The sequence below is a fragment of the Podarcis pityusensis genome (assembly GCF_964106645.2).
Source record: "Podarcis pityusensis genome assembly, chromosome: 2".
Classification (NCBI taxonomy): domain Eukaryota; kingdom Metazoa; phylum Chordata; class Lepidosauria; order Squamata; family Lacertidae; genus Podarcis; species Podarcis pityusensis.
Window position 1 is genome coordinate 80999946 of NC_138029.1, and position 121896 is coordinate 81121841.

A 121896-nucleotide genomic window follows, 5' to 3' on the forward strand; every position below is an offset into this window, starting at 1 on the left:
AAAGACAGGAGCCACTTACTTGAGAAGCCCAGCACCAGAAAAATAGAGATGCCAGAGTAGGTAATACTGTTGAACAGTCAAGAAGGGTGAAGCCATCAATTTCCAGTGGTACTATGGTGGGACAGAGGATCACATAAATTTCTGAATGGTGCAGCAATACTTTTTGAAGAACTGGCCCTTGTCAAGGTTCTTCTCTGTGCGCCATATTGGCTATGCTTCAGGTTGGACTTCCAAACCCTTCAGTCTGGGAGAAGTAAGTGGGGTCCCAGGGACTAGTTGCTCTGTTTAACTTCATCATCCAGAGAGAAACTGAAGAAGAACCCCTCCATTTTTAGTTTTTCACATGCAGGGCTGGCCCAATACATTTTAGCACCTGAGGTGAACCACAAAATGGTGCCCTGCCTCTACCAGGGAAGAGGGGAGCGAAGATCTGCATCAGGAGCAAGGCAGGAGGGACTAAAGATCAATATCAAATAGGAGACCAGCAATGCCCCCTATTCACTGAGAGGGTGCTGGTAAGGCAGCTAGTATAGTGGGGGGCTGAGGAAGTGGAAGATCCAGCCTCCAAGGGGTGCACGGCAGCTGCATTCCTTGGAGGTTGGATCTGCTTCCCCTGTAGATCCTGCCACCTGAGGCAGTCACCTCACTTTGCCTCATGAGTGGGCAGGTCCTGCTCACACTACCATCAGGAAACCCAGGAAACCCAGGAAACTAACCGTGTTAGTTACTGTATGATCATCTGCTGTCCACACAGAAACTCACCACCAGCTGAGTGAATGGTAGAACAAAACACTATTTTTGATGAGGTCTGGGAGCCCTGCAGAGAGTAGTAATAACTTATTCCAGTCAGACCACACCTCTCCTGGGTCACAGCTGTTTCCCTTAAAGGGGTCGTGTATATTTTATTATCTCCACCAGTAAGCATTAAATGAAAATATCCCTGGAAGTTTCCAGTGGAGAGGCAGGTACCAGGCTAATTTATTGCTTCTTCTGTGTGATATAGTCATTCCACTCTTTGGGTTTGAATTTTCTTCCATACCTTAAGTGGGTGTCGCTCATACTTGGTAGTGGCTATGGAGAGTCAGGTGGTGACCATTCTCCTGCCTGTGGCTCTTCTGTCAGTGTGGTGTAGTGGTTAGAGTATTAAACTAGGACCTAGGAGACCCACTTGGCCATAAAGCTCACCCGGTGACCTTGGGCCAGTCACTGCCTCTCAGTCTAACTTACCTCAGGGGGCTGTTGTGGGGATTAAATGTGGAGGCAGAGAACCATTTACATCACCAGGAGCTCCTTGGAAGTGTGGGATATAAATGCAATGAATAAATAAAACCTCTCCATGGCCATTGGATGGCTGCTGGTTATGGTTTCATTTCTCTCAGCTGTTCCCTTTGTCTCATCTGCTGTTTCAGCTGCAGGAGTGAGTTTAGGAATAAGTCTTAAGGGCCAGTGAATTCAACTTAGTGACTTTCCACTTTCTAGCTGTACTCTATATGACCTGGGGCATCCTAGCAGGTTTTCAGAGCAGCTCTGCGTTCAGAGTAACCCACAAGGGTGCTGCGTTTCTCAAACCCATTAACCAAATGATTTTAAAACCTGTTCTTCTGTTGCTCAAACTCAGGCATTTTCTTTAGAAGGTTGACATTTTTCATTTCAAATGCAATCCAGACTGTTGAATTGAAAGCAAAATTGCAGCAAAGCACACGGAGAGCTGCGAATATGTAAACCTCATGCAAAGTGTAAAACCAAGTGAGTGAAACTATTTTTCTTCCTCATTCATTGGTGCCACTATTTCAACTTTGTGTGAATAAAACTGGTGTTTAGCTTGGCTCTGGCAAAGTGAAATGAAATAAGCTGGCCTACCAAACAATCCCAGCTTTGTATGCACAGTAATGATTAGACTTTGTGGAAACGAGGAGAAATATGGCACTTACTCAAGGTTCTCGGGGCAATTGGAAATTAGGATGCACTGGAAAGAGAATGTTGTTCTCTAGCCGGAGCAATTAACAATTGTGGTAATAAAACATCTTGAAGTATCCCATAAGAGCCAAATTAAGTACTAATTTGCAATAGGTAGGAAAAATATTTTTTTTCTAGTTTAGGACTTTGCAATTTGTGTGCAAAATACTTGACATGGAAGAATATAGCCAAGATAACAGAATGCTCCTTGCTAAGGGCAATTGTTTTCTGTTGGATTTCTGGAAGCATTTCTCCTTACAGAACCGCTACATGGATTTGCCATTTACAGTCATCTGACATCCTGATCTTGTGGAAATGTAGAATATAGAAATACTACACTAGAAGGAGGAATGGCCAAGAAGGGTCTCTGCTTCACTGCTTTTCATAGTTATGAAGAAGGAGTTTTACCAGCCATACATGTCCCTAGTATTGTCTTCTACATCTTTATTTAAGGTTCAGCAGCATACTCTCTTTTACATACTGTGCATGAAATATCTTATGCTTATGAAATATATTTACACTGGTACCTCGGGATGCGAACGGGATCCGTTCCGGAGCCCCGTTCGCATCCTGAAACAAACATAACCCGTGTCCGCACATCTGCGTGTGCACGGGGCATGTTTCGGCGCTTCTGCGCATGTGTGTGACATCATTTTGACGGCCTGCACATGTGCACATGGCGAAACCCGGAAGTAACGCACTCTGTTACTTCCAGGTCGCCGTGGAGCGCAACCCGAATTTGCCTAACCCAAAGTGTATTCATCCAGAGGTATGACTGTATTTTGAACAGGAATGGTGAACCTATGGTCATCTGGTTGTTGGTAAGCTCTAACTTCAATCATTCATGGCCAATGGTTATACTGGTTGGGGATGGTGGGAGTTGGAGCCCAGTAATAACTGGAGTGCCACAGATTTCCCATCACTAATTTGGAGCATCTCTGTCCTTCCTTTCTATTTCTATCTTACAAGAAACTCTCTGCTCTCAAGATTAATATCACATAATAATGTAAGAATTAGGGTTGTAAGAATTTGACCAAGCCAAATTATGCCTATTTGCAGGGACTCGAGCAGAAATGTTTGTGGGATATATAAGTTAAATTCTTCAGGGGAACAAACTCTTATCGGGCAGTATGTCTGATTTTAATAATTATTTTAGATGTGTAATGAATTTTATTCTGTTTTTATTCTGCTTTATGTATTTTATCTTTTGTAATGGCTTCAGCTTGACAAACCAAACAAACAAATAATAATTAAAAAAGTAATTCTTTATTTGTAATACTGAAAGGAGTCTGTAGGGAAGGAGTCAGTCTATCAGATATTTGGGGCTGCTTTGAAATGGCATAAATGCTACTGTTCTCTTTCCGGATATCAATATTCTCTTTTAGGGAACCATACAGCTTGGTCATATAATATACGTGTTTATTTGTAACCCACTCTTGATCAGAACTGCAGCTTCCATTTGATTTCCAAAAGTATTTTAATGTCTGTAAGCTTCCTATTTTAAAAAAGACAATGAGTAAATGCTCTTTTGATATATCGCTGTGAACTCAGTAAGCAAAAGCTAGCATTGCCAAGAGGAGGTAATTTATGGGGGAAAGGCCCAAACCACACACCAAAACTTCCAGATCCAAGGACTTGAGAACGTAAGGGTTTGAAATCAGAAACCAAACTGTCCCAGACTGCTTTGATTTAGCTTTTGTGTGGAGTTTGTTTGTAGTTCAAATCTTCCAGCCAAACCAAGATCAGGGTTTGGGGTTTACAGTCTAGTCCTGACATCTTTCGATGCATCTCAGAATGTGTCTCTAGCCAAAGTATTGTGAACAAGAACTGGTTCATTGTAAAGCAATCTCTAGCCCTTCTTGGACCTGGCACCACATCCTTGTTTTTACATAAACATACTGGCACTTTTTGAGCCAATTACTGTCCCTCATCCTCAGGTCCTACACCATGGGTCGGCAAGCTAAGGTCCATGGGCTGGATCAGGCCCAATTGCCTTCTGGATCTGGCCCATGGATGGTCCGGGAATCACCGCGTGGATCACCAGCGTGTGCGTTCTTTCCCTCTCCCTCTCTCTCCCTCACACGGCACCGCCTCCTCCTCCTCCTCCCTCCCTCCCTCCTCCTGGCTTCTCCCCGCCCTGCCTAGAGGAGGAAGGGGGCTGGGCTTTGTTGGTGCTAGCAGCAGCAGCGTTTGAGCAGCCGCCATTTAAAGCAGCCCCTCTCTGGAGCCCTTTCGTGCACCGCTCATCGTCCTGCCGCCAGCCCCTGCTGCTCGCAAGACACTGGTTTGCAGCCACTGGGGCTCGTGGTGCTCTTGCACCCCCCCCAAATATAGTCCGGCCCCCTGCTGAAAATGTTTGCTGACCCCTGTCCTACACTGTAAAAATAGGACCACCCAGTGGTGACCCAGTAGACTTGATGGGGATGCTAGATGTAGAAAGAGACCACCTGCTTGACCTGGGCCACCTTTGGTGGACCAAAGCTATTGTGAGAACAGCAACTGTCTGGGAAAATGAAAGACTGGATTTGAAGAGCCAGAAGAATCTGAGATAATTGTTTCTTTTTTAAAGAACATATTCTTTATTAAAGATTTATTGGTTTACAAAAGTATGTGCAATGTCTCTTTTTTCAAGTTACATTTTCTACAGATCAGTTTCATGTGTTGAGACATTAGTGTTACATTAGGAAGAAAGGGGGAAAGAGGTGGAGGGGGGCATGGTGAGTGGGGCTAGGGTCGGGTGGTGATGTTTCTATTTTACTTAGTGTATGTGTGGGGTTTTGTGTCAGCGTCGCTTGTGCGGGTTCTCTTTACTATTCGCTTGTGTTGCTTTGGTGGTGAGAGAGGTTGCGGTTGGCCTAGGGTGTGGTTGTTTGTTTGTGATTGGCTGTGGTGAATTTTGTTTTCATGTGTGAGTCGGGTAGGTGGGTGTTTTTGTATCAGGTTAGCCATATTGATTCGGATGCTGTTGGTGGATTCTTGTCATCTTGTTGGGCTGTGTATGTGATAAAGGGGAGCCATACCAGGGTGAAGGCATCATCTTCTATTTGTCCCCGTGTCAGTTTCAGTTTATTGATTAGTTTTCCTAATAAGGCTGTTTCCCATACAATTTGATACCAATGGCCCATGCTTACTCCTGACAGGTCTCTCTAGTGTCTGGTTATGATATTTCTGGCTGCTGAGAGTAGGTGGGTTATGAGCTCTTTATGATGTGAGTGGGCATTATTATCTTGGAAGATGTTTAGTAGGGTCAGTTCTGGGGTGACGTCTAATACTTGCTTAGTTATTTTGTATATTTCTTGTATGATTGTTGTCCAGAATAGTTGGATAGTTGGATTTTGGAGCATTCAGAGATAATTGTTTCTATCCACTTAGCTTCAGTTAGGCTCTTCTATGACTAGAACTACCAAAAGGTTGCATGAAGCAAGCTATCAGTGCATATACAACCGAGAGTGTATTTGGCAACCATGAGAGAGAAGCCATCTTCCCCCTCGACTGCCTCCTTTACAGATGAATGCTTTACATCTAATGTAACCAAACTAGAAGAGGCTTTCCCATCTCTGAAACATTCAGTGTTATGCTCTTACAGAAAATTTGTTTATTGGACAGTAACTATTTTTCATCAATGGTATTTCTTGATAGATATGTAGACTATAGGAAAAGTCTAACATTTTTGGATCAGTTCCAGAGCAATCTAGTACCATTTGGCAAGCGTGGCATGGACCTTGTTCATGTGCAAGCTTGTTTCTTGTTTATGATTGTAGGCAGAGGTAGAAGACACTTTATAGCGTCATATGATCCGATATCTGAAACAGTCTTGAGAAGTATCCAGAAATATAATGAATACATACTCTTTATTCATATGTTGTAGAAAGTGAAAAGGAATATTTATTTTTCATTACTCTTCCTGGAAGAGAGAAAACTTGGCAGTTTTGTAACATTTCAACTCACATTCTACTTTAAACCCAGAATTCAAAATACAAAAATTATACTCAGCATATCTCATATAGAATCCAGTGGCATGTGTTGAGAGTAAAAAAGTCTCAATTTTACAAATTCTGAGGTTATTGTTCCTTGCTGATGTGGAGAAATGGGACTTGTGGCCTGTACAAGAACCAGAAATATCTTTTTCAAAAATGTTATTGTGAAATAAAGGGATTTACAGAATGTTTTAGTACACGTCTTTACTTGGGTCAGTTACTTGAATTAGCCATTGAATGTTATGAAATTGTGAACGCCAATCTTCAGAGATAACAATCTTATTATTATAGTAATATATGTTAATTTATTATGAGATGAAAGAGATCTGAACTTCTGTTTTCTTCAAGAAATATTCAGTGTTGTCTGCCTAAGCTCACCTCAGTCTATGATTTCACCCCTATAGCATGTTAGGATAATTGTAGAGGTTAGGATAACTGATTTTGGTTGCAAGAAAGCAAACAGGAATACGTAGAATCATAGAATTGTGGAGTTGGAAGGGACACCAAGGGTCATCTAATCCAACCCCCTGCAATGTAGGAATCTTAGCTAAAGTATCCAAGGCAGATGGCCTTCCAGCTTCTGCTTAAAAACCTCCTATGAAGGAGAATCCACCACCTCCCGAGGGAGTCTGTTCCACTGTTGAACAGCTCTTGCTGTCAGAAAGTTCTTCCTGGTGTTTAGTTGGAATTCTGATGTTTAGATCAGACCCAAGCGGTCAGGAGGTTTAAGAGTATTTAAACTCTTTAGTAGCACTGCATTGGCTGTCTCATATTACATGACATTTCAAACCTGGAGGATTATAGGTTGTTTGCATGCTTACAAGGGATCTAGTTAGAAATATGTCTCATTAAAAGCAAGTCCCATTGAGTTCAACTGAGCTGGCTTGCATTTACCTTCTTTGGCTAGCATCCCTGGTACAAGCACACATAGCAGGGAGAAAATGGTCGCTTCCAGGCAACTTCTTTATTGAATTTTCACCCTGATTTGCAGGGATGTCAGATGGCAGCAGCTATTTATTGAACATTCATTCTGATTTGTGTGTGGTGAGGTTGTATGATCTTGTTTCAAGCAATTCTTAACCCACACATTTCTGTGCATTTCCTCATCACTTTGCATATTGCAAAAAGTCCAGTTTGGGAGGTGGGAGGGGGTTTGTTGTGCAAGAGTGACAAAACACATTTAATTGTGCAGCTTGAATTTTCCAGAATGTGACTGAATTCTACCTCAGAATAGCAACAGCCTGGAAGTGCTCTATGGCTGATCCTTGGCCTCCTGGCTTAAGCCCTGCAGTAACACATACCACCTCTCCAGCAGCAGTTTTATTCTATAATAGTACCTTAATCATGAAAATACACACTAAATGGTTCTCTCTCTAAGTGTCATGTATAGCAGATCTTTTTTTTTGCCACCTAAAATATACAATTGCTAAGGAAAACTGAAGAGGAAATGTTTTGTTATTATATTATATTATACTACACACACACACACACACACACATTGTTGAATGGCCTCCAAAATCAATACTGTATGTTGAAAAGCCTGATGTTTTCCCAAGGATGTTTGTAGAATAAAAATATAGCTTAACTTCCCCCACCCCGCTCTCTCAAATAATTTGCCTTTTCAATGATACCAAATTTGAAGCTCCTCTCTCTCATATTCTATTTCCCCTTTTATGCAGGAAATGCCTTAAGGAATCAAACTTTTTGTTAGCTCCCTTAACCTGTATAAAATGATTGTGCTCAGAGGATGTGAACTTTACGTTTAAACTACAACTGCCTAACGAGCAAATAATTTGCATCAGTCACAGGATCTCTGTTGCTTGTTCCTGTGCCAAAAAGCCACGGTGATGAGATGAAGGAATTCTGTTGGTCTCTGTTACTATGAACAATATTTCCCCTGGCAATAAGGGCTACAGTGTGCATTGGATGTTGGGACACTGCATAGCTGTGGTTGCTTGATGTCACTGGAAAAGGGAGTGCAACATAATTATTTTTCATAATAAGCATCCACTCTGTAAAGTTGCAAATTGCTCCAAGTTAAATACAGTCAGGTTCTCTTAAGTCTGCCATACCTTGATCTATTGAGACATTATTTCTCCTGTATTCAAAAGTATGTTAAAACTGTAATTGTTTTTTAATGTATGACTAGCCCTGAGGTTGTACAAGCCCATTAATATGTCAGTGATATTATTGGGCATATTCCCAGAGGGTGCTGAGCAACTGGGATCCTAGTTAAAGTCTAGCATAACACATGACTTAGGATCAAGTTTGTTGACTTTAGATTAAGGCTGTTAACCAATGGAAATTTGTTTAGTTGGCTAATAATCTGCTTTACAACTGATGATTTGATAATTTGTTAAATAAGTTTGCATAGTACTGAAACTCTGAGAAAGGTTCCTTTTTGAGATACTAAAGGGGAATAGAAATGTAGGTTAAAAGAAACAACAAACAAACCAGAAGCTGTGACTGACCAAGAAAAGGTAAGGTTTAATATTGTCCTTTTCATCCTTATTTGACAATAATTTCTACTGAATTAGTAGCTTACTCTCATGTAAATGCAATTAGCATTATGGAAAACATCATCACTTATGAAGAAGTAATTCTGTTAAAACCAGGACAAGTATAAGTGGTCAGTGAATGAGCCCAATTTAAAGTTTCCTGCCAATCCTATTTGATTGGAACAAATCTATTCAGCAGAGTGAGATGGCAGAATGGAAGGTGTTATTTCAGATGGCAGGTGGGAAATATTGTTACAGTCTTTAGTGTGATCAGTGAAACATTTCAGAGGTGCAACACTTACTGTGATGAAAGATGTCGCTGGGGAATTACTGATCTTTTGTAATATTTGTGGGATAATCAACATGCTTAAGTCTTATCAATGCATGTAGGGGCTAATACCATAGAGTAACCTGTCCTGCCAGTCTTAGCTCACCTTGGGAGGGACTAGGTAATCAAGCCTTTGTTCTTCTTTCAGCCAGCTGGAGAGTTCAATGTGTGAGAAGGTCTACATGGCTTTTATTGGATACTATACGCGGGTGGCGCTGTGGGTTAAACCACAGAGCCTAGGACTTGCCGATCAGAAGGTCGGCGGTTCGAATCCCCACGACGGGGTGAGCTCCCGTTGCCTGGTCCTTGCTCCTGCCAGCCTAGCAGTTCAAAAGCACGTCAAAGTGCAAGTAGATAAATAGGTATCGCTCTGGTGGGAAGGTAAATGGCGTTTCCGTGCGCTGCTCTGGTTCGCCAGAAGTGGCTTAGTGATGCTGGCCACATGACCCAGAAGCTGTACGCTGGCTTCCTCGGCCAATAAAGCGAGATGAGTGTGCAACCCCAGAGTCGGTCACGACTGAACCTAATGGTCAGGGGTCCCTTTACCTTATACCAATAATTTAAATGATTTGTTCCTATACCAATAATTTAGGAACCACTTTGTAACTAAGCCAAGTTTTACTGTCTGTGCAGCCTTTGCTGCATGGGAAAGCACATGGATCTGACCTTTTGAGAGTTCCTAAGTAAACCATTTTTAACTCATCAAATGTGTGAAGAGGAAGCTTTGGAACTCACTTTAAAGGGCACATATTTTAATGGTCTAACAGCCTAAATTTCCATGTTTTACTTTACTGCATGTTTTGTGATTTTTATACTGGTACTTCCTCAAAACTTGGATCTTGGTATCCAGGAATTCTATTTTATACCTATTTTTCTCCTGCACTAACAACATTTGAGTTTATTTACAGATATGCAGGTTGAGCATAGCTAGAGATGCAGCTTAAAGTATTTATGTTTTAAATACTTCAACAATCATCCTGAATCACTGTCCTGCATCAGTGAGGGAAGCACCCCCTAGTGCTTGTTGCTTATAGAATTCCCTCCCCCAAACTCACCTGATGTTCTTTCTGCATTTCTTTCAGTGTTTCTTTTTCTTTGCCTCAGCCTGTAGTTTTTATTCTTCCTTTTCACTCAGGCACTCAGATTACACCAACATGATGAGAATATCCCAGAGTAGGATCACCTAAATATATTTGGATATTAATACTCCTCTATCCAGTTCAAGAATCTGGCCTGGTATTGCCTGATACACCAATACACATTGATTTATAGAAATAAGATAGGAGACCTATAAATATATTTCTTCTTATTGCTTCACCATGTAAATGTTTGCATCAGGTAGAAAACTTGCAGAACCTTTCTCTGCTCTGCTAGATTTCTTCTGGTAGAGAGCTTTTTACATCTAGGGAAACATTGAAAAATGGTATTCCCACCTAATTCTGTATTGGTACTTTTTACTCCATTATATTAAGATGTCAATGCCTCACCCCCGCAAATTTCCATGGGACTTACTTTCTACATATGCTTTGGATTGGGGATGTAAGCTATATAGCAGCTGTCAAGGAACCATTTGTTGTGAATTCTACAGATAGCTATATAATCAGTGCCATAACCCATCACATACTTAGAGACGCTTAAACTATTGATTTCAATGGGTTTAGGTGTGTTTAATTCTATCATGGATTCTATCATTCATATGTATTTTTTAATTCGAATTATTGTATGCCTCACCTTTCCTCCAAGAAGATCTAAGGAACATATACTGGGCTGTATTTAGGTAAAAAAACTGCACAAGCGAAAAAACTTTGGCTTGTGCAGTGGCACTTTCCACCCTCTCCTCCCCCCATATGTGCCCCACGTCATCCCCAAAACTTGCCCCCCAGAAGAAAAGGAGCAATTCAACATACCACTGAGGAGACCACCCTGTCATTGCAGTCATTTCTGCTTGCCTGATGAGATGATCTCCCCTCTCCTCCTTCTGTCCATTGATTTGGACGTTCTTCAAGCCAATTTGGGGGTGAGCATGGGAGTACAGTGGGAGGATGGGGGGGAGAACCCACCGCAGCAGTGGACGGTGTCCTTGCACAGCGTTCTGCTAGGAGGACCACTGAGTTGAAAATGGCACAGATATATGGCACTCTTGAGGAAGGAGATGGGGGAAAGCCCTCTTGCACAAGTAGAAGTCATTTGTTTGTGCAAAGTGTTACATGGTACTACATTGAACATAACTCATGGTTTGCCCCCAGCCACTCTTTATCTTTCAAAACTCTGTGAGGTAGTTCTAGTAAGAGATAGTGTTTGGTCCAGGGGACACCCAGGGAGCTTCATGACTAAGTGATGATTTGAACCTGGCTCTCCCTGGGTCCTAGTCCAACACTCTTCTAACCACTCTGCCACACTGGCTATGTAGGTTTAAATTTAATAGTGTTCCCCTAAATACAGTCTTTAAGCAGGCGGTGGAATAAACACGAAACCAAATAGCAAACCCAACCTCTGATGCAACTTATATACCAGAGTGAAAATTGTTATGTGTGATGAAGTAGTCATTTCCTTTACATTTGATTATAACATGTATCGTCTGTGCGGCCGGCACAATACTTGTGGTGCTTTTAACTGCTTTCTTCCTTTAAAGTGGGCTGCATTTCATAAGTGATGTGATATCTGGTTGAAATTTTGCAAACATACCCAGCTTTTGAAATAAATAAATAAAAAGCTTTTGGCTTTTCAGTACAGTTGGCTTACAATGTAGGGAATCGTCATTAAACTAAATTGTTATTTTTGAAGACAAGCCTAACCACATCTATTTCAAGGGCTCTGTATGGTGCCCTCTTGGATGGGAGAAAACACAGGCTAGGCAAGAGGAGCTAGATAGAATGAAAAAATCCAGACAAGCCCATGCCTTTGAATTCGGTCCATACTTTGAACTTGATCCTGATCCCGATTTTTTTTTCTTTAAATGCACAGGGATTCAGTTTAATGAAATATGAATCACCTATTGTAATCCATGATGCACATGTAGTAGAGAAAGGGTTCCTGCTGTTATTTTACTGGCCTCATTCCTGTGTTTCAATGGCAGCCTGAGAACATAAATTTAGCAGGTGAAATGTTTTCCTGGCATGGAGATAAATGGATGGTAAACTTCTATGTGTTGGCCCAGCGTTCAAGGCGCAGGAGCGAAGCCAGCTGAAAAAAGAAGTGGCAACCCTTGGAGGCAATTTTGTTGTATTTTTAGTTGTAAAGAAGTATATGATTCACTTTGATAGAAATATTTCTAGGGCATCTTGCAAATAAAATTACAAAATAAAATTCATGAAAAAACCACAACAAAACCAGGACACAGCATATAAAGGCATGCAATGAATTAAGAATGAAAACGTCTGGGATAATAAAAGGGGATTTATCTGGTATCAAATACACACACACACACACACACCTCAGAGTTGGGGTCATAGCTACTTTTCTGGGGGGGAAAGGGGGCTTTCCCCCCATTACTATTCACCTTTCCTCAGGTGGCAGGGCCACCTGGAAGAGGTCTCCTAAGATTGTAGTATACAGGTAGATTTCTTCAGGTGTACAGGCCCAAAGCCATTTGGAGCTTAAAAGGCACCTATTATATATAACATGTCTGTTCCCATTGTGTCACCCTCTACTATGACCAAGAAACAGAACCTACAGATGAAAGAGACAGGCTTCAGTCTCATTCTTACTTTGTTCATCAAAAAAGATGGTAGCGATGCAAAACCTTTCACATAGTTTTAAAATGTTCTGAATGCCTTATAAATATATACCAGAGCCATATATGCATGTCCTACTGGATTCTAATCTAGTGAGAGTCCCTCCATTGACTGGAGTAAAAACTGAATCATGCCTTATGATGCAAAGCAGCTAAAATAAATGCATTTCTGAACCCCCTATCATTTAGCAAGCCAAAATGTATCATAATCTCTTCTGCCCACAGAAGATTCCTCCAAAATTTCATTCTGTTTGAATCATATTCTGGAAAACTGCGGTTGGCCTTAGTGTCTGACATGAGAAACATCCTCCTCCTCTTCTTCATTCTTTTTAACAAATGGAAGAAAAAATATGGCCTGTGATTCCATAGAAAAACATTAAAAGTGGGTAAAATGGCTGTGACCAGATATACCCAGAGGCTGAACTTAGATTACAATATTTATTGCAAATATATTAGCAGAAAACCAGTGAATGCATTTCAGTTTAATGAAAAATATTAGCATAAATTAATCTTGAGAAAGGGGAAATATGCAAGGTACAAAATAACTGATTATGTGGAAAAATTAACTAGCATATAAAATTTAACTCTAGAAGAAAATATTGAGGCATTAAATACAATTATTACAAGCAAAACTTATGGCATATGAAGTTAGCAATTATTTCTACTTCAATTTGCCTCCCAGAACTTCCACCAGCCCAAACTAATTAAAGGCTTTGCTACATTACAATTACATAGCAGCTTATCCTAAATATTAAGAAAAGAGAAAAATATATAGCTACCTATCCAAAGAGAAATTCAAAGTTACAGGGGTTTCTGGGCTCATGTGAAAGCTGAGAGGTGAATTTAGGATCCAAAGATTAGGATCCTGAAGAATCCAGAGGAAAATGGAAAAGTAAACAAATAAAATGAAATCCTGATGCTGAATAGGTAAAGATACAAAACAAATTATATATATATATATATATATATATATATATATACACACACTGCAAAAGCTCAGGTTGTTGAAAATTGTTCATGAGCTAAAGTTGCAGCCCCAAAGGAGTAGTTCAGAGAAAAATGGCCACAAACTACTTCAAACGTGAATAGGCACAAGGCAAAAAGACTTGTCTAAAAGTTACCCCAGAACAGGCAAACATCTGTTTAGCAAACTGGGAGGCAAGCAAGAAAATAAAATTTAAAAATCAAGCACAGAAAAAGTGGTCTTCACAAAGCACAGACTTTTTTTGAATCCTTTCACTTCTCCACATTTTCCTGCCCTCTAATTCGCTTTTCCCCCTCTCTCACTAAAATTCATTTATGGATTTGTAAATGACAAGACAGGGGACAGAGACCTGCCTAAATGGGTGGGATAGCTCACTTGGGAGAGCTTGAGACTTAATCTCAGGGTCCCCACATTGGACAAATGATTCCTGCAGGACATTGGACTAGATGATCTTCATGGTCCCTTCCAACTTTGATTCTGAGACATAACTTCTCTGGTATGTCACTAGAGTCTCATAAAACCTGAAAGAAACTTCAGCAGACAAAACACATATTGTGTCTGATTTATCCCTAGTCGGCAGGGTTTTTTTCTTTCTTTCTGCAGAAATGTAACAACGGTAGTTTGAACGATGCTCAGTTCAATCACTGTAAAATTGACACGGCAGCAGTGTGGGATCATCTTCCGAACACAGCTCCATCTCTGGGCGCTCCAAGCCCAAGGACTACTTTCAAAGCAAATTGCAATCATGAGGAAGAGTCACTCCAATGGAATCTGCAGTTTGTAGATTTCCATCTGAGATGCAATTTAATCATTAGGGAAAGTTTCTGCAAAGCCAGCCCAGCATGCCTTCCTAGAAGGAAGTTGACCCCAATTTTGTAAGCGGGTGTTTATGAAGTCAAAGGTGCTCTCTTAAATAGACTCAAAAGCCGGCCCGGCAGCAGAATGCCCAATCTGGCACACACAGGAGAAATTATCCACGATTAAAGAGTTTCTGATTAATATGGCTTATGTGCCAAAACTGCACATGCGGCGTATGATCTCAATTAGACTGAAACCTTATTCTTCAAGGCTGAGCTCCAGATCCATTCTGTAATTTCTCCTTTGTTTAGCTTGGACATTTTTTGACAGGGTTTTTTCCCCCTTCCTTTTTTTAAGTAGATAAAAAACAACAACCCTCGTTATAAATTATACCTCTATGTAAATGTCTTTCTTATGGTGCCTTTACTATTTTAATCTTTTATCCCTGAAGGTTGTGTGAAGTAAGGGGGCTGTTGTGCATTCATCTAAAAAACAACTGCCATTTAGTTTTGCTAATGGAGCTTTAACAGTTTTCAGGAAAGAATGAGTCCCCGTGTGCAAGTTTTCAGTAAGGGGGGAAAAAGAGAGAAAAAGGTAACTGTTGCCAAAGAAAACTGCTTGGAGGTGGAAAGGAATAAGTATATAATCACACCACTGTCATTACCTCTGATATTAAGAAAGTAGGAAATGTCAAAGGCCTGTAATAAAAATAAGTCCAGATTTAATGAGTCCGCTGGAGAGGAATTATCAACATTAATCATTTAGGCTAGTGTATTAAGACAGTTGGCAACAACAGAATAACCTTTTCCATCCTGTGTTTATGTACAGCAGTTGCTCTGGGCTTCTTTTGAAGACCTTTTCTCTTACCATGAATCCTAGAATAACCACCTCTTCTGAAAAAGTACCGTCACATTGTGAGCACTTTTGCAAGCTGACATGCAAAATTCACACTCCCTTTTAGCCCTGTATACAGTATCTTGCGCTGAACAAAATCAGAATCATGCTCTTTGTGATTATCAAATGTCATGCCGCCCGGGCACAGGAACTCTGAGGCTGCAATCCAATACACAGAAGTGCAAGCCCTGTTGGAGTCGGCATTATTTACTACCGAGCAGATATAGATAGGACTGCGCTGGAAATAATAATTTTACATTGTTTGAAATTTTAGACTCTGGCATCTATGTTTCTGCTGAAAACTCAATTAATTAAGACACCCTTCCTTCCTATATAAAAGTGTTGCTTGCTATTTGCTATTCAGGCTCCAAAATTCTTTCTAGATTTGTTGCTAAGGCTTCAGAGAGCTCCGGACAATGAAAAGTGAACTCTGAATATACAGAGATCCAGCAGAGGGAGCTAAAAAGTTAACTTGCTGGCAGGCAAATTAAAGTAAGGGGTTTTTCTAGATGCATTAATTAATTAATTAATTAATTAAGGGGTGTGGCTACAAATGAAAGGTGGATTCTTAGCAGCCTTTAATTTGTGGATCAGAGGCAGGGAACTTACTGTTTAAAACTGACTTAACTAGAACTTATTTACTCTCAAGTAAATATGCATATAATCCCAACCCAAGCATCTGATTGGATTAACATTGTTCTATTTACATACATTTCACTATATATTGAAGGTATACACCCACCCACACCCACACGCTTTGTTATATTATTTAAACAAGTTTTTCTTCATAATAAAAACATTACGAAAAAAGTCTTCAGCAAAATAAAACCAGTTCTGTAGAATTTCTTAACAGTGCAAAACACTTCTAAATATAATGGAACGATGTTATATTGTGCCTAGGCTGTAAGAAGAAATGATGGGAAAAATCAGATGATCTCACTAAAGAGATGCTGATTTGCACCAGCTTGGTGTCCACTACAGTAGACTATGTTTACACAGTTGAGCTGCTTCTCCATGATGTGACCCCAGAGAACTGGGAAGTGTGTTTGAATGTCGTATCCACATGGTTGGAGTTGAACTCAGTGGGGCTTTCTTCTGAGTAGACATGTTTAGGGTTGTTTAGTCCCCTTTCTTGTTTAGTCCCCTTTCTTAGAATTTTTTCTTCCAGCAATCAAGTGCTGAGTGTAGGATGTTCTCATCATGGTACCAGATGAACATTGCAATACATGTGCTAGTGTGGCAGGAAGGCTACAGTGCAGAAATGTGTTGGACCAGGAGTCCAGTCTCTAGGACTTCAGTGGAGCTTTTCGCATTGTGAGACTTTTGTGGGTGAGCTGAGTTTATCAGATCCTGGGAGAGAACACTGAGGCTGAGAGGGAGGGTGTGCTAGAAGGGGGGGGGGATGATATTGATTTTTATATATTTGTATTAATGTAGCATTTTTATATGTAACTGTATTTTTGTAATATTTTTGTCCATTGTTGCTTTTCTTATCTGTATACCACCTAGAGATAATATATTAAGCGGTATAGAAATGAAATAATCAATCAAAATAACCAATAAACCATATTTTAAAGCCAACTGTTTCCCCTACCTGGGATAAGCGCTAGAATGGGAAGCACTTATAGCTGGTGATTGGTACCAGTAACCAAAGTCTGTAGAACTGATGTCTATAAAACCGAAAAGTAATATTTCTCCCCCCAGAAATTATGACTGCTGTCCCCAGACACCCTTAGGGGGACAACTTTATTCTCCAGCTCATTTAAATTTTGCACCCCATGTATAAGCTTAAGTTATTAAATAAAATAGATTCTGCCATTTCCCCCCAGAATGACTGCGTCTTATCTCACCTCAGCTGTAATCCTAAAGTTCACCGCATACATAGGCTTATGCTGGCTTCAAGTAAGATAGATGCCTTCCTAAATTGTAACAATAATAACTCGAGTATCTTCTGCCCATGTTTTGTAGATACTTCCTGTTAAATTAAATCCATATGTAAGACTGGCCTGCTAAACAGACTGAATCCTTTGTGAATTGCTTTACTGAGCCCCTATTCCCATGTCAACATTAACAACCTTAAATGTAAGACAGAGTCCAAATAAAACACGTTAAGTTCAACGATAACATCATTGTTATAATCGTGGTCATTGACTGGGGAGGACATTCTAAATAACACTTAAGCTCTGCTGGAATCATGTTGTTAATGGAGTCAATTAAAAGAAGACTCAGGTTTCTCATTTTAACTGCAAATGTTACAGTCTGGTCACAATATTCTTTAGACAGATTCTTTTGGCAGGTCGGTGGCCATGCTCAGTAGTTATGGTGCTGAAGTTTTAAAAAGAATAGGCTCCGTTTCTGGCATGCAGTTTCTGTAAAATGTATTTAATTCTGGGCACTGTTTCAGCCAATTAATAGCAGGACAGCAAATGAGTCAATCTGCTGAAGTTCATCATCTAACTAGGGCAGGCATGCCCAACAGGTAGCTCAACAACTTTGACCTGAACCCCAAAAAAGGGGGTAGATCACTGCCAGTTTTTAACTCTGTGAGTAGATCGCAGTCTCTTGGGAGTTGGCCACCACCATATGCTCACCCAATTCCCACCTGGGTGACCATCGCAAAAGGACCCAAGGGAGCCCAATCAGCTCCTCCACTGTATGTACCCTGTCTCTTACACAGGGCATCTCTTAGCCACATAATGACTAATAGAGGGAAGTGCCTCCAACACTGAAATGATTCCTCAAAGGGGCAGCTCCCCTCTTTTGCCAGGGTTGCCCTATCGCCTTCTGGAGCTATCTGGGGTCTGAGCTGTTCTCACCTTTGCCTCTTCCCCATCCTGCAGCCTTCCTCACCTGCTCACTTTTGCAGTTCTTCCTCTCAGAGGAGCTTATGGTGGGTTCCTCTTTATGCTCCAAGAACTGGAACCAACGTGGGGGCAACCTCAGCACTGGAAGCTGACTTCTTGGCATCCTGGAGCTCCAACAGCAGTGCTTGACTCTATGCAGTTCCAGCTGGGCCACTCTCTCAATCTGTCCATTATGCTGTTTGTTATGCTTAGACCAGACCCTACCTGCTTCTTATATTGGAACGTACATTTTTTTAAAAACTTGATTATGCTTGGTGCTCTCCCCCCCCATCATTATGGGAATCATGTTCTTCTGTGGTTAATTTATTACATTGCACATACAAAAGGGTGACCCACATAGTTATCTAGTGTAGCAGCTTTGAATCAGGTGAGATAGTCCTGAAATAATTCATTCTACAGCTACCTAAGAGGCATGTTTCATGTTTAGAAATTTACTCATGCTGGAAGTCAGAAGTAACTGTGATTAACAGACATTTTCACATGACTAGCTTTGGGCTGAAAAACTCCTCACCACCAGGGGATTATCCCACCCTGAATATCCACATGGTAAAATGTTCTTGTGAACACATCCTCCCTCCTGCCAGTATTGTGGTAAAGTCACAATGTCTTGAAACACATTGTCTTTCTTAGGGCTGCCATACATCTGGAATTTCCCAGACATATATGGGATTCATCTGTTGAAAATAGCTTCTGGGCAGAATTTCCAAAAATTGGTTAAAATCTCCAGGAAAACCCGGGCATATGGCAACCCAAATCTGAAGTGTTGATTGTTTGGCAAACCTCCTAAAAATAGCTCAATAACTTCGATTTTTTAGTTACAGGTAGGTAGCCGTGTTGAAGAAGTGTGTCTGAAGTGTATCTGAAGAAGTGTGCATGCACACAAAAGCTCATACCAATAACAAACTTAGTTGGTTTCTAAGCTGCTACTGGAAGGAATTTCTTTATTTTGTTTTGATTTTTAAAATCAACAAACTTGCCAAAAAAAAAAAAAGCTTGTGTCCGGATTTTCACTTTTTGAAGTATGGCAACCTTAAGTTATGGAAACCAGCCTTTAGTTATAGCAATACTGTTAGAAGGATCTAATTCAAGGTTACTGAACTGAGCATTTAATAGGACAGACAACATCTGTGGAGAACAATATTAAATATTCCTCACTGTATAATTCAGCATTTGCCTAATTCGGATATAGTATTCAGGACTTAAGTAGATCATATTGTAGGAAGAGGAAGTCATTATTCTGTTCCTTTTAAGGCTCTCTAAGGCCACACGTCTATTGCATGAAAGTTACACCAGTGTGGTATAGTAGAGTGTTGAACTATGATTGGGGAGGCCAGGTTTTGAATCCCCACTCAGTTATGAAGCTCACTGGCTTACACTTGGGCAGTTGCCGTCTCTCAGCTTACCTTACCTTACAGGTTGTTGTGAGGATGAAATGGAGAGGAGGAGAACAATGTATACCCCCTTGAGACTCTTTGGGAGAGAGAAGATGGTATATAAATGTAATAAATAAAATGAAAATGGCATCTGTTTCCATTCACGGATTGTCCTCATGCTGTTTACAGGATTTGAAAGAAAGATCAGTGATGGCATGGAGAAGATGACCCAATGCATATTGAGTTCGAACACATGATTTATGTCCTGATTGTGCAAGATGCCATGGGGAGCAATTTAAAGCAGCGTTCATGCTCTCATTGTATAAGGTCCACGCCTCCTTCCACTTTACTAAACAAAACACTCCAGACAAAATATTCTCTACCAGCTGCAACCTCTTGGATATGCTCACAGATAGGACTGCCTTTACTCTCTAGGCCTCCTATTACCACTCTTAATGCCACTCTCAAAGTCAGCACAGCAATTACTACGCAGTTTAACTTACAAGTCATTATAGTGTTTAGCCATCATACCATTACAGTGTTTCACTACAATCAACAAGGTAATTAGGCTTACACTGAGTAATTGTAATGTAATTATCGTGCCACCTAAGACTTCCAGGCATCAGGTTGCACTTCTATTTTATGCCGGAGAAAAAACAACGTTTAAATAGTAAATCTGTGTGTTTATGGAACATATATATTTTACTGTTGAGATTCCACAGCATTTAGATTGGCAGAAATTTCTGAGAACGGCAACCCTCCAAACCCTGAGCAAGATCTTATCAAATTAGGTTCTCTGCATAAGTGGAATGAAATATTTAATGGCTAATAGCTATACTTACATCTGGTACAGAAAGTGGTTTTTAGCTATTTTGGGGTTTCTGTGTTATTTGGGACTCAACTGAAGAACTGTTGTTGCTGATGATTTTTCGTCTAGCTTGATTGTTATGTATACCATCCTGGATTTTCAAGGAGGACTTTGATGTGACTTTTTTTTGGTGAAATTTGATTTTATAGACAGTCTGAAATTTAGGTTGAATGTATACTAAGTTATCTATTTTTATTTACTTAACAGAATTTGTGTAACATTTAACTGTAAAAATCTCTAAACAGTTTACATAAAATATACATTAAAATTACTGGCAAAAGTCATAGGTTAAAAGCTGGTTGACCTAAACAAATGTCAAATAGAAATAAAACCAGTGGTTAAATATATACATTGGAAAATAAAAACTACATATTAAAACATATGTAAATTGTACATATTTGACTATGTTTGCATAAAGAAAAAGTTCGCAGCAGGTGCCTTCCTCATGTCAATGCGTTACTGATTGAATTGGTGAAGTGCAGTAGCAAATTAATTCTTTTTATTATTCAAAGCAGTAAGGTCATAACCCCTCCCATTATGTATGCAGCACCCATAGGTAAGGGATCGCCATAGAGCACACAGCCCTGATTTCCCCAAATGTCCAATCCCTAGGCTGGTATAGAACAGGCTTCCTCAACCTCGGCCCTCTAGATGTTTTGAGACTACAATTCCCATCATCCCTGACCACTGGTCCTGCTAGCTAGGGATCATGGGAGTTGTAGGCAAAAAACATCTGGAGGGCAGAGGTTGAGGAAGCCTGGTATAGAACATGGGCATATATCCCATATCTACACCAAGCCATGGCTGAGCTGGGATGAGGTGGTTATGCTAATGAATCTCTAGCTGAGCCATGGTGAGGGCTTTTGCTGGCATAGCCAATTGTACCTGGAATAGGCTGACTGAGCCAGAGATCCACTGAATCCTAATTTGCTCATCCAAGCAGACCTTGGGTTTGAGTCTATGGCTGAGAGCAGTTGGGACATGGAATGTTAGGTTGTTAGTTGAGGGAGCAGGGAGAACAGAAAACGGATGACCGGGGAATAGAGGAAATAGACCTGCTCAAGCCCTTAACAGCTTGTAGTGAATGTGCTGATACGCAAGTTGTGTTTTTTTTTTAATAAAAAATAAAATAAATACTGTAGTTCATTAAGATAAAAAATGGGACTGGTCAATGGGGAGCATACTTTCCTATAATGAAAAGTTAAAAAGAAAACCTGTTGACTTGCTTGATAATGTGTCTGTTGAAAAGCATTTCCTACTTAATGTACATGTTATGAAAAATAGCTTTCTACACAGGTTCTATGAAGCCCAGATTTGTATGCCCTGTGTAGTATTTTATAGACATACAAGGTTCTTAAAGCAAATAATTAGTATGAGAGCTAAAACTGGCCTCAGGGAAATGTTGATGAGATCCCTCAGATGAGCAAAGACAGTTTCTGATATATATCTTTATCTGTATCTGAAATGAAGTCAGAAGTAGCTCCTGTAAATTTGTAAGATATACCTAGAAGTTAGAAACTTTGTTTCCTTGTCAATCTTATTTTTAACCTTCTTGCTTTTCTGCTGTACAAGGATCACTAGACCTTGGAGACTAACAAATTTTACATGATTAACTTAACATGATTTTACACAAATAATTTTGGTCAGGAACCCTGGGCTTCATCACATAAGGGCCATACATCGTAGAAGGTATTTAATTACAGCATTTATTTCATTAGCCCCATGCCGCCTTTAAAAAAATGTGGCTTTAAATGAAGCCTCTTTGACTTCCATTTTATCAAATGTGCACAATATATTTAACTTAGAGGATAATCACATGGTTCCTCAGAGGGCATCCCAAAGACCATAGAGTAGGTGTCAGAGAGCAAGCTGTTTCAATCCTGGCAAGACAGAGGCCCTGAGGGCAAGTAGTTCCTGTGTCTGAGAAATTGGCCAATTGCCTGTCCTGGATTGAGTTGCTGTCCCTTTGAAAGGAGCAGGTTCACAGTTGGTGGTTGTTTCTGGATCCAACTCTGTTGGTTAGAAGTGACTTCGACGAGTTCATCAACAACGGCCATTCCTGGACTGGGAAAGTAGTTTCATGCACTGGTTACTTCAAACAGTGGCGTAGCAAGGTCAGGTGCTACCCGGTGTGGAAAATTTCTCGTCACTCCCCCCACATTGAATTTAATTTTTTTGCCTGCAAAAATGGTTTGACTTTATTTCATTTTGGGGGAGGGGGAACCAGAGTTGTTGAGCTTTCGTTGGGGATCCAAAATTGCTGAGCTTTTTTTGCGCAGCCAGAGTTGCCTGCCGCCCTACAGCTGAGGGGGAGCTGGCAGGCGGACTGTTTTGGCAGCGGGAAGCCTGTGCGTGCCAAAGCAACAGTGTCTGTCACAAACGTTGAGTGCTGCACAACATTTCGTTGATCCCCTCGGAGGTGACGCCCAGGGCGGACCACACCCACCTTGCTCCGCTGCTGACTTCAAGTAGTTCATGCGTTCAGAAGCGTAGCACGAGCAGGGCTGGAATGGCCATCACCCTCGGTGCAGTTTTTTGAGGGGGTGCATTCCTTAAGACTCCCTGCCAGCCCCCCCACGTCATGGCACATGTGAGCCCTGGAGCACCTGCCCTAGGCGCCAGCAAAAAATGCTCCGCCGCTGCCTGCATTGATAACTTCAAGACAGGATTACTGCAATACACTCTACGTGGGGCTTCCCTCGCACGTGATCCAGAAGCTGCAGTTGGTGCAGATTGCTGCAGCGCAATTGCTGACAGGAGTGAGACCTTGTCCGCATATAACACCTGGGCTCAGAGATCCGCACTGGTTGTTGATCTGCTCCTGAGCCAAGTTCAAAGTGCTACAATTAGTATATAAAGACCATAACACACTTGGAACCAGTTGACCTGCAAGATCGCCTTGTCCCAAATGTGCCAACTCGACTGCTTCCATCTGTGTAACTGGCACTTTTACAGGGGCCACATAATACCTGCACCACATCTATAAGAACTCGATCGTTCAGTGTGGCAACACCGACACTTCGGAACTCTCTGTATTGATAACAGATAGGTGTTTTTACTGTATTCTTTACATCACTTTGTGAAGACTTTCTTATTTAGAAAAACATACCCAGATGTTTAGGAAGTAATAGGAATGTTAATCTATTTGTTTTAGTAGTCTATTCTATGGTGGTTTTATCTTTCTTTGTAGTTTAAGTTGTAAATTTTAAAGGGATGATATTATTGTTTTATCCTTCTGTAAACCACTTTGAGTTTTTTCTTACAATAAAGCGGTGTGTAAGTTTTACGTTGTTGCAAGGGCTGAAAGAGACATTCTGGGAAGCAGCTGGGAGCTGAAGGATTCTAAGTCTTGTTGTTCTCTGTCAGCCTCCCAAAGGGAAGGAAATTTCAACACCTTTCTCACCTCTCCCTCCCTTTCCCCTCCCATTGTTTCCAATTATTACCTTTGGGTTTGCTGCTGTGGGAACTTTTTTTTTTTTGGCTGGAGAGCTGGGGGAAATGTTTTAGATAAATAAACATTCTCCTTCTGACTATAAACATTAGATTATAGAATTTTTTATCTTTGTCGCTAGAAGCAATCTGGAGCTAGTGACATCTCTGCGTGGCAAAATAAGCATCCTGCCTGAGGATTATAAACTGCATTGCACAAGCTACAAAATGCACAGCTAGTCCACCCACACATGTACTAGTGTTGCACATTTTCATTGCCTGGGTCCCTAGGCAAGATGCCCTCCCACGAAACACACATGCTTGATTTACAATTAGTTCAAATGCTTAAAAGTTGGTTTAAACTTTTTGGAAAAATGCAAGTCTTTAAATTGTGCTGTATTTTAGAAGTGCAGCCTGGCCATACGTGAAGGTCACTTCTGGGAGTCCCTTGTACAAGTAATAATAATAATAATAATAATAATCTTTTTATACCTGCCCATCTGGCTGGGTTTCCCCAGCCACTCTGGGTGGCTACCAGCAGAATATTAAGAACACAATAAAACATCAGTCACTAAAAACTTCCCTAAACAGGGCTGCCTTCAGATGTCTTCTAAAAGTCAGATACAGTGGTATCTCAGATTACATACGCTTCAGGTTACATACGCTTCAGGTTAGAGACTCCGCTAACCCAGAAATAGTGCTTCAGGTATAGAATTTTGCTTCAGGATGAGAACAGAAATCGTGCCCCGACGGCGCGGCGGCAATGGGAAGCCCCATTAACTAAAGTGGTACTTCAGGTTAAGAACAGTTTCAGGTTAAGAACAGACCTCTGGAACGAATTAAATACTTAACCCGAGGTACCAGTGTAGTTGTTTATTTCCTTGACATCTGATGGGTGGGTGTTCCACAGGGCAGGCGCCACTACCAAGAAGGCCCTCTGCCTGGTTCCCTGTAACCCCACTTCTCACAGTGAGGGAATGGCCAGAAGGCCCTTGGAGCTCAGTGTCCGGGCTGAATGATGGGGATGGAGACGCTCCTTCAGGTATATCCTGTTGAATAAGTCACAGTGGATGGCAAGTGTGAAGAGAGCCTTCTTAGTGGTAGTCTCCACTTATGGAATGTTCTTCTCAGAGAATCAGGAAATTCCATCTATTCATTATATGAAAATGTACTTGCAGCACCAATTTTTTTTTAAAAAAAAGAATTCTTGAATTATGTTAGAGATCACAGCGTACATGGAGACATGTTGGACTCCAGCCACTTATGTTTTATAGAGTTATTCCATCGCCTAGAAGCCGATATGGGGCTGGTTCAGCCGTGGACTCCCTTATCATTTAATCTAGTTGCCATACAGCAGAGGCAAGTTTGGACACTCAATAAATCCCATGCAGTTCAGAGATTGTTTCTATAAAAAACAAAAACAAACCCATGACAATGAAAACCCAGTGAATTTCCAGCTTGATACGTCTTCAAAAATACTACTCTCTTAAGGGGACGTTAGAATTGTTTTGAGCAAAGTCCAAGCAATAATTTAACAACTTTTATGCACACAAACACTCGTCTGAAAGACACAAATCATAGAAACCTGATGTTGAAGTCGTTTTTAAATGCTACTAACCTAGAGCTGGGAGATGAAAAACATGTGGCAGACCTTTCTAGCAAGAGTTCATAGAAAAGAGGGAGGCAGGGAGGACGGGAGAGGATGTTTGCATCTGTATAGGAGGGCCTAAAAATACTCTGCAAGCCGACAGTTCACTTAAATCATTAATCCTCCATTGAAGACGTTTCCACATTTTAATGGACTGCAATTAAACCCAATATTTCTTAATACCAGTGTCAGGTGTTTTTCAGCAATGGCGCAAATGAGTGCTTAGTGCTATAATTCTGCAGAAGAAGGCATTTAGTCTGGGCTCATTTGAACAGCCAAATATAAACACCAGCACATAATTCCATCTGCTTTTTGGCAATTTGTTGTTCCTTTTAGGTTCCCTTTCCCCGTTTGTCTTGTGGACACAGTTTGCAGGAAATGTCAGCCTGCGTGATTGATAGCATAAGATTGGATGTACTGACTTCATGCTTTCATAAAGCAAGACAGCTGTTGGAAGGAACTTTTCCTTCAGGAGCTGGAAAGGTTTAAATTTTCCATCTCTTTGACTAGGGCTTGATGAACAACGGAGTTTTACTAGGCAAGTAAATAAATGAATGGCTAAAGAGGTACTAAGATGGGACTCACTTGGTCTTTAAATAGCAATTAAAGAAAGAAGAAATATATTAGCAACAACAACAACAACTCTCTCACTTTTGGAATCTGCTTTGAACCTCAAAAGCTGTGCCTATGCTCTCTAGAATTCCCTTTACATAGCTGACCGTGGTCAGTTTTTGCAGATAGAACTCCAGAGCGCATGAGCATGTTCATGTCAGCTGTTGCTTTTGTGTTTACTGAAGTGTGTGGCTAGATCACAGCCTAATACCCTGCATCTGCAGATACCTGCAAGATGATGGTTGCTGTAGCAATGTTTATAAAAGTGCAAAGGATGAACAGGTAAGGCACTGCTGAAGGTGTTTATTACAGGAAGGTATCACTGAAGGTTGTTATATAAAACGGGTTTTCCCACTCCTTTGGAATGTCAACAGGGTGAGGGCTAGGAATTTTGCTAGGTTCTTGGTAGCATTTCTGTATTATGAGTGGAGGGATTATTGAGCTAGGTCAGGCATAGGCAAACTCTGGCCCTCCAGACTACAATTCCCATCATCCCTGACCACTAGTCCTGTTAGCTAGGGATGATGGAAATTGTAGTCCCAAACATCTAGAGGGCCGGAGATTGCCTATGCCTGATCTAGGTGTTGTTGCTGTGGTGAAATAACAGAGGCCTACCACAGAGCAGTTTAGGTTGGCCTAAACTGGCGAGGATCAAATTTAGTTGCTCCTCCAGAAGAATGAGATAGCAGCTCCGAAGACTGGGGGATTGCTGCACTGATATAAACACAGCCACACCAGCTAAGAGTAGAGCGTAAATTAAGAAACAATTAGTTCTGAGAGCATTTGCTCCTTGCAACACAACCATTTTAGAAGCCCCCAGGACCTTTGTTAAGTATTCAGTGGTCTGTGTTTGAGTCTGGACTAAGGATTCTGAGCCCCTGTGTTATCCAATCCAATGCGTGTTATCCAATCACAGAACATTTCAGGATTTGGGCCTGGGCCGCTGCCATTGGCCCTTAAACTCTGAGTTATGATTCGCAGCTTGGAAGTTTAGACAGCCAATCACGTTGGGAGTGGGGATGGCCCAGGCCTTCAGAAATGTATATAAGCAGTTGCTTTGCCCCTGTTGTCCAGTTCTGTTAGTTCAATAAAGGTTCTTGCTGTTATCACTGTGTCTTGCCTCATGGGAACCCACCTACACTTCAACCTTTACTTACAGAATTCATGGAAGATAAAGCTATCAACGGCTACTGTATTACCTCCAGCATTGGAGACTGTGTGTCTTGAGTACCAGTTGTTGCAGATCATGAGTGGGAGAAGGTTGTTGCTTCTGAACAGCTGTTGGTCACTGTGAGAACACAATGCTGAACTGGACAGGCCTTTGGTCTGATCCAGCAGGACTTTTCTTGTATTCTTATTTGCTTGTTTATGATTGGCACTTACTATCAAACAAGGCACTTACTATCAAACAAAGCACACCAGGAATACCCTACTTTGAGCCCCTTTCCATCTGAACAGGTTTCTATAAAGATTGTCCCTGCATTACCTCACTATCCACAATTCTAAGCAATCATAAGCCTAGGCAATATATTCAAAGGTATGGTTCATTATAGCAGTTGGCTTTTGCTGTCTATCAGTGGTCTGAAGTCAACTACCCAGTCCATTCAGCTGTCTGACAATCCTGGCAGGCTCAGTTAAGAGTGTTAAGCTATTGGGAAATGTTTGTGACCTTTGGTCGTACTGTCAGGCTGAGCACCGGGTGACATTGATTGGCTAGGAGAGTGTAGTGCATGGGCATCAGGTAAGCCACTAATGACCAGATGTGAGCTAAGTATTAATTTCATTTTCTCAGACTACTCTTGTTAAAAAACAAAACAAAACTCCACTACAGGCGAAACAATTTGGGTGGAGAAAAGGCATTTTAACGAATATGTCAAAAAGAAAAAGAAAAAAGGGGAAACCATGAAAGGACCTCAGATAATAATGAGAGTAAGAACCAAGGTTAAATCAGACTTATTTAGGGGCAACCCAACCATGGCATTAACTATTCTGTGGGTGGATTCTCAATCGCTTTAAGAGGATATCTGGGTCACTACAATTAGAACTAGTAAACATTTCCATAATTACTAATCATCTGTACCGCTGCTTAGCTCAATCTGAATCCAAACAACAATCTAATCACTTATGAAAATATACAATTTCGACCCTGCCAATTATCATGATGGTATGGAAATGGAGGAAAGCCAGCTTGTAGTATTTTCATATAACCACTTTACTGCTAGAATATCGAAGGCTTAAAGAACTAAAAAAAATGCTTTCATTAAATGAAATGTTTAAGGATTTTGCAGGTCCAAATACTGCTCTATCAAATGAATCAAATTTTCATTTATGAAACTGTAATCTTAAACATAATGCAGTGGTATAGAAGCTAGGGGGCCAGGCTGCTTGTTATACTGGGAGATCCATGACTCATCTCGCAACTCTTTTTACTATTATTACTACTATGTATCTTACTCTTAAATAAGACTGAAGTGTGGAGGGGTGCTAATTTGGTTGGCAAAACAGCACCGTCTGGCTGCATTTAACCCTTTCCCCACCATACCATTTTGTCAATCTAAAAGAATTCTAAATGAAGCTTCTCAAGCTAGCTGCTGTTAGCTCACTTTGTATGTGAGGAAGTTATCACACCTGTATTTCCTGTGTAACACAGCAGAGAGCAGCTGAAGAGGCAATTCAGTAATTTATTAGGCAATTTAATTAATTAATTAATTATTATTTTTTATTCATTTGCAAAGCCCTGAACAACTTTGCTCCAGGGTACCTCAGGTACCCTTATTATCCCAGCTTAATCACTGAGATAATCTACAGGAGTGTTGTCGCTGGTCGTTCCCTGAATTGGTGATCCGCATTTGGCAACAATAAGATACCAAGCCTTTAGTGTCATTGGCCCAGTCCTCTGGAATACTCTGTCAATAAAAATTCAGCAGACATCTTGTGTGCCAACTATGACTTTACTAAACGACTACTTGTTCAGATAAATAAGTATATTTCCTTATTACTTAAATTAATGAATGAACTCTGGTCTCTGTCGATTCTAGGGGTAATATATGCTAGCTTTGCTATGCACAGTTAAGCATATAGAGGGAGAAGCCTAGTGACTTAGTTGATGGTGGCAGCAGGAGGGATATGAGAGGCAGTGGCGTAGCGTGGGTTGTCAGCACCCGGGGCAAGGCAAGTAATTTGCGCCCCCTAACCCGTGGATTTTGCGCCCCCTAACCCGTGGAGCGCGGCCCCCCAGATGTTGCGCCCGGTGTGGCCGGCCCAGCCTGCACCCCCCACGCTACGCCACTGTAGCACAGAACACCATCCCTAATCCTGCAACTGCAAAAAGTTCTGCAACACAGCACAACAGACCGTGCAAAAGGATCGTTGTTGATGCTTTTATTAAAAAAATGTAAACAACAGCCATCTTTATTTACACTATGAGCTAACTGTCTGAGATGGGTAAAACCAATCCCAAAGGGCCCTTACAAACAGTAGATTATGCTACATTTTCCTTGTTTAAATCCACAATGTTTTGGTTTTTTTAAATGCACTCTACCTCCCCACCCTTATACCCTTTCCACCCAAGACGTACACCTGATGCCTTTGTCACACATTACATGCACCCAACCCCTTCCCTGCAGTCAGCTAGATTTCCCTCGCAATAAACGTGGGTGGGTAGGTACCGGAGAAGGGAAACCTGAAAAGAGGAAGTGGCTGCTTTCCTGCATTCTGCCTCAGGGTCTTACTGCCCACCCTGCTCTGTTTCGTTGCTGTGTTTGCTCAAACGGAACAAAGAGCAGGGAAAGCCCCTCCCCTCCAGGCAGAGAGAGAGAGAGAGAGAGAGAGAGAGGCGCCCTCCACGAGTTGTCGAGCTTGGGCAACGGCTGCGTGGCCGACGGCGAGGCGCTAAGGCGCCGGCTCCCCAGGCTGCAGCGCTTGGCCAGGCGCTGCGCTTGCATGCCTGGCCGCGCCCAGCTCGCCTCAGCGCAGCGGAAAACAGAAGCAGTGGCGGAGACGACGACCCCCCACCCCAACCAAGCCTCGATTGCTTGTCCCTTCCCTCTGGACTCGCGCCCCCCCAGGTGTTGCGCCCGGTGCGGCTGGCACCCCTGGCACCCCCCACGCTACGCCACTGATGAGAGGATGCCTGGGACAACTGGACATGCTGAGCGACTTGCCTAATAATCTCCAGAGGCCAGGGCCTTGTAGAAGATCCTCAAGGGCATTTTACCATAGTGCGGATAATTTCTAATTCCCTTGTTCTACAATAGATCCTTCACTTACTATCTTCCCTTGCTGTCTATTTGAACAAGTGTATGTACACAACAGTTTTACACTTCCCTCTCACCACTGGGATTTAGTTACAATAGCAGACCCTCTAAGTGTCCCTATTTTCCAGGGATGTCCTTGAATTAGAGAAGCTGTCCCAGTTTCTGATCTGGTCCTGGAATGTTCCACTTTTCATTAGGATGTCCATATTTTCATTGGAGAAATGTTGGAGGCTATGGAGTTATCCAACCCCCAAGCCGTCTGAGGGCAATCCTGTAGGGAAGTTTTTTAATAATAATAATAATAATAATAATAATAATAATAATAAGTTTTATTATGTTTTTATATACGTTGGAAACTGCCCAGAGTGGCTGGGGCAACCCAGTAATATGTGTGGGGTATAAATAGTAAAATTATTATTATGGAATGGGATGTCCCTGTTTTCATCGGAAAAATGCTGGAGGGTGTGCAATAGCTGAATTTGATCTATTGTCTAAGTATTGTTTCATTCCCACACACTAGGTACAATTAACAGTGATCAATAGGGACTTTTAGATAAGAACAGAACTACACATACAGTGAGCTAATTTCAGTATGTGCAGTTTGTCTGCAATCTGTTACATATAAAGTTCAATAATTAAAGAAGTTCAAAATGTAGCATTCAAATGAATCTTTTGTTGATGCCTCTTCCAATACATACAATCACAAATGTCTTTTCATAGGAAAAACCTAGTTGATGTTCAAAGAATACAGGAAAATGAAAGTGCCTGAGTTGCATCGTGTTTTAAAACTTAACGCTTCTTACTGTTTATGCTGATCTTTTAATATTAGTTGTTATTCCAGCAGACAGAGCAAACTGGACTGGATGTTCCTAAAGCCAATCTTTTAATGGCACAGATGTTTACACAATATTTTATTGCTTATTCTTTATTCATCAGGTCTCAATTCATAATATTGAATTATAAGTAAGAATTATTTATGGGGACAGCTATCGGTTCGCCCTGATTTAAGGTTGCAATAAAAACGGCTCATAAGTCTGTACAGACATGAAAGGTATATATCAACAAGTTTTTATGTCACTATATAGCCTTCCGTAAAAAAGTTATTTAAAATTTACACAGACAGGATCTAATGCACCTTTTGAAATAATGTTTGGCAGGTGAACAATTCCCCACCCCCCCAAAATGGATGGTTTTCTGGGCTTTAGCTCTGTAGTGAATGTAGTGTAACTCCATTATATTAATATTATTACTTTTGGTTTATTCTAAATCACAGACATGAGTCAAGCCAGTGGAATTCTTTCTACAAGTGGTTCAAAAAGATTAAGAGTATGCATGTAGCAGGTGTTTCTCAGAATATAATAATATTTATTATTTATTCAATTTTTAGTCAGACTCTCATGATCTCCAGGTATCTGACAATAAAACCTCAAATATCATTAAAACAACTTCAATAAAATCAGAGGTGGGTGGGGGGACAGTTGAGACCTCAAATACAGTCATAACAATAGGGTGGAGCCATAATTTTACAGCCACTCTGGGTGGATGTAGATTAATGAACAGTGATGGCAGTCATATCTAAAAAAATCGGAATTCTATAAATGAGGGCCACTGCAGAGAAGACCCTGTCCCACGTCACTACATGAATGTGATTCACCCAGGGTGGGGCTTTAAGAAGGGCCTCCCCTGCAGGTCTGAATACATGGGCATGCTGGTCTTGGGAAATGTTGTTCTTCAGGTATCTGGGTACTAAGTTGTTTTAACACTTTATAGGTTAATATTGGCACCTTGAATTGGACTTAATAGCATATAGGCAACCAGCTGCTCAGTATTCAGGGGTGGGCAGCACATTCTGCACTAGTTGCAACTTCTGAACAATCTTCAAGTGTAGCCCCACATAGAGTGGACAGTCACTGCATGGGATATTTCCAAAGTAGTAGATTTCCAGAGCATGGATGACTGTGGCAAACCTATCCTGGATCAAGAAACTTTTATAGTTGGAAATAGGTGCTTCTTGCCACTTACACCACTTGGGCTTCCAGTGACATTGTTAGATCAAGGAGTATTCTCAAGTTCCAGAAGCAGAAAGGACTACCTTCTCCACAGGCAGAAGGTTCAGATTCATTCCAGCCTTTTTCTTCTGCCTGCAGTTGTCTCTGTCTCATGGCTCTGTCTCCATCTGAGCTCTGCTGGCTACTTTTGTGGCAAAAGATCGATGGAGGTGAGAGGCTGCTTTTGTAGTGTGAAAACAAGGAGGAGTTGGAGTCATTCCACCCTTGACCCTCCAGATCTGCCTTGCCTCTGGCCAGCTTGGCATGGGTCTTCTACTCTGCAGGGAAAATCTCCTGTTTTGGCTTCTTGAACACTCTTGTAATGGTTGTTTGTTACCTTTTTGCCTCTGTACCTCTTCCTTATCTTTGTTTGTCTTGTAATTCTCCCCTTCTTCCTTTATTGAAATAAATACAGTGGTACCTCGGGTTACAGACGCTTCAGGTTACAGACTCCGCTAACCCAGAAACAGTACCTCGGGTTAAGAACTTTGCTTCAGGATGAGAACAGAAATCGTGTGGCGGTAGCTCAGCGGCAGCTGGGGGGTCCCATTAGCTAAAGAACGGACCTCCAGAACAAATTAAGTTCTTAACCAGAGGTAGCACTGTAAATAAATAAAAATCACTGGGTGGACACCCTAATGAAATGTGCTGGAGTTGCTGGAATCAATACCTGGATCCAGGTGGTAAGCTTTATTAGCGGAATAATAATAATAATAATAATAATAATAATAATAATAAATTCCTTATACCTCTTCCATCTGACTGGATTGCCCCAGCCACAACAACAACAACAACAACCATTAAAAGCTTCTCGAAACAGGGCTGCCTATGGAAAATTATATAGTTGTTTAGCTTACAGGTTTCCTAGTGTGAAAGTATGGAGTGGTACTAAATCCTCCAAGCTATGCTTATGATATCTGTCCCAGCAGGACCATTGATTGCCTCCTTCAAGCTCTTTTCTTGCAATGGCAAGTTGGAGTGCCTACCCATAGATACATCTGGGGAGACTCCTTGGTCTGCTGTTTCAAGTATGTGAGAAAGAATACCTAGTGCCAGACTCTGGCCTGTCTCTTGGAAGTAAATGCTATTACGCTTTTCATGCTATTTTTACATGTATGTTGCCTTTCTTCACTTAACCCACTCAAGCAGAAACTCATACTGCATGTCTAGCCTCTCCTTCAGCTTGGGAAAATGTCAGGAGGAGGCCATCAGAGAGCCCCTGGAGCTGTAGTTGGAACTAATGCCTAAATATCCTGATGTCTGTACAGAGGCACGTGATAGCCTGAAAGGCTTAGTTGAATAGGCTTATAAAAGTATTGAAAGTCCTTGTGGATTTTGGATTTGAACTTGTCCAGCTTTCCACATTGTCACTTTATTTTTTCTACCCCATCACATTCACCGAGACACTTATCTTCCTCCTTCCTCCTTTTGACATCGCATGCCTCAAGGATAACATGCTAGGCAGACAGGTTTTTGTGCTATGCTCTGGCAAGAGAAGTTGTTCCTGGTTGTGATGACAGAGCTATGTGAGCCATAACCATGTTAATACTGGCCGCTGGCGTTTTTATGGACCTTGAAATAATACTTTATTGACAGATGCTTTTCACTCTGCTGCTGCTCCTTTTATTCGCTGGGAATGCTGAAAGCCAATGAGACAGTTACAAAATAAACTATTGTCAATTAACAACCCAATAGGACACAGTTGTTGATTTATCTGTAAAGGCTTTGGCTTGAACATAGAAGTTGGTTATGGATATCAGATTGCACCGTTCTCAGAGAGAACCTGCAAACTACTTTGGTAACAGCCAAAATAGAGCCGACATTCAGTGTGTTCTTGCATTTAATTTGCCCATTTCCTAGTGTAAACAACCAACATGGAAGGTCCTGAAGATGGTGGGTACCATGGCAGGCAGAGAAGGAGGGAGAGAGTTTAAGCCTTTCCCACCCCTCCATAATTGTGACCAAAACATTGTTATACCAGACTCGGCTATGTGCATTAAGATTGTGGCAAAAGGAAAGAATTAAGCACGCCTGCCCAGCATTGTCTAAATCCTGCTCCATATGTACGTATTTTGTTCTAAAACCGCCTATTAAATCAAATCAAATCAAATCATGCATTTAATATCATACATTGATTCACTCAAACTGGATAGCAGCTTTACACAGTACACAGCTTTAAAATTAACAAGTGGGGAATCTGCAACAAAGCATTCTGGTGTCTCCACATACTGGAGACCCTGCTCCTGGTCAGGGTTCTAGCCAATGTAGAACAGGGCAAACCAAAACACAGCCATTCTGTGAAATTTGCACTTCTATGAATTTTGCAATGCAGTTCCCCAACCTAGTAATGTGTAAAAAAAGGAGTAAAGTGCCTGGAATGCACACATTTGTTAAAATAGCATACAAAAATGCAACATATTAAAGGAAATTGCTTGGCAAAAATGTCTCTATTGGCCAAAATAGCATAGAAAAATGTGGATGTCATGAAAGATTTGCACTGAATTTCTGATGAATTTTCAGAAGGACTTTTAAAAAAAAAAAGAAATTGAAAACTGATGTTGAAATATGAAGAACTGAAGAATGGAGAAGCAAGGAACTGAGAGAAACGGAAATGGTCAGATCTGCCCACCCCTACTCATGAGTAAGCATGCTTAGGACTGGAGCCAAAGTACATAGCTGTTAAAGCACAAGCCTGAATTTCTGTTGAATGTAAAGCTGTTATTGTTAGTGTCTTCTGACAGGAACAGAGATTATAAAGACTACTTGTTCACATAATGCACACAGCTGGCAGGGTGGGGGGCAGGGGGTTCTCACAATAAAAAAAACCGCATCGGATCACGGCTGGGATCCTTGTCAGTAAGATACTCAGAGATGGTTAATTGGATATTAATGTGTCAGATTTTCAACAAAATAACAAGAAATTTGCCAAAAAATGAAACTTGGAGGAAACATGCCTCCAAGTTTTACAACAAAGCTTTGTTTAGAATAGGAGTTAAAGCAGCTGAAGATTTATGAGATGTTGACATAACTGATGGCAAAAGGAGTTGGCTTGATGCTCCGGGTGTGAAGGTCCAGATGAGAACATCTGCATTAAGAAGCTAATTTTCTTAAACACACTGATCAAAATATTAATGCTCCATGTAAACACGAGTGCTTTATCTGACAGTGATTTACATTTGGAACGACCTAATCCGGCTATGCAGTGCATCTTTATTCATTACCAGCAGCCTTTACTTAACACTTCATGCCCGCTTGCACAGGTGGACAATCTACTCAGAGTGACTATTGTGTTTATGTTATTTTTTCATAAGCCGGGTTTGAAATTTGTCAAACTGCATCATTGTTTAACTATGTGCCAGTCAAAGGGAAATTGCCAGATGGAGCAGCTTTCCCCTAACCTTGCTCCAGGCAATGAAATTACACATAGGCCACAGTCTTATGTCAAGCCTTTTAAAAAAAAAAAAGGAAAAAAGGCCGTGAATAGGTATGACTATGTGTATTCACAAAACCTGGCTTTCTTATGCCACTAATTTTATATGAAGGCTCATGCCAATGGTAAATAAAACTTCATGTCCGTCATGTCACTCATTAACTAGGTTCTCATAATTTATGTATTTAAGGCCTGCTTGTTCACCAGGCAATCAAACAGTAAACCATGTTTTATAGGTGTTAGTGTTTATAGAAACTGTAAATAAATGTTAAACAAAAAAATAAAAATCCAGGTTCAGAAAAATGATCAAGCTTAAGTCATTTATCATTGTTCCAAATGGAAAAATCTGAAAGCGGCTGGTGCCAAAGCAAATGTTTCTCTGGCTTTTTTCTTCTCAGCTTAAAAAAACCAACTAGATTGTAGAATTTTGTTAGCGTGATTTGATGAAATGGAAAACTTTGTAGATCACATGCTTTAAATGAGCCCGTTGCTTGACGTATAGTGTGCACCAACTGTTATAATGACCCATATTTTATTTAAATTTAAGAGCAGTGGTGAGCTAAAAAGGTGAGGAAAATGAGTTAGTCAGAGAAATGAGCAAAGGTATACTTTGCAAATAAAGACAGGTGTCCCTTCATAGAACTGGTGCATGCTACTCCATGTCTTCCCTGCTTTTTCAGCCAGAGAAGCATTTATCTTACTAAGTACTGCTATAAAATTATATCTGGAGACAGAAAGCACTTCAGAGGATGAGATCAAACTATATAATTGACAAACTAAAAAAGTAGGTGACACATTTATCATCTTAAGCCAAATTTCTGAGAAGCCCCAATTTTCAGAGAAGACAAACTGAATAATTGAAGCATATCATTACCTAAATGACTTGAGATTCAGCAACACTCTTGTAAGTGGCTGGAGTTTTGTTTTTTATCTGTGAAGAACAGTACCTATGGTAAAAGTTCTTCAATAATACCTAGTCTCATGTGGAATTGCATCCTTCCAATTGATTTAAACATTTTTAAATGTTTCATAACCAGAGTGTTTTTAATTTATTGATTGACAGAGCCTTTTGATGGCAGATCATTCTGATCAGTTTCTAGAAGGATATTGGCAGAAGATACCCTTGGCTCCTTACAAAGCTGCTCCAGAGGATTTGGGAACGCTCTGAAACATGCAGGAAGAGGCACAGGGGCTGTAAGGGGGTTGGTCAAGTGCCAAAAACCAACTCTTCCCTTCATGCAGAGGGAGCAGAAGGAGCACTGTGGACCTAGCCCCATAAATTGTACAGTAATTATTTCCGATACACCATACAGACAATGTATTATTATGGGTGGTGTAAAGACGCTGCAAATGAATGAATAAATATTGTTTGAAATAGAAAAATTTGAGAGCCACTGGTGTCAGCACTAACTGGTAAATATCAACATTTACCAGTAAGAACTGAGAAATGTCTAGAACTGTTAAGAAATTAATTGCTTGCCATACTTATCTTGCACCTTTCATTGTTTTATGAATACCATTACAGAGCACATACATTTCTTATGATTACTGAGGCTGCACCTAGCTTCCCAAGATTTCCCAAACTTGGGTCTCCAGCTGTTTTTGGACTACAACTCCCACCATTCCTGGTTAGCAGGACCAGTGGTCAGGGATGATGGGATTTGTAGTCCAAAAACAGCTGGAGACCCAAGTTTGGGAAACCCTGGGGATCTGTCCGTTAGGCTCCAAATGATAATGAGTGACCATCTGCTGATGTAATGTTAAGATGTAGGGTCACATTCAATGTAGCGTGAGGACAATTTTTCCTTGTGTGATGAAATGTTCTCCTCTCCTCCCCGCATTATCTAAACCTCTTCTGGGTTTTCCCCCAACCCCCTACAGTAGATTTGGGAATTGTGCAGAAATTATAGAGTAAAAGCAGAGTTAATAGCTAAGTACAGCTTTGATTTGCCCCCCTGCCTACCAAATATACACAGATATAACAAGGAAATTAACACACATACTGTACAGCTACTTTTGTCACCACCACAAAAAAACTTTTAAATACTTCAATAAACATTTTATTTCATTATACATTTGTTTTATTGCATGTTAATTATAAACAACTTTTTAAGTACTTTAATAAAACGTGCATTTGCCTTATCTTCATGTGCGATTGCCTAAAATATATATCTTGGTTTTTAAAGTGGCACACAGAAAAAGCGAGGTGCATAATTAATGACGTGCTATTTGTGCTTTCAAATCTAGCTGTTTCTGGGCTCTTTACCCAGCCTTTTAAAACTGATGCGAGAAACCCCTTTTTATGGCATGCTGATGTTTACCCAAAAGTCACATCATTTTTCAAGATGACAGTACCAAGTAAAATAATTTTTATTGCCGTTTCCCAAAAGTCATTTGAAAGCTACAGGCATTTGAAAAATCAAATGTTTTTAAGCTGCTACCCTGGGATGTCCTTAAGCATGTTGTACACACAGAAAAGCATTACATCTACAAGAAGTCATAAAGTGGTACTAAATCCAGTATGTCTGCAGTGCTAACAAGCAACAAATAATGCTTCTTCATCTGTCAGTGTCAGTAATTTGTGGTTATGGCTGATCCTAGCTTGAAGTGTAACTGGGCTGCAGATCTCAAGTGCCATAAAAATATTGTCTGGGAAAGTTCTAAATTGGTTGGCTTTCTTTGCGCATGTGCAACCTCACACGGCCACCAGCTCGGATGGCTTTAGAAGAAGACCCATCAGATTCACGGAGGATAAGGGTGTCAGTGGCTGGTAGATAGCATGTGGGATTCCTTGATGTATGTCCTACTTCCACCGTCAATGACAGTCTGTCCCTGAATGCCTGTTGTTGGGAATCGCAGGTGGGCAAAGCGCTGTTGAGCTCAAGTCCTCCTCGTGGGCTTCCCATACACGTCTGGTTGGCCGCTGGACTCATCCAGCGGGGTTCTTCTTTAGTTCTCATGCTTTTCATGCAGGGAGAGGAGAAGGAGGTGGCAGTGGCAGGTCTCCTGGCAGTGTGGGTTTTGGTAGCAGCATGGCCTACCAAGGATGTCTCTTGTTTTGGCTCCTTGGACCAGACCATCAAAGAGAGGCTACCCTCAAAGGTTGGGTGGGTCTTGGGAAATAACCACGGCAGTAAACAAATCAGTGAGCCCTGTCTTGATCAAAATGTTAGCAAGACATCCTCACGTGGTTCATCCCCATCACATGGTGGTTTGGGTTTGATAATTAGAAACCTAGGAAGCTGCCTTATATCAAATCAGGCCGTTGGTCCATCTACCTCAGTATGGGTAGCACTTTCTGGCAGTGGCTCTCCAAGGATTCAGATGACAGCTTTCCCCAGCCCTACCTGGAGACACCAAGGCTTAAACCTAGGACTTTCTGCATACAAAAGACCACTAGGAATGCAGAGCAGGAATGAGGAAACTCAGTACAGTGGTACCTCGGTTTAGAACTTAATCCATTCTGGAAGTCTCTTCTTAAACCAAAACCATTCTTAAACTGAGGTGTGCTTTCCCTAATGAGGTCTCCCACCGCTGGTGCCCTTCCACTGTTTGGATTCCGTTCTTAGACCGAGGTAAAGCTCTCAAACCAAGACACTATTTCCGGTTTTGCGGAGTTTGTAAACCAAATTGTTCTTAAACCCAGACTGTTCTTAAACCGAGGTGCCACTGTATATGATGGATGCAAATACCATTTCAGGAGTTCTGGCAAGATCTTGCCCCATAGTGTTATTGACCTTCTTGTGGCCGCCACATTGGATGCTCCAGTTCTATGTCCTCCTTTGTTCTGATCTGATAAGCAAATTTGAAAACGTTTGAGTGGGCAATTGAATACCGTTGCTCAGTGGTCGAGCATCTGCTTTGCATGCAGAAGGTCCCAGGTTCAATCCCCGACATCTTCAGGTAGGCCTGGGAGAGAACCCTGTCGGAAATCCTGAAGAGCTGCTGTCAGTGTAGATACAGAGGGAGACCGTGGGTCCATCTACATAGCTCATAAGGCAGCTTCTTCTGTTCCTACTATGAATTAGTGCTTTTCTTATTACGCTGCCCCATCCATAGCACAGAGAGTCCAACTCCTGTATAGCCCTTATACACTGGAATGAAGAACAGGAATAACGTGGCCTATGTGTCCTTTGGCTTGTTATTCCAGTATCACAATCTAGGCCTCAGTGCCTCCTAGGTTTCCCTCATTGTTAGCATTTGGGATGACCACTGCTCTCTGAAATGTGTTGTTGTTGTTGTTGTTGTTGTTGTCGTCGTCATCTTTTCTAGGCAAATGATCGTAAGGTGAAAAAACAAAGAAAGAAAGAAAATGCAAAGGATAAAATACCAAAATTTAAAAGCTGAAATGCAACTTAGCAATGCTGCTTTTTTAAAGAGTCAGGGGAAAAACATATTATGGAACGATTTATCATGCTTGTTGTTTAAGCAGTTCTTTCCTATTGTGGTGGCAATCTTGCAGTAATAATAATTCATAATCCAATTTGAAGTACCTGGCAGTTTCTCTGAAATGTTTATATAGCCTCTACAGCCAAAGCAAACACGACCAGGAACATGAACATTTGATGATGTGGAGGTGACCTGTGTTGATTTGCTTACATATGATGTGCTCAAGATCTTCCTAAGATCTTCCTAGCATAAGTTCCCCCTTATGAAGGCAAGCAGCTGTCTGCCATAATTCTGATAATGCCTTCCACTTACAGCCTATGTAAGAGGTTAGCACTGCCCTCTTTGCACCCCAGAGCCTATGTTGCTCCTTCTCTTCCCTTAGCCTAGGGAAATTTCTTTTACAGACCCGTGTTAAGAATCCTGCCAGCTAATACACCTCTGTGTGCTTGATTTCAGTATTTAAAGTTCAATAGGCAGCACCTTCAGCCTTCCCCTCAATGTTTGTGTGACCCCTTTTTACCCTTTAGCATTCGGAAACTTTATTTCTTGCTTAATTTCAGGCCAGAAACATCATCTTTTTCATTTGAGTGGAAGATTATGACCACCAAAGAAGATTTAGCATATATAATTTATAGCCAAAGCATGCCTTTTCCAGTTCTGTGGGTTGCAGAATCTTAAAAATCCTATGATGAAAAAAGAGGATAATTGTCATGAATAGAGTAAGCAGGGCTTTAATCTTAAGCATGCTTGCTGAGTGCAGACTTACTTCTGACTAAACATGCTTAGGATCACGAATACTACACGGCTGTATCCAGCTAAATATTTCAGCGGAACAGTGGAAATCCCCTTTCCCTGACTGTTGGTGCAGATTAGGCCTAATCTTGCTTTAAGCATTGTTTGTGTGGATGAGAATGCCTTCTTTCTCTTTCTTGCCCCCACCCCCACCCTCCCATCTACAAGGACTCTTTTCGTTTGGGTATTTCCCATTGGTTCATCACCGGATCATATGGATTATTATTTTTAGTGTTTTATAGTATTGTATTTGAATCTATCTATCTATTATCTATCTATCTATCATCTATCTATCTATCTATCTATCTATCTATCTATCTATCTATCATCTATCTATCTATCTATCTATCTGTCTATCTATCATCTATCTATCTATCTATCTATCTATCTATCATCTATCTATCTATCTATCTATCTATCTATCGGGACGCGGGTGGCACTGTGGGTTAAACCACAGAGCTTAGGTCGGTGGTTCAAAGCTCCCGTTGCTTGGTCCCTGCTCCTGCCAACCTAGCAGTTTGAAAGCACGTCAAAGTGCAAGTAGATAAATAGGTACCGCTTCGGCGGGAAGGTAAACGGCATTTCCGTGCACTGCTCTGGTTCGCCAGAAGCAGTTTAATCATGCTGGCCACATGCTGTACGCCGGCTCCCTCGGCCAATAAAGCGAGATGAGCGCCGCAACCCCAGAGTCGTCCGCGACTGGACCTAATGGTCAGGGGTCCCTTTACCTTTATCTATATCTATCATCTATCTATCATCTATCTATCTATCTATCTATCTATCTATCATCTATCTATCTATCTATCTATCTATCATCTATCTATCTATCTATCTATCATCAATCTATTATCTATCCATCTATCTATCTATCTATCTATCTATCTATCTATCTATCTATCTATCATCTATCTATCTATCTATCATCTATCTATCTAATCTATCTATCATCTATCATCTATCTGCTGGTTATTTCTATTATTTGTATATGTAGATTGGAGTTTGTATGTTTCAGAGCCCTTTTGTTGTTAGATCCTTGGATTGTCGGCCCAGGCACAGTGAAACTGTGAGTGGCGGGGGCCAAGGATAGGAAGATGCAAAAATAATGGGACAATCATTTTGGGATTAAACAGAAAACTTTATTGATTACAGATGTCAGTAGGTTTTGGTGTAGGCATTGGATGTGTATCCTGATTCATCCTGCTCATCTGTTGGTTGGTTACTTTGGCAGGGTTATTCGAAGGTTAAAGATTGCTCTTTGATATACATCCCCTCCAAGATTACCATTTGGGATGGTGGTGCTATGGCCCGTCAGCCCCTGTTTTGGCATCTGGACAGAGACACCTGTCCTTGGACCCCTTTAATGGGTACCCTGATTCCTTGGAGCAACATCACCTGCTATCCATCTTGACTAAGGATTCAACCCAAAGCCTTATCCACCATCAAGCTGTGACAATTGCTATGAGGTAGACAAAACCCCCAGACAGGCCCAATTTTTTCTGAAGGCAAATTTCTCTCTGGTCTCAAATACCATAGCAAGGTCTTATGCATGACGTTCCGGTTTACCTTCTGTCAGAGCCATAGCATGATGCAGAGGGATGTGTGTGTGTGGATTCCACACTGACTGAGGCAGAGCCAGATATGTATACACATCTATGGTAGCCTCTAGGAGCTTGTTTTGGCTTTTCTAGGAAAGAAACTGTAACGTTAGCAAATCTGCAAACCTAGTTTGACCAGAGGCTGTAGCCCTCTGCAAATGTCTCCTGACACCAGCTCTGATGCCATATGCCGTGCCAACCTTTCCCCTTATATGCTGTTCAACGTATATGTGAATGTATATGAATATGCAGAATCAAACTGAGAGAGAAACATAATTAAGTGCATTGAGCTGTATGCATGAACACAACACCCACCCACCTTCTTTGTTCAGCTAAGTGAGGCTATGATTCATGCTATGAACATCTTCCATATAAATTACTGCGGGTTTGTACTGGGGAGATCAGCTGTCCACAGACTAATGTTGTTTTGAACCTTGAATGAACTTTCTTCACAGCCTCCATAAGGGAAATATTTAGTGTTACATCTCAGTCTCCATTCCTTCTTTCTTTGCAGCAGGTTTATATACAACGGAGTCATATCCTATCAGGCTAAAACCACATTAATTTACATTTTTTGTGGTTGGTATAATTTCTTCTTTCACGCACACTAATTAGGAACGTCAACTGAATTAACTAAATTAACTAACATCAACTTGGATTTTTTTTTTAATGAACTGCTGTGTAACTATAAAGAGTTTTCTGTCCTAAAATATGAGAAAGGAAAATATACTATCCTTTTACCTCAGTTATCAACACAGTTTTCTTTCTGCTGGTAAAAACGATAAGCAAGCTTAGAATCGTGGTTACCATTTTAAGTTGGAGAGAAAAACAAGCCCGTATGCGTATGGTGCTTTGCACTGTAAATAAAGGTTCAAACCAGTCCTTTTATATTATGTTGGAAGCCACCCAGAGTGGCTGAGGCAACCCAGTCAGATGGGCTGGGTATAAATATTAAATTATTATCATATTCCACAATCTGGTGCTCTTCAGAAGACTCCAGCTCCCATCTTCTCCAGCCAGCATGCCCAATGGTCGGCAAAGAAGAGAGTTATTGAGCACAACATCTGGAGAGCACCTGGCTAGGTAAGTCTGGCTTACAGAGTGCAAATGTACAGATCCATGCTTACAAAAAATAACATTTAGGGAAGCAGCAGGGGGAGGGAAGGAGGGAAGGAATGGGTTAACTGGGAAAGAATGTGTGCTGACTCCAGCACCAGGCACATGCCTTGGGTACAGTTCTTCATGGTATAATATTTCTGCCGGCTCTACTTCCCACCTGAGGAGTATCATTAGAGAACGGCTGTTCTAATGGATAGAAGGCACACAGGGTAACTGGGGACAGGGGGAGATTATGTGTGTCTGGTGTTTGCTGTATGAAGTTTCAAACTCTGCTCCACATTGAACAAATCTGAATACAATGAGCAGAGATGAAGTTTGCCGTTATTAAAATGCTCGGCCATAAAGGCAGGATTCAGCTAACCTGTTCCTCTAACAGTAGCCAGTGCAAGCAAATGGCTCTGAGGGTGTTGGGTGAACCCCCAGAACAGGGGAGGTCCTTCTGTTGGACAAGTGGAAATGCTTGCACTGACGGAACAATCTCTTTAGTGCTACATTGAATTCCACCCTAAATATCTTTTAGATGTACTGCAGTAGCTTTTTGTTGGATTTAGTGGGTCATATTCAAAATGGTGGGAATATGAACCCCCACCATGGTTTTTCTATTTCTCTTGCATGTTTATGTACATTTTGAAGTATAGTTACATGCCCAAAGCCTTTTGACTGGGCTGCCTCAAAAACTACAAACAAGCTAGCTATGATTCCAGTTGCACGTCGAGGTCCCCAAGACACCCCCCCAAATAAAACACAATGACACTTGATTTTTGTTTAAGGTTTTTGGCATAATTTTGGCCACAACTTTATTCAAATTACAGCAATGTGAGTGGTTGCTTAAGCATTGGTAGCGACTAACTGACCCCGCACGGGGACAGTCTGACATTCGCACCCCCCATGAAGTCAGCAAGGGTAAGTCACCTGGGGAGAGAGACGGGACTGGGAACCATGCCTCACCTCTCCCCAGATGCTCCCAGGGGCTCTTGCGTGGCCCTAGCCCCTTGCCAGGGGGTTCGGACAAAAGCATGGCGAGCCCCTGCGTTCCATTAACGGAAAACGCTTGCAGCAGCAGCAATTTGGAGGGGCAGGCGCAGCCAAATTCATAGCCCTCCACCAACCAATTCCCAAACCAATGCCTAACCTTACAAGTTGTGACGATTTGCTATGCAGTAGGCAAAAACCAAATGGCACCAGCCAATCAGCCAAATGGACAAAATTCCTACCAGGCCCCTGCCCCAAAGCAGACGACCCCATGACAGGCATAGCAAGGTCAAGCAAACAGCCTAACATTAGGGAGGGAGGGTGATCCGAAGCATGCAGCGAAAAGAGGAAGCTCGTCGCTGCGTGCAGTGTATTTAACAAATAGGGCTGTCCATCAATAAATGGCAACATATAAATCTCCCCAGTAACAGCCTGCCCCTGCTTAAGGATGGCCAAACACTTTTGCCCAGCAACAGCGTGGTGTCTTGTCAGCCCCCACCGCAACACGTGCTCTCCACGTGGGAGAACACGCTTTCTCTATCGGATTATTGAGGATTTCTAGCTTACTTTCATAAACAGGATGAAGAAAACAGGGGGAAATGGAGGGAGGGGGAACCCCCAGATGCTTTTATTAACTTATTTGTCAACAAAGAATGCATTTCAGATGCCATTTGGGTTGTGTGCGACCCTCTGCAACTTCAAAGTGTCTCTCTTCTCATTCAAGTCTGCTATGTTTGTTGTCCTAGAAAATGCGATGGCAATCAGGCCACTGGCTTGTTATTATTGGCTGTCTCAGCTGGGGGGGTCCAAACAGCAAGCAACGCTGACCTTCCCCGCTGCAGTGTAAACACTGTGATGCACTGCAGGTGTTTTCCACATCCTCTGTCACCTCCTAGAAATATCAGTTGGGATTTTCTACTTCCTATTTGGGTTTTTAAATGAAGAGCCGGGTCAGCGTTCAAATGATCAAACTCATAAATCCTCTGACCTATTGTGTAAGCTTTCAGCAAGCATCTGCCTTTATCGTGGCTCATGGCAGCTTTGTCATGCCCTTGTTGATCTTAAAGAATGATAGCATAATGAACATGTCTACTTTTCCACCTTAAATTGCCAGCGAGGAACTGTACAGTCACAGGGCAACTACTTTTGTTAGATTTGTGTATTATTATTACTACAGTGGTACCTCGAGTTACAAACTCTTCGGGTTACAGACTCTGCTAATCAGGAAGTAATACCTTGGGTTAAGAACTTTACCTCAGGATGAGAACAGAAATCACACTGCGATGGCAGCGGGAGGCCCCATTAGCTAAAGTGGTACCTCAGGTTAAGAACGGTTTCAGGTTAAGAACGGATCTCCAGAACGAATTAAATTCGTAACCAGAGGTACCACTGTATTTAGAAAACCACCATCGGGTATTAAATTGCCATGCCTCTTAATGATCCCTTGATTTGAATTTCCCCGTAGGAGCCCACTCTTGCGGGGCTATTCAGTGTCATACAAATTACAGCAGGATGCAAGGTGTTGATAGGGTGACTTTACTAGAACTATCACTTAACTGCTGTACTAAAATTAATGGTTGTTGATTTGCATTTTATGCTCCGCTGGTTTTCCTTTGCTGCAGACCATGCAAAATAAAAGGAGACCTAGTCAGCTCAGGGAATGGCAGCTTCATCTAACCAGTTTCAAACAAACACACACTAAATAATACTCCTGTGTCATCCTAACTACATTTGCTCAAGGAACAAATATTGTTTTAAAGAGGAGGGGGGCAGACTTATAACCCAAGACTAGCCCTCCCCCCGGCTCATCCAAACATGAACAGGAGTTCTCACCAACCTGGTGTCCTCGGGGTGTTTTGGATTACAAGTCCCATTGGCCCCAGCCAGAGTCAGGTTGGATCATGCCAGCTTGATAAATGCCACTGTACAGCTTTCACAGCCCATTCTCAAGTTGAATGTGAGGTCTTGACCCATTCTCTGAGTGCCATCTGACTAGATTGCGCTGCCACATCCTGCCATTAAGGAAAGAATGTAGGTATAAGACTCAAGTATCCGGAAACGGGTCTGGCTAAGCGTTTCAGAATGTTTCCTTGCTTTTTTTTCTCTTTTTGCAAAACCATACTAAATATTTTTTAACCAAGACCACCCTCTCTGGTGACCAAGAATGCATTTCATCAAGCGGTGATAATAATCCAATTCTGACTACAAATTACAATTATTTTTCTTGTAATTTTATATGAGTGCATGAAAGTATACTTTTGGCACACCCCATGCCGGTCAAGTCGCACATAATTCACATGGGATGTTCAGAGGATTTTGGGCCAAGTTGTCTGTGGCTAGGTTTTGGTTTTCTGTATCTCCCCCCGCCCCAATACAGACTAAATATGGTCACTGTGATTTTTTTTTTAAAAAAACTACTAGTACTTAAAATAATAACCAAGCTGTGTTTGTTATTCCTATTCTAGGAGATTAAAAAAACAGTAGTCATTTATTTCCCTGAATTCTACCTAGCCCTAATAAACTCTTAGCAAAGTACTACACAAAGATTGAAAGAGGCAGGAGAGATCACGCAGAAGTGGTGAGTTGACAGAGAATTATGAGTAACTTGTATATCCCATTTGCAATTTATGTGTAACACCTGAAAAGGGTCCTCAAGATGCTCTCCTCACCCACAATGAAATTCCCACAGGCAAAATTGGGGAGATTTCCTTTGGGATGTTGCACAAAGAACACCACTGTGTAACTCTCCCTTTGAAGCATCCTAAGATTTTTTTTGAAACAAGGCACTCACATTTCAATACAATGATACCTTGGTTCTCAAACTTAATCTGTTCTGGAAGTCCTTTCCAAAACCAAAGCATTGTAAAACCAAGGCACATTTTCCCATAGAAGGTAATGCAAAATGGATTAATCCATTCCAGACTTTTAAAAACAACCCCTAAAACAGCAATTGAACATGAATTTTACTATCTAGCGAGACCATTGATCCATAAAATGAAAGCAATAATCAATGTACTGTATTATAAAATAGGTAAGACGGTATTGTAGATGATAAAAATTAAAATTATTTTTTTCCCTTACCTGCACTTATGATAGTCATTGTTTGGATGGGGGGGCTTTTATCCATACCCGCATTCACACAATCAATCAATCAATCAATCAATCAGTAGCTGAATTGGGTTCCACACAGCCACAAAAACAAATTAACCAAAAAAGCCTCAAAAACAAAAATGCAAAATAAATAGTAAAAACAAAAGTGCCAAACTTAATCCATTCCAGAAGTCTGTTTGACTTCTGAAACATTTGAAAACGAAGACACAGCTTCTGATTGGTGCAGGTGCCTCAGAAACAATAGCCGACAGCATCGGACGTCCGGCTTCTGAAAAACGCCCCTAAACTGGAACACTGGGTTCTTAAGCGTGCTAAACTCTAAATTCATTTCGAAGTTCCAGGGCAGTGGAGATCCGCCAGGAATTGTTATATGTTTAGAAAACAGATTGCGAAACTCTGTTTTAGGTAATCAAGAAAAACTGATGGTTTGTACCAGATACACATAATCCCAAGGTTGAGTTACATAAGACAAAAGCTGGGCTTCTAAAACTCAACATGTGCATTAACTGCTTGTGGCAAATTGGTCATCTGGACAAGCCACATCTCCCCTGAACCCGGAATGGTAATGCGCAAAAGAAAACACTGTTCATTTTGAGCTTAGCAGTGATCTACAGTCCTATTAGGCCACTCAGACAACTGGTTCTCCAAAGGCATGGTCATTTATTAAAAGGGCTGCACATATATTCAGGATCCAGCTGCTTTAGTAGAGAAAAAGTGTTTTAAATGTGTTATCACACTGTGACACCAGATGGCGCTGTAGAGCTCCATCTTTCACCAATGTGTTTTCCCGTTGTGTGGTTTACAATGCATTTTCCTGAAACCTTTTTTTGATATGTCTAGATCCAGCCTCAGTCTCATGAACCAGCTTTCATTTTGTCTCTTAAAAAGAGAGCGGCTTAGTGCTCTCACTTTCTTCCTACCTAGCCATAGCAGACAGTAACCAGGTGCATCATAAAACATTTGTCTTACCCAAAAGTCATAGGGTACCTCCAGACTGTCAGCATTTTGAGGGAGGGATACATTAGGTTTGCAGAATTAAATAAATGATCAACAAGAAGACACAAACAAATCAGGATGAATGTTCTTTGTCCTATAACCACCGTGTAAAGAAATAAGAGCAAATGCTCTGGGAACACTGGCCACAGCCTAACTGCTGCATGAGCTATATGCAAGCAAATCAAGCTGAATGCTGGGGGGAAAACCAAGGCATCTGGATTAGCTCATAGAAGTCAGGAGCACAGAGGATGCAGGAAGAGCCCAACCAGGTGGAATTGCTGACATTTTACATGCAGCCCAGTGCTTCAGTGGAGAAACCACCCCATGGCAGCACATAGTTGAGGAGAAGCATGATGACTAAACATTGAGTTGCAATGCTTTCTGCGTGTTTCTTTTTTCTTCAAGAAGATGTTGTGAAACTGCACCTAAAAGGCAGTAGCTGTAACCATTACATGCACATCTTATCAGTTCTGAACCTGGGAAACGGTTAACTAATTTAATAATTACAAGTCTGGGGGGGGGGGAATACTGTGTTGATTTCTTACAAGATAGGCTTAGTAACACAGCTAAAAAAATTTAGAGAAAATAATTTGTCCATTGTTTCCTTTGACCCTTTAGTAATTGCATACTTGGCAGGATTACAGTATGCTTAGAGCTAATTCACACAACCACATCTGGGACTTATTTTCCATCTGTAGCAACATCTCCCTTTTGTTGCCGTCAGCCTTGGCTGACTGTGAAGTAGTTGTCTGGCTGCTTCACCACTTAAATACCCCTTGGAGGGCACCAGGAAGACAATCTGCATTAGGATGCATCCATGGCAGAGCATCATTTGCATCCCATTAAGTCTGACAATAACTTGGGAAGATGGCAAATCTTTTTTTTTTATGCATTAAATTGAACCCACCAAGAATACCTATACAGATAATAAAAAGGTAAGTATGACATCATGGTGCCATTCTTGTGGCTGCAAACTACAACATGGTAACAAACTGGGCTCTCTGAACTGCCAGGCCATCACAGCACCATCAGAGGTTGAGGAAAAATAAGGCAGAGACAGAAACCAGTGGGCAGCCCAGCCAGCGAACAAAGAAACAGGCAGCCCAGGACAGCTGTAGAGGTTTGGCGAGGTCTAAGGGCAGAAGGGAGAGGAGAGAAGAAGGGGCGGTGGCTTTGGGGTGTGGCTTAGGCAGCATTGGCAAATGAAGAGAGCAGCCTCTAGAGTAAGGTTACCAGATTTTTTTCAATGAATCCGGGGACACTTTTCAACTTCAATGGATTTTGTCAGGGGACTGATTTGAAATCCAGGGACTGTCCCCGGGAAACGGGGACGTCTGGTAACCTTAACTCTAGCAATGTATTGCAATAGTGATGTAAGGATGAGTGACTGTGTTCGTACATTGTGATTCTACAGTCATCAGAATGAAAGAACCCTGTTGGATCAGACCAAAGGCCCATCATGCATGCCTCTGGGAACTCTGCAAGCAGGACATGAGTGCCAGAGCGCCCTCCCCACTGGGACTCTTGAGCAACCAGTGCAGTCTCTGATACTGGAGGTCATACCCAGCTATCATAGCTAGCAGTGACTGACAACTTAACCCGCCCCCCATTTCTCTAACCCCCTTTTAAAGCTATCCAAGTTGGTGGCCTTTACTATATCTTGTGGGAACAAATTCCATAGTTCAAAGATGTAATATGTGAAGAAGTATTTCCATTTGTCTGTCCTCAATCTTCCAACATTCAATTTCAAGTTCTACTCAAATTGAACCTCACTCTATCCACTTTTCCCAGATCTTGCACATTTTTTTGACACAAGCATATATAAAGTACAGGTTCTGCTGTGGCCCCGTCCTCTTCTTCCTACTTCCCTCTGCCATCCCCATTTCTTTTCTCCCTCACTTTTAAAGGAAAGTCTTTTTCTTTCTTTCCACTGCGCTGGCAATTTATCTACCACTTCCTCCACCTCTTGCTGACTCTGATAAAGGGCAACGGGTGGGGTGTGTGAGTGAGGGACCTTCAGAGTGAGGTCTTCTGCACAGGCTAGAAAGCAGGTTTTAAATTTAGTTTTAGTTACTTGCAATGAAAATAAAAATCTAGAGATTGAGAAGTGGCAGCAGGGTTTCCTCCTCTGCATAAAGGTTGTTCAATGTGTCCATGGCCAATCTGGTCCTGTGATCAGGCCTGAACACAGAATGAAATATGTCTAGAAAATCTGTATCAGTTGCCCTGCCATGACCCTCTCCACCACCTTTGCAGAGTCAAGGCATCTAAATATGTGGATAAATCATTGCACAAGTGCAAAACTGGTTCTGCCAGTAGAATTCAGCAGTCTGAGAATCTTAGCTTGCACTTTTAACCTTGAAGGCTGTGGAAGATGGTCTTAAATGGGTGTGAATAGACTTGGCAAAATCTCAGACACCAATAGTGAGAGCAGCGGCGTAGCGTGGGTTATCAGCACCCGGGGCAAGGCAAGTAATTTGCGCCCCCTAACCCGGGGCAAGGCAAATAATTTGCGCCCCCTAACCCGGGGCAAGGCAAGTACAGTAATTTACTCTCCCAAGCAGCAGCAGCAGCGAGGCTTCTCTTTCCCCCGCGCTCTCCTGGAGCTGCCTCTTTTCTTTCCTTTTTTCCCTTTCTCCAAGGCTTTTCGCTTTCTCTCCTTAATTGATTCCTCCTCCACACCGCAGCGTTTCCTAGCTGCTTCCCCCCCCCCTTCCCCTCTCTCTCCTCCTCGCTCTGCTTGCCTTGCCCTGCACCGGCAGCAGCAGGCGCAGCCAGACCCCCGCCAGCCAGCCCGCCCGCCCGCCCACCCAGCTTCCTCTCCTTTTTTTGCCCGCGGCAGAAGGCTTCGCTCTCCCCCTTCCGCGACCTCCTCGCCAAGCCGAGCGAGCGCGGGCTCCCTAACCCGTGGATTTTAGTAGGGGCAGAGAGCTGCTAGTGCGAGCGCGCCCCCGCCCATGTTGCGCCCGGTGCGGCCGGCCCCCCTGGCACCCCCCATGCTACGCCGCTGAGTGAGAGTGGGGAGGATTGGATCCTAACTAAGCTTCTATGCAAGCCATACTGTGTCTCTTGATGTTAGCTCTGGCTAACATCATGGTACACAATTTAGATTTTTTTTGAAAAAGATAGCAAACCTGCATAACATCAACAGGAATAAAATGTTAAATGATTTTTTTTAAAAAAAACCCAATTAATAGTATATAACAATAATAATAACAATATAGTAGTAGTAGTAATTTATTATTTATACCCCACCCATCTGGCTGGGTTTCCCCAGCCATTCTGGGTGGCTCACAACAGAACACCAATAACAATAACAATAACAATAACAATAACAATAACTCTCTCTCTCTCTCTCTCTCTCCTTGGACCTACCAAAGTCATGAAAACCGCAGGTGCTTCAAACCAGGTTTTTTCCTGCAATGTCCTGTAAGATTCTAAAGAAGAGTTTCAGATGACATACTGTGATGCATGTTTTTTCTGTACATGGTTCAGTTGAAGCAAATTACATCTGAAAAGTTCTTTTTTTAAAAAACAACAACCCAAACCCTTATGGTCTTCCCTTGTAGATGTGTAATATTTCAGCCCTGTTTAGATTAGAATGACATGATTACCCAGTAGATCCCCCCAAATTAACTGGAGACGAAGAAGGGAAAAAAATTTAACTCATCAACAATGTAGGTGAATTAATTATTTGCTCTTGCGTCTGAATTGTGCAGAATGCACCCTAAAAATCTGTTGATCGGTGAAAATCTGCACTGACACCTCTTACCCCCATTACATTGCTTGAATTTTGCCATGTTTGGTTCTTGCAGTTTTATTCATATTTGGAAAGCCTTTGCTTTAACCCACAGCTCTCAAATCAAGATCTGGGCCTTTAATCTCTAATCTTCCCTCGCCTAGTTCACCCCTCCCCAACAAGTTGGATGTCTCCTGCAATTGACTGCCAAGCCTGAATTTTAAACAGTACATCTGGGTGCACAATGCCCCTTGCCATTGCATTAGTGGAACCCTGCTCACAGGTCTCTGGATACAGCCAAGCATGGACAGAATATCCATTAGGGATTTGTAGTCACTGAAGATCTGAAGGAAGGAGTTAATCCCAACAGTTGCTTTATGCCTTTCTGTGAAGACGCTGACCTCATTTCATAGGAAAGTAAGGAAGTTCCAATCTAGGGGTTTGGGGGAAGAGAAAAGAACTCCATGTACAATTTTAAAAGTACATTTCTTATGCACATGACATCTGTAATTAGAATGCACTGTAGATGTTACGCTCCTGTTGTATTACTGAAGGCTGGCATGTTACAATCAGTTTGCTTAAATTCCTGAAGTTACAATATTTATATTTCTTAACTTGCCATACCCTTGTGTTATGTGAGATGTTTAGCCATTTCACTGGGATGCCATAAATATTACTTGGCTGGTGCACATACTCTTATGAAACACATCTGCATGTAAATTTAATATAATGAGATCTAAACAAATCTCAAGCTATGCCTTTTCATACGGAGAGCTGTGTTCTTCATTGCAGTTTTCGCTTTGATGTCCAAGGATTATAAATGTTAAAGCAGATTTGCTCACTTGCTCCCTCCCTCCTCCTTTGGCTCTTTTATGGCATCACTGGGCATGAAAATCAGCCCACAAAGCCCATAAAACCACTTAAAATGGCCTTTAAATGATAATTAAGTGATGTAAAGGTCTTTGCTGTGTGTGCTTGCTACTTTAATCTTATGATGTGTCTCAAGTATTACATCAGAATTCTCCCTTTTTTATTGTCATGTATTGAACTGAAGTGTCTCATTCATCTTTCCCTGTATTAGGTTTATGAACTCAACAAGAAGGAGTTCCAGGACTAACCACAATAAGATTATCTTTGAGATGCATTAAACGTGTGGAATTTATTTTATTTCCAACAAAACAAAGGCTATCAAGTGCAGCGTTCTAGTCCCAAACATTACTCCCACAGCGAACTACTGCTACAAGCAGTGCCACTTGTTCAAAGCTTCTATATTCTTTTAGAAATCTCATTACCAGATGACTTTTCATAGAACCTTTTCATTTCCTAGAAATCTAAGAACAGAATCATAAAGTGCAGCATAATGGAATACACTCACTCCTCTCCCTCAAAAAATTCGTCTTATTTTGCTACGTAAAGGTAAAGGGACCCCTGACCATTAGGTCCAGTCGTGACCGACTCTGGGGTTGCGGTGCTCATCTCGCTTTATTGGCCAAGGGAGCTGGCGTACAGCTTCCAGGTCATGTGGCCAGCATGACTAAACTGCTTCTGGTGAACCAGAGCAGCGCACGGAAACGCCATTTACCTTCCTGCCAGAGCGGTACCTATTTATCTACTTGCACTTTGATGTGCTTTCAAACTGCTAGGTTGGTAGGAGCAGGGACTGAGCAACGGCAGCTCACCCCGTCGCGGGGATTCGAACCACCGACCTTCTGATCGGCAAGCCCTAGGCTCTGTGGTTTAACCCACAGCGCCACCTGCGCCCCATTTTGCTACATAATGCATCTTAAATGTCAGTGATAGGCCACAAATCTTTGGAACTCTCCTTCCAAAGGAAAGGAAACTCAGGTAAGAGTTGCCCCTGGAATGCTTCCACATCTGCCCAGGCATATGGAATGTCCAGAATGAAAGAGAGGACTACAAATATATTTGGGACAGTGAATACCATCTTATTCTTCTTCCTTCTCTGCATGTGGAACACTGGAAGGAGAGAGCGGGGAGGCAGCTGTAGTCAAAACAAGAAGCTACCAAGACGGGGACCAATATTCTCATCAAGGAACTGAGAAAAAGAGATGGAGTTTTACAGGTGGACAGCCAGGAAGGGTTGTTCATTAATCTGAATCTGGATCCAAACAGGAAGGCTGGTTTTGTCCAGTGGTGAATGAAGAGGACTCAAGCTCTGCTTCTTCGGGGCTCACATCACATGAATTGGCTTCATTGCTGTATAGAAACAGGATGAACATCAGAAGAAATATTGAAGAGTAAATCAGGTGATTCTATCTGGGTCCTCTTTATGGAACGTGAAACAGTCAAGGGTATGCATGCATGAGATGGAGCACTAGGGAAGAAATACTTGTATTTCTAGACCCATGAAGGACAGAGCCTTTTCCTCAAATCTTCATCGCTACAATTGTAACAAAAATATACTGACAATAGAGATTACAAATTCCTGAACTATGTACTGTGTGTATCTACTTTTTTAATCTGTATATATTGCAATAAAAAACCAGGCACAAGGTTATACAAATAGCCTAAAAGTGATTGACATGCTAATAATGCCCAATCAAGCCGGTAATGCTCGTGTAACAAGCTCCTGAGAAAATAATATTTTTGGTCAATAATACATTTTTAAGCGAAGTGTTTGTTTTTAATTAGCCTCATATTTAGCTATTTAGTCATGCTGTGTCTATCAGCCATGGCTAAAAAGAAAATAACACAGGCTGACTTGAACTGTACTGTTGCCTTAAACTCTTTAACTTTCATCTCTTCCTTTTTGGCTTTCTTTTCTGCATTCCACCAGAGCTTGCTTGAAAGCATTGGGGGCATATCCCAGCTTGTCCTGTTTCTCCTCTTCCTGAGCGCTTCCTCTCTCAGAGAAGAATTAGGTGATTCTTGTAGGAGAGGACCTCCTGCTCTGCTGTTATAAGCCTGGGATAAACAAATGGGATGCCAGCCAGTCCCAGCCAGCAGGGATAATGGTCAGGGATGATGAGAGTTGTAGTCCACCACACCTGAGGGCTTGTTCAACATACAGCAAGAGTGTTTTGTATTGTGTAGGCTCCTATGATGTAAGTAATGGGCCCTGCCTGCTAGCCTGCTCCCTAAAATATCACTGGTTTGCTCATTTCTATATATAGGGTGCCTACATTCTGCATGGAATTTGCATTCTGCAGGGACTTTTCAACAATTTGATAAAATACATATTTTTGTTATGTGCAAATGGCTTTAGATACCTATTAGGTCCATAAATTACCATATAGCATATATTCAACACAGAGAAAACAACAACAATTTGTTGTTGACAAAGGACAGCTGGACATATAAAGGGCCCCATTACCTTCAGCAGCTTAGGACCTCATCAAACCTAAATCCGGCCCTGTCCTCTACATTAGCTGCCGTATGCCTAAATGTAAAAACATTCTCATTTCCACAGGTTTTTTGCCTGCTACAGTCATTTTTCTTGCCCTATCCTTTTCAAATTGAAGCTGTCTTGATATATCTGATCTCTCAGGGGAGAGAAAGTTGTGAACTGTACCATGGGCAATTGGATGGTCCACAAATTGGGATTTATTCCTTAAACCAATCCTGGTTTAGTCAAACATTTTTGCTGTTTAAAGGAATCATTAAGGATGGGATAGCAATTCTCTCTCTCTCTCTCTCTCTCTCTCTCTCTCTCACACACACACACACACACACACGAGTACCAATAAGTTTGGGGGGCATTATCAGTCCTCTTCACTCACAAAATGATATTTCTGATGGTCAAGGAGGGGGTGATCTGCATTCCCATTGGGGAGCTGGGCAAGGTGGAGAGTTTTTAACTTCTTCACTCAATCCAGCAGCACAAAGCGTGTTCTCCCTAAAATGAGAGCACGTGTTGTGGTGTGGGCCGCCAGGCCACCCCTCGGTTGCCAGGCAGGTTAATAGTTATTGCCTGGTGCAATGATTGGCTGACTGGGTTGCTGGGGCAAATTGTATGTAGCAAATTGGGTGGGTGGGACCATAGGCTTTAAATATTGGGGCACACTGCTTTTGGTTTCTCTTTTGCAGAGTGCATCGGATCACCCGCCCACCTGCCCTGTGTTCCGGTTGACCTTGCTTTGCCTGTCATGGGGTCGTCTGCCTTGGGGCAGGGGCCTAGTAGGAATTTTGCCATTTGGCTGATTGGCTGGTGCCACTTGGTTTTTGCCTACTACTTAGCAATTCGTCACAACTTGTAAGGTTGCGGTTAGGCATTGGTTATAAAAACTGGTGGTGGAGGGGTGAGGATAGGCTGTGCCTGCCCCTCCAATGGTGCTGGAAGGGAAGTCCGTTAAAGGAATCCCGGGGCTTGCCACGATTTCGTCCAATCCTTGAAATGGGACCAGGGCCGGCAAGCCTTGGGGAGCTGGTTGGGTGAGCGGTGAGGGACTGACGCTCAGCTCAACTGATCCCCAACATTGTTATCCCTTCACTGGCTTCCGATGGAGTTCGGAAAGTCAGTTCTGTCCCAGGTGGGGGGACAGATAGTCATAACCAATGTCTAAGCAACCACTCACAGATTTTGTATTTTAACAAAGTTGTGGCCAAAATAGTGCCAAAAACCTTAAACTAAAATTACGTGTGATTTGTGAATTATTTTGAGGGGTGGCTTGGGGACCTACACATGCAACGTCTATTTTATTTATCATCTTGGGGACAGATGTTGGGGTGGGAAGAAAAATCTGATCCAGACCCCCAGGTCAGAAATGAACCATCCCAAAACTACACAAATTAGGTTCTAGTCCCCTACAGGTTAGGGGAACTTGTACCTTAATAATTTCTAGAAGGACAGGGTGTTGGTCTCCAGCACTGAGAAGATGGACCAGTTTATTATACTACATTGGAATGCTTAAGATAAAAGCCAGCCATGCAGCCAGCAAACACACTCACTGGTAATGACATTTATGCATTTCACTCCCACTTAGCAGTGTTCATCTCACTGAACTGGAATCTAAAGTGTTGAGCATGTTCCCATGTCAACTGAATACATTTGGTTTTATTGGACTATTGACAATTTAAAATTCTGGTTGCCAGCTGTCACTAAGGCATGCAAAGCATGAAAAGTAATGGTAACATCAGATAACACAGGACTGAATTTTTTAGTTTTTTAATGTGCCAATGGTAGTTTAATCCCATTGGGTACAGAACTACCCAAAACAAAGATGAAATTGAAAAGAGACCAAGTGTTATGGCAGCAAATGCAGCAGGATATATAGGACCACATATGGACACCTGAACACACCTTAAAACATATTTTCCCCTAATTCACACAGGCTACAATCTTCTCATAGTTATCTGCATGGAACCAGTTCTATGAGTCCTAATTTATGTCTCTTGGATTAAAGCTTCTGTAACTGGGTGGTGAATGTCTTTCTTCATCCACAGAAACAGAGGTCATTGAGAGACAGGTAGAAAGAACCAGAAAATACTCTACTTCCCCATAAGGCAGATTATCTTAGGTTGAAATGCTGCTGACAGATGTGTCAGAGGCAAAAGAGCTTGCTACTCTTAGCTTGTTGTAATGCTAAAATATTTGGATTCTTGGAAGTTCCCTCATTTTCAAATGTCAGCTTAAATCTACCTTCTGGCTAATCATATCCACTGCTTCCCAGTTTCCATCAGATCCTCAGAGACACAGACCCAGCTAAGACATTACTTGGGCAGCATGGCTGCCACCAAGAAATCCAACCCATGTGGTTTGGCAGTCAGAGCGTTACAGAACTAAATGAAGGGGAGGTGCTTTTCACAACTATTTTCAGCAGCATTGACAAGTGTTCCCCTGTTGATGATTTTCCAGGGTGTGGTCTGAAAGGGGTTACCCATTCAGAATGAGGGCAATGTTTCCTGAGTTTGCTGTGCTTGCTTTCAGTGATGATAGCACATAGCTCATTTGATTGGCTCTGTAGTGTTTCAGTGCTGCCCTGTTCAGAGTGTGTTCCCACACTGGTTAGGATAACTTGCTTACATATATTTTTCATTCTTCTCACTGCTGTCCACATGATCCAGTCAGTCAAGGACAATGCATCTAGTGTGATGACAAATTAGAAATGGCTATGTGACAACAATTCTATTTCACACGTATACGAAGCCATTGGGAGTGGGCTTTACAAAATATGGAGCAAATTGTAATCACGTATGCTTGTGAAACACAGCTCTATTTCTCTATAACATCAGACATAGGAGTGGCCAAGTAGGCTCTGGACCAGTATCTGGGCACAATGGTGGGCTGGATGAGGACCAATAAATTGAATTTAAACCCTGGCAGGATGGAGGCCCTGCAGATGAGTGCCCTTCCCTCCCCCCGAGTATTTTTTGCTAGTTTTTTTTATTTTTATTGGCAAACTTTTTTTTGTTTGCTTTGGTATTTCACTGTAAATATCAGAGCTATAAAACATTAAAGCTGAAGCAAGTGGGGTTGCTTTTCTAGCTTTCCGTCTGTTAATTTTTATTTACATGATCAGTGAATGGCATTGTAGATTTGTATTTTGCTTTTCCTTCCAGGAGCTGAAGGTTGTGAACAATATCCCCCATCTCTTTTCTATTTGCAACAGCTCTATGTGGGAGGCTAGGCTTAGTTAATATATGTACACTACCAGAAGTTCTTGCCAACAGATGAAGAGGGTGGGGTGGTCTATTATGGGGGCTCAATCCACATGCAGTTCACCAGTCCCAAGAAATCTTGTTGGCATCCCTGACTTTGATGCTTGAAGGAAGATATCTTCCCATCTCAGGTTACGTAGAGCCCAGAAAGACCCAGCTAGTCTTATGCCATCCAAGCAGGAGCATTGTGTCCACCTACTTTGTTTTCCAAAGGCTAGCTGATGCCACCAGATACGTGTTGTCCGGCATATTTAAATTTCCCTATTCAACCAGGATTCAAAACTTTCTAGATGTTATTCAAAACTTCCATTTCAGCACAATCCCACAATCTCAGAGAAAGCTGGTAAGTAGACTTAAGGTATAGAAAGGAGGAGGCCCTTTAAATATAAACAATGTGTGGCTCCACATCCACTATGCCCTATGGTAGGGAGGTGAGGTGAAAAGGAAAACAGGACTCATGAACCTTTAATAGATGACCAGAAGAGCATCCACAGAAATGTGCTCTTCTGGACAACTGTTAATAGCGCAGGGGTAACCCATACCTCTTTTTTACCTTGCTAACATACTATACAGTCTCAGGGCAGCCCCTCCCCTTGTTGTAAGCCAAAAATAATGGAAGCTGATTAAATAGCAGGTCAAATTTAGTTTGACTCCTTTGTGGACATTTTCTTGGACCAAAAAGACCTAAGACAGTAATTGGAGGAGGAAAATGCCACTGAAAAGAAGAGGCAGTCAGTGTGTGGAGTGGGGGTGGAGGAGAGTCAACCACCAGTTCAAGAAGTCAGGTGCTTAAGGTGAGTATTGTGTTGGTGATCTGTTCATACGCATCAACTGTGTTATTTTGAAGTGACTATTGAAATCAGAGAGCATTCTGTTCAGCCAGTATAAATGCGCTGGCAGGTAATGTTTCCTTGACTAACTCCAGGATGTGTTTATCTAGATTGAACTAAAAAGTGAAATTAACACCATAAAATTCCCTTTCAAAAGGTAATTGCTAAGTCACTCTATCTCACATATACAAAGTGACATTGCCTTTCACTTGGGTTAACAACTGCCCATAGATTATCTTCAGGGGTCTTCTGATGCAAAAATGTTTTATATGATTGCCAAATTACTTCTGGAAAGGGGACCATGCCTTCAACCATTTTTTATTATGGTCAGATATTCAACCAGTGGCGTAGCGTGGGGGGTGCAGGGGGGGCCGGCCGCACCGGGCGCAACATCTGGGGGGGCGCTCGCACTCGCAGCTCTCTGCCCCTACCACGGGTTAGGGGGCACTGTATTCAACAGATGAAACCTTATGCCTAATTGGAGTTCCCGTGATAGATAAAGCTGTGGCTATTGAATTCCTGATTCACTTCATTTCATACAGCTGTAAAAAGATACAGAAATTTTGCTAGAAAAAGGAAACAACTCTTTCAGGAATAATTCCTCAAAATTCTCAAGTGCTGTTGATTCATCTCCAATAGTTCCTGTCCACAATAAGTCATCTTAACATTGTGATATCTATCAATATTGACGGAGGGCCCTATTGCCCAAGTCAACATAGGCTTTTGACATTGACATAATGCAATGAGAGAAGATGAAATTACGAGGTTTGTGAGGCCTGCCTGTGATGATCACTTTAATATGGCTGTTGCCACTAACCACAGAGCAGCTCGATCATTCTGCTTCCTGGACAGCCTTCTATCATCACAGTCAACAGAAGCTTGTCTGTGGCAGGCTGGGCATATCAATATTTTGTCTCCCATCTGAAAATAAAGCACTACAAAACACTTGTGCATTACATTAAATATTTTATTCATGCAAAATCACCAGCATCTCAAAAAGGCAAAATATGGAATATTTATTATGATTTGGCTTGAATCCTTATTATTACTTGTGGCTATATATTGATGTGTGCAAAGAATCAGAAATTATGGAAGCTGAAAAATTGAAAACACATGTTCTGAAGACAGAGTGAACAGAGGTTTATATAAGGAGCAGATTTATGCTTTTTCTGAGCTAGGCCAATAGCCCATTGATGGCAGTATTATTTATTCGTGGCAAAGTAGCTTTTGAGAGTATCAGTCAGACAAATTTCCCAGCTCAACTACCTGAGATCCTTTAAAAGACGTGCTAGGAATTGAGCCTAGAGTATTTTGCATATTTGACTTTTTTTCTACTTCCCTGCCTTTAAAAAAGAGAAGAGGACAAGATGTGACTCACGTAGTCAGTCATATTCTCTGTCTGATGATGAATAGCATTTATATGATTAGGTGTGTTTTTAAAAGATTGCAGTTGTGACTCTGGTTTTAATTATTTTTGTGAACCATTTAATCTTAGGAGAAGCAAGATATAAATGTTTTCAATCAAATAATCGATCAAAATGTGATACATCCATCAAATGCAGTCAAAGGGGAGGCTTATCACCAGGGAAGTACAATTTCAGCTGGGTGTAAAACTTATCTGGGTTGATTTGAAAGTTCCAGGCATACATATGACACCTGTCATTATACTGTGGAAAACATGATCAGCATTTCCTCTATGAGACTATGACTGCCATCCACATTTTGCAATGGACCTCTTAGTTACTTTTTTTTTAGGAAGGTATAGGCACAATATGACTGAAGTGACTAAACATCAAGGATAAACTCAAAAGGAATATTCCCCCCCCCCATTGGTTACCTGTACTCATAAAGAGAAAAATGTTCCAACTTGACCCTTGAGCAAATAATATAACCAACAACCTGACATAAGAATTAACCAGATCCAAATGGGATATTTTAGCAGCTAGATTTTCCTTGAAATTATGCTGACAACAACAACAACAAAAAACACATAAATCCACGGACACTGTATAGACAGCAAAACCTGAATACCTTCAGTGGTATCACAACTCTTTGTAAATTGTTTATAAGCAGTACTTAGGGATATATTTTGTCCAGCTTGGGATAGAATGTCATGTTCAGTAAACGAAGGATTCATAGATGCCTTGTTGGTGTTGCTCAGCTAGAGGTTGAAATATTTATTTAGTACATTCTATCTTCCCTCTAAGAAGTTCAAGGTGGCATACATAAATCCTTCCCTATCTTTACCGCACTCCCATTTTATGCTCACAACAGTCCTGTGAGGTTGATTAGATTGATGGGGGGTGGGGGAGACACACACACACACACACACACAGAGAGAGAGAGAGAGAGAGAGAGAGAGAAAGAGAGAGAGAGAGAGAGAGAGAGAGAGAGAGTGACTGGCTCAATATCACTCAGCGAGAGCTTCATGAATAAGTCTGTTCTTAGGGAGATACTATAGGAAGAAGCTGTAGCAACTCTCTTTCAATGAGCACAACTTCCATCCCTGAAAGAGAACTACTCACAGCAGCCAGTCCTTTCATGGTCCAAAATGCATTGTATATTAACAAGCCCAGCTGTTTATGTTAGTTTCCACTTACATCCTCTTTGACTTGAAATTTCAATTCCCATGTGGTCTTAAAAAAAGGAAGAAAGAAGTTCCAACTTATAACTTTCAAAGTTTAAGCCTTGAGCCCTGACAAAGTTACTACTTGTTTAATAGTGCATTTTAAATTACCCCTGGAAGACTACAATATATTACTAGACCAATTTCATGCCCCTCTAAGCATAAAGATTGGTTCATAGATAAGAATGTATTTCAACAAGCGGTGGTTCAGATCCAATTTCCAAAATGTGACAGTCTCCAGGTCCTGGCATCTGGGAATAAAGTGTACACCCCTGTAGTTCCTATGTTAATAGGCATCAATTACACATGTTCCTTCATTGTCCAAAAAGCTTTGCATATGAATAGGGTAAACAGTTAATTTACATCATTTCACCTTGAAATATTGATTTCTGTGTGGAAAAAGAAGAAGAAGAAGAAGAAGAAGAAGAAGAAGAAGAAGAAGAAGAAGAAGAAGAGCCAATCATTGGAGCTATTTCATATTTTCTATACAATTTATACACAGCCATGGCAACAATGACAATGTTAGTAAGTGGCAGGTTCTAACTGTGAACACAATCAACAACCTCCCCACCCCCAAATATTCAACGCATACTCAGTTGAAGATACCTTGTTGAAGGCTGTATCTTTAATGTTGAGGTGCTCTTATTCATTTGGCTAGAGCTCTGGAATTCCTAGAGAATTTTCCCCTTTTTGTTATGTCGCATTGCTTCTTCCTAATTTCTAGCAGTTATCTCTGCAAAGCAAATCCGTCAGCTACAACTCAAGGATTGATAGATCTGTCAACTTTGGTTTTCTCAATTCCTATTTTTTTCAGTCTTAAATTTAAGACATTTCTGCAATGATTTGCAACCCCCTCCCCAAATTATCATGACAGATCACCAGCATTTTAGTATGAATTGCTCCTAACAAACCCATTTTTTAATGCGGTTTTGACTAATGCAAGCAATTTCCACTAATACAATGCATTTTTGCATGCTATTTTCATGTTAATATTTTATGCAGATTTCCCCTTAATATATGCATTTTTTGCAAAACAAAAGTGGTCAACAGTATCTGGAGAAGTGCAAATTTTGAAGGTGTGCCTCGGGTCAGTTTTTGAATTATTTCAGAAAGTGCAGATTCAGTAGGTGAACATAAAGTTGGTTCACCATTAATTGTGAACTGAATTGAATTTCTTCACCATTCATAGCTATAACACTGAAAAACAAGCATATGTGTCCTTTTCCTTTGCACCCCTGTTTTGTGACCAATCCATTTTCCTTTTGCAGAAATTTAGCCTTTCATTCATGAAGAATTCATAGAGGTCTGAGCATTGTCATCTTTGAGCCTTGGCACCTGCAGAATAACTCTGGCTTAACATCATAACTTTTAAACTAATTACATATAGAGTTCAAGAAGGTTTTTAAAAATAATTGCTAAAGAAACCCACGAGATTCTTAATGGCTGTGAGATTTGATACCTGCTGAGGAGTTCCCGTTTGCAATTTGCCTGTGAAAAACTGCATTTACATGAGGGAATTATGATGGATCCTACACTCCTTTATTATTACTAATAGCGGTTGGGAATGTAGCGCCAAATGATGCATGCATTCTCTTTTAAAAGAGAAAAGTAAACTATAAGCCAAGTTAAATGAGCTTTAAAAATGAACATGATTCATAACAGATACAATGTTAAAAACAGACAAAGCAAATGTAAATTCTGTCCCTTTAATGGTAAAATGTTTAAGTGCATTTGCAATAGAGTTTGAAAAATTAAAACCATTCCCCCTCTATGCATATCTGATTAAAAAGGAAATTTGGAGTTTGCATTTGAAAGAATGGCGATGCAAACAGTACAGACAGCCGAAACGTCTACTTGAATTAGCTTGCTTGTGGAATGGTAGTCTTAAACTGATGATCACATATAATCTGCAATGTATTAAGAGCATATTTTTTATTGACATCCCCATATTACATTTCAAATGCCTTTCCATGGAATGTTTCAAAATGTCAACTAAAATTATTATATGCTTCACTGAAATGACATCTGTCCCTTCAGCACTCATCTAGCACTTTGTTATTGCGAGTATTTGGACAGTTTAAAAACAGGAGATCACTTACCGCGGTTTTCTGTGTCTCAATCTAACTCTGTCCCATTTGGTGCAAACTTTGCATTCTTGTTATCCACAGAATGGATCTTCTTCACGTGTAGTTTTGCCTTCGTTTATCATACGTTTAATGAACTCAACAGGCAACATAAAACAATGATATATTTCGGACAAAGGAACAATCATGGGCAGTCAAATCCCTGCAGTTAAAAGGAAATTTCAATTTCCACTATAATCTTCTCTTACTGCTCTGCAAATAATAGGCACTCAAAGTCAAATTCCACTTACTCCATCATGCACTGCAAATTTAAACAGGGGGAAAAGCCCTTACCATTATAACCTTGCTGATGCCATACTGAAATTTAGCACTGCAATCATAGTGTGCAATAGTGCAATGGATTCTGGTATGATTCTTTCTAGTTTGCCAAGTGTAAAATGTCCTTGGGGGATCCCTAGGATTACTGAATGAGGAGATAAAAATATGTCAACAAGCAAGCAAGCAAGCAAGCAAATAAAACTCTTAGTGTTGGAGCTTCCTTAGCCCAACAAACAGCTGTATGAAAATACAGAAGTCCCCAGCGCAAAACAGTCACATCAGTTTGAATTCTGCCAGCAGTGGCGCGCAGTGAAATTTTTCATAGGGGAAGCTCCAGCTCGCATGGGCAATGTGGAGGACAGTGTCCTGTGTGTGAGCACTGTACCTCCCTCCCTAAGCTGGGCAGAAGCTTCCCGAACTTTGGGAAGGAGGTGCCAGACCTCTGGCAGGATGCTGTAGCCCTGATGTCTCCTTCCCAAAGCTGAGTGGGCTTCGGGAAGGTGGTGAGAGGGCTCTTGGACCCTGATGGAACTTTGTGCCTTCCTCCCTAAGGCAGCAGCGGGCAGAAGCTTCCTAGGCTTTGAGGAGGAGGCACCAGGCTTTAATACTTTAATACTCTAATTTTCCAGGAACATTGAGGGGACTAGCCTAGTTCCCCTGGTCCACTGACCACATGCCCTGTCTGCTAGAATGTGCTACACTTAGTTTGTTCAGAAAACAGAGCCACCAAGTAGTTCGGCCTTTTATCTGTCTCAGAGTCATAGACCTTCAGAGAAAGCAAAACATACCAGCCATTATGGAAGGTTAATGGTTCCATGAAGACCATTTAACAGGAACAATGCCCTTGTCCTCCATTCAGAGGCAGAGAAATGTCATTTCATCTGAAGTGGTACTGGTTTTCCTTTACCTAAGAAGGCACAGCCTACATTGCTCTGTAGTCGCACAGTGATGGGTAGAAAATGTCAGATTCCACCTAATATTTTAATGAAGGCTGGGCCTGGACACATTTAGTGTAGGCTGCTTTGGACTACACTTATTCTGAAGGTGTATTATTCTTGAAGTTACTTTCTTGTACAGCTAATGGTAAATAACTAAACTAGAACAATATGTCGAAAAGAACCAAAGTCTTAAAGTTTTCAAGATGTTATTCCTCTAAAATGTTGATTTTTAAAAAACACGTTCCCAAAGATTTTCCTAAAGATTAAACAGTAGCCTAAATAAAACCCTCAATTATATTCTAAAATGCAATGGAATTCAACAAGTAGCCACAAGAGCAGATTAAGGGTGATGTGTTTGCTTTGACTCTGAATTTACTTGTTTTCTGGGGTTTCTGTTGCACAACTTGGCCTTAGAGCGGGTTTGTGTTTTTATTTTGCTTTTTATGTTTCCCGTTCTTTCAAAATTACATTAAAAACAATAATATAATACATGTTCAAGATTACTGAATGCGAAATACTCTATGATAAACATTTATCTCAGCTACGGGTCTGGAATGCATAATATGTAGGCCTATTATTAATGAGTAATGTCTCATTCAGAGCCACTGCAATGGGATCCAGCAAAGATTTATAGCTGGACTGAAGGCAGAAATAAGATCTTCATGAAACGGAAGAGTTGTGGATATTTTACAACCTTTCTAGAACCTATCCACCCAGGTGGGCTACAGATACAACATGAATCTGCTTAAACAATGCTTACTAAGGTTTATACCCACCTTTCTGTTTAAAATATTACATTAATGTTAATGAGTATGGATGCAGTAGTTTCAGCGCTGGACGAAGGGAGAAATGGATGTTTCAAGGAAGCTCCATGATTGAAATTTCCCAAGTCATTTCTTTAAACTAAACTAAACTAAAGCTGTTGGGAAGATGATTTGAATTGGGGCCATAGCACAAGTGGGGACTGATTCTCCACCTCAAATCATTCAGCTAATGCCAGCACCATAACCATCAACCATGGGTGAGGCCAGTGTGGTCTGAATACTTTGTCCAGATGGACTGTGGAGGTCAGATACACTATATCCAACCCACAAAATAAGCCATTTGAAATAACTGTGTTCTAAAGCAACACAGAAATCAAAGGGACTTCGGTTTACCAGGTTGTGCCCCGCAGGTACAGTATAGAAAAAGTTAAGCACCCTTAAATCTCCCTGATGTTAATAGACCTCAGCACTTCACACTTGGAACTGCAGTGGGGCTGGCAACCTGATTCTATGCACATTTCCTTTGAAGTAAGTTCCACTAAGTTCAATAGGACGGACCCCTAGGTATAGTATTGCAGCCTTTAGCATAGCTGGTGCTCAATGCATTTAGGATTGGAAAATATACATCTGATGGCAAATCGAAGCAATATGGATAATTGCAAAGACCAAAATATTTTTGCTAGTTGATGACATTTAGGGTTGCATGCAGTTGCTTGCCAGAGGGTTCTGATGTACACCAGCTGATCAAGACATTGAAGCACCATGCGAAGAGAACTGTGCATTTTACCTAAGTTTCCTTTCCTTGCTTGCTCTATTTCAGGTGTTTCTATCCTGGAGAAATGCCACAACTAAGGCTGCTGTAGACTTTCTGGCTGTTTCAGGAGCACTTGAGGTTTGGATGTGTGTGTGAACAGAGAACAAGAAGAAAAACACGACTGCCAATTAAAAAACAATTTTTTTCCTCTGGTATCATTAATCAAATGAACAAGCAGTCCATGCAGTGACACCTGGCAGGGTTAATGCTTAAGACCTACAGCAATTATAGCTCCCCTGAAAATCGCTTGGCCAGCAAGTCACATAAAAGCCTGTGATTATGAAGGAAATGGGAATTAGCAGAAAAATTTAGGGAAACCAGTTGAAATGCACTAGTAGCAAAGGAGGCCAAGAGAAATCTGACTGATTGGAGCTCCCCAAGGGAGAGAAAAAAAAGGCCTTGGGGTCACGCCTTCTCCAAATTAGTAGTGTCTGTCACTTGAAACCAAAATAAAGCAGGAACAGAAAAGTAAGAGAGATTTTCTATGGAGCAACTGCTCTGCATTCTCTTGTACCTAAAGGCAATAAGGCCAATGAAGAGCAATTAAAGGCTCAGACTTTTGCAGATTATAATTCAGCCATAATTTATCTCCTTCATAATAATAGCCAGGGAGGCCTTTACATTGACATAGGGCTGGTTTCTTTAAAAAAAACAAGGCAATTAAATATCAGGTGCAAAATTTGTCTTGTGTCCATATTTAACTTTCCATATTTCCATATTTGCATTCCCCCCCCCCGCCAAGAGTAAATACTGTTATGGAGAAACTTAAACCACTTGTGTCTGGGACTTATTTTATAGCCCATGCCGTTCCCTCATTTGTAGAATGTTGGCAGAACACATTGGGGGCCAGATGCAATAACATGCTAAGGGGAAAAAATGCATGAAAGCAAACAACAGTTTAAGCAAAGCACACTGACTGCTTGGAGATGAAGAAGAAGAAGAAGAAGAGTTTGGATTTGATATCCCGCCTTTCACTCCCCTTCAGGAGTCTCAAAGCGGCTAACATTCTCCTTTCCCTTCCTCCCCCACAACAAACACTCTGTGAGGTGAGTGGGGCTGAGAGACTTCAAAGAAGTGTGACTGGCCCAAGGTCACCCAGCAGCTGCATGTGGAGGAGCGGAGACGCAAACCCGGTTCCCCAGACTACGAGACTACTGCTCTTAACCACTACACCACACTGGCACCTTGTCGTCCCCCCCCCCCCAATGTTGCTGGACTCTAATTCCATCATCCTCAACCACTTGACAGAACCTGTATTTCAGCAACATCTGGAGGACCACAGGCTCCCTATTCCAGATTAAGAGCCAGCCCCACTAGGCCAATCGTTTTCCTCCTCACCAGCAGAAGGCAGGAGAGAGGCAGCCATTCTACTCCCTTCCTCCTGCAGCCATCAACATTTAGGGGGTAAGATTGCACTCTAAATCCATGGGATTCCTGAGGCTAAAATGATAAATGTATTTAAGTGCTGAGAAATTATTTCTGGGGAAAACCATTAGATTAAAATGATGCAGTGGAGGCCAATGAGCGCTCCCCACCTTTAATAGGAACTATTTGAGCCGTTGACTTTTGAAATGGCTTCTGAAAAAGGACCCAGTTTCTGGTCTGAGGAACTTGATTTTTTTTTTACTTTAAATATAATTTGCAACCAGGCAGAATATCAATGGGAAAATTTAGCAAATATAGTATGCATATAGGAAAGGGGACATTTAACAAATAGGAGTAGTATAGTACTGAAAAGAAATTATCTTGTCTAAACTTAAATGCAGTTGGTGAGTTTAATAATTATCAGAATTCTCCCTTCCTTTTTTCTCTCTCCAAAAAAACTTTACAGAAATTTCACTTCAAAGAGGAAGCTAATACTGGTCAATATTCCTTCAGCTTGCCTGCTTCTGTTTAATTTCAGATCTGCTTAGCTCTTTAGAATATAGCTTTAGGATTACTGTTTCAGAAAAGAATGTATGACTGGTTAATTCCCCTGCCCCCAAATGCTACCAACACAGATGGTGTGAAAAATACATGTGGCCTATTGCCAGCACAATACTGTAATCGCTGGTAAAAAAAATAAAATTAAAAAAAAATTCTGATGATGAACAGAACCTCTTACAAACCTTTTCCTTATACTAAGACAATGAAAATAATTTACAGTATTAAGAACTGTAGCGTGGCAGCAATTGAGAGGATGCGAACTAATTAGCTGTACTGTCCTCATGCGATGTCCATGAGCAGATCAACATGGAATTGGCAGGACTGAGATTTATTTTAAAATACCATTAATATTTTTGTGGCATTTGAACATTCACTAATAAGCACTACAGGTTAAAGCACGAGGAAATCAGAGGGAAAAGGGAGAGAGGAAAAATGGTCATATGCATTATAATCTTCAATAAAATGCCAATTTGAGAAAGAACATTTGCTAGTTATGGTTTGTTTTCACCATCAAATTTCAGAACACTGAACTGTATTTTAAAGAGTGTGGTGCCTGCTTCTCTTAACGCGTTGGCTGGACTTTGAGTTAACAGCAGGGCTTCTAACCAGTTAAAGTCAATTCATTTATTAAAAAAATAGCACATTAGAAGCTGCTGTAGGTGCCTTTTGGAAGATACAAAAGACAGTATGCAACTTTAGAATTAAATAGACAAAATGAATTAAATAAGGAGGAGGGGAAAGATATTGGGTGGTTTTCAGCAATATTTTTTTTTTTTTTACTCAGAATAGACCTGCTGAAACTAATGAACATGACCACATCCGATCCATTGGTTTCAATAGGTCTGTTCTGAGTAAAACAACGTTAGGGGACAGATTCAGCTAACAAGTACCACTAGCAGATGTCAACTGGCACAACAAGACTTTTCACTCCCCTTGCCACCAAAATTGGAGTGGGGTGGATGTTGGGAGAATTTCCAGAACAGTGCACATATGGGGTGGGGGGGGTAGGAGATCACTCTGCCTGGCAAGCTGAACAATCTCCTTAGTGCTAAGTCAAATTCCTCCCTAGGTACCTTTTATCATATGTGGTGGTCATCTAAGGTAATAAAGGCTTTTGGGGAAATGATATATAATGAATGGAAAAAAATGTTTTAAAAAAACTTTGTAAAAAAAACCCCGGAAGCCTTTGGATTAAGAATTATAGGTACCGATATTACAAAGGAACAGAAAGGACTCTTTATGTATGTGACAACAGCAGCACGGATGCTACTAGCCCAGAGGTGGAAAGAAGGAAGAGTCCCTACCAGAGAGGAATGGCAAACTAAGCTGTTGGACTACGCTGAAATGGCAAAACTGACCGGGAAACTCAGAGACCAAGAAGACAAGAAATTCAAGAAAGAATGGGAAAAGTTTATAATTTATTTAGGAGACCACTGTAAGCAGATCAAAACATTAGCAGGATTTTAATCTTACTTGTAATGTTACAAATACTATGGACAATATGGATGGATACAAAACATAGATTATGAAATAATATGCAGTTGTAAATGTTGACAATAGGACCCATGGTGGGGGTGGGGGGAAGTCTCGAGATTCAGAGAAATCTCATTTTATGGATATGTATTTGGTATTGTAACTAATTTACATTTGTAAAATCAAATAAAAAATGATAAAAAAGAATGCCTCCCTGAGTGTTTTATTTTTTATTCCCCATTGCAGTAGTGCACAATAATAAAAATGACCTCTTAAAAATGTATATGCCATTAACTCTTAGCACTACTGATGAAAACGAGTTTCATCTGAAAAAAGTGGCCACTACCAATCAAACAATTAAATAAAGTTAATTTGTGGTTGAACTGCCAATTGAACCAATTAAAGCTTGCCAGCCTATTATTATTATTATTATTATTACTACGGGTTGCCACTGGCTTCAGCAGAAAGGGGGAAATGAAGCCAAGGCTTGGTTTGTAAGATGCCTGCATGCTGCTCACAAGCTTCCATCTTTTGCATGCTGGGAATAATTTGGTTATTGCTACTGTAAGCTGCATTTTATGATGCAGAGGAAATGAAGGGGAAGGGGAAACTCCAAATAACTGGCACTGGACCTTTTATTGTTCCGACTCTTTCTTTTCATGTCAGCCATGTGCTGAGAAGACACGGTCTCTACTAGACCATTTCTGGGTACCAGACGGAAAGGATCAGAGCACAGCATCAGGTTAAAAGAGAAAGGGGAACGGTTGAAGCCAGAGAAAGGAGGATTCATAACGCACAGTAGAAAAGGAGTTGCATTTCCTATAAAAGTATTGTAAAAAGGCATTGTAAATGAAAGCCAGATTATATCCAATGGAAGTGCATATTTGTTGCACATTGCGCTCTCTTGCTCAAATCTTCTTAAAGATTTTGAGAAAGTTCTTGTTCCTTCTATTGCGACACTCCTTCCAAATATCTTAGAGCTGGGTGATCTGCACTTTCTCCAGTCATTCTATATTATTTTTCACAGGCAGTGATCAAGTGTGGAGAGAAGCAGTGGGGAAATTCTCAGGTGACCATGAAACGAAAAAGCGATCAAGGAACTTTAAAATTTCTGTTTCTTTTTTAAAGCAGCTAGCAATTATTAAACTGGCAGCTGATAATTTGAAGGTGGCTCCTAACATAAGAGGAGACCTCCGGGATGAGGTCAAACGCCCATCTAATCCAGCATTCTGTTTTCACATTGGCCAACCAGATCTCTTCCAGAATCCTGCAGGCAGAACCCCAGAGCAACAGTTCTCTCCCCAGTTGTGAACCCCAGTAACTGGTATTCAAAGGCAGACCAAATCCAATTTCTAACTCAATGGGCTTCTTCTCTTCACTACAGATCAGAACAAAACTGAACATTTTATATTGCTTCACGGGAATAGTGAGTTACAGCTGTGCTTACATACAAATGGACATTTCCTATAAATATTTTCTCACAATGTCTGAAGTGCTGAGCAATGTGCAATTAAGGCAATAGTCACAGTGCTGAACAGCATTTGCACTTGTGATTCTGACCTGCAGCAATTTGTGTTTACAGTGGTACCTCGGGTTACATACGCTTCAGGTTACATACACTTCAGGCTACAGACTCCGCTAACCCAGAAATATTACCTCAGGTTAAGAACTTTGCTTCAGGATGAGAACAGAAATTGTGCTCCGGTGGCGTGGTGGCAGCAGGAGGCCCCATTAGCTAAAGTGGTGCTTCAGGTTAAGAACAGTTTCAGGTTAAGAACGGACCTCTGGAACGAATTAAGTACTTAACCTGAGGTACCACTGTATAATACTTGGGGGTGGGAGAGTGGGAAACCACTGCTGGAAGAAAAGAAAGAGAAAATGAGAGAGAGGGAGAGCGAGGGAGGGAGAGAGAGAGACCTGCTAATCCTGCTCCAATTCTATGGATTAATAAAAATAGCAAATTCATCTTTTTGGCCAGATACATGTTATTAAAGACTGTCAACTGTTACACTGACCAGTTCTCAGATCTAATTGCCACCTCACAGGTATCTACCTTCAGTCTATGCCTTCCACTCTATAACCAGCTCTTCTGTAGAATCACAGTAGGTTCATTCAGAAAACACAGGATAAATATAACCATTTGACATTCCAGCACAGGCAAGGAGAATGCATTTATTGCTTATCCACAACGAGTTCCCAGACCATATCAAGAAATCTCACTCCTCTGTTTAATCTGGACAGGAAGTTTAGCTTTGAATTTTAAACCAAAGACAGAGCTTTGTCAAAACTCCAGACTGATTATCATCCGCTAAAGAATCGTTTGGCCCATTCAGACCTGCGTAGAAACGCAGGAAGCTACCTTCTTGTGAATCAGACTTATTGGTGCATCTAGCTCAGAACTCACTGCACTGGCTGGCAGCAGCTTCTGTGGGATTTCAGACAGGGGTTTCTCCCAGCCCTGGATATGGTAGGGATTAAACCTGGAGACTTCTACCCTTTGTGTTGAGATTGTTAAAAGAACCACAGCACTAGTTCATGCATCCAATGGAGCTGCTACGATAGCATACCTTGCAATAGCTTAAGCCTTGCCCTTCCACACACCCAAGAGCTCCCAACATGAACTGGTAAGCGCCAGCAGCGTGAAATGCCAGCTCACTCAGAAACCCACATTCTTCCCCCTCATATTTCATTCATTTCATTTATTGAATTTATATACCGCCCTATACCTGGAGGTCTCAGGGTGGTTCACAAAAAACATCACAATACAGTCATATCTCGGGTTGAATGTGCTTCAGGTTGAGCGCTTTCGGGTTGCGCTCCACGGCAACCCGGAAGTAACCCGGTGACACAGAGTTTCACTGCTCACGCATGTGCAGATGCTCAAAATGACGTCACGCGCATGTGCGGAAGAGGCAAAACGCGACCAGCGCATGCGCAGATGTGCCGTCGCATCTTACATTCTGTTCAGGATGCAAACGGGGCTCTGGAACGGATCCCGTTCGCATCCCGAGGTACCACTGTATATAAAATAAAAATAAAAGCAATAATCCAATAGCACCCTCCCCAAGAGTCACATTTTAAAGGGTATAGGGCAGGGGCCACTAACCTAAGGCCCATGGGCCGGAAGCGGCCCATGGAGGTCGGTTGACTGGCCCCTGAGCCGCCCCCGGGCCGAGCTACTGGCGTAGCGCAGCACAGGGACTCTCTTCCGCAGTGCCAGAAATCATGTCTGCGCATGCGCAGACACCGGAAATCACGGGGGTGCGTGCCATCTGGCCCATGGAGGGATCTTCGTGGGACCAATCCGGCCCAGGCAAGATAAACCTTGCTGACCCCTGGTATAGGGTGTTGATCAGTTCAACCAAAGGCCTGGTTAAAAGGGGACGTTTTTGCCTGGCGCCTAAAGGTATATAATGAAGGCGCCAGGCGAACTTCCCTGGGGAGAGCATTCCACAGATGGGGAGCCGCTGCAGAGAAGGCCCGTTGCTACCTTCCTGACCTCTCAAGGAGGAGGCACACGAAGGACTGTGTGTTGGTCTAGAGGGGCTAATTCACCCAGGAAGCTGTATAATGGACACAAGTCACTGTTCCTCCAATATTAAGCTATCACAATGCCATTTCCATTTGAACAAAGGGGGCACTTCTAAATTTTGTCTGGTTCAGATCTTAATTTTGTCTGGTTCAGATCATGCTCAGGCCCACTGGTGGAGGAAGATCACTATCCTGAGCAGCGCGATCCTGGTAGGGTGCCATCGCGGCTGCCCCCCCACCTGCACTGGGCGCCACTCCCCTGCAGGCAATGTGCCCCACCCCTAGGATGTGACCACGCCCCTGAGGGTGGCGCCCCCACCCCCAGTACATGCTCCAGCCCCGCCCCCGCCTGCTCTCCGCCCCCCCAGTGCCGGAGCATTAAGCTCCGCCACTGCTCAGGCCTATCAGAAAAATATCTATCGTGAAGCGTTTGGATCCTTCAACTGAAGCTCTTAGGATGAGGTCTGTTTCTCGGTTACATGAAACAGAAGCGTTGCCACCAGTGGTGGAGAAATTTTCAACTTACCAATCAAGAAAAATGAATAGGCTCCCTGTATTTTCTTTGCTGACACTTATTTCTCTGTCATGAATACTACTGTGTTTTTTGTATATGGGATATGTGTTTTGATTTACTTGTGTGAATTAAGCAGCAGGGGTTGTTGGGGTGACAATGCTCTCCTAACCTCCTCTTGATCATATCGCTGCTGCTTACTGGGAGGCTGAGGGGCAAGATGGTGGTGAGGTTGCTGAAATGCAAGCACACCAGTGGAGCCAATCCAGTGCTTCCACAGGAGTGTTTGCATCACGCCCAACCCACAGCTACCTCCCCACTCTCCCTCTAGCTTCCTGTAAGCAGCAGTGATGTGATTGGCTGGACATCAGGTAAGCGCCACCGCCCCACCATGCCACCCGCTGCTGGAATTAAATGTTTATCGTTTCTGGTACAAACTCTTTCTGCACATTTAGCAATGTAAGGTTTTTATAAAACATGCCTGTTGTGTGTTTCTATGACTGACTCAGTTGTTTGTAATCTATATATTGGCAGAAACATGAAAGAAGGCTGTTTCTGTGGTGCCCCCCCCCACACCTCTGGAAGGCCTTGTGTCTTGACATCTGGAAATCTGGAAATCTACCACACTCTAGTATTTCCACAAGGTTGAAACAGACAATGTTGTTCTGCTGTGGGGATCTTTTTACCAATGATCTTATGAATTCTGTGATAGAGAAGTTGTTACTCCAATGATTGTTGGAAAAGTTATTATACTGGGAGCAGTAAAGGAGGGAGGAAAATAGAAAGGATGTCTGTGGGGATGGGTTGCCAGCTTTTAAATTTATATTGAATTTGTATTAATTTGGTGACAATTTGTTAAAAATTATGGAAAATCAATAAAAATAATTGACATAAAGAGAAGTTGTTATTCAGTTGTTGGGAATCTTTGTGAAGCTGTTTTGTTAGTTTTTGTACTCTTGTACATATAAGCCATCTTGAAGACATTTTTTATTCAGAAAGGCAGCATATAAATGCCACACACACACAAAAATTTATTTTAGAGAAAATAGATGCAATATCATCCTTGTTCCCAAAGCTGTAGCATTCTTGCTGAATGTATTCTTATTTCGGTATTGTTTGTTTTTTTACATTTACATTTTGTTTGTTTGTTTACATTTATGAATTATGAATCACTTCCCACAAAATATCTTGAAATGATTTCACAGTAAAAACATGAGCAAACAAAAGAGTAAAAACAATTAAAAAACAATTCCACATATAAAAACAATTCCATATATACAAACGATTAAAAAACAATTTCGTATGTAAAAACAATTTCAAATCCAATACAGGGACAGACTGAACCTAGAAATCTAAAATGTATGTTCATGAACTTATTGAGATTATTGTACTCTGTGCCACCTGCTGCCCTAATAATTTTTACCTTATGCCGTATTGATTGTTGCCCATATCTCACAGAGGATATTAAGAGAAAAGATGAAAGCAGGAGTCAGATTCAGTCTCATTTTCAGCTTGATTCATTCTTGTGACAGAGGTAACGTCTCTGTTCCGAGTTAGATTTTCTTCTCTCAACTCAGCGTTTTGAAGTTAGTGACAAACAAGATTAGGCTTTGGCACACCTGTGCCTGCACTCTGCAGCATCCCCCCTATCTCTTGGAAAAGAAAGCCCTCGCTTTTATAAGGACAGAGTTCACTGGAAAAGCTAGTTAGCTAATAAAAATCCCATTTTTGCTTATGATGCTGGAATGAATAAACATGAAAGACGCTGGGATCAAAGGTAGGAAACTTAAATATGATGTACGATCCAGAGTCATGTTTGTGGAAACATTGTTTGGAAATACTGACATAAAAATGGGAAAAATATATAACCTGCAAGCTAAATAATTCACTGATAAGAAACTGATGTTCAAAGAACCTTCTTTAACTTAACTTGCAGACTCATGAAAATTCAGTATATAAATATGAGGGCCAATGCTGAGAGATTTTAGGGCAAAAACACCTTTCCTCATCTTGACTTTTCTTCTGTTCGGAATAGCAAGAACCATTTGAAATGTTTCTTTCCCACCACTATTGTATTTTTGTCTATGGTGTGCTCTTATATAACATTCTCTGTCGTATTAATATTCTGCTTAAACTTCATGTTGCCTTCATGTATGAAAATTTCTCCCAAAAGGGTTGAAATGGGACAGTATGTTTTTAATTCAACACATAGCCCTCAATACTTTTCATCAGCACTGAATCACGCCTGCCTCACAAGTCTGTGTACTGGCCAAATCCACAAAAGCAGTTGGGAAGTAGGGCAGCAGATGTGCAATGTTAGTCCCCCTTTAGGTTCTCCTACCAGAAACCTCTGCTATGGATTTGAGAGAATCGCTGAGGAGAGGGAGCAAGCAAACCCCTTTTCCATAGCTGTCAACTTACAGATTTGAAAATAAGGGACCGGCAGCCTTGAAAATAAGGGACCAGCAGCCAAAATAAGGGACCTGCAGCCTCACCTGTTCCAGGCACTCCAGTCTTCTTGTCCTCCTGCAGTCTGGTCAAACTCATGCTGGTAGCCTCAAGAACACTGTCCAACCAACTTTGTAACCAGAGGTTCAACTGAATAGAATCTGAATCACATGTACCACAAGGCCTATGCAGCCTCAACTTAAGATGGCTCCCCGGCCTGGCTTTGCACTGCAAAGTTTGCAGCAGCACGTGCAACAAAATGGCGTCCAGCATTCAAAAACCCCCTCAGCTTGCATTAACTAGCCACACACAAGGCATGCAAGCTCCACCCCCCAGTCGTTCTTAGACTTCTTATTGGGTGAGCAACACAGCCAAGCAACACAGTTGGAGCCTCCCTCCTCCCTGGCCGGCAGGGAGGGAGGGAGACGAGCTGCTTCCTTTGAAATTTAAGGGACATCATTTAAGGGACATCCACCAATAAGGGACACCAGCGGGACATGGCGCTGGAATAAGGGACTGTCCCTTCAAATAAGGGACACTTGACAGCTATGCTTTTCAGCTCTGATGACATCAAGGAGACTTGAACATTTGGAGTTCAGAGTTCTTTACGCACTGAGCTTCCTTTGGCTTTGGGTGCAGGAAACTCATTCACAACCCCAAGGCCGGATTTAGGTTTGATGAGGCCCTAAGCTATTGAAGGTAATGGGGCCCTTTATATGTCCCGCTGTCCTTTGTCAACAACAAATTGTCGCTTTTGTGTGTGTTTTGTGTTGAATATATGCTATATGGTAATTTATGGCCCTAATAGATATCTAAAGCCATTTGCACATGTTGCCATGCAATCAGTCCATGCAGAATGTAGGCACCCTATATATAGAAAGGAGCAAACCAGTGATATTTTAGGGAGCAGGCTAGCAGGCGTGGCCATTTACTTACATCATAAGAGCCTACACAATACAAAACATTGTTGCTGTACGTAGGTTTTATTTTATTTGTTTTTTATCTTAGATTTTGGAAATGTACATCAAGGGTTTTTTTTTTTCCTATAAATTTTTTTGGGGCCTCCAAGAGAAGTGGGGCCCTAAGCTATAACTTGTTTAGCTTATACGTAAATCTGGCAATGCATAACCCTCTGCTTCCGTGAATCCACTGTTAGTCCCTGTGCTTAGCCTAGGACGCTTCTCAAGTGGAAGGCCTCAGTATTAATGGCTCTCGCTAGAGCTGTCTTTGTGGAGTTGTGCCTGTCTTGAGATAACTCATGCAGTTTTCCTCCTCAAATTGGGTGACTTTGGGTGGACAGGAAGAGTGGCAGCGGTGGCATTTCCCTCTGCAGTTGTCTTTATGGAGTCAGGCTAGGTGAGATTTACCACCACCCCTCTTCTCAAGCTGGGCAGTACCTGGCAGAAATGAGGATTCAATATCTGCACTCTGTGGTATTGTGGGTCCCCCACTTGATTAATTCAAAACACATTTCCTTGTGTGTAGTCCCCCCCCCCCATTTCTTCTGGGCTTCTATGTAAGAGTGTAGATCAGGCATAGGCAAACTCCAGCCCTCCAGATGTTTGGGACTACAGTTCCCATCATCCCTACCTAACAGGACCAGTGATCAGGGATGATGGGAATTGTAATCCCATACATCTGGAGGGCCGGAGTTTGCCTGTGCCCGGTGTAAATGCCGAAATCAAGGGTCCTGTGCATTTGCCTATATAAATCTGGACTGAAAGAGTTTAAAGTATAATTGCAAATAGATTATGTGAATATCTAGATTAAAATCTTCCTTGGTTTCCCCCTTGCAATATCTAATAAAATGTAGGGCTCTCTAAAAGTTTTTGGCACACCAAATTGCAACTCGACTGGCACCGATCAGATTCCATTAGCGCCAAAGAAAACTTTTCATTTCAAGGATCACAAAACATTCATAAACGAGCTGGACATGGTCACAAATTGGTTTTCGGTTATTATCAAACTTTCCTGATGTTAGAATTTCTAATGCTTCTCAAATTAAATTTCTATGCATAATGTTCTTCTGAACTTTTCAAACATTCACAATAATTGCATTTGGCAACTGCCTCTTTGAAAAGGGGTTATATTACTTTTTGAAAATGGCCAAGTTTAAAAGAGATGCAAGATTTTTTTACTGAAGCAAGTAATGTTTCTGTGTGAGATCACGTTACTTTAGGATTCAGGCATTTTCAGATCCCCATTTGTGATGGCTGATCCCCCCCCCCCCATCTTGAGTACAGTGGTACCTCGGGTTAAGAACTTAATTCGTTCTGGAGGTCCGTTCTTAACCTGAAACTGTTCTTAACCTGAGGTACCACTTTAGCTAATAGGGCCTCCCGCTGCCGCTGCACCACTGCTGCATGATTTCTGTTCTCATCCTGAAGCAAAGTTCTTAACCCAAGGTACTATTTCTGGGTTAGCGGAGTCTGTAACCTGAAGCGCCTTTAGCCCGAGGTACCACTGCATATTGTTTTTAGCCAATCTTTATGGAAATGTAAGGCATAATCATTTTTTGTACGGGGGTGGAGGAGAAGGAAACACACCCCTAGGACTCATTGGCCCAAACAGTTTCTATCCACATACTGGATCCATTTAATCTCTATGAGTTTCTGATTTGCATAAAAGCTGTCAACATAAAAACAAAACATATTGCCTCTATTACTGCTGTCACTGCAAAAGCATCTTGCCAAAATAATACATTCTGCCAGTACTGCTGCACATGACGCCTAAGCAAAATAGGCAAAAATGACTAGTTGAGACACTCTGCTTTCTCTAGTTTCCCTCCTTTATTTCTGGTGTTAGTCTGAAAAAATTAATAATCCAGAAACTGAGTGTGGATGATTTATGAAGAGGCGGTTGGCACATCCTGCTGGTGGTGGAGTTAGTTATTTGCTGGCTCTTAAGTTTCTTAGGAGCAGAGTAATGTGACTTCACTGATTTCTAAAAAGTGGCAAGCTGTTATTCCTTCCTTCCTTCCTTCCTTCCTTCCTTCCTTCGAAAAACAAATGACCACATAAAAAACAAACAAACCTCTAAGCATTGTTCATGATAAAATTATAAGTAAAACACAAGATCAGCAAAACTATTAAAAAATTATAAATAACTAAATTATATCTCTGGATAGGCTTGCAGAAATGAAACAATGTAATGTATAAGACAATATAAAGGTAAAGGTAAAGGTAATCCTGACCGTTAGGTCCAGTTGCCGATGACTTTGGGGGTTGTGCCGCTCATCTTGCTTTACTGGCCGAGGGAGCCGGCATTTGTCCGCAGACAGCTTCCGGGTCACGTGGCCAGCATGACTAAGCCGCTTCTGGCGAACCAGAGCAGCGCACGGAAACACTGTTTACCTTCCCGCCAGAGCGGTACCTATTTATCTGCTTGCACTTGACGTGCTTTTGAACTGCTAGGTGGCAGGAGCTGGGACCAAACAACTGGAGCTCACCCCGTTGTGGGGATTCGAACTGCTGACCTTCTGATCGGCAAGCCCTAGGCTCTGTGGTTTAGACCACAGCGCCACCCGCGTCCCATATAAGACAATATACTGAAGGCCTAATAGCATTAGGCAGGGAATTCCAAAGCCACACTAAAATATCGACTCTGCACAAATGTGGAACAAAAATTATATGGGGCTTGGAAAAAGTGCAAGTTCTACATATCAGAGTGGTTGAACAGCTAAAAATGGGGCAAATCAATTTCTCAAATTAACCGGTTCCAAGCCATGAAGGGCTTTATATTCCAAGAGTAAAACTTTGAACTTGGCTCAGTAACCCAACGGCAGTCAGTGCAAAATTCTGCTTATGGGTGTAATATGCTGATAGGATCTCACTCCTGCTTGCAATTGTGCAGCCATATTCTGCACTAGCTGCAGTTTCTACAGTACGTCCTACTGGGCCATGGGGCTGGTCCTGTAGGATGGCAGCAAATCTGTCAATCTGATTTCTGCAAAATGAGACTGAGATCTCTCAAAAACCACATTTCCTTTAGGATTCATCAGTTCCTAACTTGTTATAGCATCATACATTTTTGGCCCATCTGTAAGTTGTTGTTGTACTAAGGCACATGTGGACAACCCACAGCCCACCTGTGGTCTTGGGAGGCCTTCAGTGCCCAACCTACTCCTCTTCCACGGATGGTGGAGCATGTTAGTGTTGAGGGAGTAAGACTGTGTTTGGGTGGTGTCCACACACATGCCTTCCTCCCCAACACAACTGGATATATATATATATATATATATATATATATACATATATATATATATATATATATATATATATATATATATATATATATGATTCAGGATACAATAACTATGCAAATATATAGAAGTGTTTCAGACACCAAATACAATTAGAAGATTCCTATCCTGAAGTATTACAACCTAAAGAACACAGGAAGGCAAAGGGAGAACAATAAGGGGAGGGGGAGGTGTGTGGATGTTACACACAACACTCAGGGACAGTAGGAGGTTTGGAGCTGTTGGTGGAGTGGGATCAAACAGAGCAGAAAGCTTGGTTTGACAGTGGGTCTGAAGTCTGCAGAACAAGGGGCACGAAGGCCAAGAAGGTGGTGGAGAGGACAGCGGCTTGAGTTTCACATGCTGGTTTGATTTAAACATCCAGATCTTTGGCTGAAGGTCTTTTGTACATAATGGACTAGAAATGCAACAGGCAGGATAAAATGGAGAACATGGGTGTCCTTATGCTTAGCATTCTGAGATGGTTATCCATTTAATCATGAAACAAACCACGCCATTGGTTCCCAAGTAATTTCTAAGGGTTGTTTTGATTTTATTGTGAGCAAATGATAAGCACAAGGCAAAATATGAACTGTTGTTATCACTACGTATTAATATTCCTTCAATTGCCTTCAATTGCAAATCAGGTTGTGCATTTTAATGGGAGATACTTTTGTCCATAAAATGCATTATTTCATTCATTCATTCAATACATTTATATACATGGTTCTCTTCCTCCCTATTTCATCCTCACAACAGCCCTTAACAAACTAAAGTTCCCAGACTTATTTGACAGAAGCCATGACACAAAGTGTTTCTCAAAGGGCAACTTGAAAGTAGCCTATGGTATGTCTTTAGTCTGGCCTATCTCTCAGGGCTGATACAAAGTTAAAGGAGGAGGATTGCCTATTGCCCAGAGCTAAGTGGAGGAAGTGGGTGAGAATAAAAAAGGAAGAAGAGCAGAGAAAGCCGGAAGCAGAGATGATATGAGAGGGGCATGAGATTGATAGAGAAGTGACAAAGAACAGGACGTGAGAGGAAGCAGCACGAGAGGAGGCTTGGAACAGTCAGGGCACACTCGAAGCAGACAGCGCTTACTTTCTCTTGCACACACACAAAAGGCAGTCACCAGTGCTGACCACATATTGCCCACCATTGTGTCTGTGACCCACTGGTGCACCGGTGCCTCTCAACTATGCCTGTCTGGCCTCCACTGAGAGCCAGTGTGGTGTAGTGGTTAAGAGCAGTAGTCTCGTAATCTGGGGAACTAGGTTCGCATCTCCACTCCTTCACATGCAGCTGCTGGGTGACCTTGGGCCAGTCACACTTCTCTGAAGTCTCTCAGCCCCACTCACCTCACAGAGTGTTTGTTGTGGGGGAGGAAGGGAAAGGAGAATGTTAGCCGCTTTGAGACTCCTTAAAGGGAGTGATAAAACGGGATATCAAATCCAAACTCTTCTTCTTCTTCTTCCACTTTTGGCAGTCAAGAACTGTCCTCCTCCTCCTCCTCCTGCTGCCTCCAGTCTCATGAATCTCCCTCAGCTCCCTGGCTTGAGCTAGCTTGAGAATACTGGTCCAGGCTCCCTCCTCTTTTCCAACAGCTAACTGGGGTGCTCATCCCAACGTGGAAGGCATTGAGACCCAGAGAGTTAGGAGGGGCTGACTGGGCTTGGGCAAGAATGAGACGGGAGGAGGGCAGCCATTTTAAGATTTTGCATGGGCACTCATGCATACATGTACAATGCATGCAGACGCAAAATTAACATTTTGTTTTCTATTTGCGGTTTAAATGTTCATTTAGAGTGTGTATGTATATATATAAAAATCTCTTTCCCCCTTTTGACAGCTGGCCGTCTTCTGGCAGCTGGCTCAGATGCCCCCAAGCCAACAATCCTATTTACAGTTCCTGTCATAAATGCCTACGGAAACTGCCTATATAATAAACCCAAAAAACCCCTGAGTTTATTGAATGTACATTTAAATGTTTGACTGTTGGAAGACAGAAAGTTATATGAATGAGTACATATGAAGAATGGCCTAGAAGCAAAGCATTGGAGCTTTTTAATTTCAGGCCCTCATAATACATAAATACACCGTTAAAAACCTAATAAACGCACCTTCTCTTATAAATTCCACAGTATAGTAATTCTTCTAGTGCCTAAAGTTGTCTTTTCAAAGCGCAGTTCATGGCTGCAGCCACAACATATTTTCCAAAGGTTAGCTTTCCAATTATAATCCAAAATTTGAAGTCCATATTTCTCCCCATCCCCTGTTATACTCCTTGTTAAAACCACATTCTGCTAATTTCATAAAGATACCATTTAGCTGAGGTAGGTGGCATTCTGGGCAGAGTAACAGGCACCTTAATGTCAGCAGTTATGCAGTCACTGAAACTACCGATTTCCTATCATGTGACAAATAAATCTTTCCCATCCTCACATTATATGAAAGTGGAACCAGAATCCAGACAGTAAGTAGGAAAGGATGGCAATTTTTATATGCAATTTATACACTTCAGCTTGATCTTCGGTGACTTCTTAATGTCTGAAAGAAATATATTCCCCTCATTCTTCAAATGGAGAAGTTCTGATAATGATTTGGATTTAAAGCAAAACGGACTCCCTGAGGCAGGGGTGCCATGTCACCCTCAGGATTGTGGATTGTGGGTGCCCGCTGCCGCAACACGGCAGTTGCGGCAGCCAGCAGTTCCTCTTCTTCCTCCTCTCCACAGCCAGTGGAGCACCCTTTTCCATGGGGGACTCTGCCTCCACATCCAAGCCCCCCACCTGAAGAGGGTGCCTCGCTGGCTGCAGAGGGTGGAGCAGAACTCCTTCTCTCTTAGAGGCAGTCCAGCTGCTGCCTGCTGGCTTTTCTCACTGACTTTTTGGGTGCCTGGGCCCCACAATTATATTATTATGGGTGTTCAAGCACCCACGGCCCCCTGGAGTTGGCTCCTATGCCCTGAGGTATTCAGCTTGCTGCCAGTCTGTTTTATTTTATTTACTTATTTTTAAAAGCTGCATAAACCACTAACGTTATAAAATATCAGAGTGGTGTATAGCAAACCAGAAATAATGATAAACTATACATCAAAAATAATGCAATTAAAATAACAGTAAAGCAGATTATTATTTTTATTATTTACACCTATTTATTACACTTGCACATTAAATGTGAAATAACAAATTAGTTTTAAAACAAAAATCAAATTTATAGTGACTTATAAGATGCTCAGTGGACATCAATTAAAATTTATATGAGAAAGGCTTGGGTAGATAAAAAGGTCTTAAGCATGGATCTGAAAGAGTAGATTGTTGGAGCACGTCTTATCTCAGATGGTCATCAGTTCTACATTAAAGAGGCTACAACACTGAGAGTCCCACATTTAGTGGCAAGTGTTGGTCACAGTGCTCTATATTAGTATTAGTGCTTTATTGCCCCTCTCTCCATTGCTTTATTTTATATAACAATACACAGTTACATGCCCTTCTTCAAATCAATAGGAATTCACATTAACACATAATTCTATGCTGAGCTGTAGCCTTGAAACTGTATGATATATTTATGCTTTAGATTCTTGCCAGCTGCACTGAACAAGGGGGTAATGCATATTTAGTATATAAAGCCCTTAACAACTTAACACCAGTCTACCTATGAGATTGCATTATACCACATATGCCTATTGATTGACAGAATTGGCACTACCACAGGTGACACATAATACCCATTCCCCGTTTGTCAGAATGCGGTCATTTTGTGTGGCAGCTCCAGCACTTTGGGACACTCTAAATAATAATAAACATTTTTGTTCAGACAAGCCTACTCAGATGCTTAAGAAGTTGAGGTAATTTTAATCTGCTTCAGTATTTTAACTTTTGTCTGTTTTAAAGGACAGTTGTGAAATTCTATTGATTTTATTGTTTTATCTTCTTATAAACCACCTTGAAGTCTTTTGCAATCAAGCAGTGTATAAACAGGCTGAAAGAGGGGACTTTAGGTATTCTGGCATTGAGGCTAGCGATACTGTTATTGCAGCTTTCTTAGTCAAAGGTCCAGTTCTAAAGCATCTACTATTTGAAGCGAAGATTGACAAGCTAGTGTCATAGCCTCCTGGGATGGAGTGCAAGATATTGGCAAGATTGACACAAAATTTCTGGCACCCAGTGCAGAAACTTCATGCTTCTTTAATACGCTGCAAAGCTCCAACTCCACCCAGTGAGTTGCTGTATGATTAATTCTAGGAAATAACAGTGCCAAACTGTACAATAAAGTTCTAGATTGAGCTTACTTTTCTACAGATACTAACCATTAACTTAAAAGGTCAAGTGGAAGAAGATTTAAATTACTAAGTACTTTCTTCATCAATGGTATTCAAACTTCTTGAGCACCACTCCACTAGACAGAAGAGAATAATTTTCTTAAGAACATATTCATTCTCACAACATCTCAACCCCAGTGGTAAATCACTTTGTACTTTCTTTTCCATCTATACTACTGATTATAAGCAACACTTGCATGTTACCCAAGACAGGCAAAGGTGTTCATGGTAGGCTTACAGAAAGGAGAATGTTGGAAGATTCAGAACAGATAAAAGAAAGTACTTCTTTACATAGGGCAAAGTTATACTAGGGAACTTACTCTCACAAGAGGCTGTGGTGGGCACCAATTTGAATGGCATTAAAAGAGGATTCGACAACTTCATGGAGGACAAGGTCATTGGTGGCTACTAGCTACCATGTCTATGTTCTATCCAGCCTGGACAGCTCTGTTGGTCAGAGTTTGGTGATAATGCCAAGGTTGCGGGTTTAGTCCCTGTATGGGACAACTGCATATTTCTGCATTGCAGGGAGTTGGACAAGATGATCCTCAGGGTCCCTTCCAACTCTGCAACTCTATGATTCCGTGAAATGTCTACCTCCACAGTCAGAGACAGTATACTTCTGAATGCTGAGAATCACAGGAGTGCTGCAGGCATCTGGTTAAAACGGAATGCTGGACCAGATGGGGATTGGCTTAATTCAACAGGTTCTCCTTATGTTCTGATTGGCAACAGGTGTTTTTTTCTTTCTTTAGCTAATTAGATTTCTATAAAGTCTAATCTCTATGTGATATTTGTAAAGAAAACGATTAGAGGAATATATATAAAGCAGAAAGAAATGATATTATAGAATACAAATCTGTGTTAAAAAGAATGTTTATATTACAGTATAATGAGAAGGATGGGAAGGATTGTGTCGATGAACACTTTTATTCTGTAAATAATGTTGTGTTGTCTTGTCTTTTCTTCTTTTGATTTTTTTACTTCGTATCTTTGTTATTTATTTATTTATTTATTTATTTATTTTTTTTTATTACTTTATAAATTTTCTATTTACTACCTAATTTTCTTTTTCTTCATATGTAAAGAGATAGTACATGTTTGTATAGATATGTAAATTTTTAATCAATAAAGAATAATATTTTAAAAAATAATCTCTATAGCGCACAAATGTTTTTTAAACAGTTACAAAAATAGTGTTTTAATCAGGAATTATTGTTCTATAGTAAAAGTTATAAGATAATTGCCTCAAGTTCCTTTATGAGAACCATATGGTCTGTGCAGCGGACATAGACTACAAAACCCATGGTGCAGTGTGAATGTGCAAAGACATCTATGTCTTCATTAATACTAAATGTAGGAAGTATAACAACATAATGTGGTGTGGATGAGAGCCACTGAAGCAATGAATGCTTCTCTTCCCATTCTGTAAGTGGAATTCAGATGCTACAGCCTTGGCTAAAACCAGTTGTCACTACAATCAAATTACAGCAAAATGGCATTTAAATGCTTGCAACACCATCCTCATGGAGTCCATGCGAGATCAGTTTCCTGCTAACCTGAAAAGCTAAACAAACAGTGGACTATTGGGAGGGGAATGCTTCACATGGCAGAGGCATGTGGGTGAACTAGTGTAGAGGAAAAAGTGACAAAAGAGTGTTGAAAAGCGGGGTTAAATAAAAACTTCTCCCCAGAAGGGTGAACTCTAGGTGAACAAAAGGATAAAGCCCCAAGAGCAGCTGTGAAGACAAACTTTGCGAGCAATATGGAACGGAGGCTTACCTCCTTTTGTAGAGCTGACAGTTTATGAGTTAATTGTTTCCCCCCAGAAATTTTAACACCTATACTGGTTTTAAGGCACCTCTGTCAACGAATAGGTGCATATGAGCAAACACAGGTGTAAATGTGGGGGTAGGAATAGCCTGACAATCATGGGAGATAATTAGAATTGTAACCTCTCTTCCTAGTTGGACTCTTCCATCCAAGATGTTCAGGCTTTCTGTTGAGTCTCTCTAATACTGTTGAAGAGGGGTCACTTCACCATCTGTTGGTTGTGTAAATATCAACTCAAGTCACACTAGTCTCCCTCCCTCCCTCCCTCTGGCCTGATGTGTCAGCATCGCACGCATGAAACGACAGCTGTGCTATTTAGTTGTGAATGGAACCATTTTGGAGATAATTATTTTACTTCTTCTATAGATATGCTAATAGGAACAGAGGTGGCTAACCCGGGGGGGGGCGGATGTTTTAGATGCCAGCTCCCATCAGCCCCAGTCAGTGAGGTCAGTGATCAGGGATGATGGGAGTTGTAGTCCAGCAGCACCTGCTGGTTACAACATTGACCTTACCGTTTTAAATGTAAGAAACTGCTTTTAAAATGAGAGGGTGGGGAAAACCTTTTTCAGACGACTAGGTTGTATGTGTAAAGAACGTGCATGAATGTTATATAAGAGGCCAGATTCAAAACCTGACATGGACATAAAGAGCTAGAGATGCCCAGGCCAGATCTGGCTTTTGAAGCCTCAGTTGTAATAAATGCAGCCATGACACATAAAAGCAAAATAAAGCAGAGCAGGAGGAGAAGAGTGGAACATAAGTCATTTTAAAAAATAATAATTAAAAGTGGCTTTTCTAGCTGTTTTCTGTGCAAACGCACTAGGAAAGAACTTTCATACAGTGCCATTATTGATGATAAGCATGAAAAACACTATACGAGTTAACAAAAAACCCCTCACAAATCACAACTCTTATTTGGCTTGAACTTACAGCTCTAAGCTGACAGGGTGTCTTACCATTTTACCCCAAATTCATAAAATTAATAACAGTCTAAATCTGAGGACCCTTTGAGGCACAAGGTCAAATGGCTCTCCTTAACCCACACACCACCACTACCCGGACTGGTCTTGAATATTAGCCAGTAATATTAGGAAAAATATCATGCAGGGTAAGAGATCACTTTTGAGCAATCAGCTAGTCTCATTGCAAACATCAGACAAACCTTATCAAATTTCAAAGAGCGATGTGCTCTTAGTATTGCTGTCGTTAATGTTGCGCCCTGTAAACATTTCAAGAATGTGCCACCACCACCAGCCTGTCAGTAATGCTCCTCCGTCGCATAATCACCAATTGTTCTTTCTGCAACTGAAATGGTACAAACTGTACTACCTTCCTTTCTAGCCCTGTCTTTGTCACACTATCTGAAAACAGACACATTTCTGAGCTTCAAAAAAACAAAATATATAAAAAAAATTACCTTCATAACTGTTTGACAGAACACATAGGAACATCTATGGCTTTTTGTATGCATGCTTAAGAGACCACAATGACAGCATTTCAGTTGTGCATCTGCAGGATTCTCTCTGTCCCCACCCCCCCCCCCTTCTAAGGACAGAAGCCTATTCAATGCACCAACATCACTGGTTAAGAAACTCTCATTCGCTCAGTACAATGGTTGGCCAATCTTTGTTCCTTAACTCTGTACTTAATAGTGCTTTTGTTGTTACTGAACTGAGAAAAGCAAGGCTTGATGTCCTTCATAGTGCATGGCAATGTACTATGCTGGGGTCAAAGAGAGGTTCACGTTATTACTACATAAAACATATATTTAGATTTCTGACATTTTTCATATCGTGCCTCATTATTTAATCTGTAGGAGAATATTTTGGTACATTTATGGAAGAAACAGCAGACATTTCTTTTGCTTAAATGTATTTTCGGGGGGGGGGGGACCATTCCTACATAAATAGGCTCTTCAGTCATTCTGAGAGCCAATGCACACATTAAGGCTATTAGGCAGAGGCTGTCACTTTCAATCATTCCACTTATTGGCTGGTTCCCTACGCCAAACAATTTGTGTGCTGCAGCTCACAAAACCGATTGGCTGTTTCCTTATGATGTGGACAAAGTGGCCAGTTCTTCATTCTAAACTACTCCACAGAAGTGACACTGAAGTAGCACAATATCTCTCGGCAGAATTTGGCTGCTTTTAAAAACAGCAACAGCATCAAGAGTTGCTGCCTAAGAACTTGTGACATGTCAGATATTTTCAAATTTATTTTTTAATGATGCCGCAATCCATATGTGGAAATTCTGAGAGCTTTCCCTATCATTTATTTATTTATTTAAACCCACATTATTCAGGCAAAGTCCCTCTGCAGGCATGGAAAATCAATTCATTCCAGGGATTTATGATTGCTCCATATTTCATCTTCTGAACCTTTTTGATCATTTTATTTGTTTTATGATGATTATGGTTCTGCCTTGTTTATATTAGCTATCTTAGGCACTGCTTTACATGTCTGAGTTAGTCCCACTGAGTTCAATGGGGCTTACTACTTGGTAAGTGGGTGCAGGATTGCAGCCTCAGGATCTATAAGAAGAGGCTGAAAGGAATAATCACAGATAGCTAGTTTCCATGTTTCTGCTTCTGTAACGAAGGACCAGCAGATTGCTCCAATAAAATTGAGTAATTTGAAAACCTAAGGCTTGTTTTTTCAGGGTATCACAAATTAAAATGGGTGTGTGTGTGTGTGAGAGTGAACACACTTATATTTGATTAGCCTTTCCTAAAACAACACTTCAGTTCCTGTGTATCGCAACCCTGAATTTAATGAAACTTTTGTGTTTATGCTTGAATGTCATCTGCATGCATGCTAGAAGATCAAGAACTTTCAAGTACTTTGGGAAAGCGAGTGTTAGTGTTTATTTTTTATTTTAATATTTACAGTCAGGGTCGTAGATTAAAACAAAATGTCCACAGACCGTACCACATTTTTAAGAGTCAGGCATTGCTGAACAGGCTTTCAAGTCACAAACATATGGACCTGCCTTTTCCCTAGTCTTCTTTCACAGAGAGCAGCAGGAAATTCTAGCATTACATGAGTGGAATTTAAAATGTTGCTAATGTACTTAACAATTCTCTTATCCCAAGAAGTATGACGGTGCTTTATAAAAATGTGATTACAACAATTCAGCAGATGGTAGACACTAAGGGTGAGTTCTACAGAAAATGAGCCATATTTGTAGTGAATTAATAATGGTTTAGAACTTTCTCATAAATAGATGCTGATTAACTTGAAACCCATTTGTAAAATGTCAGCTTTGCCAGACGATTTCCTGAAACCCCAAAGCAAAGCAACGATAAACACCACCAGTTAGTTCAGCCTAATCTACTCCTTCTTCTTTTTTTAAGTCCTTAAAAGGATTACTGTAATGTTTCAAGCTTGAAAAAAGCAGACCGGCCGTTTCATTTGCACTATGCATGTTGGGTTTCCCTTTTTCTGACAGCCATTCCTTACCACTTGATGGAATTATGTGTTTTCATACTTCAGTGTAACAAACTTCCAAATAATTTATATTTAACTTTATGCTCAACTTGGGATTTCTCGTTGACCTTATGTCATAGAGTTATTTCACACCAGTGAGTGGAAAATGTATTAATCTGGTCAGGTGAAACAACAGCTGAAAAACCTTTAGGAACGGTTTCGCAGCTAGTTTAGCAACACAGGCTGAATTAATCAATTAATATAAAAGAAATGAATATGAGGAGGTCATACATGCCAAGTGTCCCTATTTTTCATGGACAGTCCCGGAATTACAAAAGCCATCCCGCCTTCCGATTTGATGCTGGAATGTCCCTGTTTCCCCCACCAGTGCCGCTGTCACTAAGCTTGGGAAGGAGGGAGAGCCAGTGTTTGTTCTGAGTGGCGGCGGCAGCAGTGGTGGCAGTATGGAAGCAACCTATTGCCTTTCTATGGCTTCTCCATGACCGCCATTGCTGGCTTCCTCCCTTGGACAGCTCATAGTGGCTGCTGGGGAGCGGGTGAAGAGGAGAGGCTGCCACCAACAAGCCCCAGCCTCGTGTGACACGCTGGCCCTGAGGTAAGGTTACCAGAATTTTTTCAATGAATCTGGGGACACTTTCAACTTCAATGGATTTTGTATGGGGACTGATTTGTAAATCCGGGGACTGTTCCCAGGAAACGGGGACGTTTGGTAACCTTACCCTGAGGTGCAGGCAGAAGGCAGGGTCGCCTTGGATGGGAAGAAAGGGGGAGAAGAGAAGAGAAGAGAAGAGAAGAGAAGAGAAGAGAAGAGAAGAGAAGAGAAAACAAGGAGTCTAGGTTTTTTTAAAAAATGTTTTGTGCATCCGTGTCTAATCTTGCCCCTTTCTAAAACTGATTTCCTTTTTGTAAATCTACCAAAGAATAAAATCAAATCAGGATTAAGGGGTTTTCTCAGGATGGTGGAGGGTTTGTGTACTGTGTCCCATTGGAGTAGTGGTGGTGGAAATGCTCTGCGGGAAGGGGGGGAGGGACAAAAACGAGGGGTGAGCTGGGGGTGGGAGTGAGAAATGTCCCTATTTTCATCTGAGGAATGTTGGCAGATATGGGAGGTTATGTTGCTATTTTGTCATTGGGTTGTGTTACAGTATTGCTGTAGGGACTGGACTGAAGAGGAATGATGGAGACCGCCCCCCACTCCTCCTGAACCTTCCCCAGAAGAGGGGGACAGTATAGATTTACAACGGTGGTTTGCAGAAGGTCATGACTCTGAGACAGAAGAAGGACAGAGCTGGGAGATAATGGAAGGGGAGGAGGGTGAAGTAGCAGAGCCAGAACAGCTGACTGACATGTTATCATTAGAAAGCATTCCCGACCCCCCTTCTCCTAGAACCAGGAAGGCTGTGAAAGTGGGAGAGCAGAAAACAAACAGACAAAGGGCCTTACGTAGCCACCGTATAAGGGGTGGAGCTGCTGGCGACTGAGAGTAAAAGTGGGGAGGAGATTACTCGGAGCAACGCCATTGCTACAATGTAGAGGCACTTTTCACAGCCTCCCTCTGTGAATATTGAATAAAGGACTTGGCAAGAACTCTTCTTGTTATCTATTCTTTGGCTCCCCACTGGGGGAGGGATCAGATTCCCTGAAGCCTGACAATTTCCCTGAAGCTTCTGCAGCCAATCAGAAGCCACGCCTTGGTTTTCGAACAGTTTCGGGAGTCGAACAGACTCCCGGAATGGATTAAGTTCAAGAACCAAGGTACCACTGTATCAGAGATCTGTTTTACGTCTGTTGAGCTTTAGCTCTCACAGTTTTCCAAGCTCTTTCCACATTTTTCACTGATGGAATGTATAATATACCTGATCAGTTGCTTAGTCAAATGATCAGGGAATAATGTGTAGTAAACGGCGATCTGAGGCTGCTGTCAAAATCTGGTAGAAAAGTAAAGGAGCTTGGGTTCAGCAGAGGGTTTTATGAATGAAACTGGGGCAAAGGTGGCTTTGTGCATATTCCTCTCCCAACCTCCCTCAATCCACTTCCTAGTTGTTTTGCAGGTACCTCAACAATATGTCCTTCAGACCAAACCATTGTTTGTACCCAAAGGCCCAATACCACTGAAAATAGTGGAACAAGTTGATTATAACCCACTTCTATGTTTTCTGCCAGACACAGGTGGTGCTGTGAGTTAAACCACAGAGCCTAGGACTTGCTGATCAGAAGGTCAGCAGTTCAAATCCCCGCGACAGGGTGAGCTCCCATTGCTCGGTCCCTGCTCCTGCCAACCCAGCAGTTTGAAAGCACGTCAAAGTGCAAGTAGATAAATAGGTACCGCTCCGGCGGGAAGGTAAACAGTGTTTCCATGCGCTGCTCTGGTTCACCAGAAGTGGCTTAGTCATGCTGGCCACATGACCCGGAAGCTGTACGCCGGCTCCCTCGGCCAATAAAGCGAGATGAGTGCTGCAACCCCAGAGTCGGTCACGACTGGACCTAACGGTCAGGGGTCCCTTTACCTTTACCTTATGTTTTCTGCACTAGGACAACTTACTTCATCACAGGCTGCATTGATTATTCCAGAATTGTAAGGGTGGGAAGCATGCCGTAGGCATTTCAAAAGTTAGCTTTTCACACAAAAATAAAAAGTAATCTTGAAAAAAGCCATCATTTGCAAAGAAAAAAGAAAAGAAGAAAGAAAGAAAGAAAGAAAGAAAGAAAGAAAGAAAGAAAGAAAGAAAGAAAGAAAAGAGCTTGTCTTTTACTATAGCAGGTTTTATAGTATAATTGAAGTTGCTGCGTTAAAATATGGATCTTGTTTTCCTTTCGAATCTTTACAGCCACTTGGAGTATCTTACATTCCTTGTTTCCCATGTTGTCCCATGAGACAGTGTTGATACAGCATGGTTTTATTTTGGAAGGCTATTAAAACATAACGTTAAGTATTGCACCACAGTATTTTAATAGTAACCCCCTATTAAAATTCTTTCAGATCCATTAAAATGGTTCATGCATGCAATTACCATTAACACAGAATGATAGGGTGGCTGTGGTAAGCCAGAATGTGTAGAACCTTACAAGAACCCATTTACAGAAGCCAAAGCTGTAGCCTGGGCTGTTTATTGCCAGCGGTGTCAAATGATTGGTGAGTCCAAATGCTTGCTGTTTTCCTTCACCCACCCACCTTGATTAATGTTTCGTATGGAGGGCATCTTCAGAATACAGGCTCCTTGATCTTTTCATAGCAGCTAGTAGCAGCAGGGCATGAGAAATTACAGCACTATAACCCCCTCTCCCCACCCAAAGGCAGATGTTTGACTTTCTGCCCAGCTTCACTAAATAGAGAAGCTTAAGAGAGAGTGTAAAAATACATTTCTTCCTGAAAATAGGTCACAATGACCTTGCTCAAGAAATACACACACAATTTCTATACCATTTAAAATTGTTTAGAAGCCTATGGGACAGATTCCAGTAAGTTGTTGTGCTAGTGGACTTTCCTCCCTGCTTTTCCCCTGTACCCTCTCATGCCCTCCCCAAATCTGCTGGAAAAATATCAGTGCCTGGGAGAGGGGACACCATTTCATCTGGCAGCAGAAATGTTTGCCCTGAGGGAATGATCTCCTTGAATTCAACCCTATATTCTTCTACCCTCTTCAGTCACGTCTAAGTGTACTTAATGATCAGGGAGCTAGACAAAGTGTGCATTATTTTCTCTTACTCTTGGCACTCCACATATTCAGATAGTAATGTCACAGAAAGGCTGTGCCATGCATTCTCCTAAACTTCTAGACCAGCCTAAACATCCTTAGGGTTGAACCATATAAATCAGGGGTGGGGAAGCAGTGACCCTCCAGAGATGGCTGGCCTTCAGCTCCCTTCAGTTTGAGGCCCCATGATCTATGGCATGGAAGATGTGTGCCATAGTCCAAGAATGTCTGGGAAGGCCACAGCTTCCCTACCCCTGAGGCAGACAGTTAACAGACCAAGAAATTAGTTTCCCCCCCTACATTTGGATATGTCAACTTGAGCAAAGGCTAGAGCTGAGTGATAAATCCTGGCCTTCCATGCAGAAGGTCCCAGGTTCAGTCTTGCCACCTCCGGTGGAAAGATCCAACAGCAGGAATGAAAGACTTTGGCCTAAGTGAGACCGTGAAGAACTGCTAGCAGTCTAATAATTCTGGACCAGGTAGCCAAATAGCCTAACCTGGTGCAAGGCCAGTTTCCTCGTGGGGAGTGCGGGCATGCAATACAAATTTCCTCAGGAAATCTAAAAAGGAAAGAAACTGCAGAATGCCAACGTACCACAACCTTAGCTGTGTTCTGATTGTACAATTGTTGAACGTAGGGAAGTGCAGGATAGCAGGCTCAACCCTTCTACCTGCACATGTTCACTGAACACCTGAAGGGAGTCCAAGCTGATGACGCAGAGAGCTCTGTCTATACGATCAGGATCTTGATCATGCACTAGCATACAGTAGGCACAGGATTTCCATTCAGATGTTCAATAAATGTACATAAGGGATTAATCCTGTTGCCCCTCCCCCATTTGTGGAGTCCTGTCCCTGTGGAGATTCACCTGGTGCCTTTGTTATATATTTTTAGGCACCAGTCGAAAACATTCCTCTTCAACCTGGCCTTTGGCTGATGAATATCCTATAGCCTTTTAAATGTGTCTGTGGGAAGAGGGGTTATTTTGATGTTGTCTTAACTATTTACTTGTGTGCATTTGGTTTAATTATTTACTTGTATTTTATTCTGTGAACCGCCCTGGGATATCTTGATGAAGGGTGGTATATACGTTTAATAAATAATAATGATGATTTACATTCATTCATTGTGTTATCTGAATGCCTGATTCAGATGTTTGTCCACATATTATATTTCCTTTACAGGTGTACTAAAGTGGAGTTCTGCCTAATTAGATTCATGCACTTCGAAAGTGCCTGCTAGTAGTATGTTTGGGTTTGGCTGCATTTAATGAATATTTCCTCTTTCAAAGACTTCATTGGGAATCACAGAGCATAGTTGTTTTATATAGTCAAGGCTCTTGCCCTGGGAGACCCAAGTTTTAATCTAGCATTGATGGCCTTGGCTGCAAATACATTCCCCCTGGACATTTGCCATATTGCACCACTAAAGAGCTTGGCGCGAACAAGTAGCCTTTGCATAAGCAAGGCCACTAACATCCCTGGAATAGTGTTGAATTTGTGGGTATGGAAAGCTTTCAAAGCATAGCAACTCCTTACATGCAGCAGACTTGATTTTTACATCACTAATAATGGTAAATCTAGCATAATATAGGCACTGAGTTTTCAGCCGAATGTGTAAATATGGCATGGTCACCACACTATTTTAACTGATTATTAACTTCCTACATAGTGAATTCAGCACTGAATATTGCCAAACATCTGTGACCATTCTGTGTCTCTAATAAACACCCTTAGCTGATATAAATAGAAACAGAGTTCATTACAAATAGGAGTTTATCTAGCTAGGAAAGATCATCTGCATGGGACGTTTACACTAAACTCTATGAAGTCTTACGGCTGGAATAGCTTTGGAGGAGCATGATGCCCCCGACTAACAACCCAGGTTGTTATGTGACTGATGTGTTACTTGCAGTCTGATTGGGGACCCAACATCACAGTCAAAACACAACGGAGGCAAGACAGGTCTTGCTCATCTCTAGAAGGAACAAACGTGCCGTTGAAAACAGCATCACAATCAAAAACATGTTTTCTTACAAAACATTTCCTCTATTGTCATTCAAAGTATTCCTTTGTAAATATATTCCAAGCTTAAATGTTCTTTTTTATATATATACACCCTGGTGCATTTTTTTTTTAGTACAGTGGTACCTCGGGTTACATACACTTCAGGTTACAGACTCCGCTAACCCAGAAATAGTACCTCGCGTTAATAACTTTGCTTCAGGATGAGAACAGAAATCGCGTGGCAGCAGCGGGAGACCCCATTAGCGAAAGTGGTGCTTCAGGTTAAGAACAGTTTCAGGTTAAGAACAGACCTCCGGAACAAATTACCGGTAAGTACTTAACCTGAGGTACCACTGTAGTATACTGCAAAAGTTGGAGAAGCATGGAATGCTTAGCTGCATTATGACACAAACATTAGTCCAGGAGATGTGGATCAGATCAGTTCCTATCAGAATAATAAATTCCTTAAGCATCTCCAGCAGAGATGCTCCCCACATATTGACAAATTCGTGAGTGTGGTTGTTGGGTGCGCATCAGACCTGCCTCACCACCATCCATGCATTCAGGGTGCATCAGACTGGGATCTATGTGTGTATTATTGTTATTTTACTTATTTCATTTATGAATTGCTTCTGTAATAAAGTTATCTTGAAGCTATTTCAGAGTACAATAAAAATGCATCTAAAACAATTGCAATTATACAAACAGTTGAAACAATTACATAGAGAGAGAGAGAGAGAGAGAGAGAGAGAGAATTACATAAATAGAACTAATTTCAAATCCAACGCAGTTAAGTCCATTAAAAAGGCTTGTTGCAAAAGGAAGGTCTTTAATGGATACCGAGAAGACCATAGATACAGCACTGGTGAGATGTGTATCCAGAGGATGTTCCAAAGGGCAGGTGCCTGGATTTTGTCACTGTGTGTAACAGAGCTCTTGATGAGATGGGCTGAAGAGCACAGGGGGGTTATATTGCATGAGGCAGTCTTTTAGGTGATCACATAAGTTCCTCTGTGTAAGAGGAAATTCCCTGTTACCTACTGGATGCTTCCAGGATAGTTGCAGAAGTCTATGAGGCTACTCTGGAGCCAACCTGTCAGGGAAGGGAAGGTGATCTATTTTAAGTGCCTTCATCTAGGCTGAGAGGTTTATTAATCTTCATGCCAGAGAACTAGCATGGCAAGCTTCTTGGTGGACAATCAGGAGATGTTCTCCCCCCCTCACCCTGGCAGCATGTTCCTTTCCACAGAGACCAGTTCAATTGCTAGATTAGCTGGAAGCTACTAGTTAATAATAATAATAATAATAATAATAATAATAATAATACTTTGTTATTTATATCCCGCCCATCTGGCTGGGTTTCCCCAGCCACTCTGGGCGGCTCCCAACAAAATATTAAAAACACAATAAAACAGCAAGCATTAAAAGCTTCCCTAAACAGGGCTTCCTTCAGATGTCTTCTAAAAGTTAGATATCTGTTTATTTCCTTGATATCTGATGGGAGGGTGTTCCACAGGGTGGCTGCCACTACTGAGAAGGCGCTCTGCCTGGTTCCCTGTAGCCTCACTTCTCACAGTGAGGGAACCACCAGAAGGTCCTTGGAGCTGGGCCTCAGTGTCCAGGCAGAACAATGGGGGTGGAGACGCTCCTTCAGGTATACTGGGCCGAGGCAATTTAGGGCTTTAAAGGTCAGCACCAACACTTTGAATTGTGCTTAGAAATGTATTGGGAGCCAATGTAGGTCTTTCAGGACCCATGTTACATGGTCTCGGCAGCCACTCCTTTCAATATACAGTATTGATATCATATGCTCATTTTTATCTTGATGATAACATTTTGGTGTAGCAACACAGGCGAAAACCCAGATGAAGTTTCAGCATGCATATATGCTAGGGTCTTTTCAATCTGGAGTTGAGATGGTGATACTTCCTCCATATCTAAATTGTTTTCTTTCATCCAAAAGAAGAAGAAATCAGTTCATAAAGTAGACCTATACAGTGGTACCTCGGGTTAAGAACTTAATTCGTTCCGGAGGTCCGTTCTTAACCTGAAACTGTTCTTAACCTGAAGCACCACTTTAGCTAATGGGGCCTCCTGCTGCCGCTGCACCACCGGAGCACGATTTCTGTTCTCATCCTGAAGTTCTTAACCTGAGGTACTATTTCTGGGTTAGTGGAGTATGTAAACTGAAGTGTCTGTAATCCAAGGTACCACTGTATTGTGTTTCAGTGCAAAAAAGCACCCTACATTAGCAATGGAGACGAAGCAAAGTGGTTAAGTAAAGGTTACCCTGAGGCACCCTTTTCTTACATGCTGACAAGCCAGGCATACATTCTTACTTTCACATAAGATATATATATATATATATATATATATATATATATATATATATATATATAACTTTAAAGGTGCAGTCTTGACAATTCCCTCACTGAATGGCACACATGGATAATCCTATACATAAACTGAGATTTATATGCCTGTCTTCATGCTCTTCTCTCAACAACGAAGTTTCACTTATTATAACTCCAGGAATTAGAAATACCATAAATGCTTACATAGTTTCCTTGAGCTTAGTTCATAGGTGTGAAAATAAAGTTCCTTTAGTTATGGTTAGGTGACCAGCACGTAATGTAAAACAAAATAAAACACAGAACTTTTCACACCTAATTTTCTTTTTACCCAGAATAATCACAATAGGACCAACCATGGCTTTCTGGTCATGATTGTGATCATTACCACTACATCAGAAAGATTTACTGTACTTAAAAAAGAGAAATGTATTTTTTTTTTTAAACTGTGCAGAAAAACAGTTTTCTGCACAGAGAGGGAATCCTCACAGGCCAGACCTCCCAACCTGGTGCCTCCCCAGACTTCGTTGAACTCTAAACTCCCACCAGCGTGGCCAGTGGTCAAGGATGGTGGTATAACGATCTCTGGCAAGCAAGCAGCCTGATAAACAGCAACGACTCTCCGTCAGTTTTATGTAAGTTTAATTACAAGAAGAACACACCCAAAGCACATCCCTCCCACCTGCTCTCATTAACAGTAGTTGCTCAGTCTGACTCATCATCCCTCTCCCAACATGAAGAACGCCAAAATCTCACCTTCCTTCTCCTTCCCTTCCATTGTTCTCTGAGCTTCTCCCGTCTCCTAGTACAGGGACTGAACTCCTTCCCACTCCCAGTGATTAAATGCTAATAGTAGGGGCTGACAAATCTCTCAATTTTGTTTCATCTTGGTTTCTCATTTTCCCAATCAAGTTCACTTCAATCACATTTCTGCATGGCATGGGGTTGGACTAAATGGCCTTCGTGGTCCTTTCCAACCCTACAATTCTATGGTTCTCATGAAAATTCATCAAAATATTACTGCATGTTGCTCCTAACATTCACTTTTTTTAATGCTAGCTTGCCTTGTGTACAGATATTTGCAAGTATTTTTGTATAATATGATGCATTTTTGTGTTATTTTGACTTATACATAGATTTTTTTTATGCATACAAACATTTTTTGTGACAATTGTATTGCAAAATTTGGAGATGTCTGAATTTTGAAAGGAGAGAGGCATCTGAGTTTATGCATCATTTCTGAGAGTGTAAAATAGTTAGATTTGCATTAGAGTGCAAATTAAATCCATTTTCTTCCTCATCCCTAGTTGCTGGTGTGTGTAATGCTGCTTTATGCCCCTTTAGAATCTCTCTAGCGTATATGGATGGTTTCATAACAGAGAAAACTGGGAAAATCAATCTGAAAAGCAGCTGAGGAGGAGCTGGTTCAGGTCTGTGAAATAGTACCTCACTTCGTATAAACTCCCATTGATCACGGGCTTGTATGTATTAGGAAAGGTGCCATAATCTGTCCCATAATGGCAGACATTTTGGAAATCTCTCGTAATGGAATTAATATTAGGTTTACGGTCTCTTCCTGTTTTCTTTTTATCTCTCCAGCTTACTTCAATAAACCATTTTTCAAATAAACTGCTTCTCATCACCACCTTCCTAAGCGAAGCAGTAAGGCAGAATGCCGGGCATTATGCTATTGCACCTCTTTACGACGTAATGTTTGTACTAAAGCTGTCATGATTTTCAAAATTGAAATAGTGATTTAGTGTTCTGGCTTATTTCCAAAATTCTTTGTCACAACATTATTTATTTAAAAGCCAAATCAATTATTACCATTATAAAGCACTGGGTATTTATTTGTGCATGATGGGGAAGGGCACTACTATGACCAAATGCTCCCTGAGATTTATGAAGCTGCATAATTACCAAATCAAATACTAATTAGCAGAATTAATTGTTTTGATAGCTCATTTTCAGCTTTGGTGGGGGACTAAAAGGTCTTTCTGTTAACCTCCTTTGGCCCTGCATTAAATTCAAAAGCGGTTTTATGTGTGTGGACAAAAAAAGGAAGCCAGTCCCCTCACAAATTTGTTTATAAGACACCCATGGATACATTTTCAAAGTGATATTTAGGAACTCATCAACAAAACTCCCATCAGAGCCAGTACAAGTCACATACAACCCCTTCCCCTGCCACTGTGTCCTACTTTTAAAAACATGCCCCCATTGCTGAAGAAAGTGCAATTGAAAAACAAAATCCCTTTGGTGGAAGGTGCAATGCTTTAAAGAAATCACAGCTATGTAGACCCTTTTGCAAAATCATTTATTAAGTGTTACTCAGTGTGTACAAATGAGTTAATGACTAGAAACAGAGCTCAAAACATGTGCTTATTTACAATGACATTTTTATAGGACTGCAGTCAGGGAATGTTTATTGCCATTTACCAAAGGGGGGTGGGGTAGAGAGAATAAGAAAGATTGCATAAACAAAAGAACTTTTCCAGTCCCTTTCAAAGGATTGCAGTTTAAAATCAAGTCCATATTGTACACCCCGCTAAACCTGAGAGGGATCATAGATAATGAAAGATTTAGTGGAGAGGTTTCGTTATTCCAAATTTACTTAGTTCATGTTAGTCATATGTCAACCACCATTATGTTCACATTCTCAGGGAGTTTAAAAAGTAGTCGTATGGCACACCTCAACTATTCCGATGGCTGGTTCAAGGATGGAATGATTATTTCAAGCTGCAGGTATGATACTAGGATTAATAAAAAGCAAAAGACAAAGATCCCATTAAGAGACATGTGCATGCAAGCAATAGTATCAGCTTATGTGTATCATTAGCACACACCTGACTATGGGACATTTTCAGAGTGGTGTAGTTTGGTGGAACAATTCACCTGTTGGGAAGCTATACATAACGTTCCCCATCCAGTGTCAAAATCTGCACATGCAGCTGCGAGCACCGGGTTCATCAGTCTGTATCAACATCATGCCCACAGTACTCTTTTGAACATGCAGCTCCTGATTCAACAGAGCATGCACACACACATGAACCCAGCAGGATTTTATGCACACTTTGACACACAAACACTGCGTTTATTTCTGAGAGGTATGTCCAATTCTTTCCAACCCTCTTATTTCTTAAGCAGAACAAATTTCATTCATTTATTGTTTGGAAAATAATATTTCAAAGAGCATGTTTCAGTAGCTGTGACTAAAATGAAGATGTTAATATCTACAACACATTGTAGATATATGACATTTATTTACAGAGGAATGGCGACTGAGATGATAAGGAGTCTGGAAAGCAAGCCTTATGAGGAATGGTTGAGGAAGTTGGGTATGTTTAGCCTGGATTAGACAATACTGAGAAGAGATATGTTAGCCATCTTTGAATATCTAAATGGATGTCACATGGAAATTGGAGCAAGCTTGTTTTCTCCTGCTCTGGAGGGTAGGACTCAAACCAATCACAGAATCATAGAATTGTAGAGTTGGAAGGGATGCCAACTGTTATCTCGTCCGACCAGATGACCATCTAACCTCTGCTTAAAAACCTCCAATGAAGGAGAGTCCACCACCTCCTGAGGGAGGTAGTTACAAGAAGGAAGATTCTGACTAAACATCAGGAAGACCTTTCTGCTGGTAAGAGCTGTTCATCAGTGGAACAAACTGCGAAGGTGGTGGACTCATCTTCCTTGTAGGGTTGTAATCAAAGGCTGGATGGCCATCTGTCTTGGGTGCTTTAGTTGAGATTCCTGCGTCGCAGAGGGTTGGACTAGATGACCCTCAGGGTCCCTTCCAACTCAGCAAGTCTATGATTCTATTTCATGCAAATCGTTGCATCTTACCTCTGATTATTTCTGTTTATATGTTTTCCAGGCTTTTCCTTGCCCCCCCCCCCTTTTACTTGCAATTTAATCTATTGATTCTCTTCTATAAACTAGAACTTTATAAATAAAGCACCAGCAGAATATTTGCACCACCCCATATACTCAGTGACAACAACTGTCAGGAATTAGCAACGGAATTTGATGAGGGTGCATCATAATGTTAATGAAACCTCACGTTCTCTTTGCTGCTTTTTCAACAGGCAGTGCCATCTAGTGGTACTATGTCTCATTTGGGCTGATTGACAAAACATAGCAAGTCTGCCTGATCATATATATATGATCTGCTAAACAGACACCCATTAGATTACTCATCTTGAAAAAAGCCACACACAAACTGAGGAGGCTACCATAGCAGTGTGGGAGCTGCTCTTTTATGGTCAGTTCATTTAAACAAACAAACAAGATGCTCATCCACATGATGGCCTCAGCTTTCCTCCCTCTCCTCTGAGCCAGGGGCCAATTCCATGCTCAGAACGCACGCAACTGGGCCCTGTGCATTCACCATTTCAAGAGATGTGATGGCAACCCCAGGCAAAGCGCTTTCCCACATAAGAGTCCCATGTGCTCTCAATCATGTATAAGTATGCTTAGCACATGAGTAATCCCATTCTAGGGACATCAAAGGTGATGGCTGTCCTCTGTCTCCACGGCTGGAAGCAGTAATGCTTCTGAATACCAGTTGCTGGAAACCACAGGAGAGGAGAGTGTTGTTGTGCTCGGATCCAGCTTGTGGGCTGAACACAGGCATCTGAATGGTCACTGTGAGAACAGGATGCCGGCGTGGATGAGCCATTGGCCCGATCCAGCAGGCTCTTCTTATGTTCTTATTCATATACAGTGTTAGCAGCATGTTTTAATAAGCCACTGTTCGCTGACATCTACATGCAAATGATAAGTGCATCTATGAGACAGAGGATGCGTGGAATGTATACCTGCAAGCATTACATCTGTTTCAAACTGAACCATACCCCACCCACAGACACTCACAGAAAAGTGACTTCCATGGAGAAAGGGGAATGCAAGACATAGTTAAAAATAGAAACTGATATAAACCAGTTGGCTTTCCTTTCTTCCTTCAACCAAGGAACTTTGACGTAAGAGGGCTGATTTCACAGAATAGGTGACTAGAAATAATTCCTTCCTTGAGACCTGCAGTTTGAAATAAGTGTTCCATTATTCTCCTTTTAGGTTCCCTTTTCTTAATTTGACAGGTGTTGGCCTTATTAGAAGGACATTTGGTCCACTGGTGGCATCCAAGGATGGGCAAAATGCACCTCTCCCACAGCTTACTCAAATGGGATCCAAGCCAATGTTCGTCAACTGGGAGATGAAATCCCCCTTCCCTGTGAAGAAACCCCCTTGATAATGAAGTTGGTCTCTTCTACTACCATCTGTGCCTGGCAAAAAATTTGCAACACTTCACCTCAAAGGGATGTTATGAATATAAATACAATAAGGATTGTAAGATACTTTGATCAAGTTGTCCAAAGAAGTAAGTTGGATAGTGTTTGAATAAAGATGTGGAATGAGTTTTTGATTGCATTTTATTTCTTCCAGATGTGTGGATTTTATGCTGGCCAACTGGGATACTGGGTTTTTTTAAAATTCAGAACTTTCCCCATTATATAAAAACTCCATATTTATCTTAGTCAACCGTTTTTTTGTATTTTCTGAAGCTCACCCACTCCAAAAGAGGAATCACATCTTCTTTAATATGTTTGGAGCAAAATAGACACTAAGCTTGGTGTAAAGGAATGTGACTTATACAGTGCAATCCTATGAATGTTTAGGTTTATTCCCAGGGAGGTTTGCATCTGATGGCAGCTGAATATTCAGAAGTTGACTCCACACATGCAATGCAAAAACTCTATATACCTAAAAATAAAATACATTCTAGAATGAAAGTATAACCTTCCATGCCTTTCTCACTACATGTTGCATTACTGTACCACAATTTTGGGATCTTTGTTTGGCAGTGTCCTGCCTAGGACTTACCAGCCAAAATAAACATTGAAGAGCTGTTTATCTCCTCTGATTGGTTTTTTTGGTTTTTTTCTTTGTTTTTTATTTTCCTGCTAAGTAGAATGTCAATTACAGCAGGGTGGGCATACTTTAATTCTTGCGGGATCTACTTTTTTTATTTTTACTAGAATGCTGAAATCAACCAACTGGTAAAAGGTAAAGGTAAGGGGACGCCTGACCATTAGGTCCATTCGCAGATGACTTGGTTGCGTGCTCATCTCGCTCTATAGCCCCAGGGAGCCGATGTTTGTCCACAGACAGCTTCCAGGTCACGTGGCCAGCATGACTAAGCCGCTTCTGGCAAACCAGAGCAGCGCATGGAAACACTGTTTACCTTCCTGCTAGAGCAGTACCTATTTATCTACTTGCACTTTGTCATGCATAGAACTGCTAGGGGGGCAGGAGCTGGGACCGAACAATGGGAGCTCACCCCGTCATGGGGATTTGAACTGCCAACCTTCCAATGGCAAGCCCTAGGCGCAGTGGTTTAGACCACAGCGCCACCCATGTCCCAACTGGAGTCTAGTGCAAAACAGCTGTTTAAGGGATAGAAACAGAATTAAGAAACAGGACATTGCTAGTGATGGGACAAAGCCCCCCACCCCCCAAAATTGGCACCCCATTTATAGGCAGTGAAAATGCAGGAAAGCATTTCATCACTTTTCCGGAGGTTAATCTTTGGGAACATTTCTGTGAGGGATATTTATTTATTTATAATCTTTTTTTTTTAGAATTTAAAAAAACCATTTATACCCCACCTTTCCTTCAGGTTTATTGATCATGGTGGGACAGCAGTGGAACTGATGGCTGATCTTGACTTTGGTGGGGAAGCAGTGCCAGAGCTCTTCCCAACAGCCTTCAGCCACCAGCCACCAGCCACCATCTTCTCTTCCCTGCATGACCCTAGGATTCATTATGAAGAACTGTGTTATTCTAAGGGGCCTTCTGGGATCAAATGTAATGACTAGTTGGGGTTGCCATTTTGTATCCCCAGAAGCTTCCTCAAAATGATAGGATGTAGCACAATTCCAGGGCATTCCAAGGGAGAAAGATGGCAGCCACTATGAAAAGCTCTACTGCTGTCACTGCCTTGGGTAGTTGAAGAAATAAACGGAAACCAACCAACCAAATACAAACACCACCACTGTCCCTCTGTCAGTGGTCAGCCCCCCCCCCCCGTCACCTGCCAACTCTTTAAAGGACAAATGTTCCTCTTCAAGTCCCACAGTTATGGGCACCACTTGCCCTTCTCTCCAATGTGAAGCTGACCATTTGACAACTCAACTTTTTGACCTCCCCAGAGCACATCTTCTGCCCAAGTATCTAAGCTGAGCTCACAGTTCCTCTTCATGAAAATCCATTTCTGGGCTTCTTGCCAAGCTCCCCTTTCAGCAGCCTAACCTAAAAGCAGAGAAAGCCTTTCCACTGTTATGACTGTTAAACCATTGAGAATCAGAGGGCCATGATAATCACCAGTAGGTCTGGAGTGGGGAAGTTCAGGTCCAGAGGACCAAATGTGCATCTCCTCCCAGACCTTTCTCTTCAACCCTGGTGACCCTTGCCACTTCGCTCCCCCTCCCTACACCACACCTCTATTCAGATCTGCTGCGCACTCTTCTCAGGTGCTTTGCCCTGTCCAGTTGTGCCCTTGGACAGCCATAATGCCTCTTGCTTGCCTGGATGGAAGATGGAGAGAAGTGTGTGCATGTAAATATTTCCAATGAGCTTTCCAGTTTTTCAGGGAAGGGGTGCAACTCTGGTAGAGCATCTGCTTTGCATGCAGAAGCTTCCAGGTTCAAACCCTGAATTGTCTAGGTAGCCCTAGATATCTCCCGTCTGAACCCTGGAGAGCCACTGTCAGTCAGTGTGGTCTGTACTGATGTAGATGGTCCAAGAGTCCAGCATGGTAGAAGGCAACTTACTACGTTCCTGTCTGGGACTGTACCCCATACTCACATTTCTGAAACAAAATGTGTTGGGTCTTCATTTATGGGAGAAATGATGAAAAGGAGCAAGCATAGGCTGTCAGTGATCACTCCAGTTAATTTTGTTCCTATGAGGAGCAGCAGCTGCATATTGCTATCAGACATTTGGCATTTTTAGAGCTAAAAAGGCAGCTGTAGTGGAAACACCCCAGAAAAACACATCCATTTGCCTGCTTAACTTCAGCACTTAAACCATCATACGGGTCAGCCTCAAGAAAAATGAATGACATCAGTCAAAACAATAGGATATGCATATCTTTCTGCAGTGATTATCTCCGTGTAGTACAAAAATTTAAAATAATTTGTGCTTTGAAAAATGTGATGATTGATTGGCTTCCATTAAGCTGGGGTTTTAAAAACATACCATGAACTCTTAGATAAAACGGCACTAAAATGTTAATGCAATGGCCAAATGAATCATATCTGGCTATGGTGCATATAACTACTTTAAAACATTATAGATACAACCCTTTGTGTATAATAAAAAAGCAAAGAATGTAATCACTGGAGGAACATTTTTAATGCTTTTACATTACACCCACCCACATCTCACATTCTTGTTTGTTATCTATCCTTATTATGAAACCCTTGAAATTCGCACTTCTACCAAACACGTAAGTGTTGTTCTAACACAACTGCATTGAGGGAAGTATTCATTTTTCATGTTTATAGGAAGCGTTCTTAGAATCATGGAATCGTAGAGTTGGAAGGGACCCTGAGGATCATCTAGTCTAACCCTCTGTATTGCAGGAATATGCAGCTGTACCGTACAGGGATCAAACCTGCAACCTAGATCACAACTATAGAGTGCTTCAGGGCTTTGCAAAATGGCAGTATCAGGAGACTTTTCCCATAAAGGGAAAAGTAGGAACAGAAACTCTGCTGCCTAAGTATTTTATGGATATTTCTTGATCAAGATGCTGATTCAAGCAGTTCTTTATGGACAAAGCTCAGCAAACAGGTGGAGAAAACAAGTTAATACCCACATTACCTTGACCGTGTGACATTCTTCCAACTGCACTACACATAGTCACCTGAAATGCACCTGCTCGCTTAATGACCTTCCCAGTTGCCTCTCTTCTGGCCTCTGTGCATTGTGTGCCTTTTCAAAATACTTAGATGGTCCACCTCGATTCCTTCAAAATCCCTCCTCAACGCCAACACTTCTGGGAAGCCTTGGACTTAATCCCATTTTAAGACAAAATCAGAGCCTTCAGGTGCTTACCTGAAAGCAAATGGACTAAAAATGGGGAGTGGAGCAGGAACTGTCTTTTGCTGAGGGACCTTGTTTGTTTATGAAAAAGCTTACGAAACAGATGATGGCATGGCAGTAAGTAATGCACAGTGGCAGGAGACCCTGAGTTGTAGTCATGGTGTGAGGTAGTGGTGTCATCACTAGGACCCAAGCCAAACTAAAATGAGAAGCCTAGATTGTTTTCCTTGAGATCATTAAACCATTACTTATGACTTACATTTGGAAGAGATTTTGCAGGGCCTGCTCACCCCAAGGAGTGACCCAGAGACCCACATAACTCCAGCACTTTCGGAAATGCCACATAATGTTCGCTCCATGCTTGCAAGGAATAAGTCCTTCATTGTGGCATCACCCACACACTGGAGCTCCCTTACTATTGATATTAGGCAGGAACCTTCAATGTGTTATTTTTGGCACCTGCTAAAAAATTGTTTTGTTTAGGTAAGCCTGTCCAGACATGTACATTTATTTTATTACGCATTTTCTTTTTTAAAAAAACCTGCTGATTTTATTCAAAGTTTGAATATTTTGGGTCAATTTTGTTTTCAACATCTGATTTTTTCCCCAGTATTTTAATTTAAATTGTTTTATTTAAACTGCTTAGATGTTATGATGATTAAGCAGTATATAAATCCTGTTAAATAAATAAAGTCAGGAAAGATTCATACTAAGTGAACACGTTTGTGCACGTGTGTGGCATGGATGTCAGAGAATTCTGATGGAAACTGGAGTAGAAACTGCTGATATTCATTTGTTCTTCCCACATCCAGCCAATACAACTGGTATTTAACTACTGTTGTTTTCAGTTGCAAATGTTGAGACACACGCTCACACACCCCACATTTGCATTACATTTCCTTGGCACTGAAATGCATGATGTGGAATAACATCATGATAATGTAACTGATTACATAAAATTCCACTGTGGTGAGCAGTGAGCCCAATAACTTCATTTTTGCCGCAAGTGAAACTGTAAAGGTAAAGGTAAAGGTACTCCTGCCCGTACGGGCCAGTCGTGTCCGACTCTGGGGTTGTGCGCCCATCTCACTTAAGAGGCCGGGGGCCAGCGCTGTCCGAAGACACTTCCGGGTCACGTGGCCAGCGTGACAAAGCTGCATCTGGCGAGCCAGCGCAGCACACGGAAACACCGTTTACCTTCCCGCTAGTAAGCGGTCCCTATTTATCTACTTGCACCTGGGGGTGCTTTCGAACTGCTAGGTTGGCAGGCGCTGGGACCGAAAGACCTGATGATCAGGCAAGTCCTAGGCGCTGAGGTTTTACCCACAGCGCCACCCGCGTCCCATAAGTGAAACTGTAGTGGCATGGAAACAGTGCTGCGTGTGATTCAGGAGTGCCAACTTGGCCTTGTGACTGTGGGTGCCTGGGGCTGTGGTGCATGGCCCTGGCACCAAAATTTGTGGGTGCCTGGCCCCTTCATGGGGAATTTGTGGGTGCTCGGGCACCCAGAGCCCCAGGGAGTTGTCACCTATGATGTGATTAATTTGGGTCAGAATAGAAATCTATACCTTAGATAGAATCGAGTTTGCCTTTCCTTATACAGCAAGCATAGTTCTGGGCCATTGAAATTTCACCGTGTTGCTGTTCCCCTTAGCCTAGTTTGTCCTAGAAAAGAAGTCACGTTTTACTTGTGAAATTATTGTTTCCCCCTTTCCTGTAATGTAGCACTTAGGAGGTTACAGATTACCAAATTAAGTGGAAAGTGCTGTTTTCTGATCAGTTTCAATTCTCCATGCTGCGTGCGAAAGTATTAAAACTATGAAAGCTATTGACTTTTCAGGAAGGATAGTTGAGCACAAAGTAAAAGGATATGGAGTATTTCATGGCGATCTTTGACCATTAATAGAGCAGATCAGATGTTCAGGCCACCCACAAGTATATATATAGGCAACCTCTCAAGATATTAAGAACCAACAACAAGAGACTTGAAGTAAAAAAGCAAAATGAAAACAAATGGCGGGGTCCATGCCAATCTGTTGTGCACATGGGGGTGCTGTCCTCACCAGGTACCCTCAAAGCCAGAGTTCCAGTGTCCTGGCAGGACTCACCAAGGACACTTGCCTGGCTGGGCCCTCTGAAAAAGTTCTTATTGCAGAGATGAACATCCTTTTCCCCACTGAGGTCAACCTGCAGCAGTGGCTGAGCGTATACTACAAGAGTGCATACTACAAGTGGGCATGACATGAGTGTGCATGCAGTGTTAACACAAGCATGATCATCATTTTTAAAGGCTTCCCTTGCTGGAATGAAGAAGAGAAGAACCCGCTTTGCCACAGCAGGGGAAGCCCTTTGAAAGTGGGGATCACGCCACAGACAACCAAAGCAATCTTGGCTTTCAAATCTTAACCAAAGTTGTGGACATGCACAAGCTCCCCTAGCAAATACTGTGCTATCATATGGAAACTCAGCATGTTGCAAAAATAGTGTTCACCTCTGATGGTGGTGGTAATGACTGAACTAGCATTTTGCATCTTTAAGTAATCATCCCTCAAGGAGTCTTTAGAACTATGTGAACGCTGTATCCTTTATTGTTTTGCTGTAGCAGGCAGCATCTTAACTCTGCACAATGAGCCACTTCTGCTTGGAATTAGCAGAATACGTCCATAGATTACTATCAATAGCTTTATGAGGGTGATTATCAGCTCCAATTGTCTGCCAAGCAGCATTACCCTTAATGTTTCCATCCGCCTTGTCATTAAGCACATGTCAAACTCAAAGGAACAGTGGTAATTTTTTGCAATTAAGGTCCCCATTATTGTTTCCTTTACTTAAACAGGGAGTAAAAATTGCATGTTTTAAATGTAACCACAAGTTGCTCCCCACACACTTAGTTACCTTATCCAGCGGCAGAGATTTCTTTATACACTTAATTGACTAGGTTAAATCTGCTACTGAAGGACCTCTTGATAGCTAAAAGAATACATTGTCTTGCATCTGTCCTGCCAGAAAATGTTGTGCCCAGTTTGGTTGTAAATCTAAGTGAGCAGCTTGAAGCTTGGGAGTGCTTTATTTAAAACACATTGAAAGGAGGGCAGGAGAATGGAAGAAACATTATTTTAGGTAAAAGAAATGCAATTATTAAACATTAGGGTTTTATTTGTGGAGCACTTTATTTGTCACATTAAGGCCTGCAGCTAGAGATAGAAGAAAAATTCAGATTGATTCAGATTTTAATGTGAGCCTACTTAATTCACACTTTTCAAAACAAAATGCAAACTGAAACACAGGTATCCTTCAAAGTTCGCTGTTCTCCTGAAAATCTATCAGAGGTTTAGTGCTCATTTCCATGCTAATTGTTTTCAGAAAGAAAAACCTTTTGCAACCCCATTATATCAGAACATCATGAGAGTTTTGTGTTACAATTTTGTATGATGAAATTTGGGGTATATATATAACAGCATACAGTTCTTTTCTACTATTTGAAATTTAGTGTAACATGGAGGTAAAGGTAAAGGTAAAAGGAGCCCTGACAGTTAGGTCCAGTCGCGGACGACTCTGGGATCGCGGTGCTCATCTCGCTTTATTGGCCGAGGGAGCCGGCATACAGCTTCCGGGTCATGTGGCCAGCATGACTAAGCCATTTCTGGCGAACCAGAGCAGTGCATGGAAACACCGTTTACCTTTTTGCTGGAGCAGTACCTATTTATCTACTTGCACTTTGACGTGCTTTCGAACTGCTAGGTTGCCAGGAGCAGGGACCAAGCAACAGGAGCTCACCCCGTCGCAGGGATTTGAACCACTGACCTTCTGATCGGCAAGCCCTAGGCTCTGTGGTTTCACCAACAGCGCCACCCAATATGGAGGTATATTGGTCAAAAAGCCGCAGTTCCATAATGCAACAGGTACTGAAGTGCAAAAAGGACTTTAGAAATAAGAACAGAAGCACTAGGGTACATTTAGCTGTGGGGAATAGTGCATTAATTTTCCTGACTATATCGCTTGTGCTTTTATGTTCCTCTTACACTGCAAACTGAATATGGTGGTTAGTGCTCATGCTTAATAATTAGTGTCTTATAGTAATGTGACTTTATGTATTATTTCCATCATTTCTGGTGATTACAGCCCTTCAGAAGTATTCTTGTACAATTACTAATGGTGTTTTATGGCTTTTTGAATAAAAATACCTCCCAAAGATTCCTCAACTTTGAATCTGCAAAATTTACAGATAACCTAGTTTCCAGCAAAGCAATATGAATTCTGTCACAACAGGAGGAAGTTCAGTCACGAGTCCCCCCCCCCCCACATTCATGTTCAAAGAGTGATGTGTCTTCTTTGCTTACATAAAGCTTGTCATCTCTCTCCTTGAACAAGGAATGTGAATTTCTTCAAGTAATGAAAAGAGTGCCTGGCTAAAGTGCTCCATAGAGTATCCCTTGGGTTTGACATTGTCATTGTTGCCTGTAATAAATTAGAGCTGTGCTTGAACCCAAAGACCAGCAAATTAACAGTTAATTAGGAGTTGATAAATAACAGTCACAGAGGACCTCTGATTTAGTCGGTTTGCAGTGGCACCCTCTCCCTCCTATCTTGAAACAGCAAGTGTTTATGTGCTTGTAACAAGTGCCTGAGTGGACGGCGGTGTGTCTGCATTTTGTCATGCCTCAGGATTGCTCTCACATGTTCACCTTCCACTCGACTTCTCTTAATACACTTACTCGACTCTGTCTGACAGAGCGGCTCTATCTGAACATTTTCCAAGATAAAGAAGCATGGTGACTGTTTAAAGGAATCACATCACTCTTCTCATGGGGAGGAGAGGTGGGGTAAATTATCTGCTGAGGCTCCTCCAGACAAACCAGTGTATTGAGCAACCACCCTGATTTGCTTGCTCAAAGCTCACATGGAAGGTTTGAAATGTCTGATCTTCATTTAAACATTGATCCTGAATTGTTTACAGGGAGGTTATATGTCTTCCTGTCAATCAATCATTATCACACACTTCTCGGTGCAACTCCCTGTCATTTTCCTAACTAAAACATTCAGTGTTTTCTTTTTAAGTGGATTTGTTGTTAAAAAGTAATTGCATACATTTCCACTATGAGATTGAATCCTTCTTGCAAAATAGTGACAGTCTGGGGGCAACCCTGGTTTCCAGAAAAACACAAACCAAAGAGTAAACTGTGCTTAGGCTTGCAGCCAGACTTTCAGATACAGATCTGTTTGCTCTAAACTGAAAATCTCACTGCGTTCAACAGGTGCCATGTCTATCCTTAAATGAGCAGAGCACTTCAACACTGCCATCAGCACTCACTAGCCTGTAGGATTCTTTGTACTATCACATGCTGAAAAGCTTTTGCGTGGACAGGCGGAGTCCCCAGATCCCGAGCGGTCCCCCCCCCCGTCATGTGGAATAACGACTCAAGACAACGTGCTATGGGATTAAATTGGCCACAACTTTATTAAATTTCAAATGTGGGTAGACCTTGGCTCAGGCATTGGGCATTCTCCCTCCCCAGTCCCCAGCCGGGGACCTAGGGAGCATCAGGGTTATCCAGTGTGTGTGTGGGGGGGGATGGGCCGGCTTTGGAGAACATATGTTCAAGCAGAGATAGCCGCCCCCGTTACGCCGCCACCGCAGGGGAGAACAATGACGACCTTTCGGCGTACGGTCAAAGCCTCGCTTCAGAAACCCCTTTAACAGGGAACCCTGGTATCGCCGCTGCAAAGAGGAAGATGGACTAAAGGATTCCGCCCAAGGCCTGATACCGCCAAAGTTGTGACTTTTTGCTACGGGAAAGGTGAACCTGCCAATGCAGGGAAATTCCTTTCCGGCCCTTTAACAGCGACCTTAACGTAGCAGCAGCCGCATACCTGTGAAGAAAAGTTAACCTGCAAAATAAGACATTAACTGAGGGTGGGTAGGGTGGGAGAAGCTCTGGAGCCAAGTGAGGATTCCCAGGTAAGATCCTCCCTCTATTGTGTGGGCAGGTAATCCCTCCCTACCTGGCCTGGTCTCCTTGGCAATGCTTCCCCCAGGTGGGATTGGACAACTGACTGAGGTAGGCGGAGACCTCCAGGTATCCCACCTGAGGGAAGGCAAAGCCAAGCCTATGCTGATGGAGCTGCTCCAGATCTAGGGGCTGCGCGCGTCCACGCAAAGGGCGCCCCCTGTTTTAAGCAGGGAGCGGTCATTGTGGACTGAAGGCCAGGATGTGTGAAGCTGCAAGATAATAACTTCATAAGATGCTTTGAGACATTTTTCTTACTTTAGGGTAAGGGTAAGGTAAAGTCAATGTCCAATTTCCCTGCAGACAAATCAGGATGAATGCTCAATGAACAGGTCTGGAAGTGTGTGGTAAGCATGGATATATTTTTTGTCAGCTCACTTCCATCTCATCCCTCTTTCCATTCTCCCAATCTCCTCCTTCTGAAGGGTTCTTTGTGTAATTCTCTTTTTATGTTTTATTATATGGGGTTGTGCCCGTGTCTGAGTCCAGGGGGGCATCTGGGTGGTGAACATAGTCTGTTCCTGGCTTTTTGCCTACCCAGGTGTTCACCCTTGGCTGACCTATGCTGGTATGCTGGGTCAGCACTGCCTGCAAGGGTGCAGGGGGCTAGTCAAACCAGAGCCTATGCAACCACTCACCTTCTGTAATCAATAAAGTTGTGGCCTAAATTCTGCCAAAAACCAAAACTAAAATTTCAGTCATGTGTGAATTTATTTAGGGGGGAGGTCTCTGGGTCTGAACACCCAATAGGAAGAAAAGGGGGAAAGAGGGGGGGGGATGAGTGGGGGTGGGGTCGGGTGGCGATGTTTCTATTTTACTTAATATATGTGGGGTTTTGTGTCAGCATTGCTTGTGCAGGTTCTCTGCTGTTCACTTGTGTTCCTTTGGTGGTGAGAGAGGTGGGGTTGACCTAGGGTGTGGTTGTTCATTTGTGGTTGGCTGTGGTGGTCTTTATTTTCATGTTTGAGTGAGGTGGGTGGGTGTTTTGGATCAGGTTAGCCATATTGATTTGTATGCTGTTGGTGGATTTTTGTCATTGTCTTGTTGGGCTGTGTATGTGATAAAGGGGAACCATACCGGGGTGAAGGCGTCTTCTTCTATTTGTCCCCATGTTAGTTTCAGTTTATTGGTTAATTTTTCTAGTAAAGCTGTTTCCCATACTATTTGGTACCATTGGTCCATGCTTACTGCTGACAGGTCTCTCCAGTGTCTGGCTATGATGTTTCTGGCTGCTGAAAGTTGCCCACGTACACCACAAAGGGGCCTTTTCAGTGATGGCTCTGAATGACCTCCCCACTGAGGTGTGTCCAGCCACATATTTGTTTTTCTAAAGCACTTAGAGGCTTTATTTACAATTAATGCAGCATAAAAATTCTGAAAACAAATCCAAATAAAATAATAAAATAAAATAAAATGTTTTCTTTTTGGAAATAAGCAAAGAAAAACCTTTCAGCAGGCTTTGGGATGAAGGTATCAGCGGCTGAATGAATGAATTGATGCTGCTATTTATTATGAATTGCTTGTTATGAATTGTATGTGTATAACTGTTAAATTTGTATTTTTTGAATATTATGTTATGCATGAATGTTACAATGTTTGTTAAGTTACTATGTTGTAAACCACTTTGTGGCCCTTTGACAAAGGGTAGCGTATAAATTTCTTAAATAAATACATTTCCAGGGTGGGTGTAAATTACAGAATAATTTTATGTCCCTAATAATGATGTAACACCAGGATATATTAGTGTACCAAAACATGCATAGGCATTATTAGGAGCTTCCAAACTTGCCACTTCATATCCCCTTGTTCTGACACCTAATTAATGTTTTCCCTTTATGGTGTTTTGGGCCTAGCACACCCTATTAATGTCAGGCAACATAATCTCCTTCGCTGTGGTTGGCAGGCACTTGTTAATTCACGTTTAAATGTGTCCATACTTCTTGGGGATAATGATTTTTGGTGGGGATAGTGAATTCAAAAGTTGGGGTGCAATTGGAATGTTGTCATTTTATTGCTTTGTATACTTTGATAACATAAAATCACTTTATTGTTTATAGTGCTACTTGATAGGTTGCTAACATATTTTTTTTTATTCAGGTTTAGGGACTTTCCAGGCCAAAATGACTGGTTTGTTGAGGACCGAAAAACACCTGACTACAACATAAACTCTCATTTTCTTCCCCCATTTCAGTAAAAATGCCTCAGCTGCTTAAGGGGTGACCAAATCCAGCACTTTCCTTCCTCTTTCACACATTATTAATTCTCAGGCTTTACAAGAGGCTGGACTGATTCAGAATGTTGTAGCTGATACATACCTTACTAATGGCTCAGAATAGGAATTGGAATAATATCCCTGATCCCTCATTCCCAAACTATAACAACAAAATACAGGAGAAAGAAAACCTATGTTTGTGAAATATAGCTGGGATAAGATAACAAAGATGTTTGGAAGCCCCTGTATGGGGGGAGAACATCCTATTAATGATTTATATTTCAGTCAATCAAACAAACAAACAAACATAGAATCATAGATTAGGGACTGTGAGGCAATGTAATCAACTTCCTGTGCAAAGGCCACCATTGGAGATAATCCACACTTAAGCACTTTAAGCAGAGAACAGGTTTAAGCAAAAGGACACCTGTAGTGTAAGCGGCTTAAACCTTAAAAAGCACACCTGAGTGGAAAGTATGGGTCAGTTTGACCAAGGCAAAAGTTTCTTCTTGGTTCAAAAGATGGCAATCAGAATGAGAATGAACAAGTCGTGTGTGTCATTACACATTCCCCCAAAATTACCTTGAGTGCAACCCTCGATCACCCCATTGTGCTTATAGTTGTAGCATTCCATGAATATTCCTGTGCAGTAAGGATAATAAGAACATAAGGAGACCCCTGCTGAATCTAGGCCCATCTAGTCCAGCATCCTGCTCTCACAGCGGCCAACCAGAAACTTATGGGAAGCTTGCAAGCAGGACTTGAGCATATTCCCCACTTAAAATTCCCAGAAACTGGTGTTCAGAGGTATACAAAATCAGTCCAGCTGAGTACTGTCTACACTGACTAGCATTGGCTGGCCAAGATTTCAACCTGGAGGTGCTGGGAAGAAGAAGAAGAAGAAGAAGAAGAAGAAGAAGAAGAAGAAGAAGAAGAAGAAGAGGAGGAGTTTGGATTTGATATCCCGCTTTATCACTCCCTTTCAGGAGTCCCAAAGCAGCTAACAATCTTCTTTTCCCTTCCTCCCCCACAACAAACATTCTGTGAGGTGAGTGAGGCTGAGAGACTTCAGAGAAGTGTGACTAGCCCAAGGTCACCCAGCAGCTGCATGTGGAGGAGCGGAGACACGAACCCGGTTCACCAGATTACGAGTCCACCGCTCTTAACCACCACACCACACTGGATCGAACCTGGGATCTTCTATGTCCAAAACAAGTGCTCTACCACTGATCTACTGCCCTTCCCCAAATGATATACAGTCGTACCTCGGAAGTCAAACGGAATCCGTTCCGCAAGTCCGTTCAACTTCCAAAACATTCAGAAACCAAAGTGCGGCTTCTGATTGGCTTCCAAAAATAGTTCGCAAAGCGGAACACTCACTTCCGGGTTTGCGGCGTTTGGGAGCCAAAGCGTTCGAGAACTAAGCTGTTCGAAAACCAATCTGTGACTGCATTGCATCAGTTCTGAGACGAATAACCAAATTTCTGCAGAATATGAAGACGAAGTCCAAGGTACGCACGCAACGTTTTAGAAACAAGGTAAACAACTGCACAGAATCCCACCGTCATTGAGCATTGTCGCTCAGCCCCTTTCCACATGCAAACAACCTCTTATCTGAGTAATTTGATACAAAAGTAAATGAAAGGTAGCTTTAAAAACAGCAGATTATATTAATTTCACTCGTGGAATGACCTTTGATTGAGAGGAGATTCTGTTAGGCAGGACAGACAGGGGAGAGGGGTTTTACTGATTCCAACTTCACTCTGCAGCCTGCTGTTGCAGCCCCCACAAAATCTGCTGTAGTTTGGGGGAACCTTGGAATACATGGGAAGTAGAGTACAGGGCCCGAGGGAAAGGGGGAAATTTGTGAAAAGCAACTCACACCCCCTTCCACTCTCAGAAATCTCTGCTGGGTCACAGAAGCCTTTCATCAGCGGAGGAACAGTATTGGATACAGCCCTACAATCAGGGGCGGATCTACTGTGAAAGTTAGGAAGCTTCAGGGTCCCTAATCATCCTAGAGGGGCCCCAGAAACAACCTTATTCATGCATGTATATAACATTTCCCTAATTTTCATCCCGCACATAACTTGAAAACCATAAGGCATAGGAAATATTTATTCACACCAGAGACTTTGACATGTGAGATAATCCAGTAGAGCAATTTTAATCAAAATCTGAAATGCAGTAGCTAGCCATATATATATATATATATATATATATATATATATATATATATTGTGGTGGTCTGTCATGGAAGAACCCCACTGAAGAAGATAACAGTGGTTAACTCAAAATGTAGGTCGGCCACTGCCTACAATTATAATTATTTTGTGGTTGGATGAGTTGGCTAGTTGTCCAGCTGACGTATGATCTTACTGAATGCTATTTGTAAGTTTATTCTACTATGTCGACAGGGTTTTATGTGACTTTGGGGTGGGTTAAAGGAGGAGAAAAAGACACATTCAAAGATCTGATGTGCATATGGACTGCTCTCATGGTTCTTAGAATTGCATCACACATGCTGACTTCCCCCTGTCTTTTTATAGTGGTTAATATAACCTCTGGCCATACGAATATGACCTCACACGGCAAGATTTATATTTAATCATGCACGGAAGAACAATTTAATAAACAAATCAAGGGAGAATGACAGGGAATGGAAGAGTGACGGCAATAAAGTTACCAGGGGGTGACCTTTTCCTGTCATAAATGATTATATAAAATCATCCTCAGGGGAAACATTCTGAGAAAAGGATATCTGTGCTTGTGTTCTTGTGAGTCAAAAATGGTTGTTCATTAGGACTACAATTTCTGTCCTCTGCTTAGTTTTTTTATTTAGTTTTGTTTAAAAAATGATAATTTTACAGAATTTTCCATTGAGGGCATTTTGGGTCAAAAGACCCAATGCCTGATATGGAGACTATGGGACATAGAAGCAAATTGGCCACCAGTGCCGCTGACATTGCAGAATAGATGCAACATGTTCCCATAGATATGGGCAATCACTTCCTAATAAATTTGCCACTGCACTCTGGGTCAACTGCAGCTTATGAAGACTCTTAAAATCTAGTCCCATGTAGAGTGCATAGCAGTTATCCAGTCTTGATATAATTGGGCCATGTGTTACTTGAGATCAGACGACAAATAGAGATATAACTGTGTGTTCATGCATATACTGCTGATCTATTATATTTTCCTATCATACCACTAGTCTTTGCATTCGGTTACTGGGTGTTTTTATTGTAATTGGTGTGTGTGTGTGTGTGTGTGTGTGTGTGTGTGTGTGTTATGGTATCTGCAGGAATAACTCAGATTTTAAGATTATCTCAGATTTGGGCTTCGTATTCACTTTACAAGATCATACTACAGTCAGTAGTCTGACTGAAGATGCATGATCTGCATGAGAGCCAGTGTGGTGTAGTGGTTAAGAGCGGTAGTCTCGTAATCTGGGGAACCGGGTTCGCGTCCCCACTCCCCCACATGCAGCTGCTGGGTGACCTTGGGCCAGTCACAGTCTCTCAGCCCCACTCACCTCACAGAGTGTTTGTTGTGGGGGAGGAAGGGAAAGGAGAATGTTAGCCGCTTTGAGACTCCTGAAAGGGAGTGAAAGGTGGGATATCAAATCCAAACTCTTCTCTTCTTCTTCTTGAATCTAATGTGATTAAACTGTAGGATCATCACTATTTTGGTAATCTGAGAACTGCGTACCTGTCCTATTCCCCTCCCAAAGGCATTGTTGTCTAAATAATGAATGAACATGGGCATAATTGCATTTTCATACATTTTAAATGATTCCACACATACCTCTGCACTGAAGGACTTCCCTTAAAAATAAAACTCAGCCCTCCAACCATCTCTTTTTTAGTGATCACAGTCCATCTCAGCCTGGTCCCCAGCAGGCTTTCCATTAATGTGCTAGGCTGACAATGAGCTGAAGACAGAATATGAAAGTGAGCTGTGGTCAAATAAGGCTTCTAACTAAGCATGATGACAGAAGCCATCACCTTAATGGGCTCAGCCATTCTAAAATGTAACTGCTGACAGTCGTGCACTTACAATCATGGAAGGAACAATGGGACTCCTCCGTCTGCACATTTTTGGCTGACTAAATCATCTGTTTCTAGCTTTACATACTCATCCAGCTTGTAAGTGTCCTGTAGGAAAGTTGCTTCTGTCATCCATAACAGCACACAAGGGGTGGAGGAGGGGGAAAGAGGAAATTACTGCAGCTTTCTATAGACAATTGATAACCTTGCCTATATATTCTTAGCCTACCTGAGAGACCTCCTTCATGGATCACTGCCTTGCCGTGGCGAAGGGGCTTGAATAACTCAGAGAAGCTATGAGCTATGCTGTGCAGGGCCACCCAAGACAGACAGATCATAGTGAAGAGTTTTGACCAAACGTGATCCACCTGGAGTAGCAACTGGCAAGCCACTGCAGTATACCTGCCAAGAAAACTCCATGGCAAATAGAAGGGGAAATAACTCCTGGCAAATAGAAACTCCTGGCAAATAGAAGGGGAAGAAATGGAGGCAGTGAGAGATTTTACTTTCTTGGGCTCCATGATCACTGCAGATGGCGACAGCAGTCATGAAATTAAAAGATGCCTGCTTCTTGGGAGAACAGCAATGACAAACCTACACAGCATCTTAAAAAGCAGAGACATCACCTTGCTGACAAAGGTCTGAATAGTTAAAGCTATGGTTTTCCCAGTAGTGATGTATGGAAGAGAGATGGACCATCGAGAAGGCTGATTGCCAGAAAATTGATGCTTTTGAATTATGGTGCTGGAGGAGACTCTTGAGAGTCCCATGGACTGCAAGAAGATCAAACCTCTCCATTCTTAAGGAAATCAGCCCTGAGTGCTCACTGGAAGGACAGATGCTGAAGCTGAGGCTCCACCTCATGAGAAGAGAAGACTCCCTGGAAAAGATCCTGATGTTGGGAAAGATTGAAGGCACAAGGAGAAGGGGACGACAGAGGACGAGATGGTTGGACAGTGTTCTCGAATCTACGAACATGAGTTTGACCAAACTGTGGGAGGCAGTGGGAGACAGGAGTGCCTGGCGTGTTCTGGTCCATGGGGTCACAAAGAATCGGACATGACTAAACAACTAAACAACAACAACCTGAGAGACATGGAACAAGGCTAATGCAGTTTTTGGTTTCTAAGCTGTAGAACACCAGCTTTGCTCTCCAGTTCCTTCAAGGACTTTTGCAACAAGCTGTGGATTCTGAGATCATCCGTTTTGTAACTCCTCCTCCATTCCACATACAGAAACTGATTGAATGGGCAGTTGAATCTTACCCAAACACTGGTGATGGTACAGTATCTTCTACCACACCTAGCAAGCTAGCTTAGAGGACACCAC

General features: G+C 41.7%; 1 long non-coding RNA gene across 1 annotated transcript; it reads right to left on the reverse strand.

Annotated features, from left to right (window-relative positions):
• Positions 1–46478: 46478 nt before the first annotated feature.
• LOC308472216 lies at positions 46479–118118 on the reverse strand. Its single transcript, XR_013983359.1, has 3 exons — positions 117784–118118; positions 52047–52108; positions 46479–46576 (listed from the first exon to the last, which is right to left on the reverse strand). It is a non-coding gene; the product is annotated as an uncharacterized lncRNA (long non-coding RNA).
• Between the last annotated feature and the right edge of the window lie 3778 nt (positions 118119–121896).